Source organism: Cololabis saira, chromosome 4 (assembly GCF_033807715.1).
Source record: "Cololabis saira isolate AMF1-May2022 chromosome 4, fColSai1.1, whole genome shotgun sequence".
NCBI classification, from domain to species: domain Eukaryota; kingdom Metazoa; phylum Chordata; class Actinopteri; order Beloniformes; family Belonidae; genus Cololabis; species Cololabis saira.
Window position 1 is genome coordinate 38671083 of NC_084590.1, and position 130521 is coordinate 38801603.

Below are 130521 nucleotides of genomic sequence, written 5' to 3' on the forward strand. Positions count from 1 at the left end.
TTTTTTTTTCATTTTCTCTTGTAACTAGAAACTGTCAAGGCCCAGAGGCTTTTCCTTGGTTTGCTTGGCTGTATTTATAATTGGACCCTGTCAACAGTGTCCAGCGCAACTCAAGTGCAATGTTTGTTATGGCAGCTACTGGGTACTGATTTCAACACATCCCAGCTGTGAGATGGTTTGTCTGTCATTAATGCATAACTATAGAAAAAGGTGGAGACACAGTAGGTGTGCCCGCATGCTTGTGGAGGGAATAAAAATCATCTAAAGGGGATCAAAGGAAACTATGCACAGCTGAAGTTAAATTCTTCTAGACAATATAAGGATCCACTGTTTGCATCCCCAGACAAGTTAATTGAATATAATAACAGGGAAAATACCAAAAGGATTTTACATTTTTTGTATGTCTATAATTCTTAGCTTGGTTTGCAGTCGTGCTCCAAACAAATCAACTGATAACATATCTTAATTCAGCCATTCTGACTCGCGCTGCTTCATAACTGAGTGTCTCTGTTGGTGTTCTCCAGGTCAACGCCGGTTCCTGACACACACTGAACCTGTGCAGCGAGGGTTCGTGTCGTGACTGAACTTGTCGGGAGTCGGAGGAGAATGAATGCTTTGCTTGGAAAGGTGCCCGACACCTGGAGAACAGAGGGAAATAGAACAATGCCCCTGCATGACTCTAATAAACAAAACTTTGATATGTGAGATTGCAGACACTGTGAGATCTGTTGCTATGAAATGCATAAAGTTCACATTCATCCCAGCTCTGCCTCCTTTATGTCATCTCTAATGTATATACAATCCTCATATTTACCAAATACTAATACTGGTATTTCTTGTGGGTAACGTAAAAACATTTAAATAAAAATATAGGGCTTTTTTTCGAATGACAAAGTGAGGAAAATGTAAGAAAAATATGTAAGTATAAGTAGTGACAGCATCATTTGCCCTGAAGTACACGAACCAGGAGGGGGAGACAGAGATCTTCTCCAGTCGGAGTGAGAGACTATTTGTTTATGCAGCTTCACTCATTCAGCATGGATTTGCCTCTGGTGGGGTTTATTTAATGTAACGAGCATGCAAAAGCAGTCTGAAGAACTGAACAATTTTAAAAATAGATTTCAACATATTTTGATCTGCTTGAGGCGTGTACAAATGGAATAATTCACGCAGCCTCTCTCTGCAGTCTGAACTCTTAAATGATAGGCTGCCTCTCTCACCCAAATATATTTTGACTTAATGTATTTTTTTCCTCACCGTCAACCCAGTCCCATCCTTTCTCGGCATTATATTCTCTTCTGCACAGAATGACACGAGCCACGTCCATTGAAAACTTGACAAATGCATACCGGAGGAGATATGGACCAATTGGCTGAGAGGAGGGCGTGACTCGTCGTACTCCAGCAAGACGGGAGCATGAAGTTTCAGCCTAGTAGTGCACAGCTGCTTTGAGAGAATGGTACACCACCGCGGTCGGAGGTGCGCAGCGATCCCCGAGTCCCGTTTTATACTTCTCCAACTTTAACAGAGGCGCGTAGGTTAACAAGAGTGCATGCGTAAAGTTGAACGCGTCTCGCCGCGGTCGCTGCTTCCAGATGGCTTGGATTGCGTCCTCTCACCTGCGCGGCTCCGGCGCTGCTTTCATCCTCTTCGCGCTGATTCTGACAGGTGATGCGGTCGCGCAGGGCTTTGACAGTTACGGATTATCATACGCCTTGAGGTCCGAGCTTTCAGAGGACACGATATTGGTTGCCAATAATGGGATCCGCGTGCCTTTCGGGAGATCCGTCTTCATCGATCCCGTCAACGATTTGGTTATCCAAGTTCAGCCCGGGGATCGATGCAGCATCACAGTCCTGGATAATGATCCCTTGTCACAGAGGCCCGGACTCCTGTCTCCCAAAAAGTTTCCGTGTGAATTTGGCCCCAACGACGTGAAATATTCCCACTTCGGCTCCAGGAGTCCCCCGAGGGACAGAGTGAGGTTACAACTCAGGTATGACACGCAAACGGATACAATTATTATACCGTTCATGATGGAGGTGGAGGTGGTTTTCACACAGCTGGAGGTGCTGACCAAAAACATGCCACTTATTGTGGAGAAACTGCTCGGCACGAGTAATCCCATTGATAAAAGGATTTTAGAGTTTACCTACGACAGGGGCGCACAGCAGTGCAGAGTGGTCTCCCTCTCCAGGGGCAGCGCGCTGCCCAGGTACGGAAAACTTGTGGATGAGGACGGACTCGGCGCCATGCTGGACTGCGATCAATTCATTGAAATGAACACCCGTTATCAGCACACTTTTGCTCTGAAGTCTCCAAACAGAGATTACGTCCCTATGCTTGTGGAATTACACGACCAAGAGGGAAATTTGCTCAAGCAGGAATTTTTCCAGATTCTGGTAAGAATAAAAGATGGGGAGGACAACACGCAGCCTAAACCCAGCTTCGTTGCTATGATGATGATGGAAGTGGACCAGTTTGTGATGACGGCAATAACTGTGGATATGTTGGCCGCAGAGGATCTGGAGTCTAATCCCGACGAGTTGATTTTCAACATCACATCCCCTCTCTCCTTTGAGGAGGGTTACATAGTCAGCACAGATGACAGGAATTTACCAATAACCTCATTTTATCAAGGAGACCTCAAAGAATTGAAAATAGCATATAAACCCCCTGCAGTGGATTCAGACACTGAGCGGATTTTCCAGATTGAGTTTGAGGTTGTGGACACAGAGGGGGCTGTGTCAGACCCTTTTGCTTTTATGATTGTTGTTAAGCCCATGAATACACTGGCCCCCGTGGTCACGAGAAATACTGGACAGCTACTGTATGAAGGTCAGTCCAGGCCTTTGTCTAGCTCTGAGAACTTGGAAATCAGCGATGAAGACAACTTAGACAAAGTTCAAATTTCTGTTATTGATGGGCTGAGGCATGGAGACTTAACTGTTCTGGGCTCCACGAGGAAATTTTTCACCCCAACCGATCTCGATGCTGGAGTAGTCATTTATCAACACGACGGTAGTGACACCTACAGTGATAATATTATTTTCAGGATGACAGATGGGACAAATGAGGTGGAGTTTCTGTTTCCCATCACTGTTGTGCCAACAGATGATGAGCCTCCCATAATCAATGCCAACACTGGGTTGGTTTTATTTAAAAACCAAATGATGCCAATCTCGTCACTTATGCTCAGTGCAGCTGACATCGACTCTGAGGATTCCACAATAAAATTCACATTAAAGCCTCCCTTCTCAACAGTGGGGCAGGTGATGCTGCGTCAGTCTGAGGCACCGGAGGACCCATCGACTTGGAAGTTTAATACAGAGGATGAAATGTATGAAAAAGTTGTGACTGAATGGCAACAGCAGGATATTACTGATGGGAAGTTGTTCTACAAGCACATAGGGCCACACAGCACCAGCACGGTCATGGACCAGTTTGTATTTCGAGTTCAAGATGACAACGACCCGCCTAATGAGTCGGGAGAGAGCTCATTCATTATCAAAATTCTCCCTATTGATGATCTACCACCTGAACTGTACCCTGGCACGACCTTGCAAATTACCGTGCACGAATACCAGCTCACCCACTTCCGAAAGAAATTCCTCCGTTATACTGACCTCGACTCAGAGGATCGGGATCTGAAATACACGATCATCCAACCACCAACAGACACAGATGAGAACAGCCCTGTAGTATTGGGAGCTCTGGTATTGACCGAAAACCCAAACACTGAAGTCACGACTTTCACGCAAGCACAAATCAACCATCATAAAATAGCCTACAAGCCTCCCGACCTCGAGCTTGGAATTACTTCCCGCGTTTTACAGTTTAGGTTAACGGTTGAAGACGTCTCTAGGAATACAGCAGAGGGAGTTTTTACTATATTTTTAAAGCCTGTGAACAACCAGCCACCTCAGATAACAAACTCTGGGTTCACTGTGCATGAACGTGGCAGACACATCCTTACCCTTGGTGAGCTGGACACCACAGACACAGACACAGACAGCACAAAGATTTCCTTCACAATCACGCAGCCTCCGCTTCATGGCCACATCCAGTTTTCATTTACTGACATGACAAAAGGAGACACTTTTGGCTTAGAGGATATTGCAAATGGCAGGATTTCCTATGTCCATAACGGGGATGAATCAGCTGTGGATACCATACAAATAGACATCAGTGATGGGGTGCACATTGTCCCAATAACTATAAGGATTACAGTGAAGCCCATTGATGATGAAACCCCAACTATTAATCTACCAGCTGGCACAATAGGCTCCTACATAGATGTACTCGAAAATGGAGCTACAGAAATAACAAGTAATGTTATTCAGGGTAGAGATGAGGACACCGATGACCTGCGTTTGACATTCATTGTTGAAGACAAGCCATCATTAGGTGAGATCCTGGTGAAAGGGGTTCCATCTGGCACATTCACTCAAGCTGATATCATTAATGGCTTTGTGGTCTATTCTCATACCAGCGGGGAGATAGGCCCAAACACAAAGGAGGATTTTTTCAATCTCACTCTGACAGATATGTCTGATGAGTGGACAGTGGGAGGAAATCAAATCACAGGTGTCAGAGTGCACGTGACCATACTCCCCCTGGACAGCCAGGCTCCAGAGGTCTTCGTCGGTCCACAGTTCACCGTTACTGAAGGAGAGAAGAATGTCATTCAGATTCTTCATATCAGTGCTAATGATGTTGACACCCCAAGTGATGACCTCCTTTGTACAATTATTGTGCAGCCAACTTCGGGATATGTGGAAAATATCTCCCCTGCTCCAGGCTCGGAGAAATCCCGGTCTGGAACGGCGATCAGTGCTTTTACCATCAAGGACATCAGGCATAATCACATTTACTATGTTCAAAGCATTCACAGAGGAGTCGAGCCTGTGGAAGACAGGTTTACCTTCAGATGCTCTGATGGCATCAATTTCTCTGAAAGGCACTTTTTCCCCATCTCCATAATCCCCTCAAATGACGAAAAGCCTGAGATTTACATGAGAGAGTTTGTGGTTATGGAGGGCATGAACATAGTCATTGACACTCCCATTTTGAATGGCGCTGATGCAGATCTCCCCTCAGATCATCTCACATTCTTCATTACCAAACCCCCCAGGTACGGATTTATTTTAAATCAGCTCACTACCGGCACCCTCCCCGTGACCAACTTCACCTTGGATCAGATCAGAGAGGGCTCCAGTATTGTGTATGAGCACGATGACTCAGAGACCACAGAGGACAGCTTTGATATTGTTCTCACAGATGGAAAGTTCAGCGTAGAGAAAAAAGTAATAGTTATGATCATCCCTGTGGACGATGAAACCCCGCGGATGGCCATCAACGACGGCCTTGAAATTGAGATAGGTGAGGTTAAAGTAATCAGCAGTAATGTTTTAAAAGCCACTGATCTGGACTCTGAAGATAGCACACTGACGTATATTATTAGATACGGACCTGGGCAGGGATATCTGCAAAGAACAACGCCATCTGGGATGTTGGAAAATATCACAGTTGGCATGAATTTTACACAGAATGAAGTGGATCAGGAGTTGATCATATACATCCACAACGGCCAAGAAGGAATTCGAGACCTCATCAAATTTGATGTGACAGATGGCATTAATGCTTTAATTGACAGATACTTTTATGTCACAATCGGTGGCATTGACATGGTTTTCCCTGATGTGATCAATAAAGGAGTATCTCTTAAAGAAGGTGGCAGAGTTACCTTGACGACCGACCTTCTCAGCACCAGTGATCTTAACAGCCCAGATGAACACTTGGTTTTCACAATCACCCGCGCTCCAGTGAGAGGACATCTGGAGTGCACGGACACACCTGGGGTGCCCATCTCATCCTTTACACAGCTCCAGCTGGCCGGTAACAAAGTCTATTACATCCACACTGCCGACGATGAAATGAAGATGGATAGCTTTGAATTTGAAGTAACTGATGGCTACAACCCCGTGTTCCGAACCTTCCGCATCTCCATCATTGGTGTGGATAATAAAAAGCCCGTAGTGACAATCCACAGCCTGACGGTGACCGAGGGAGAAAATAAACTCATCACGCCTTTTGAGTTAACGGTTGAGGACAGAGACACTATTGACCGCCTCTTGAAATTCACAGTTACTCAGATTCCAGTTCATGGTCGCCTTCTCTTTAACAACACCCGGCCTGTCACCTCCTTCTCAAAGCAGGATCTTAACGAGAACCTGATCAGCTACAAACACGATGGCACCGAGAGCAAAGAGGACAGTTTCTCCTTCACCGTCACCGATGGCACACACACAGACTTCTACATCTTCCCCGACACAGTATTTGAAACTCGAAAGCCCCAGGCGATGAAGATTACCATTCTGCCCGTGGATAATGGGGTACCACAGATTGTGGTGAACAAGGGTGCCCCGACTTTGCGGGTTCTGGAGACTGGTCACATTGGGTTTGTCATCACCAGTAAGACCCTCAAAGCAGAGGACAGAGACAGCATTCAGGACACTGTGACTTTTAGGATTACCGTTGCCCCGGTACATGGTTACCTGATCAACCCAGGGAGAGGAAATGCCACCATTACCAGCTTCACACAAGGTAAGGAAGCTGCTCTACAAACTGCTTTGCAGACTTGTGAGATTCTACGACTCCTATAACTTCCTGCAGATACTCTATCACAAGACATGTTTTAATTCTCAGAGGTATATGCTGCTATTCTTAAACTGACTTTAACTTTTTTTTTTTGCTCTGACAAATACATTACTCATTTGATGCCTGAAAAACAGCTATTTCTATCATGAAGATTTTACTCGAGGAAGAGCTCTTTGCATAGAAGATGTATGCCTGCGTTCCAGACTTACCATATCTCCTGAGGAGAGAGTTTTGAAACACTGTAGTGTATCTCAGTGGGAAATAATTGATGTTGATCTGAAAAAGCATTTCTAAAAGTGAGCCAGGAGAATTAGAAACATGATGATATTTAATTTGAACATGTAAACATGTCAGTGGAAGGAAAACATTGTAACGTTGCTCAGAGCGAATCGCTGGCTATGTACACAACGCAGGGCAGTGTAGAAGTTAAATTTCAAACAAACCACAGGGGTGTCTGTGTAAATGATAAATATCAGCATCCATGTGTTGCCTGCTTTTATTTATTGAGCCTCTGTGAAACGTTTGCCCTCAGAGACTCTAAATATTTCAGGAGTTCTCAGAGTAAACAGACCACTCCGTATGAGGAGGGATGTTTTTATATCAGATATTGAAGACAATAAAAGTGTAAAGTTTACAATTACTGTAAAGAATCCTGTCCAGCATCACGCTATCACGATGGTGGAAAATAGAGACGAGGCCCCCTGAGTCACACTATTCTGAATGTTTATTTGAGGACTCTTACCAACTGGTTTTATCTCTCTAAATCCCCCGACGTTATCAGGATGTCCTCGTCATGAATCTGCATCATAAAAGATGGTTCAAGTGTGGTCTGACAGTTCAACGAAAGCAATTTCAACAATTTCCAGCTTGTCATAACCGTGACCAAACAATCAATGTGAATGCTTGTTTAAGAAGAAATTGCTGTTACTTATTCAAATCCTTTCTCTTTTCAGCTGAAATTGACGATATGAACATATGCTACGTTCTGAGGGATGGTGACGATGCCACAAATGACATCTTTCAGTTCTCCATTGAGGACAGTGGTAAGTCCTTTCGTTAAAACTATCTTGAAGCTGTACTTTGTGAAAACGTCAGAAAAATAAGTCAAAGGTCACGTGGGCTGATGAGGCATAGAAATATTGAAAATTTGTTCCAGCGTCTCTTCTTTGAAATTTGAGAATCTCAGATTTCTCAAAGATTTCTCAAAGGAGTCGTGCAGCATGCATTAACATGCAAAAGGTGTTTGCAAAGACGGGGAAGATTTCTAGAACCATAATTTCTCACTATTTCATTTTTTTCAGCTAAATGTGAGAAAACAGGGACGCAGGAAGCAAGGACATCTACGTTTATGCAGTTCAAATATTTGTATCCCGGCCATGGCGGTAGCTCAGACAAATGATTTGAATGTCAGCATTTCTTACTCATCAAAATTTTATCTAAACATTCATGTTACACTCATTGCAAATTACTCTCTAGGAAGGTCTGCCATGTCGTTTCTACCCATAATAGGTTACTATGTTTTTTTTAATAAGTAGTGATTGATTTAGCAAAAAAAATAATTAGTAGAGCAATTAGTGAAGACCTTGCCTCTAACATAGGTTTGTAATCAGGCACAAGTCTAATGAAAGGTTTGAAGCAATCATGTCGGTGTAGCCGATTAGCAGAAGCAGCGTGCCTTACAGTGTGTCCTTTCTACTACCCTTCAGCTGGGATGAATGAGCACAAAGAAGCACTTTAATGGGGCCCTCTTTTCCCACAAGTACCTCAGTACCCCCCCACCCACCCACCCGACACCCCCTATACCCATTTCCTCATTTCCCATGTTTCCGTATAAATCTGTTGCTCGGCTTTAAACAGGTAGATGCAGTATGAATGAGTGATGATTGAGGAGCATAGGCTCTGTGTTGCAGCTCCACACCTGAGCCGGTGTTACTGTTGAGTGCATGCAAAACTCCTTTGTTGCTGAGTGAGCTTCCATCAGTTGCTCTATTATTACCTCACTCGGGTTATTTGTCACGGATCTCTGTGGATTTCAACCCCCACCCACCACCCCACCCCGTCACTCTCTTGATGACATACTTGTATCCCACACTGGTAGTTTGTCTTCCAGAGCTCGCAATTAGATTCACTCTCCCAGCACTCACTCACAGAATCTTTTACGTTACTTGGAAAGAGGACTCAAAATAGGATGTGCAGATGCAGTTATGTTCTCACCTTCAGGCAGATTATTGATTTCTTAACAAGAAAACTCCTGCACACCTTCTTCTCACTGTTCACTTATGTATTAGGCCAACGTTTTGGTCATAGACCTTTTTCAAGGCATCAACCTTTGATGCCTTGAAAAAGGTCTATGACCGAAACGTTGGCCTAATAAATAAGTGAACAGTGAGAAGAAGGTGTGCAGGAGTCTTCTTGTTAAGTTTGGCTGCTGCTTTCCTTCTCTGATGCACCTTTCTGCAAATCCGGTGTACAAAAAGTTTTCCACTTTAGATTTTTGATTTCTAAAATATCATTATTTGACAAGGGTTTTATGCTTTACAGTCTTCAAAATCAAAATGGCTCGACAAACTGATGAATAGTTGGATGACCCATCCATGAGGATACGCTGTACAGTGCCCCCGCGGATTGTTAGTCAGTCAGTGATTGTTTTTTGTTTTGTTGTATTTTTAATGAGACTTAAGCCGTGTTGGTGGCAGCCCGGAATCCTAGACAGCGTCTGCAGCTCTTTGAACGGTCGTGTTATGGAGGAGCTGAATGCTTTACACTGGCACGCAGCTGCACCACTCATGTAAAGCAGTTGAAAACATTCTTCCTCTCACTCTAAACTCATTGGGGGGAAATTTACCAACTGCACTTTGTATTGCCATTGGGCAAAAAAAAAGGTGTGTTTCATGTCGCAGCTGCTCCATGGTATTCTGATACTTTGTATCAGCTGCTTTGCAATGTGAATGTGCTTACAGTTTTAACAGCATCCACAGGATGTGTTTAGGTTTCTGTTAAGATGGTAGTCACTGTTTGTACAATTAAACAAAAACAATATGCATGTATTTATACAAATAGTTTTAGCAATTTGTTGCATTTTCTGACTCTACTTCCACAACATTTCACTATAATAGGATCAGAACAACAACCTTTTCCTGGTACCAGTGTGTCCAAAGAAATATATAATAAAGCTCTGACTTCAGTGCAAGGCACAAATTGAAGCATTTTTTTTTCTTTATGGAAAAAAAGTGGATGAATGGAAAGCGTCAAGGATTTATCAAGCTCATTCCAAAAAAACGTATGTTTGACTGACTTCTGATCACGTGATGTGTTTTCTCTAGACTGATTGACTTGTTACAAGGCACATTTTAGCTTTTAAATTAAAACAGCCAGGGGCTGGAGTAGTTCACCAAAGCAATCCATCTACTTCATACTGAATTTAAAATGTGCATGGTGTGTCGGGAGCACAAATTTAAATCTGTATTAAACCTGATCTGCACTAATGTATAATTTGATCAGTGTGTATGTAATGTATCAATCTGACCATTTACCTAGTGTTACTATGAAGTAAACCTTTAAAAGATAAGCCAAACTGAATTGATTTGTTCGTTTAAATGTATTTTGCATACACATTTTAAAATGACTTTTCTTGGCTACATTACATCAACAGTGTTAGGGTTAAATTGAGTAAGATCCAGATGCAGGAGACGGAGGAGGCAGGAGTTCCAAAAAACATGACTTAATCAAAAAACCAAAGCACTGCTGAGCAGGATTTCAAAAAACAAGAGCCTAAATTTGACAAAAAAAAAACAAAACATGACATGAGCCATGGTGGCGATAACAGTACAGATGCACAGGGTGAAGGGAAAGACAAGACAACATACAGTATACACAGAGGGCTTGACGAGACAGGGGTGCAAACGACCAGGGCAGATGGGAACAAGAGAAGTCGAGACAAAACTTAAACACATTCAGTACGTTTACATGCAGCAAAGAAATCGGATTTCTGATCGTATCAGATAAAGACATCCAATAGACCGAATCACTTGTCTGAGTATACATGCTGTTCAGAGAATCTGATAAATGGCCAGAGCATGGCTGACTCCGTGACGCTATGTGGTGCTGTAACCATGGTAACCATTTCAACAAAGAGCCACTTCCGGTTGACCTGTTTTGTTTGTACAATGTACGCCTTCCATACATTTTTCCACTTTATTTTGATCTGCCCTGGTGTCCTGATGAAGCCCACTTCTACCATTTAACCCGCCGTTTCCTTTCACTTCCGGGTGAATGCCCCAGAGGAAATTCTCGAGCATGCGCAGACTGCAATATCCAACTCAAAAATTGTGACAAAAACTGAAAACCGTGACAAACAGTTAGGCTCTTCACTACAACGAGCTGCACAATAATAATAATAAAAAGAAATACTCCGAAATATGTAGAACTTTTAGTTTAGATATCAGATTGTGATAAAAGATTATTACCGCTATTGGGAAATAAAAATCTGGATAATATTCTTTCTCATAAATGTTCATAGGAAAGGACATTTGTGTCATTTTGTCCTCTCAGTTTCTGTTTCATTTCAGAATTTGTCACTGTGCCTCCACAGCTTTAAGATGTTAGTGCTGAAAAAGAAGATGACAGGGCTTATTTCAGTATGTCCAATACATTTCAAGCCTGGAATGAATCATTTCTGAAGACTAAAATCACAACAAAATGCACTAAAAAGTAAAAGAGTTTAAAAGCAGAAATTAAAGACAGACATAAGTTAAAAAAAAAAACTAATGAGATGGAATAAATAAAGGCTGTTGTGTATTATGGTGGATTACTGAAACGCAGCAGTAAATAAAAAGGTTTTCAACCTTGACTTAAAGCTAATGAGAGTTTCAGCAGCCCTGATGCATTCTGGGAGCTGCCTCACTGTGTTTGGTTCAAACTCTGGGTACAGAAATTAGGTGTGACACTGACGACCTGAGGGTTCTGGTTGGTTCATAATGGACCAGCGAATCAGAGATGTATTCTTGCTGTAGACGATACAGAGATTTATAAACCAGCAGCAGGATTTTAACATCTATTCTGTGACAGACAGGAAGGCAGAGTAAAGATTTAAGAAGTGGAGTTATATGGTCCACTCTCATGGTCTTAGTGAGGATTCTGGCTGCAGCGTTCTGAACTAACTGCAGCTGTTTGATGGATGTTTTAGGGAGACTCGTGAGAACAGCGTTACAGTAGCCCAGTCTACTGAAGATAAAAGCATGGACAAGTTTTTCTAAGTCCGGCTGAGACATCAGTCCTTTAATCCTCCATATGTTCTTTAGATGATAATAGTCTGACTTTACTACTGTCTTAATGTGCCTGTTGAAACTCAGGTCTGAGTCCAGAACCACTCCCAGATTTCTGGCTTGGCTATTGGGTTTTAGCTTCACTGCTTAAAGCTGAGTGCTGACATTTAATCTTTCTTCCAAACACTATTATATCAGTTTTTACCTTATTTAACTGAAGAAAATTCGGACACATCTATTCTTTAATTTGATCAATGCATTTGATCAATGTTTGAATTGGTTTATAGTCTCCTGGTGAGATGGTTATATAGACTTGTGTGTCATCTGCTTATGGTACCACATTTTGTGATTTTTCACTATTTGAGCGAGTGTATAATGTAGATCAGGGGTCGGCAACCCAAAATGTTGAAAGAGCCATATTGGACCAAAAACACAAAAAACAAATATGTCTGGAGCCGCAAAAAAATGAAAAGTCTTGAATCAGCCTTAGAATGAAAGCAACACATGCTGCAAGTTTCTATATTAGTTAGAACTGGGGGAAGATTTTTCATTATGCACTTCGAGAAAAAAGTCAAAATGACGAGAAAAAAGTCAAAATGTCGAGAAAAAAGTCGAAATGTCGAGAAAAAAGTTGAAATGTCGAAATTAAAAAAAGAAAAAAAGAGAAAAAAAAGAAAATAGAAAAAAAAAGAAAAAGGAAAAAATAGGTCAAACATTTTTGAAAAAGCTCCAGGAGCCACTAGGGCGGCGCTAAAGAGCCGCATGCAGCTCTAGAGCCGCGGGTTGCTGACCCCTGATGTAGATATTAAACAACAAAGGCCCTAGAGTTGAACCAAGATGAACTCCACATGTTATTTTTGTTAGTACCGAAGACACAAAAAGGCCCTGTCTTTTAGGTAAAACTCTAACCAGGAAAGGGCTGTGCCAGAATGTCCCACTCAGTTCTTCAACCGGTTTATCAAGTTGTCATTAAGGATCTTTACTAGAGCTGTCTCAGTGCTGTCATGTGGCCGTTGTGCCTGTGCATAAGTGACGGGTCTAGATCTTTTTTTTAAAGTGATTTAAAAGGAAGCGTGGACAAGAAACCTCCTTTCATTAATTAGAAAGTGTGTTGTCTAGAAAAAGAAAAATGTATATATTTTTTTCTTTTGCCTGTGTTTGTGCTCATGATAGAACTGCTCCTGTCAGTTAATGGCTGTGTTTTTGGTGGACTCCAGCACTCCCCTTGTCTCCTGGGGATTCAGGTGCATTCAGCTGAGCTTACCTGAGCACACACAAGCCCTGGCATTCCCAGGTAGTTGTTTATAGAGCTGAATCCCTGTCTGCCTCCAGCCAATCAATCAGCGTTACAAATGTTGTTAATGACAGACACAACTGCTGTGGTCTTCGTTTTTCATTCCAGGCACTCACTTCCACCTTTCTTTCTTCCACGTTTGAAGGTAAAAAGATCAATACTTTAACAAAGGGTTTTCTTGTGTTTTCTATTTGACTAAAAGCAAATATTAGCTGCTACAATGAATTAATTAATTTTAATTTCAAGTGAAGGTTTTTAATACAGAAACAGAGCAGAGTCTAATTTTAACATTTTTCTTTCATGAAAGCCCTTGAATTGGAGAGGATGTTTTTCTTCTTTTCAATGCATATCTTTAAAGCCCACCTCAATATGTTTATTTTGTTTGTTATTTCCGCTTCATGCAACAAGATAAGTTCAGGTCATAGTGAGTGCCTCGAGCTAGTAAATCCTCCAGACCATTTTCGACTGCAGGAACATCTAATATGCCACTTGTCAACATCTTCCATGCCTTTCATGTGTAATCACTTGTGACAGTGAGAGGGAAACAGCTTTTCCCCTGCCTGCCCGCCTGTTTAATTCCAGGTTTGGAGGGATTATCTTACTCCCATTGCGTGCTAAAGTACAACAAAAGTAAAGTAGAACATGCATTCACATGCACTTGAGAGGATAGTGTATAAGATGACATCCCCTTTGCAGCTCAAATGATGACGCTGCAGGTTTTTTTTTTTCATGTGCTTCTATCCGGTTGTTAATGAAACTGTTGACCCTATACTTTTCTTGGGAGGTGGAGCCTTCATCTTTCCTCTGGACCAGGTTGGTATGAATCCTGTAAAACTCACGAAATTACATAGCTGGTCCAGTCGCTGGGTGTTAAATGCGCTTTAGGGCGTCTGAGTTTCTTCAAGGTCCACCTGTGTTGCATCCAGTTAAATGCTGGGTATGGTAATGTTATTGTTATGGGACAAATAGTTTTTGATAAAACATCTGGGATTTGATTACAGAGCTTTTCTTGGGCAACAGCTGCTTCACTTTGGGGAGGAAAACTGAATTACAGAGAGGATTTGGGCTAATCTTTTTAATTGAAGAGTGATTTGTGTCTATTCCCAATCCCTTATGTAACTTACTGTCTGCATTGCAGCTATAAATTTGCACATTATATTACCATGCACCAGTCTTATGTGTTTATAGCAACATATGTGCAATTTTATTTTCGTGTAATGAGGATTCTTTCTAAGGATATGTTTGGATTTCTGAAGACGCTACCGAGCTTAGAAGCTTCTTTCTTTGGGTCTACCAAGGTTTAAAAATATACAATTCAGTGAGTCATTCAGATTTGAAGGGGACCAGTACCTCAGACGCCCAATGCAGAGCAAAATTATTCAGCCTCTCCATCTTTATTTCCACTACATTCACTGTGTCTTAAAAGTAGGGGGTCAAACATCTTTTGATGTTCATTTTTGCTTTGGTTTGAACAACAAATCCTTAATTAATCAGTTATGCGTTTCACTTAACGTCAGAACTAATAACAACTAATAATGTTTCACCAGTATTTTTGAGTAATATTTTATTTCCCGATGAGGAAAGTCCCTGAAAAGATGAAATGGTAATTCCTACTTAATTTTCCAAACTGTTCCTTAATTATTTTTTTTTGTACCAATCAGAAATTGTATATTTTTATTTCCCGATGGTCTTAAAAGTACGACGGAGTATTAGGGCCAAACTAAGACAAAAAAAATTGGAAATTACGAGAATAAAGTAATAATATAATGAGAATAAAGTCGTAAAATTACGAGAATAAAGTCATAATGTTGTGAGAATAAAGTCGTAATAGAATAAAGTCATAATATTATGAGAATAAAGTCGTAGTATTACGAGAATAAAGTCGTAAAATTACGAGAATAAAGTCGTAAAATTCCGAGAATAAAGTCGTAAAATTACGAGAATAAAGTCGTAACATTACGAGAATAAAGTCGTAAAATTCCGAGAATAAAGTCGTAAAATTCCGAGAATAAAGTCGTAAAATTCCGAGAATAAAGTCGTAATGAATAAAGTGTTAATTTATGAGAATAAAGTCATAATATTATGAAAATAAAGTGGTAATTTATGAGAACTCTAACAGGAAGAGCATCTTCTCCCTGTGTTAAAATGAAGAATATTGAGCATCTTGTGAAGTTATATTTATATATTTATAATATATTACGACTTTATTCTCGTAATATTATGACTTTATTCTCATAATTTTACGACTTTATTCTCATTACATTATGACTTTATTCTCATAATTTTACGACTTTATTCTCATTACATTATGACTTTATTCTCGTAATTTCCTTTTTTTGTTTTTTTGTTTGGCCCTAATACTCCGTCGTATAAAAGCAACAGGAGCAACTGGGATTCAATGTTACAGAGATAAACAGATAAACTTTGGAGACTTGCAGCCCTTTAATAGAAAAAAATCATAATATATGTTAATAAAACAGAAAGATGTGAATTGATGAGGAAGCTCAGGGTTTCTCCAGCTAATGTGTAACAAAAGAATTACAATCTGTTTTTTCAGAGGAGTGTTATGCATTGTAGATAGGGTGAATGTAAGTATCTGGGAATAATGTTTCCAGTCAAATATTTTTCAGCTAGTTTGGTTTGTGGTAGTGTGAGATCCAAATCTACGTACTGTACGCTTTCTGCTGGGACTGGGTTGGCAGAAGGGATCAAAGACTCCTTGTGATCAAACAGATTTGAGTCTTCGATAAAGACCGAACCAGTGATTGGCTCATTCCACAATGGTGATAGGAGATTTCATTGTTGCATTATGATTTCAGCATTGATGAAGCCAGTGAAAGCTTTTCTGTCTTTCTATTGAGTTCACTCTGTTCTCTTTTTTTTTTCCATGAGATAAAAGATGTGTAACCCAGCTTGAAGATACTTTCCTATCTGTCTTAATTTGCTGCTGAGGTTATTGTATGGAGCCAGTGTTCAAGCAAAGGCAAATTCCCAAAAGTGCAGCATTTCCAGGCCGAGGCTTGTCTTTGCATGATAATATGTGTCGTCATAACTGCCTGAGGATATCAGTCTAACAGAACCAAGATTTAGGACTCAAAAGCTTTTGGCATGTTAGGCATGGACAGTCCCAGTTATCATTTCTTAAAAACTTGACAAATACATTTAACAGCAAGAACAAAAAACAAGGAATATTCAGGGATATGAAACTATTTTGAAATTTTAAAAATATAAACCTTGTCTCTTATATTGTTCGTTTCATAAGGTGATAAATGATTTTGATGAGACTGTTTTGACTAAGAGAGAGTGTCAGAAATGGCACAGTTACAGCTGTGACATACCTGTTTTTACACGAGTCAAGCTATTGTTCAGTTTTGCAAAATCATGCTGGATATGTGTTTTTGGCCCCGGAGTCCCAGCAGTGGGACAAACCTTCTTTTCTCCAGCCCTGCTCCATGATAAGCCTCTGACAGATGGGCTAAGGCTGCAGAGCCCCAGCTCCACCCAGACGAGCCTGCGTTCAACAATTTCAGTGCAGATGCACATCTAATCACCTTTAACTTCTCCTTTCTTTCTTTTCATGCACATTCATTGCATCTCAACGCAATCCACCAATCTAGCCATTGAGAAACCAGCTGCCGGATTCGGTAATCAGAAATGAAAGTTTTCATATTGAAACTAGGCAGCATCTGCAGTTAATTGAAAACCGCTTTGTCTCTGATATCAAAGACAGAGATTTCAAGCTGTTGTCCCTTTGGATTACAGTACCTGAATTGAACCAGGGAAAAACACCAGCCTCTTTTTATTTTTCACATGAACAGCATTTTCTGTACACCAAGAAAGTGTAATGGTGTGGTGGACTGAGAATGTTGCACCAACTGATGTAATTTCCCATGAAAGAGTTTTCATTTTCCGAGATGGTCGGAGTACGCCTTGGGAGTGGCGGGGGCTCACATCTGATCAAACGCTGCGATGATGACGGCTTTTGGGAATTCTGTCGGTAGATCAAGCCCCTTGCTCTCCACACCACCTGCTCACCGTAAGTGTGGTGTGATAGACGGGATATAAGAAGCCGTGTTGATGAAGCGGGAAGGGGAAGAGCAGTCTGAGGAGATGAAAGATGGAAGTGCTCTGTTGGCCCCGGCATTGGTGGGGGGAACGGCATCAAGCTGCTTCCTGTTGCTGGTAGTGATCCTATGAATGCGCTGATGCGCTGCTCTCTTTCTAAACGCCACTTATGTTGATAAGTTCTGAGCGCTGAAACATAGAGAGTGAGCCCTGTTTGAATGCAACATCATTTCCATATGAATGGAAACAAATTTTGCCCCTAAGTGTGATTAGCTGTAAACAAAAAGTGCGGTGCATGCTCACGTGTGAAGTATGCATCTCTTATCTCTACATATCTATAAATATATGCCTCCAACTGCGGTTATTTAAATCAGAGAAGAAACCTTTTACTATTATTATGTATTCAAATTAGCTATATAGTAGCCTGTAAGCATCTCTGAAAAGTGAACTTTTAACAAGAAGCTAAAGAAGGATTGTACTCTGTTATTGTTATTCTTTTCCTTCAGCACAAATAAAACACTTGTTTCTGAGCACAAGGACAACAGGGAAGTGTCCAGCGCTCAGATGAACCCTTCCCCCCATGAATAATACTCAGGAATGTCTTGCTGACTGACATTAACTAGACCATGCATGGACTTATCTTAGTTTTCCAGCTTGGAGTGAACAGTGACATATTAACGTGCAAATGGGACGATGGAAAGACAGAAAGGCCAGAGAGGGTGCAGGTCCAGACAACCGGGTGATCTGATGCAGAGGTCACGTTTCACTCTTTAAACCCTTAAGTAGCTGGTTTAGCCATTACAGCTTCCACTAAATTGTTCTGGTTTAGTTTTAAAGGTTATAACTGGTCTACAAATGCGCAGGAAGTGTTGTTCATCGGTTGGGTTGTGAAACCTTTACGACATTTAGCGAACGCACTTGATTTAAATTTTAAAGAAGGTTGACTGTTTTTTTGTACCTGTTCAAATTAAGCTCTGCGTGAAGTTTTTTACATTGACTTTTGACAGTTTTTAGTCTCTAAAAAATAAACTGCACCGTGTTAAATGGCTCTTTACTTTGCATTTCAAATACTGTGCTCTACAGGTTGTGTATTTTTAGCATTAAACACACTTGTCCCTTTTTTAGCATAAATGAAAATCCTCTTAGGATGGATTGTGGTATTTGGTGAAATGAGGTACTTTAGAGGTAATGTGAAGCAGCAAGGGGTCTTTATTTTGTCGGAACTATAACCACAAAATGACTGTGTATCCCAGTTCCAAAAAGTAACCTACAAATATGCATTTTGGGATGTATTTGTGCTGTTTCCATTAAAGGTCATTTGTATAATGATTAAGATTAATTTTTCCAAGTTAATGTTTTCAAAAATGATTAGAAGTAGTACATATTTTAAAACCAGGAGTTTATTCTTCTTCACGGACTTATCTTCAGTCCACTATTACACGCAAGAGACAATGAAAAAGGTAAATCCTCCGACGGTTACTTCCCGTTTTTCATGAATGCAGAACAGCATTCTTATCTTTAACATGCAGGTTTGTTCGGTTCTACTTGATGTTTCTTTTTCGCAAGCCGTAAACAAAGGAGCAGGGCTCATTTAACACTTCTTTAGGAATTACCATTTCATCTTTTCATGGAGCATTTTTTCATTTCCTGGCGAAATCCTTTCTACATGTGCGGATTTGCAAGTAACAACTCTGAAATGCAGCCGAAACGCGTTGTTATAAATGACACGAGTGAAGGACAACCCTGGCTCGAGCCGGCTCAACAAATTCCCAGCTTTATTAGTATGGAGCTCATGAGCCTGTGGTACCGGGATGGGGTTTTATATTCTATGGCCTCACACTGCTGCTTTCAGGCAAACAGTCCACCATTATTCGGTCTGACAAGAGAGCAAACACTGCTCACAAGGGGTCAAGAAAAAGCACATCCCCCTCCCTTTGTTAACCCCTGTCTTCCTATATTCCTATGTTGCTTTGTTATCGCTCATATTTAAACACTTGTTATTTCATTACCTGTTTAATCACAATCACACAGTTTAAGTCATCGGTTCTTGAGGTGGAGGCAGATTTGTCTCTATTAGATCTTCTTTCCCATAGGATATGACTTCAAAGTGGGGGAAAAGTAATTTTTCTTCACAGCAGATGATATCAGAAGAAGTTTTAATGCCTTTTTTTTTTTTTATACATGCAGCTAAAACATTAATAGTCATGTTTTTTATTTTCACAGTAAGATTGCCAAAGGTCCTTCAGCAACCTATCCGTCAGGGTGTTTATGTAGTATATAATTGACTGGTAATGAGCGAGAAACTCAAGATTTTCAATCCACAGTGACCTTTATGTGAATCCTGAAAAAGCCCTGTGGCTGCTTATTCAACCTTTTGTTGCTACTCCCGTTGCTGCTGCGGGTTCGGGCTTTTGCTCTAAACCATGTGGCTGGCTGTTAATTAAGACACTTGAGGCTGCGTCCTTTTTTGACTGACAAGAATGTTATTCAAGGGCAATCAAGGAATACTTTGTCTGAACTCAGGAATACAGTCAAAGCAATCAAACTTCCCATCAACACCTTTATAAACCACATTTATACATTCAAGATAGAGGAGAAATTGGATTTTTCCTCTTTCCGTTTTTGCAGTGCGGCGGACAGCGTGCCCCATATTTTATAATGTCAAGATTAATATTCATCATGGATCTTTTCAAATGTAGGTTATTTAAATGGTGACCTTTTCGCAGAGTCTGTTAACTGGGATCTGGGAGAGACTGGAAAACGGCAAACCACAATGGTACTGTAGCAGATAGCAGCAGTTAAACTGGGATGTCCAGCCGAAATGAATATGGTTTTATATTTGAATGGTGTCTTTAGTAAATAAGCAAAAGTCACTGTCACTTTCTTTATATTTTAAACAAACAAACGATTCTTTCACCATCAATAACTCTGAGCCTCTCTCCAGTCAAAGTGCTTTCCTGCTGGGTTTTTTGTGAAGTGTTCTCTGTTGTGGACAACAAATGATGTCATTTGTGGCACAGTGTGAGGATATTGGAGCATGAAGCAGACTCCCAGAACAGGAGTGACCTTTCCCTACAATCACATTGTACAGTATTTCCTCTGTCACATTTCTTTCTTCTTCTTCTTTTTTATTGTTTAGGGGCTACAAATAAAGACGCCCCATTTGAATCAAGAACTCTTCATCCCCTGTGCACACATGTGACAGGTTTCTGCATGTAGTGCTGCAAATCAACCTTGTGGTGCAGTTTGGAATCAAAAATTGAAAGTATGCACTAAGGATGGGCGGTATGGACTAAAAGATGTATCACGATCATTTCTGGCATTTATCCCGATAACGATAAGAATGACGATAAAAAAAAAAAACAATTCAATTCCATCTTTTTAACTATAAATCTATCTCGCTCTCAGATCCGCCATGTTTGTTACACAAAAACGTCATCAATGGGAATTTTTCTTTCTTTCTTTCTTTCTTTCTTTCTTTCTTTCTTTCTTTCTTTCTTTCTTTCTTTCTTTCTTTCTTTCTTTCTTTCTTTCTTTCTTTCTTTCTTTCTTTCTTTCTTTCTTTCTTTCTTTCTTTCTTTCTTTCTTTCTTTCTTTCTTTACCTACGTTGTGCGTCGATTTAACGCAGAACCATAAATCAGCTTTACACAAAAACATCATCAACGGGAATTTATCGTTTTTACCGCGTCATGACAAATTCTTATCGTGGGGAATTTTTTTGACGGTATATCGCGAACGGTAAAATATCACCCATTCCTAGTATGCACAGCATCAAAGTTTTGCTTAACGTGTTTCTTTCTGGTGTTGATTCAGAAAATATCACTTCCTGCAATACTCCAACTGTCATTGTACATATATATATATATATATATATATATATATATATATATATATATATATATATATATATATATATATATATATATATATATATATATATATATATATATATATATATATATATATATATATATATATATATATATATATATGGACCATAAGGTGAAAACAGTTTGCCTGTTGTTTACTTATTAAATTAAATCTGCTAAAAACTTTGAGCATAAATATTTCAGATACGTTTATTTTGGGCAGAAGCAACGCCGGCCACTGCATTCCATATTCAGAGAGAGCCGTGAGAGTTCAGCCACCTCTACATGCAGTTCAGATGTTAATCTCAAAGCACCTTTCCCACTGAGAGCAGAGAGTTGCCTGCCTTAAGCCTTTGCTTGGCTTTTCTGACACGGCCATTATATTCAGAAACACCTCGGACCTTTTCTTTCAGGCTCCACAGATTTTGCTCTCAGAGTGACCACTGTTTCAGAGCAGACACGGAGGCAGCGGGCAGCCAGAATCGATTCAGAGCGGGGACCAGATTTACAGCAGAGCAGTTTCCCTGAGAAAGTAGGAATGGGTCCAGGGCCTGTAAAATCTTTCCAGCCACGGTCAACTCCCCACTCGTTACTGCAGATACAAGGCTTATGGTGATTAGACCATTCCGTGCCCTCTTTCTCTGCTCTGCCATGTGCTTTTTTTTTTTTTCTTCCTTCAAACAGGATTATCATATCCCTTTTCCCTTAATTGGAGAGGTGAAAAGTATGCTGGCAAGGTCTGGTACACCATGGAGCTCAAACACAGGTCATTTAAATTAGATGTCCATAAAAGTAGAACTGATAAAAAAGTTTATCTTCCTTCACGATGATCAATAGATTGTTCCTTAGAGCAGATTTCCTTTGATTTCTTATTGTAGCTCGATTCCAATAAATCTTGATATTCAAAAGGCAATATTGGTTCAGTAACAGAAATAAAACTGAACAAGATTAAAAGATTAAAAACCTGCCAACGCTGCAGACATGCTACAATGCTCATCAGACTCAGGAAGAAAGTGTTGCTGGCAAAAGAGCTGTGAGGGAGTACCAAGGTAATCTGATCAGTACATAAAAAATTAAATACCGTGATATGAGTCAAAATTAAGTCAATAAAAATATTTAATCTATCTGAAATCACCCAAAATAGTCAGAGAAGTGATTAAACCACAACAAATATTCGTAAAGCCTGTGGCAGCCAGTTCAGCTGCTTATTCGGGAAGCAAATGTTGACGAGAAAAACCAATAAACTGCCAAACCTCTGCTTCCATCGCTTCACTCTGCTACTCAGCTCCAAGGACAAATAATAAGGTAAATGGTTGTTTTTGCAAACAAGGACTTTCGGCTACTTAGTTTACTCCATTATTGACTCATAAAGATTAATGTTATGAGTGCACTGGCTTAAACAAATGGTTTCCTGAGATTTCGTGGCTTGTAGTGCAAATGCATAAAATTTCCAGCTGTCCGGCATTTTATTATCCACATAATTCTTTCTTCTTTTTTTTTGTCGTTCATTTTGTAAATAATAAAATGTGGGGACATGGGCAGGCTATGCTGCAGATTATCATTTGTAGCAGTTTGGGTGACACAGTAAGTCCAGAATAATTATTATAATGCAGTTTTTTATTCTAGTGTTTCTGTAATAAAAAAAGGTCTTCTCTGCTGAAGGAATCATTAAAGTTTAATTGAGGAATGCAGTAAAATTGGCCTTTAAACTGATTTACGTACAGATTTAAAGAATTGTATTCATAAAAGATACAGGTTATAGTCTAATTTGCCCATGTCCAAATTGAATGCCTTTTTAAATAATTTAAAACATTACAAAGTAAAACGTTGCTGTAACTTTCTCTACCTTTGTGGTTTTGTATTAATTTTATCTGATAGAAACCCTTGTTTTTATACTTTTGTTGTTCATCTGGCCATATGTTTTTTCTGTGTTTTAAGGAAACTAGATATAAATCTAGAGTTTGGACGTCAAGTTGGGGTAGATGGTCACCATGTATTTTTAGATGCACTGTGTCAGTTGAGCAGAATTCATAGGTCGGTCCCCGTCTACCCAGCCCGATCAGTGTGGTGCTGTCGCCGTGGGCAACGGAGCTCCTGACTGTCTGCCTGGCTGAATTAACAGATGAGGGGTCCATGGGGCACTACAGCTCTGCAATGCTTGACGGTAACCAAATAAGGCCTGACTGCAACATGTATGCAGGGAGGAGAGACGGGGGCACTAAGCTGGCACAGGCCGGCCTCAAACATTCTTCTGCTTCTCACAAAAGGCTTCTTTCCCTCGTCACACGTCCGCTGTGTGGGTGGACAGACCCCCGTGCAGCTCCGTGAACTCTACAAGGGATTTGGGGAAAAGATTCGCAAACAAGTGTCTAAAAGCTGCAAAAAGAGTGAAACTTTTCCGACTTAATGTTTTCGAAGGATTTGCAGTGTGAGCGTTTCAAAGCTGGGTGTTAAAACAGGAGCACGGAATCGATTTGAATAATGAAGGCTGGTCTGGAAATAATTGATATTTTGTGAAAATAAAGTCATATAATAGTCAAGCTCATCCAATGAACTCCACGGCAGTGCAAAGACTTGAGCATGAGGAAATACCAATATTGTTCACTGAAATCTCATTGCTATGAGGGCCTTGTTAAAGATTAACTCTGGTGTTTTCCTTGGGGCCTCTTTGAAGTGGACTTACTCCAACGCCCCCCCTGTTATCTTAATTAGAAAGAAATTTGAAGGAGTGAAGTGGTCCTTTGGAAATGAGCACCTCCACTTGCCAGCTCCCTAAAGGACGTATTACTGCAGCTTTACTGACTTTGAGATCTGGTATAAATAATGGAATTAATGGTAATAGTAGTATAAACTTGCTCAGTAAAACATTTTTCATTTCTTTGAAACTGTAGTAACGCGTTGGCTCCTCGTCAGAAACCGCTGGAGGTGAAAGATGAGTAATTAATGGAGCCAATTAATGTTTGCAAATGAAATGGAAAGTAAATAGGTGTTTTAATGTGACGCATTCAAATTGTGTTTTGTCTCTCTGGCATTGTCTCTTCAAATCAAGTGCACAAGCCATGCTGCAGCTATCCCAAAGCCATGGCCAACAAGTCGAGTCAGACTGATAGCCAGGACCTTTTCGTTTTCCATTCCTTCAGAGGAGAAAAAGGCTTCACAGCTCAGAGATCACACAAACAGCATTTACTGGTGCCAGGAGGACCACGCTGCTGGCTTTAATCACGATGGTGCAGCAAGGTCCTGTCATACAAAGGTCACCTGTCTTCAGAAGACTGATCTGGAACACACACGAAGCAAAAATCCCACTCCGTGGTGGACATGTTTCATTTTTAAGAATCATTTTTATTAGTTAAAAATAAAAAGAATAGCAACAATTGCTTCTTTGAACACATCTGAATTGGAAAACATTTCCTTTGCACACACTAGGTTTACATCCGAATGATTTATTTTCCTTATTGTTAGTTTATAAAAAGAAAACCATAACGGAGGTCCCTCTTGCACACGAGTATACCATTCAATGATTCAAACTATTTATTGATTTTACAGGACAGGAAAAAATATTACAGTTGTGAATCAGGCTTCACAGTTTCTGCAGCTTTATCTCCCAATTACAGCTCAGCATTGCCATCACTGAATCGGGCTCAATTTCACATTCTTCATTATGGATTTTCATGTTCAAGTATATATCATCTGCATTCTTTACTGTACAGCATTTCTTTTAAAGCCCGTTTGAATGGGACATCCAATCTGTAGCAATAAAATAGGCAAAGTATTATATCTTTCTCAATATTGCATAATACATAGTCTCTATATTATTAAGTTTGAAGATTGAATGATTTTTTACAAGGCGGGTGAAATAAGCACTTTCTGTTTCTTCTCTTTATCATTGACCCTTATATTTCCTTTGTGGTGTCAAAATGTGACACAAGGATCAATATTAACAGCTTTAAGGCATAATGTTAACGTATTGTGTAAACATTTACCATTTAGTGTCCTTGTGAAGTGAAGGCAAAAGCTCAGGGCTGATTTCACTTGCACACACACAAACACACACACAAACTAACAAATACATTCATCCTCACACATAATACAACACCCAGAGTAAATGTGTAAAGGTTTCTCTGCTTTAGGAGGAAGGAAATGGACGCAGTGGAGTTTGCCGTGTGGAGGTGACAGATTTACTGACCATTACAGGGAGGGTGGGGGGCGGAGCTGGGACTCTCAGTTGTGCCTCACATAGGCAGCACAAACCCTCTCAACAATGTCCCTGTAACCTTCCGGCAGTTTCACTTTTATTCCACTGCTTTCAGGGCTGTCGGGTGTTTATTGGCTCCCTTGTCTGCGTCTCCCTTATGCTCATCCATTTCAGCTGCAGCCCGCAGGTCTCATTGGTGAATGTCCTTTGACTTTTATTGAACAGTGCGCTTTTACTCAGACTTATAGATATCGCTCTGGAAATTACAATATAAAAGTGTGGTGTTTGTTTCTGTGGAAGTCACAGTATGTGTGTGTGTGCGTGTCTTCTTCGTTTTTCATGTCAGAGTTTGTGTATCTGTGTGCGTGCGTGTGTGTGCGCTGCCTGTTAATGCGCTCTGAGGCTTTATGGTCAAACAGTAGCAGCCGTAGCCTCCAGTGTTGCAGCTATATCCTTTGAATAAAACTTCAAAAGGCGAGGATAAAATGAGCCAGTTCAGACAGGAAACAGACACCCTTTATCTTAATTAGAAATGGAGCAATTAGATTCTACAAACCTTATTCCTTTTGCAAGAGGGCTTTGCAAAGGGAAAAAATGCTTCATACCTCCCACTGAGTACTGGCTGAAGTTCAAAACCAACTCCTCGAGGTATCCAGTAATAATAATAAGGCATATTAAATGACTGTGTCAGCTCAGAAACAAAATGCTGCATTAATTTTCAAAACATATTTGAATTACTCAGCCCTGGTCATGCTATTTAATTCTCTTTTGTCTTTCTTTTGCTGTTTGATGAATTTCGAGTGAGGCATTTCAAATCATTATTATTTATCCTCTTTGTTTGCAGGAGGGAACAAACTGAGGAACCAGCAGTTTCGTCTGAATTGGGCTTGGATTTCCCTGGAAAAGGAATACTATGTTGTGGATGAGGAGGTGAAGTTCCTGGAGGTGGTGCTGAAACGGCGCGGTTACCTGGGGGAGACTTCGTTTGTTGGTGAGCAAACTTCGCCTTAAGTCATGAAATACAATGATCTATTAATGGTGTTCAAATAAAGAAATACTACTGCCATGAAATCACACAGCATTTCAATTTAATCACATTTATTTCGGTTACACAGTTTAAGATTGCTAATATTCAACCTCACATAGACGGAAACAAAGAGAATATTGTTGTTGCGTGCACACTGATACTAGACAACCATATCATTAGATATATTTTGTGCGAATAGTTTGGCTGGCCCAGATATTTAATAGGGTCACATAGGTCGTGACCTTTAACCTCTGTTTTCTGGCCAGTGTTTGCGTTTCAATCACACAAAAGCACCGGTCATTTCCACAGAGACTGTGGATCCACATGCAAAAGGTCACTTGAAGTTATTGGCAATAGAGGAAAGGCACTTCAAATGTTACTCAAGGCAATTTACTTGACAGAAGGATTTCTTGGGCCAGTTTTAGTGCAGCCCTTTGTTTTATCCACATAGATGAAAATAACCTGATCCCAGAGTAAATAGGATTGTTTTCCTCCCTTGTCTAAATCTTTTCTCTGCCTTCTATGGGTGTTTTTCTTTTCTTTTCTGTAGCCTTTATGCCCCAGAGCCTCAGGCCTAACGGAGCATCTATGACATGAAATAGAACTTTCCCCGAACCCTTAAGGTCTCACACTGGACAGTTTGTCTGCTCTACGTGACAAACTAAGTTAAGAATAATATACACATGCAATATATATATATATATATATATATATATATATATATATATATATATATATATATATATATATATATATATATATATATATATATATATATATATATATATATATATATATATATATATATATATATACATATATATAATGAGATGCAATAACAAAAGAAACTGAAACTGAGCTGAATTGCCAGTGGGATGATTTTTCGTAAATGTGAAACAGCAATCTAATATAAATTGTATAAGCATAAAAGGGCAAATAATGACCTTGTGTTTTCTGTTTTTCTAGAGAGTTAACATGTTTTATTAATGGTTGCATAAAAAGTTAAAGTTCTTTGAACCGTAGATGCGTGAGTGTTACATGCCCAGAGAGAACGATGGTTTGTCTTTTAAAATGTCTGAAGTCTTGTTGTTGTGTGCGTTAAAAAGCCAAACACTATTTTGTTGAAGGAACAGGTTTTCTTACAGCAAGATTAGATGAAAATGAATAAACCCTAAGCAGAATTTATTTTGGTCTTTTTTCATGTATCATTTATGCTGGTGCTTAAAATGCATCTGCAATATTCCCCCTGCAGGTTCGTAACTAACAACAAATATTTTTTTTTCTCACTGTGGTTGAATGCATCCATGAAAATTCATAAAACATTCATGATTTTGTCACAGCGGGTTCTTTCTTCCTTGAATATGTTAAGACAGGCGGGGAGAGGAGAAGTCCAATTACATTAACCCGTATAAGCTGGCCACTGGAGCAAAATGATGAGAAAGCACCTGATGTCATAGAAAGCTGCTGTTCAGAAACACTGCAGGTCTCTCCCCTCGTCCAGCCCCACCTGAGTGAGCTCTGATCAAAGAACCCCTGATAACGGCGGGCCACTCATCAATGCCCACGGTGAAGGTGGCACCAGTTTGGAGACAAGAACCGGGCCCTCCTGCCACGAATCCTCAGAATGACTGCTGTGATCAGGGGCGTTCAGTCCAGAAGAAAATCATACTTTCTCCTCTCAAAGCTGCTCTTTGAAGAGCGAGGATCTTTCAAGCCCCATTAAGTGTGACTGTTTTATCTAAGTACACATGTGCTGAGGCATTTTCCCTCGATCTGCAGTTGCTTATCAAAGTACAGTTTGATTTTAATCAAAAAATAGAATGTCAAAGGAGGACGAAAAAGAAAAGAAAAAAAACTCCCAAACTCCCCGGCTTTTGACAATTTTCTCTGAAACCATTTCTGGGGTCTTCTACGACGGAGTATTAGGGCCAAACTAAAAAAAAAAAAAATGGAAATTACGAGAATAAAGTCATAATAATATGAGAATAAAGTCGTAACATTACGAGAATAAAGTCGTAATATTAAATATATTATAAATATATAAATGTAACTTCACAAGATGCTCAATGTTCCTCATTTTAACACAGGGAGAAGACTGCTCTTCCTGTTAGAGTTCTCATAAATTACCACTTTATTCTCATAAATTACGACTTTATTCTCATAAATTACGACTTTATTCTCGTAATATTACGACTTTATTCTCGTAATATTACGACTTTATTCTTGTAATGTTACGACTTTATTCTCGTAATGTTACGACTTTATTCTCGTAATATTATGACTTTATTCTCATAATATTACGACTTTATTCTCGTAATGTTACGACTTTATTCTCGTAATATTACGACTTTATTCTCGTAATGTTACGACTTTATTCTCATAATATTACGACATTATTCTCATAATATTACGACTTTATTCTATTACGACTTTATTCTCGCAACATTATGACTTTATTCTCGTAATTTCCTATATTTTTTTTTGTCTTAGTTTGGCCTTAATACTCCGTCGTAGTCTTCAGTCTTTCTACCACAGATATTTAAGTGTGACCACTGTTTTTATTTCTTAAGTAAGGTTAAATTAGTTCCTTAGTATTAAAAATAATAGTTTTGCCTTCTACATTCATGGCAGCTTGAGAGATATCATGGGGATGTGCTGCCTTTGTAGTTTGTTTGCTGCGTGAATCCTAATGCATGTGCTGTGGCCAGTTAGCAAAGACAAAGGAAGTTATGTGAAAATTCAGATAATGTAGCTCAGCAGGAATCCTGCCAGAGCCACATCTATGGTGACTCTGAGCCCCGTCAAACAAGCTCACATGCTGAAGGTCAAACAGGTCTGAGGATTGGTTTCTTTTCCACCTTCACTGCTTGAAACACTTTGGATGCAAATTACACCCAAAGAGCAGATGTCAGGTTGAATAATTAGCTGGGTTTTTAATAAATCTCTTTTTATCTGTTTTTGCTTTTTACCAGTTTGCAAGATGATGCTACATTATAATCATAACGTTTATTTTTCTTCTCCTTCTGAAGGTATTGGCACAAAGGATGGCACAGCACAGAAGGACAAAGATTTCCGTGGGAAGTCTCAGAAACAGGTGCAATTCAACCCAGGCCAGACCACGGCCACCTGGAGGGTCCGAATCCTGTCAGATAACGAGTACGAAGTGTCAGAGGCTTTCCAGATTGTTCTGTCCGAGCCAGTGATGGCAGCTCTCGAATTCCCAGAGGCTGCTACTGTGGAGATCCTGGACCCCGGTGACGGTGAGCTATAATTACACCGACATTGAAAATATGAATTTAGCAATATTTAATGAGATTGGAGGCATAATGTCTAAAAAGAAATTCATGAAAAAGGGCTGTGATAGGACAAGGCAATGCAGGGAAACAACAGTCTGACACTGTGAGAGGACGTCCTTGTTCTTTGCTCTTCAAGCAGCAGAGTTGAGTTTAAAGAATCAGCCAACCAGACCTTATCTTTACTGGTAACTTATAGTTTTTTACATAAAGCAAATGTAAATATAAACAGCAGTATTAAAAAATAACATTTGTGTCTTACAAATGCAATAGATTGAATTTAAAGGTATTGTGACATCATTTTTAAAATGCTTTTAACACTATTAAAAGTCTTGGCCAACATCCCTCAAATGTGTCTAAAAGAGTGTAACAAGAAAAACTTCACTCTAGTACTCTTTTCCTGGCTTTTTATTACAGTGTTTTTTTGCGCCGTGAAAAACGCTTCCTTTACCCCCTTTCCTGTCAATCATTGCTACGCTCCTCCTCCAAACCTCCTCCAACCAACCGCTACACACTTCTGCCGGCGTCTCCACACACACGCGCGCACACCGACCACAAACACCCACACACACAGCCCAGACAGGGCGACTACAGCCCGGGGATGAAGTCCGTGCGCACACCGAACCGGACTTCTAACAGCGGCGTCGGAGAGTTAAGCCGGGAGCGACAGGCGAAGCATGCACGGAAAAGCAGTCCACCGCAAACAATCATAAAAATAAAGGCATGCAAGCAGCAGTGTCCCCTTATCTTAAGTCCAGTCAGTGGCCGCGGGTCTTCTTAGCAGTTTTCCTCCGGTGATTAGAACAAAAGAGGCTCTAAACAGCTCCGTGTTAAGCCTCATTTATGGTTCCGCGTTAAATCGACGCAGAACCTACGCCGTAGGGTTCAGCGTACGGTGCGCGTCGCCGCGTAACCCTACGCCGTAGGCTCTGCGTCGGTGTAACGCGGAACCATAAATCAGCCTTTATGGTGCGCTGGAGAGGAGAGGAGGCAGGGAGCTGGGTGGAGGGGGCGGTGATTTAGCGGGTTTATACGTAACGACCCGCCAGCAAACCACATGCGCCGTTTTTGCATAGTTATGCGGAAAATCCCAGAAAGCACACAATACACTGAATGTTAAAAGTTCGTTGTTTTTTGGGTGTAATTGATGTCAAGACACCGAACAAAACACAAAAAATCAAGAAAAATGTGTTTTTCATGTCACAATCCCTTTAAAGAAACCAGAAGTTAATCCTAAAAAATTATAATTCAGAAAAGTTACTATAAACTGAATAACAGGAAGTAAACAACATTATGAATTCAAAAATATAGATTTATTCATGAGCTAAATTGCAGCTAAAGTAAACAAATCTGCTTGTTAGTGATATGAATGATATGGAAATATAAATCCCTCGAGCCTTATTCAAGCCACAGTCATATTTGGATTTGATCAGAGAAATTCACCTGCTACCAGCTAGAGGGTATCGGGGCATTACAAATACAGCATACATTATCCCAAGAAGGGTGACGGCTGAGACAAACAAATTATACCATGAGCCCAGCTTGATTATGCAGGTTTTCTACACAAGGAAATCAACATCTTGTAATTAGCCGTTTCTTATCACAAATGAAACAAAAGCAACGGGTTATGTTATCGAGCATTATTAATGACCTGTCGTGCATGAAAGCTCTTCCTTTTGTAGCCCCGCTGAAATCAGATGGGTTGCAGTAGCTGGAGAACAGCAAATACACACAACACACACACGGTCTCGATGGGTGAAAAGGGAGGATTTTCTATAAACAATGCCTGCTAATTAACATGCTTTGAAGGAGATATCAGTAATCCCTTGAGGGCAATCAAAAAGACTGTCAGCTATCTCTCTGCAAGATGCGAGATTCAGTTTTTGTTGCGATGCGTCTTAAACAGACATTGCTGTCCTGCAGCCAACTCTTCTAACATATCATTGCACTGCTTATCATTTCTTAAGTTTTGGTGGTTTTTGGCCTGTCGAAATCAAATAAATTCTGGAGGCTTATGAAAATGTATATAGTGGCTCTCTTTTCCGAGAGCATAAAATAGAATAGCCCAAGGGCTGCCACCATGAATCTGTGAAAATAAATGATTTTAGAGCAGACTGACTAAATTAGCTCAGACTGGGAACACGGAGTGCGTCAGAGAGAAGATCTGGAGCACAGCCATGCTTTCCTGTGCTTTATTTTGAATGGGACTGAACCAACATGTTGTTAACGTGGTCATCCATGATCAAAGGCGTAGGTTTGCATAGGGACGGTAGGGACATAACACTACCAACTTTTCAGGGGGCTCAAATTGTCCCCACCAACTTTTAAGCAACCTTATTTGCATTATATAATGAGTTCCAATATAAAGGTAATTTAGATTGTCTTCCCAAATGTTGTAAGGATAGAATTGACCCTACCATTATTAAGTGAATTATTTTCATTATGTTCAGACTTACATTTACCCCTTTTCACTTGCTGAATTTGCCGGCCCGTTTTTTTCCCCTCAAACGCACGTTTGATTGGCTGATGACTTGACCATTTTTTCCATAATTGCTCAACCCACTGATGCATTTTAAAGATGAAAATAAGGGAAAAGAAGGTGAAAGAAACAACCAATTAAAGCAATGTATTACTCTTGTGGTGAAGGACAATGTAGGCTAACATGTAGTTCCATATAGGTTAAGTAGTAGTTAAGAGATTATTAATAAGTTTGTATTAATTATATATGTTAATATAATTTAGGTTATGTTCAAATATTGCAATTTAAATTGCTAATAAAATCCTGGAATATTCTGGAAGTTTTCAAAATGTTTCTTTAGTAGTTTTTGAAAACAAAGGTTTGAATGGAACCGTGTATCAGGTGAACCAATACACATGAAAGTTAGTATAAGTCAATACAGATTTATTTTGCATTGATCATTTAGCCTATCCATTAATTAGATTCATATTTGTGACAAATGCAGCCCTGACCCCCGTTCACCCAATCTGTTTGGTGTTATTAATGTCCCGTCCCCAGCAAATAGTGTGTACATTCAGGTTATGCTGTTATATCGTCCCTACCAATGTTGAGACCAAACCTACGCCCTTGTCCATGATGTTCGCCCAGAGGAGTATGAAACTTCTCCTCTGAGCTCAGTGAAGTTCATGTTTCAATGCGGAATAGGGTAAAAATCTTAGACATAGAGACAAAAAGCTGGATGTGACATAAAATATTTGAGATAAAGACAAAGATTTGACATGTTTCTGCTTGAAAGCAGAATAAAAAATCATTTTTGCTCAAGGAAATATATGTAACTGTGTAAGATTCAGACCTTTTTTTCCCCCGCCATCCCTCAAAGTCTAATACTAAACAGCTTTATCTAGCAGGTATCGTTTTCAACATCCATCTGTATCACGTACAAGGTCAGAAAACAGCACTGTGTCTGTGTTATGCTGCATAAGCCAATTAGAGATGCTCAATCTGCCTCAGCCAGATAATGAGTTGATGGTAAGTTTTGATAAGCAAAATAATAGAAGCACCAACCACAGAGCTGTCCTGAGAGCTGGCACGGCTCCCAGTACATAAGTGTACCCATTAAAACTTTTTGATGTACAAAATGTCAAATATGATTTAATAGTCTGAAGCCGCTCCCTTTTATCTACAATCGAAGTTCGTTTAGCTTAATTTAGCTTTCAATTTATCATTTCCAATTTGCATCCTGCACAAAATAAATAAATAGATAGATAACCTCATTCCAGGAGTCAAGCAAGTTTTAACATAACTTCTTTTTCCACGTACAGAATCAACAGTGTTTATACCTTCAGCTGTGTACAACATAGAGGAGGATATCGGAGAGCTGCTCGTTCCCGTACGCAGGAGTGGAGACCTCAGCCAAGAGCTCTTGGTCGTATGCTGCACTCAGCAAGGTAACACAAAACCCACCTATCTGGGCTGAAATTTAAGTAGCTAACTATGTCTTGAGTCATTCAGTGTCGCTCTACGCTGCCAGTGGATATCAAGATCACCGTTTTGAACTGGTCTGCGTCAATATCAGCATTTCAACAGAGATCTCTGCAGAGGTGTCAAGTAACGAAGTACAAATACTTTGTTACCTTACTTAAGTAGAAATTTTGGTTATCTATACTTCACTGGAGTAATTATTTTTCACACGACTTTTTACTTTTACTCCTTACATTTTCACGCAATTATCTGTACTTTTTACTCCTTACATTTTAAAAACAGCCTCGTTACTCTATTTCATTTTGGCCTTTAAATAAAAACTATCCAGTTAAATTGCTCCATCCGGATAGAGTGAATTTGGTTGTGGTTGTTTCAGATGTTCTTGTCCAGTTTTGTTCTTACATCCGTTCCCTCAGATTCCTGCAACTAAACTTGGATGTACATTCCAATAAACATTAGGATAAATGATAACATGCCTCTGAAGTTTGACTTTTTGCACCATTACAATACTTATAGGCAGAGCCGCCTGGGAGACTTGCGAGGCCCTGTGCGAAATGGCGGGGGGGGGGGCCCTCGCGCGCTCGCTACGCTCACGCGCGCAAAATTTTGGGGTTTTTCGGGTCAGATTGAGTGTCTATATGTGCAATTTTAACTCTCCAATTAGCAAAATACTGGATACCTTCCCCTGCATCATCATCATCTCTTGCCTCGACGCGGGGCCCCACGGCTGCTTGAGACCCGGTCGGATCGGTGATTTTTGTAACAAATTTATCAAACAAGCCTTTCAGAGAGGCATTAAACTCTTCCATTTTCTTTAGTTTTTTTGTTTTTTCATCCCCTGATGGAAATTTCCTGAATCTGTCTCGTTCTCTCGACATTGTGTGACAGTTTGTTCCAACTCCACCCGTCTGGATCAGAGCACCTTGTGTCTGCGCTTGGTCTGATCAGTTGTATTGAACAACAGACACGCGCATCATTGCACATATATTTATTGATATGCACAGACTAGTACACATTTAGGTCTGTAATGGAACGTGTCTGTTGATATTTATAAGGGAAAAAAACGAAAAACAAAAACGAAAAAAAAAAAATAATAATTTGAAAAAAAAAAAATTTTGAAAAAAAAAAAAAAAAACGGCCCATAGCGCGAGGCCCCGTGCGGTCACACGGTTCGCACACCCCTTGCGGCGGCCCTGCTTATAGGCAACTAGTCATCATATCTCCTGCTCTCTGAAACACATGTTAATGCTCAATAGTACACATATATGGTTCTTTAATATATTTGCATTATACTAAGATGCATTCATTTTCAATGGCTTTTGTCCTTAATGGCTTTTTCCCCCTTACATTACTTTTACTTTTATACTTTAAGTAGTTTTGAAACCAGTACTTTTATACTTTTACTTGAGTAAAAAACTTGAGTTGACACTTCAACTTCTACAGGAGTATTTTTAAACTCTAGTATCTATACTTCTACCCGAGTAATGAATGTGAATACTTTTGACACCTCTGGATCTCTGTGTACACTGCACTGCGTATATCGCAGGCCCATCCATGCTCACTGGGTAAACGCATGTGCAACAGGTTGAAACCTCCTCTGGAAACAATCTTTGCTACAGATTGCTCTTCAAATGGCTTCCCTACTCTGTATGCAAGCAGTTTCAGTATTATTAAACACAGACTTCAGCTGCATAACAACCAACACCAAGGACAACAAAATCAGTATTTCATCTATCACTGTTTCATCACGCGCTGTTGTTTACACTGTCCTTAAGGCATTAGCTGCGTGTCATCTTCTGCTAGCTACTGGTCATTTGAAATTTTAATGATAAAGGAGAACATATTCTGTGTCGTGACAAAGTTTTCTTTCTTTCTTCTGTCTTTTGCCCTCTTAGTTTCAGCCACAGGCACCGTCCCCACCAGAGTGCTGTCCTACTCTGATTACATCTCCAGGCCCGAAGACCATCACAGCATCCTGCGCTTCGAGAAGGGAGAGATAGAGAAACCCTGCCGCGTGGTGATCATTGATGACTCCCTGTATGAAGATGAGGAGAGCTTCAATGTCACCCTGAGCATGCCCATGGGGGGCCGTCTGGGCTCAGAGTTCCCCACAGCCACAATCGTAATAATTCCAGATATGGATGATGGTAAGATGCTTTTACGCCGATTAGAAATATCCAATGGAATGCAATCAGACTGAGAAATTAGAAGTTTTTGATTTTTGCCATTTTGGGTTTTTTTCCACTTAAAGGAGCTTGAGGCAGGATTGAGGCAGGATTTATGAAAAAAATTTGTATACGTTTTAAGTTTTCTAGTAATAATATCAGATGAAGCGTTCCAAACCAAAAAGAATGAGCCCTCTAGTGTATCTCTCTGTTGCCTTGAACAGGCTGTGTGCTGCAAAATGTGTTGCAATTCGGGCCCAAATTTCCCGTGCTGGGCTGCCGATGTGACGTCACATGACGCTGCATGCACGTTCTCCCCGTTCTCCCGTGCCGGCTTCACTGTTGCCTGCAGTACCCCCAACGGCCGTCGTGGTGAAGGGTGGCGCTAGAGAGTCTCATTTCTTAAAAGGAGCCTCATGCTCCTTATACTTCTGATTTAAAATTTTAAAAAAAGGCTACATTTGATGTTTAAAGGCAGTTTATATTTTCTAAATCTGGGCAAACAATGTGGCACCAGCATTAAAAAAAAGTAAAAGGAATTGAAAAGGCTCTAACTAATGTATTATTCTATAAACCGATACGTGGATTAGGCATGTGGGCTTCACAGAGAGCACACGTTTCTGAAGATGGCAAAAGTTTGATTTTTCCTGCGCTTTCCTTCCTGGAGTGTTTATCTCATATCTGCAGGTGGAGACCGGGGGGCTGATAGTCTCCCGTGTCTTCCTGATGCCTCTTTGTTCCCCAACACCTGACTGTCTTTTTCTCACTTCCCTATCACTCCACTGATCTCCAGAAGCACCTCTGCAAAGTCGGGGCTCTGTGATTACAGGCAGACAAGAGCGGAACTGAGAAAGCCGGCGTGATTACAAAACAGATGTTTTTTTCTTTTTTCATCGCATCAAAACACAGTGAGATAATAATTCAAGTGATTATGTGGCGTTCAGCTCAACAGGACTTGATTGTAGGCTTTGAGTAGACATGAAATTATCATCATTTCAATGGTATATATCCCATATTAAGAAAACAAAAACTATTTATTTTCGGAGGATTGTATTCATTTATTTGTTTCTGTTCGGCACGTTTTTTTTCTTAAGCTCCTGTTTAAATTTACGATCCTAGTCAATGAACCTCATCTTTGTGGATTCAGAATCAATTTTCAATTATTTTCAAAGCATCACAACGTGTAACTACTTACCTTCCCCTTTTTTTCTCGTGCTTCTCGAGACAGTTTCAAGCATATTTACTGGGTCCACTCGTCTGCTTGAAGGTGGAGATAGCTTCTGTTTGGAAATTCTTCATATTGTTGCAGCTACAGGTCGTAACCTGAGAGCGTGCACAAGCCCTTTTTGACCCATCCTGCCCACGAGTCCAGACCATAAAACTGCCCAAACAGCTGCTAAAAGTCCCCAGTCAGCTCTCGGGGTATTGTGACGTCTTCAAAACATAAATACTTTCCCATCGTTGATCTTAAATTACATTTTCACTGTCTTTATTGATGTATCTGACTCTATCTGTGTAAATCACGGCCATCTTTTTCACCTGCCATGTTTACTGCAGACATTATTGATTAATGTCCCTGTGGCTGTGGCTCAGTTATATACTGCTGCACTTACAACTGGATGATGAGGCATCCTGAGCCTGGATATTAGCAAGTATTGCATAGGATAAGATAAGGAAATTATTATTTGCTTTGGAACCAGCATCAGGTGAAAATAGTAAAGAATTAACAGTTAATAAAACCAATCTTTTAATTTCCATGTGATAGATAAATAGCATGTTCATACATTGATTCCATGCATTCTGATGGTGGTGTCAGTGGGTGAGAGCGGAGGATGTGTGCCTGCTAGGGCTGTTCGATTTTGCCCAAAAATAAAATCTTGATTTTTTTCTCTCAAAATCCGATTTTCGATTACGATTATTTTGTGAATTGACAAAAGGCAAAGAAATGATTTCAAATATGCTGTTTTTTTATTGAACATTTGCCCCATTGGGCTTTAAGTTCAAACTTTGCTCTTATTAAACCGAAAATGAATGAATAAAGTGCAAAACTCTGTAAAATAAGTTGAAAAAAAGTTTTAAAAAATATAATAAAATATAAAGTTTTATCTCTGAAAAAAAAAATCAGCAAATCTTGCAAACATACAGTAAGTTATATTTCCAATTAAATAAAACAAGACATTTTCTAATTAAACTAAACTGGGTCTTTGCATGCTAAATAATAATGCAACCCATGAAGGAGGTAGAGGTGTGTAATGTCAGTCATTACATTTGCTGTTCACATTTGCAAGTTTTTTGCAAGGAACACGAGCCGGTCTACCGCATCTGGCTTGAGGGATGCCCGGTGGCACGTTACAACGCCCCCTCCTACAATAAAGAGCCTCTCCGATGGGGCACTTGTCGCAGGTATTGAGAGGGATTTCCATCAATCATTAATATGGTATCAATCATTAATATGTGTGCAGACAAGGTAAAAAAAAAAAAAAAAAAAAAATCGATTTTAAGATTTTCACGTTTTAACATCGTTCTAATTACATAATCGCGATTACAATTTAAAATCGATTAATCGAACAGCCCTAGTGCCTGCCATTCAGCTGCTATGAGCACTTACTTGCCTGCGTAATCCATGTTTATACCTCAAGAGGTCAAGTCAATAAAAGATAAACTGGGAAATATTTTTACGCTACAGATTTGAGACTTCCTGCCATTCCTTCGCTTTCATTAGACATTCTCTGTGCATTTTCAATGACAGAAGGATCAGTGGATCATTGGATGAACTTCACTGACTCCCAGCCAGAATTAATGTGCTCCTCTTTTCATTCTTACTTTACGTGTAATCCGGCATTCTTTACCACAAGCTCTCATGTGTGACAGTCAACGTCTTGCATACAGAACCATCTTCTTGACGGAGCATCCTTTTTGTGACCTTTATAGTTTTTGCCAAAGTCTGTCTATCAATCCCGAGCAATCCCTTGAACTTCGGTATGAGACGAGTAGGTTCCTGTACTCACATATATATATATATACACAAAAATGCACACATGCACTTATGTGTAAAGCAATACCTCCTAACGAGTAATGCGCTGTTGTCTGGGTTTGAATCTGCTGGCGAGCTGGGGCCATTCATTGTATTCGGTTGCCGTATTCTATCTGGGTCTACACAGGGTGCTTTAGTTTTCTCACAGTATACACATACAAACGTGTTCCCTTGGCCATGGAAATGAGGAGATACGAACTGTACCTGTGAAGGATGAACCTCGTCTCTCTGCCAGAGCGCTCCAGTCGCCCGAATCTCTGAGCAGGGTGAAGAAGATACATAAAATCTAACAATCTTTCTAGCTACTACTGAATGGATGGAGGGTGAGGTACAAGTAGTTCATTTTGTCAGCAGAATTGGAGCCTCACCTCGGTCTTTATCACCACTCCTCTGAAAAAGGCTGTACGGCTCTTCACTGCATGTACAGGAGGTGTTTGTTACTGGCCGAGCACCCGTTCCTGTCTGAGATCTCTCTCCTGAAACTCCCCAGGAGAGTTTTCAGCGGCTTCACAGGGCTCTCTGGTAATTACAAACACATACTCCTTATTTAGGACCAAAAACGGCAAACAAAGATGTTTTCTATCATGAAGTGGTGCACACCAAGCCTCTGACAATTCATAGACTCAGTTTTGATGCAAGTCTTAAGCCTTTTTCCAGAATAAATGGAAATTAATTGCTCTAATTATCAATTTTGAGGACCTATGACATGGTAGGGAGTGTGTGTTTTCTTTTTAATCTAAGCATTAATCTGACTCATTAACAGAAAAATTCACCACTACAGGGCACATTTGTGATCAGCTTTAATGACACTGAAATTGCCACCTTTGAATTTCAAGAAAATCCTGCATCTCATTTTTAGGGTAATATAACCAAATTTAATTCTGGTGGCTGGATTTGCCTCGATTTGCCTGAAGTAAAAATGTTACTAATGAACCAGAAAACAATGAGTTTACATGTAAAAAATAAAGAAAAATTAGTTTACATGTAAATGTAGGCTATTCTGATGTCATAATCTCCACATTTGTTTTGTTGTCTGGACTTTCAAAAAGAAGCAAATAAGCTCTAAAGAAAAATAAATTAAAAGTGTCCCTCAAAATCAGACATGCATGCATGGATTTTCTCTGCATAAATGTGTCTCTTGTTGCAACTTCTCTCTAAAAGACGATAAAGTTTACGAGCTGTCCAAGCCGCCTACTTTAACATGGACAGCTGCAATCTTTGAATACCTGCTATTTTCCCAGTGGCAGACCATCAAACAAGCTACATTATATCCCTGCAATTTCCACTCTGTTTTGTGCTTGCAATGGGTTTGGACAAACTTGCCCTTTCTTGCAGAGGTAATTGCTGTTTGATATTGACTCTGCATCCGGGAAAGATGTTTTGGTGGTTCGGGCGCTGTGAGACATGATGATGCTTGTATAGCAGGACATGACTGCTGCATTTACAGTCTTGTGTCACTTGCCTGTAAATTTCACTCTGGTTCTGAGGTTGTGATTATGAGCTGTTTTAAAAGATAGGTGTCGTGAATCCTGCAAACCCTGTGATTATGTCTCACCTGGAATCCTGTTCTTTCCAATATGAGCAGATGTCCAACACACTTAAGCGAAGCGCTGCTGACTTTAATCAACAGTCCTGAGACTCTCCGTCGGATGTCTGCTGCTGTCATCATATGTGCAGTTGCTGGATTTTTCGAATTAAACACGGAGCCAGTGAGACGGGTTTTTTTTTCTTTTAGAGAAATTTGTCTGGCTGACGGTGGGCAGAAGAGCATTTCCAATGCTCAATTAATTCTCAGAGAAGCCACTTACCGCTGCAGAAATGTCATGCAAAGTTCACGTGATATCAAGCCAGCAGTGGCCTCTCTTTCTGCCATTTATCTCCCATACACATATATAAAACATGAAAGATATTTATTATTCTACTGACCAACAGAAGGATTAGCAAAATGACTTCTGTAGATAGAAAGTGCTTTAGATACTAATTTCTCATTTCAAAGACTATTTTTATCAATATTTTTTTTATTGTTGTGCCAGTTAAGCTATGAGAATATTCATATTCTTATGTTGTAATCCTATAATGCACAGTTAAATTCAGAGTGTACATTTTCAAATATTGTAAGGTAAATAAACTGGGACAGACGCTGCTCCTCCATGAATGAAAGGAAACTAATTATGGGATGATAAATGAATCTGAATTACTGGGAGTCTGTAATAAATAATAGCTAATTCTGTTCTCATTCTTATAAAAGGATTAAAATGCACGTTACTTTTTCTTTTTTTTTTTTTTTTTTTTACATTTTAAGGTAATGTGGATCATCTCTGCTTACATTCATGTAATCATAGATGTGCTTTGAGGCGTCGAAAGCTGCTGCTGTGCTGATGGAGCCGGTGGTTTACCTTTCAGTTAATGGGTCTCAGGTCTTTGAAGCCCTCTGCTCGTCTGCTGCACAAACCTTATCTGATTACCGGACTAGTCCTACAGGGCCCTGAGTTCCTTGCTGCCAACCCCAGCCTCGTAGATCTGATTACTCCTCTAGGTAGGGTCCCGGTGCAGGCAGCCAAAACCATCTTTGTTTGATTTCTCTGCTGGGAGGGAGTCTGGCAGCTGCCGGCCTCCCGAAGCGCCACTTATTGTCCTACCCATACTCTTATGACAGATTAAAGCATAGAGGTTTTCTGCCCTTCGCTTCCACTAAAAAAGAAGCTGGATATTACAACCACATACAGAACTAAAGGCCTTTGTATTTGGAAACTATAATAAACTTTAATAGCTAAAGCAGGCAGCTTTTAAACGTGTAATGCCTTCTCAAGACTCTAATTGCTTGGAAGAAAAATCTTCAATAGTGTTTCATAATAAACCTTTGTCCTGATCGGTAGTTGTGCCCGGCACCACCTTTGGATGACAGTTAATCACTGTTTATGACTTTCATTTTTCTTTAGTAGCTTGCTTTCACCAATTAAAATAATCACTGTGCACACCGGTGGGGATTTGTTTCTTGTGCATAAGTTGCTTAGTTTCCCCTTTTTCCATTTCCATACTGTGTGAGGAGAAGCAGCTAAGTACTATCTTATGGGTGCCTGCATGCATTGTCATGGAAACATCACCTCTGTGCATGGCAGTCAACTTTCACCTAATTTATTCACTGTTTGGTCACAGCTGCTTTCAAGAGAGCAAGGTTTTTAAAAAGTCAGCTGTATACCCCGATATTTATAACAGTAGTTTATTTATTCATTTATGGTAAAATTCGTTTTTTTTTTTTTTTTTTTGTGGATTGGATGCAACTTTGGCTGCCTCGATTTCTAATTTGCTTGCAGGGGACCACATACATAGAAGTCCAAGATCTAAAGTAACTATTTTCCAAAAAGCATGACATGTTGGACATCAGTGAAGCAGGACTGGTGCTTTAGGGGTTAACGTGACAGTGGCTGAGTTTGGCTGCACTGGAATTTCAGCTCACAGAAGCACTTATTGCAGTCAGGCAGGCCCGGGCTGGCACTTGGAGCTTTACATCCCCCAGACCTCCTGTCAGTCCTCCTGTTTGCTTCTCAGACCCATCACTGTTGAAGTCAGCTCCACCACCAGGCTCATCCAGAAGACAACCAGGAAATCCACTTCTGCCTCGGGGGTTGCTTCTTGTCTTTTAATCCTTGTTGCAGTTTGAAAAGCCCCCCCCCCAAAACGCTGTGCCAGGAAGTTAGAAAGTGCTTTCAAGGTCTACAATTACAGCGTTAACTACTTGCTGCTGATTCAACGGAACTGATCCTCGTTTTTTTCTGTAATTACAGAATATCTGACAGAGTGTGCTGGCTATTGAAGATTCCACTCTGCAATTACATGAGACATTCAAATTTCCTGCGTTTGCTCTAATGTGTCGTTCCTCATCTCTTTATTCCACCCCTTCTGTCGCTGTTCCCAGATCCCGTCTTCTACTTCGATAACACAGAATACCAGGTGGATGAGAGCGAAGGCTTCGTGGAGGTGCAGGTGTGGAGGACGGGCACTGATCTCTCCAAGGGAGGAACTGTCACTGTGCGATCCAGAAAGACAGATCCTGTCTCAGCTGAGGGTACGTGTCCTTGGTTTAAAAAAAAAAAAACAAAAAAAAAACCTGCTCCTCCAATGGCGTCAGCCTGTTCATGCTTTGATGAATTTAAATCACACAAAACAATAGGCTTAAGCCATCATCCTGTCAGTCTTTGTATTCCTGAGCTCAACTGTGCAAGGAGATTTCCACTCTGGAAAAGCTGAGTGGATGACCTGGGGAATGTAAACATTGTTTTAGGTATGGGGGAAGAAAGGGCAGAGCTTCTTAGATGAGATTTTCTCTTATAGGTGCTGCTAGACGTACACCTTGCTGTGAAGATAATGGTAGTCTGATTGGGGACAACATTTCTTTCTCTACAGCTTCTTCTACCTATTGCCCCACACAGTCATGTTCTCTTTCACAGCCTATAAATATCTGTTCTCCTGCCTGTACTATAAATGTAAAAGTGACTATTATATACTCAGATGAAGCATGAGTGGAAACTGAGACCACCTACTGTATATCAGGCCTATAAATACATGAAGAAGGGGCCTACGGGCAAAGGTATACAACTGGTTTTAGTAGTCACGTTTCCATTAACCCTGTATTTGCACACAGAAGGAAAACCTGTAAGAGAAACGGCTTCAATTTGAAAAAACTCCCAAATATCGCAAAAACCTTTTTACGCTTTTACAAGAAAGTTAACAAGAATCACGCTTATTTGAGAATTTTCTTTTGCAGAAAGTGTACTTTATTCTTTCTTTATTCTTTATTCTTTATTCGGATCCCCATTAGCTTCCACTGTCGTGGTTGCTAATCTTCCTGGGGTCCACATAAAACATCACATAAACATACAATACAACATACAAAATAAACTGACACTTGTCAGTCTAAATCTAAGTACATTAAAAATGGCAATAATATAAAAATAGAGATATAAAAATAGAGAAACATTTGTCAAGCATCATGTACAAAAACATTGATTATTCTAACTGTGTGGTCTCACTCATACATTTTTGTTTAATAGATCTTTTGAATAAATATTTGCTTTTGATACTTTTCATATTTGCAGGTAATGTGTTCCATTGTTGGGTGGCTCTATAAATAACAGATCTTTTAAGTATATCAGAAGTTGGTTTTGGAAGTGTCAAATAACCTAAGCTTACCTGTCTAGTATTATGATTATGCTTTAGACCAGCATTTAGTAACTGATCTCTAAAGAAATCTGGCTTCCCCTCAATCATTGCATTTCTGGAAAACTTTATGATACTACATGTACTGAAACGCAACTAGCGCTGCTGTAATCCATTACAACCTGGCAACATGTGGGTACTTGTGCCTTTCAAGCATGTAAAGACAAACATGAAAGTTAAACAAGAAACTGTTTTTAAAACTATAAAACATGATCAACGTATTTATATTTTCCAGAAAGCTAAAAGATTTTGAAGGAATGATTTACAGTAGATGAGCTTTCCAACTAACTATGCAGTCACATGTTGTGTCAGCTTGCAAGTACAATAAGTTATTTGACATGAAACTCTCGATATCAAAGTGAGATCATACACTGTGGTCTTTGACAGGGATAAAGCTCTAAATCCTGTAAACGCTCTTTAAAATACATAATTTGAAACATGCATGACCTATATTGTGTTGTGTGCCCAGCTGGCGTGGATTATGTGGGGATCAGCCGGAATCTGGACTTTGCACCAGGGGTCACCATGCAAACATTTCGCGTGACTATCCTTGATGATCTGGGCCAGCCGGCCCTTGAGGGTCCAGAGAAGTTTGAGCTGGTCCTCCGCATGCCCATGAACGGCATCCTCGGGGAGCCCGGCAAGACCAGCATCCTCATCAACGACTCCGTTTCTGACTGTGAGTGACAATCCCCCTCCTTGTGAACAAAATGTATTTAAACGGTACCACAGGTGACGTTTTAACCCCTGGTTTTGATGAGAATGGATGAAATGATTTTGTTCCAGTGCCGAGGGTGCAGTTCCGCGATGCCGTGTATGTGGGTGATGAGAGCTCAGGACAGATCTCCGCCACCGTCTACCGTAGTGGTGACATCAGCTACAAGTCCACGGTGCGCTGCTACAGCCGGCAGGGCACAGCACAAGTCATGATGGACTTCACTGAGAGGCCCAACACAGATGCCTCCATCATCACCTTCCTGCCAGGTGTTGTAGCACAATTCAACATACCGCATGTTCCTTTGCATTGATTGTGCTTCCTTACTTAAGTGTATGAGGACATGTGCAAGGATTTCATTTCATTTGACTCTTTTAGGAGAGATTGAGAAACCTTGTTTGTTGGTGCTGGTTGATGACATGGAACACGAGGAGGAGGAAGAGCTGCGTCTGGTATTGGGAAGCCCCAAGAGTGAATCTCCGTTTGGAGCATCTATTGGGAAGCAGAACGAAACGCTGATCAAAATAAAAGATAATGCAGACAGTAAGAACCTTTGCTTTGTTTTATTGATTCTTACAATAGTCCTGCTTAATGGAGTTGTGTGGAAATGTTTAGTTAACATAGACACATTAAATTAGGTCAGATCTAAAAAAAAAAAAAAGGGTCCCAAAAAAAAGTTTGGATATTGTTTAAAATGTAAATAGAAAACAAAATGCAATGTTTTGCAACTCCTATAAAGTCATATTTTATTTGCAGCAGTAGCTACATATAAAACATATCAAATGTTGAATGTGAGACATTAGAACATTTAATGTAAAATATCATCCCATTTTTGATTTGAAAGCAGTAGAACATCACCAAAAGAAAAATAGAAAGAAAGAAATGAGAAAGCCTGGGACATGGGCAAGATAAGGCTGGAAAGGTGTGCTGGATGAAAAAGAAACACCTACACAGCAAAATCACTGGTGTTCAATTTCAACATTAGAAAACCTGTTGTGTATACGTGTCCACTCTTTTGAGTGTTATTTTAACACTTTAAAAAAAGTAAATTATCTTACACTGAAGCAAAGTTACTCCAACACTGTATGGCAGGGCTATTCAATTGGCGGCCCGCGGGCCACATGCGGCCCGCCAAGAGCTTTTATGTGGCCCCCGGTCATATTTCAAAAAAGGGGGTGTTTGTTGAAATTTTTTTTTTTTTTTTTTTTAATAATATTTTTATAACTGGCTACTATGGACTGAAATGCTTGTGCTCAATGCTTAATATAATATTCAAATAAGGAAATCTTAGTGGAAAGGGGTGCTTTGTCATTATGGCGTGTTTTATTAAAAATAGGTCAATATCAATTTCATTAAGTTTGCACAATGCATGGTTTCAAAATGAACTTGCATTCAAAATAATATTTCTTTATCTGAATATTATATTTAACATTCACAATTACTAAATCTGGAGACAATTAATACATAATTCATATGTAAACTAGATATATTCAAATGTATAATACAAATGTATTATATTTACATAAGTCATCGTCTTTGAGTGCAAAATACATTTTGAAAACCCCCACATTTTCAAATTGTGCGGCCCTCTCCATACAGTCCTTTTGCAGATGTGGCCCCCGGCCGAATCTAGTTGAATACCCCTGCTGTATGGTGTCTGTGCGACCAAAAAGCTCACAGTTTGGCTCAGGTAGCTAACCACCAGGCTAAAATACTATTGGTATTTGTATATGGAATATTTCAACACAAATCTAGGTAAATGATATATTTTCAGGCAAATCGTCGTAGCAGCAACGTAAAGTGAAAGCGTTTCTGCACCGGAAGTTCAGGTGTGGTCAGTTTAACACTGCAGGTGTTGGAGAACATGTCACACCCGAAATATACATTAACCCTGATGAAATTTACTCTGAAAGTGTTACTTTTAATCTAAGTAGTATGAAGGGTAATATCTACAAATTATGAAACAATTTCAGAATAATGTTCCCCAGTGCACAGAACACAAAACCATCAAAAGGCTCAGAGAGTCTGGAGAAATCAAGGCCAACAATTAATAATGGAAACCTGAAATCTCTTGGCCCCCTGGGACCACTGTTTTAAAAACAGCCCTGGAAATTACTGTGTGGGTTTTGGAGAACACTTCTGGAAAGCTGTGCCATCCAAAAATGCCGCTTTAGGCTTTTTTTTTTCATGCAAAGTGATCATCCACAAATGCTGCCGTCAAACAAAGGGAAATTTGAAATTCAAATCTAGATGTTTCACTGACTGAAAATGTTTGGCACATCATAAAATGAAGATGTGTCGAAGAAGATCCAGGAATATTAAGCACCTTAATATATAATAATAACGGGACAACAGTCCCCAAACAGAAATCCAGAAACTAGTCTTATCAGTTCCCGGACCTGGATGGACTGTTGTAAAAAGACGTAGGGATGCTACGCAGGAGTAGAAACTGCCCTGTTCCAACTTTTTTGAGATGATTCCCACCAAATCTTTAATGACCTTTAATTTCCTTAAAATGGTACATTTCCTCAATTAAAATATTCAATATTGTCTGCGTTATATTATGAATAAAATATGTGTTTATTAGTTCACAGACCATTTTATTTTGTTTGAATTCAGACTAGGGCTGTGCGATATGTGTGGCTGTGTAAATAACTCGTAACTCGCTTTTTCAGGGTCAATTATTAGTTTCGGGGAGACCAAATTTAGCGTGAATGAGCCTAAGGAAAATGGCCAGGTCTCCGTGGTGAAGATCCCTGTGTTCCGTGTTGGAGACACTTCCAAGGTGTCCGTTGTCAGAGTTCACACCAAAGATGGATCTGCTGCCTCTGGAGAGGACTACCATCCCATCTCTGAGGGTAAATAATATAACAATAACTGCCTTTTTTTAATCAGACCTCCAGACCTCTGTCATTTTCTGAAAAAAAATATGTCTGTGTCTCTCTTTTCTCCGCAGAAATTGTGTTCAGACAGGGTGAAACAGAGCACTACGTGGAGGTGGAGATTTTATATGACGGAGTCAGAGAAATGAGGGAGGCCTTCACTGTCCACCTGAAGCCCGATGAGAACATGGTGGCAGAAACAAAGGTGGGAGTCAACCACACTTGTATTCATAATACCACTTCCCTCCCCGTTTACATCTTTCAAACTGCTTTTGTTCCTCAACCCACAGATGAGCAAAGCTATCATCTATATTGAAGAGAGCGACAGCATGGCAGATGTGACCTTTCCCTCCGTACCAAGAGTGGTTTCTCTGTTTCATTATGACGACGTCGACAGGACCAGAGACTCTCAGCCGATGGCCGGATACCCCGTCGTTTGTATCACTGTATGTACATACTTACTGCTTATCACTCTCTGATCGGAAAAAGAAACTTTATAACATACATGTTTGAGATGACGACAGCAGGAACTAATATTAAAAAGAGATGTACATCAATTAAGGCTAGAGAAATTTGGAATAGTTGTAATAACAACCTAAAAATGTGTAGTTCTATCTTCAAGTTTAAGGAAATGTTAAGAAAATACTGTAAATAAATATAAAACACTATGGGCCTGATTTACTAAAGGTTGGCGTGCGTAATAACGTGTGCAAACTTGACATCACCCGCAAACCAATGTGCAAGCTGATCTACTAACAGCGTGCAAAGACGACTGCGTCTCTCAAATGCGCAAAATAGCACACGCAATTCATTTAGTACTTTTGCCCTGATGAATAATCAATATGGGGCGTACCCGCCAGAAAGCGCTAAATACTGGGAGGGGAAAATGCAAATAGGTTCATTTACCACACGCAATGAGATTTACCAAGCCTGAAAGTTATTGCGGGGATTGTGATTGCGTGTATTTAATACGTTCGAAAGGAAGGTGCTGATCTGCCCAGCATTACGCACCGATGGCTGCTGTTATTGTGGCAAGGAGGCGACATCGCCAAAATCAAAGAATACGCAGAGAGAGAGTCTTTATTCTGCTGCATGCTATTTTAAAAATGGTTGCACAAGTTTTATTAAAGGCCACTTTTTCTTTAGTTCTTCTCCTTATATCTTGCCACCTTCTTTTAACCTCATCTGCCGTTCTTTTTGTCTTACCAACTGCATTTATTCTATCGCAGATTTTCTCCCATATTGCGTTTCTTTCGGTAATGTTTAAATTTCTTTGATGTAGTTCATGAATGTGTTTATTTGCCTCTTCCACTAATATCTCTAACTCCAACTCGTCAAATTTCATTTTGCGCTTGCGACTATCCTGCTTTCCATCCAGACTCTCCATGGCGCAAACCGTAAGACACGCAACACCTCATTTAAATACTGCGATTTGCACCTGTTATCAATTTGCAATCTTAGTTGATCACCCGCAAAACACACAACAACAGCACGTGCAAACTTTTTCAGTGCACACGCAATTTAGTACTCTTTATTTAGGATCTTAGTAAATCAGGCCCTATAAATATAAAGTATACTATCATCAAAAACATTCCAGAATGTGAAACGTAAATTTTATATTTTGTCTTACTTATTTTTGTCTTTTTATGTATTGTTTGTTTCCACGGAGTAATGCTAATGTCTCATATTTAAGCTGATCACAAGAAAAAAAGGGTAGGCACTATAAGCTACAGCTTCAGCCTACACCTTTTCGGCAAAGGAAATCTTTTTTTTTTTACCTTTTCATCTTGTTTTGTAAAAAAGTGTGTACAAGCCAAAATAAAGATTCATAACATAACATAACTTACTAGTCCACATTAAACCAGCTTAATCATTTAAAAAAGTACAGTTGAGAACAATGCACACAGTTTACTTGAAAATCCCTTGATTTACAGAAATAACATCATTCATTTTCCCTTTTCCAGGCTTGTAACCCCAAGTATCCTGACTATGACAAAACCGGCTCCATCTGCGTGAGCGAGAGCATCAACAACACGCTGACTCGTTACCGCTGGCTGGTCAGCGCCCCCACCGGCCCGGACGGTGTCACCAGTCCCATGAGGGAAGCTGATTTCGACACTTTCTTCACCTCCTCCAAACTCATCTCTCTGGACTCAGTGTATTTCCAGGCTGGCTCCAGGGTCCAGTGCGCTGCGAGGGCTGTGAACTCTAACGGGGATGAAGGTCTGGAGCTCAGCAGCCCCATCGTGTCCATCAGCGCAGACGAGGGTAAGCTCAGCCCTTTTCTGAGTCTCTTTTATGAACGTGGCTCAACGTTGTAAGCAGCTGCTGACAGGTTTTTTTGTCTACCTCTACAGTAGCGTTTGACCTTAAACTGACAGAGAACTGGAAACTGTTTTGAAAAGAAATGAAGAAATGTTTCTTTTTTGTTGTTGTTTTTCTGTACATGGCATGGTTGCAGGAATGTGCCAGCCTCGTGTCGCCGGCACGGTGGGGGCCGAGCCCTTCTCTGCCAAGCTGCGGTACAGTGGAGCAGAGGATACGGACCACCCCAACCTCATCAAATTAACCGTCACCATGCCTCACATCGATGGTGAGAATAACAGAGACACAAAACCTCCTCTCTGATAAATTATGATAATTCTGAGAACAAAACAAACGCATTTTCTCAAAATAATTATTTTTTTTACGGATATCATATAAATGTTGCACTGTTTTTGGACAAGATATTGTTAACAAGATCGACGAAGTATTAATTAGTTGCAAAGTGCTGATTAGAAGACTTTTGTTCTATTTCTTTGATTATTTTGCAAACAGGAGCTTTTGCATTTTCTGCCATCAGTATTGATTTGATTGATTTGAGTTTTTTTTATTTCGGTCCATTTGGATACAACATAGTACAACATAAAAAAAAGGTCCAATATTTTAAGTGGCACCGAAAAGGTACAGGCTGAAGCCAAGGCTTATTATGCCTACCCTTTTATGAACCTCGACTCAGGAGGTTTAATACAAAACAAAACAAATAATTTGGGTTCAAACATTGAAAAAGAATGGATATATTGGACAAGTAACAAGTAAGCAAAGACAAAAAAAACAAAGACGAAAACAAAACTAAAAAACATACTATAAATTGCAAGAAGTGATAAATTAAGTGGTTCTTGGCAAGAGACTGTACAGCGCGGAGAGCAGAGGTTAAGAGTAGGGTGTGTACAGAAGAGAAAAAATAATAATTTTTTAACATACCAAGTATTCAAAGTTCTTTCAGAATTTCTTTTAATGACTGAACTTAGAGGTCCTTTGCTGATTTTCATTTCATTTTCATTTCATTTTAAAGAATGCTTCAAAATCATAACTTAAAGATATTTATTTATTTTTTTTTTTTTTTTCAAACTTTATTTAAAAGTTCCAATCACAGTCAGAACATTGACCGTGGACAATACAAAACAGTCAGGCATCAAGGAATTAAATAAACAAATACAGTATGAGACATAAAGTGGATGACGTGCATAAGTCATTACATAAGTAACATAAATATAATAAAATAAATGAAATTAAATAGAAAGAAAGAAAATGGCAGGGCATATATTATATTTCTTCAATTATGTTAACAGTGTGTATACATTTTTTATTATCAATTTTTTTTATTACATTCAAGGTAGTTATTGAAATCAATTTCAAAAACAGGAAAGAAAGGTCGACCTTTGGAAAATTTAGTTTTTTGTATGTGGAATTTTGCAATTAGAATAATCAGATTAATTAAGTGTTGCATTTTCCTATCTTTATTATTATAGTATAACAGTATATCTTTGGCATTGAAATTAATTGGTATGTTGGAATGTGATGTCATAACTTAAAGATAAGTTACCTAATCCTTTATTAATCTGACACACTTCCACCTTCTACCTACTTTGTGTATCCATCTGCAGGAATGCTGCCTGTGGTGTCCACCCGACCCCTGTCTAACTTTGAGCTGACCCTGAGCGCTGACGGGACCCGCGTCGGCCAGCATCGCTGCTCCAATTTGCTGGACTACACCGAGGTCAAGACCCGCTATGGTTTTCTGAGTGAAGCCACCAGAAACCCGGAGGTGATCGGCGAGACTGCGCCATACCAGTACAGCCCCGCCCTCAGGGGATCCAGCACGCTGCGCTTCTACAGAAACCTCAACCTGGAGGCCTGTTTGTGGGAATTCACCAGCTACTATGACATGTCTGAGCTGCTCAGTGACTGCGGCGGCACCATCGGGACTGATGGACAGGTAAAAGCTCAACTTTGACCCCCCCCCCACCCCCTTTTTTTTTTCTTCCTCTAGACATGAGCTGGAAAAAGTCAATTTAAAGATTTAAGATCCTCTCCTTAAGGATAAGAACATCATTGCAGCGGTAACTGCTCTGTCCAAAACAGATTTAGCAAGTTAGCCTTTTTTTCCCTCTTATCTTGCATTTGCAGCCATAAACTTTGGTTGCTCTCTTTTTCTTTTTCAAAAGCAATCCTAAAGCAAACACTCTCCTGAAAAGAAATCCTCAACCATTTTCACAACTCATGTTTTCCTCCATAGTCATGTCCAACCCAAAATATGCTGCCTAACTCCTGGTAAGACAAGCTATGTGTCCTATGGCAAATCAATAAAGTGAATGTGAAGCTAACGTCATGCCAGACTGGGTTTTGGTTCAATTCAGTTTATTTGGGAAGGGACAGTGTACATTCATATACATTTAGAATTAAAAATGCAAATGCACCCAATTTTAGCTACAGAGCTAGTTTCCATTGGCAGTCCCCCGGCTAAAAATATAAAAGAAAGACAAGTTAAACAACAAGTTAGAACAAATACAAATAAAGCGTGCAAAAAGTTTCTGTTCTTGTTATTTTGCTTCTATTTAAGATAGAAGGAACAGGAGAACAACCTGACACATCAATCTTCATACTAACACGATCTTAGACATTTACATATATTGCAATAGTGAATACATTACACACATTCCACATTTAGCAGTTAAAAGTTTAGGCGGTAAAGTGCCAGAGCAAGTTAAAGTGCTGGTTACGATTAAAGTGGTTAATTGGGTCTGTTTGTGCATATTGTAAATATCCCAGTTGCATAGATCAACCCTGAGTACTAACAATCCAAAGCCTTGAATTTATATAAATGTTGCAGAAAAATGTAACCTGTAACATCTAAGTTCATCTGAGGACACCATGTTACCATCACTGTGTGTTGAAATCAGAATGCAGGGAGGGCATCGGGGTAAACAACACAGTTCATTTTAGGATTCTGCGTTGTTTTATCGCTGTTTGTCTTTTGGCCCTGCTTTCCCTTTTATCTACCGATTTGACTAATATGACAAATGATTTAACCCATCCAAACCAGGCAACCACACAATTAGTGGTATCAGGGAATAACAGCAAAGTGCTGCTTGAGAGACAGCGCTCCTGTCCCTACACGCAGCCTGCCGTGATGTATCTTCACATTCTCCATAGCCGGCAGCCTTACAAAAAAAAATCCTTATTTCTTTTCCTTTTGCCTACGGCACAGTTGTGGTAGAGGTCTGCCGGCACACACGGCTTACAGCCGTCGACATTTGCATTCACCTTGGACACCTTCTCTTAGTTCACGTTGAGTTAATTAAAGCAGAAAGTTGACAAAGAAGGTCTTGCAAGAATGTGGGGGTGGGGGGGGGGGCACATAATGGTGAAAACTCTAACTTCCCTGCCGAGGAATATTAATTCAACCCTACGGCACATGCAAATATATTTGGATTTCTCATGTCTAGCGGACGCGTATGTGTAAATTGGTTTTTCATTATTGTAAGAAGTTCTCATGTTGAATAGCTGTAGGTTTTAATTTAATAACAAAGGCATCACCCGGGTGATAAGAGTCTTCCTCAACAAGTGGAGCCTTGTTACCTTTAACCACATAATGTAAATATGAATGAGGCGGTAATAAACTTGTCTTGACAAGTAAGCAGCCTGCTGCCGCTAATTTAAACTCTACTTTACCCTCTAGTTACACGTTGAGGTCAGAAATCAAACAAGACGCGAGCGTCTCGTGGACAGTACAGCATAAATGATGGATGTTTTTTGCTCCTTTTTAGTCATTCACAGTGACACAGTTGATAAACCTTTAACTGGAGATGATATTGAGTTGTTAAAAATGCATCCTTTGCTCAAAGGTGGAAAAAATATTCCGTGTTCAGTAGGGATGGGCGATATTTTACCGTTCACGATATACCGTCAAAAAAATTCCCCACGGTAAGAATTTGTCATCTTGTAGTAAAAACGATAAATTCCCGTTGATGATGTTTTTGTGTAAAGCTGATTTATGGTTCTGTGTTAAATCCACGCACAACGTACGTGAAGGAAAGAAAGAAAGAAAGAAAGAAAGAAAGAAAGAAAGAAAGAAAGAAAGAAAGAAAGAAAGAAAGAAAGAAAGAAAGAAAGAAAGAAAGAAAGAAAGAAAGAAAGAAAGAAAGAAAGAAAGAAAGAAAGAAAGAAAGAAAGAAAGAAAGAAAGAAAGATTCCCGTTGATGAGGTCTTTGTGTAAAAAAATGGCGGATCAAATGGCGGATCTGAGTTTTCATTCCAGTTTTGCAGTACAGGTGGACAATTGGTGTAGTTTAGTAGCATTTAGTATTATTTTAGAGCAGTGTTTTGGGGGCTCCAAAGACTGAATATGGTGATAGATTTATAGTTACAAAGGTGGAGTTGAATTGGTTTTTTTTTATCGTCTTCTTTATCGTTATAGGGATAAATGCCAGAAATTATCGTGATACATTTTTTAGTCCATACCGCCCATCCCTAGTGTTCAGCCTCTCTGTGTATTAGCTGAAAATACAGTTTTTATATCACCGAAGCATCTGAGGTTCAGACTACCTAAAAGAAACAGCCTTTGTGTGCGGGTGACCCTTGCGTTTCTCTAAGTGGGCAGGCAGGCTTACTGGGGACGGCTGGGTGAAGGCTGGGGGCCAGCGACATGTCGTAGCCCAAGGCTTAGAGGTCAGCTTAAAGGATCGCAGGGATCTTTGAAAACCCACCAGGTTGTGTCAGATAAGTCATTCAGCGAATCTTTTGCCTGAGCTCTCAGTGCCCGGAGGTGCATGCACGTCTCCACACGAACACAGAGCTAGTGCAGGCAGGTATCGTCTCATGGGTCAGAGGGAAGTGCAGATACCAGAGAGCACTCTGGAAGAGGACGATGACAGTTTTTTAGCACAGCTCTCTTTCTTTTGTTTTTAACAAAAAGATGAGAAATATTGGTTTTTACTTGTCATGGCATGAGTCCTTGAGTCATGTCCAGGACACAACCAAGATGTCACTTGTAGATCTGTAGACTTATAATTAGAAATACAAAAGTTTATTCGGTCATGACAACACAAAACACAACACCAAAAAAAAACATTGTGCACAGCATTAACATTTCATACAAAACCAAAAATGTGTTGAACAATGACTGAAAAGGCATAGGCTGAAGCAAACTGCTTATAAAAGCCTATCCTATATTAACAACTTTCTTTTTGTGGCTACCGACCTCCAGAAAACCAAAAAGAAAATAGAAAAGCAAAGAAACAACAGAAAAGCAAAGAAACAACAAAAGGCAAATTGTCATTGCATGTCAGACATAAAATGAAATTTGGAACGCTTCTCTATTTTGTGCTACAATAAATAAAATGCCATAAATAAAATAAAATAAGATAGAATAAAATAATTAAAAAATAGAAATAAAAGAAAGGCAGAGTAGAAAGTAGAGGGCTGCTTAAAAAAAAAAAACTATTACAATTCACCAGAAAAATGTGCTGCACTTTGCCCAAAAGTACATGTTACAAGGCAAAGCAGTAATCATAAAACGAGCACACATCACACATAATACTGGTTTGGGTTTTGTAATCTGTGTAAAAGGTGCAATATGTATCTTGTATCCATCATTTCTTAATATTAAGAGTACGTTTTCCTTGTAGGTGCTGAATCTGGTCCAGTCCTACGTGACCCTGCGAGTCCCCCTGCATGTGTCCTATGTGTTCCACTCCCCTGTGGGTGCAGGAGGGTGGCAGCACCTGGATCTGCAGTCAGAGCTCAGGCTCACCTTTGTGTACGACACTGCCATCTTGTGGAGGGATGGCATCGGCAGCCCACCAGAGGCCGAGCTGCAAGGCAAGATTTTTCATTTTCTTTTTTCTATTTATTCAGCACAGTATAAAAAACAGAACAAGTAACATACAAATGTAAAAAGAGATTGGTAATGTGCTAGGCTGAAGCAAAAAGCCCAAGGGGCTTATACGAGGCCTCTACCTATGTAAAATACAGCAAAAGATTGTACAAAGATTTAAAATATGCAGAATACATGATTGTAGTCTAAAAACAAAGACAAAGCAAATAAACAGCAGCATGAATAGAATAAATGGTATCTACATGATTAAAGAAAAAATAACAAATCTAGAAATATCATTAAGTAATCTGATCAATTAAATGTGTTTAGTTTAGTTTAGAGTTTATTTTACAAATAATTAAAGAAAAACACAAATACAGATAATAATCAATCAATTGAAGTTTGTAAAAGGGGACTCCCCAGAAGCTACTGTAGCTTATGAATAGGGGCCCAGTCACACAGCAGAACAACTATAAATTACACATATAATACATATACATATAATAACCTTATCACCTAAAAAAACACAATAAAACCCTGAGACTTCCTCAGATTTCCTAGATACAAAGATATTCTTATAAAAATAATACATCAGGTATTGGTACATAAAAAATTTAATAAGAGACATAATTTAATAACAATTTTTGTTTTAATCTCTTTTTAAAAATTGAGAAAGATCCAGACACTTTTATAGCACTATCAATCTCATTCCAAATTTTTGGACCTTTGCAGGTTACACTGAAACTAAAATGGTGCATATCACCGTTGAACTGAAAAAAATCTTTACATGACAAAGAAAATGAAACTGGCAGGAACATACTTTGAAAATAAAATTTCAGGTTTGATATGTATTTAACTTAAAGATAGGTAAAATATTGAATTGTTTGAAAAGAGGGGCAGAATTAGCAGACCAATTACTGTGTGTGGCAATCCTGCAGAATCTTTTTTGCAACATATGAACTTCATGAATATGTGTGTTATAGGTAGCTCCCCAAATAATATTACAGTAAATGAGATATGGATATATCAAGCTATAATAAAGAGTTGGGAGACAATTTTTATTCACCAAACTACGGAATTTGAGCAGTGGTTTGGCTGAAGAGCCGTTAAGCATGTGCTGTTTGCCAAATGTGTTGAGTGGCCAGACTATAGTGGTGTTTTTACTCTTTTCCAGGTGCCCTTTACCCAACCAGCATGCGCATAAATGACCGGGGACAACTAGTAGTCAACTTTCGCACAGAGGCTCGATTCAGAGGCTTGTTTGTGTTTGCACACCCAGGTACAGTCTGTCAGTGTGGGAGATACATGATGTTATCAGATATTTATAATTTTTATATATTTATATATATTTATATATTTTTATATATAATTTTATATATATATATAATTTTATTTATAATTTTATTATATATAATTTTTATATATGATACTTTTAATAAATGTTTTTCATGTGTGATGTACAGTTAGCTTTGTTTCTGCTTCTTAAGTTTGTTTACATGTTAACATGAGGCAGATATTGTAGCTGATAATTTTCTCCAACAGCTTCATCCCTCACATCGATGGTCATGTGCCCGGACCATCCTGGTTTAACCTTCAATCTGTCGCTGGTGAGGAGTGAACCCACCTACAGCCAGCCCAGCCAACAGTGGACGTTCGTCTCTGATTTTGCTGTAAGGGGCCGATTTCTTTGCCAAAGACCACTTTTATTCTTACTGTAATGTTTTGTTTCCTTAATATCACTGTCATAATGTCCCCCCTTGCAGGTCCGGGACTATTCTGGGATGTACACGGTGAAGCTGATCCCTTGCACTTCCCCTCCGAGCCTGCAGTACAACATCCCCCCCGTCTGCAATCCCAGAGAGCCTCTCACATTCGACCTGGATATCCGCTTTCAGCAGGTGATTTCACATCATCTAAACAGAGAAATTTGACTTAGGAAACTTACAGTCCATTCAGCTGTTGAGTCCAGCTGAAAAAACAACAATTTTCACTTGTTTCAAGTAGATTTTCACTTGGAACTGGAACAAGATTTTTTTGCTTGTAATGAGAAGATAAATCTTGTTTAATTTTTTTTTTTTTACATTTATCGTATTTTGAATATTCTCTCTTTTGGGGGGACCTGGAGGGAGGGGCGTTGGCCAGGAGTACGAGGGCCCGATCAACGCTGCTTGCAGCTTTAATTTCATTTTAATTTCATTTTCATTTCATTTCATTTCATTTAATTTCAATTTTATTTATTCCGTATCATGGAAATGGTAGTTCACATACATGTTCCATTCCATGATAGAAAAGGGGCAAGAAGAAGAAAGCCTTATATTACAAGCCCCTTTCTCAAAAAAATAAAACAATACATATGAAGATGGTCTGTCCGTCTGTTCAACAGTCACTGCTTATATAATACCAAAAAAAATAATGAAAAAAAAACAAAACAAAACAAAACAAAAAATAAGAAAACATACACAATAACTCACCAACAACACCAAAAACAACAAAACAACATTAAGTTTATTTACTGCAGTTTACTGGCTTCACCTAATCTTTAGATATGTACTTGTCCCTCAGACTAATAATAATAATAATAATAATAATAATAATAATAATAATAATAATAATATATTATGTTTATAAACATGAACCTAAGTACATTAGGGGGCAACTTTATTATTTATTTATTTATTTAGTAACTTTATTTCTAGCAGCATTATATGCATTTTATGCTGTAACATATTTTATTTTATTTTACTTTTAAGTTTTCAAGAATAAAAAAAAACAATCAAAAATACATTTGGCATTCTTTGTTTGTCAAAAACATATCTTTAAGGTGTATGGTTTTAAGGGATCAGATGTGAATCATCTGGAACATCCTTTCCAAGCAAAGTACTGCAAAGTACTTTGCTTGTATAATATATATAATATAAATAAAGTATAATATAATATAAACATAGATTAAAAGTGATGTTTAAGTGCATAAGAAGCTAACTTAAAAGAAACAGTTTAAAAGAAAAGATGAATAATTTTTCAGTTTTGGGCTCATTTTTCTCTGTAATTGTAGGTTAGTGATCCAGTGGCTGCTGAGTTCAGTCTGAACACACAGATGATGCTGCTGTCTAAACGCACGCTCTGGCTCTCAGACGGCTCGATGGGCTTCGGAGAGGAGAGCGACATGGCTTTCTCACAAGGTAAAGGGGAAAATGCTTAACCAACTTTATATGTGTGTGAAAAAAGTGGGAAAAAAAATCCCTGAAATGTGTTGAAGCTGAACGCACGGCTGTGTTTTATCTCTGCGAAACACGTAGGAATTCTTTCTTTTCTACAGATGAAAGTAAATCTCTTTGTGTGATTTTTTTTTTTGTGTTGGTTTAGCAAAATTGTTCCCTTTTATTTCCTGACTAAAACAAGAGTAAGATAAAACAAAAAAAAAAACCTCCACGAAATGCTCCTTTCACAACGTATTCACCTTTTCTATAACAAGCAAAAATCAAGGATTTTGTTTCTTGACAATTTATCAGTTTTGTCATAGAAGTTTTTGTTTCTTCTGTTTTGCTGATTGTTTAGTGTATTTTTTCTATATTTTATCAGAGCAAAATCAAATGAGTCATTAATAAAATGATCAGTGGACATAAAGAAACTATATGTGTTCTGCAGTGATGAAAAACTGAGACGTTCTTTTCTCAGGAGATACAGTTTATGGCCGGGTGATGGTGGACCCGGTCCAAAACTTGGGAGATTCATTTATTTGCAACATAGAGAAAGTGTTCCTTTGCACTGGAGCAGATGGATATGTCCCTAAATACAGCCCCAGCAACTTTGAGTTCGGCTGCCTGGCTGATGCTCCATCACTACTCTACCGGTTCAAGATCATTGTAAGTTTTAAAAAAAGAAGAACGATATTACTCGCCATGCCACGTGTTTTTTGTATCCATTCAGTACTCATGATTGTCTCCGGTGGGATTTTGTCCCTGCAGGATAAAGCCCAGCCAGAGACCCAGGCCCGTTCATTTGGTAACGTAGCCTTCAGCGCCCTCCTGGCTGTGGACGACCCCGGAGCTTTAGCTCTGGTGAGACAACCTGGAGCAGATGGCTTCAGAATGGATTCAACGGCTCTCTTCCAGGTGAGAATGAAGGTCCAATACAGAACAAAATGTTTCAATCTCAAAAACGCCATGAGATTTTTTTTTCTTGGCTACTTAGCTCAGCCTTGTTATTTCTATGGAAGTGATGCGCTCATGATTTGGCACTCATGATTATGGCGATCTCAAGTAGAAAGCAGAAGATTAAAATCACATAGGATCCACAGAAATGGACAATAAGAAAGGATTCTTCTTTTTTTTTTACACAGACATTTTTACTATTACTTTTAGTCAGCAGAGGGAAAAAAGACTCACCAGCTTGATATTCATGTGTGGTTGTAGAAAGCTGCCTACAGTTCAGCCACCATGTGTTTATTCCTAGACGATAACAGTCAAGGATGAGTCAGACTCAGACTAATAATTGTTATTATTTTTGTATTATTATTATTATTATTATTATTATTATTATTATTATTATTATTATTATTATTATTATTATTATTATTATTATTATTATTATTATTATTATTATTATTATGTTTATGTTTATAAACATTAACCTAAGTACATTAGGGGGCATTAAAGTAACTTTATTTCTAGCAGCATTATATGCATTTTATGCTAAAACATATTTTATTTTATTTTATTTTACTTCTAAGTTTTCAAGAATTTAAAAAAAATAATCAAAAATACATTTGGCATTCTTTGTTTGTCAAAAACATATCTTTAAGGTGTATGGTTTTAAGGGATCAGATGTGAATCATCTGGAACATCCTTTCCAAGCAAAGTACTGCAAAGTACTTTATAATATAAACATAGATTAAAAGTGATGTTTAAGTGCATAAGAAGCTAAATTAAAAGAAACAGTTTAAAAGAAAAGATTAATCATTTTTCAGTTTTGAGTTTGCGGTCCTACAGCGACACCAAGTGGTTTGTTTGAGAAATGCTTTTGGAACATAAAGTATGTCAGCCTCTTAATGACACACTTTATGCTGCACAACATGTTATTACATTTTTTCAAAATGAAGTCATGAATCTATAAATGATCTTTATATGGTTGTTTAAGCATCATGTGGTTGTTCTTGCCAGGTTGCTGCAGGGAGAGAGTGGTACATACACACCATCTACACTGTCCGTTCCCGGGACAACGCTAACCGCGGCATTGGGAAGAGAAGTCTGGAATACCACGCGATAAGCAGATACACAAATCCTCTTCCGGAGGGTCAACACCGCGCCAGAAGATCGGCCAACGACGTGCCAGACGTAGCAGAGGAGATCGGAGCGGGCAACAATCGTGGCACCAACATCCTGCACATCGCTCTGGACCGCAGCAGCCAGCAGAAGACCAGTCCAGAGAGAGGGGTCTTCACCCAAGGCAGCGTCCCCCAGGAGCTCAATCAGAGGGACGGCGATGACGGGCTGGTGCAGATCATCGGTATCTTTGTGGGATTGCTCCTCACGGTGCTCCTCATCGTCGTGGTGGTGTTGGTGGTGCACTCCAAGCAAGGGAAGAAGGAAGTACCTAGGAACTCCAGCAGCACAGAGCCCATGATGACCCAAGGCCTCGGCAACAGTGACAGCTCAGAGGTCTAAGACTCTCTTTAAGGGATTTTGCTCATATTTTTATTTTGCAAGTGCCTCACGTTTAGCTAAAGATTAAAGATTGTGTCTGAAGCAGCACAAACTCTAAGAGCTTTGATTACATTCAGAAAACTACTTGAAATATGACACGGATCGTTCTGGGACCGGTCTGGACGCAAGGAGATGGACAGTGTTAGGAGCTGTTTCAAGGCATTTGTCAAGTTGTTGTCAGCACTCGCTTATTGTTATTGGTTGGCTTTGACGCCAATTGATTAAAAAAAACAAAAAAAACAAAACAACAAAGGACAGTTCTATGTTTCCAAAGGTGCTACAGAAGATCCCATTTAACTTGAATGCCATTGAGCTGCTTAGCTGAGTTGGTCAAGAGAAGGTGGATATTGTGCTTTACGTCGTAGTTATCAATAACAGGCTTTGTACATTTAAGTGCGCCAAAACGCTGTCTCCAATTTGCTTTCACTGAGAAAATGTCTCTGCTCTTAAAGAGAATGAGTTGTCCTTAGATGTGCCTAAGAAGTCCCATAGATTCTGAGGTTTTATTATGTAAAACGTTTGTCCTGTGTGATCAGTAAATCAATCAATCCAATGAAACCAGTCATTTGAATGAGTGTTGTCAGTTGTGCTCATGTTTCTGCATGCATTTCATCTTTTGTATTTTGAAAACTTTAAATGTTTATTTCAAATGGATTTGTGACAAATGTGTCTGATCTGCTGTATTTCCACCCGTTTGTGTTTTACTGTATATCTCCCGTATTTATCAGTGCTTTACTGTTATTGTTATATATCCTCGATTATTTAGTTGTTGAAACCCTGTATGATTTCAGGACTTAAAGAGGACATGAAAAAAAAAACAAAAAAAACTTTTCCATGCTTGAGAGAATATATTTCAGTGTCAGAACGCAACAAAAAATTTCGAACATGCATAACTCCTTCACTTATTTTTGAAAACAAAAGAATATCATTGCAGGTCACTGTGACATTACAGATCCAGATCAGAGCTAAACCCAATTTTAACTTCACTCAGCACATCATGCATTACTTGCTGTACTTCATAAATGGGTACCACAAAGCAGAACGCAGCCCTCCACCCTCTGAAAGCGGCTGCTATGAAAACACTGAAAAAGGTGCTTTTGCCCGGCATCCCTGTGGTATTTGAAACAAAGCATGTCAGACGTGTCATTAATACCTCAGGAAGTTGTGTTGTGTCAACCTACAGTATGACCTACAGTATGAGAAAAAAAGGCGTAACATGTCTCCTTTAATGATTGACAAGTGGCTCCAAATCAAATAAGAAACTTTATTGTAAGAGGAGTGGTAGTGGAGCAACTTTAAAGCCAGTGTGTACAGCCTGGAAAAGTCACATTCAAGACCCACCAGTTCAGCAAAGGAATTATTTTCACTCTTGGTAGAACCACTTTAAATGTGGAGTTTACAATCACTAAAACACTTTCACAACAAAGCTTTATGACAGTTTTTTTTAATGCATTTCACAGAAAGGGAATTAAACATTTCTGTCGCCATGACTGATTAGTATTAAATGCATTGTTATATTTGTTCCAGTGCATTATTTTGGCATAAATCAAGTACTAGTTTTTGCTCGCATTTTAATTTGATTCCAACCTTTTTTGTCAAACCATTTGACATATTTGCCTTTGTGAAAAGAATATACAATGAAAAGTGAACATATAATTTTTTCTTTGAAGCATTTTGTAAATACGATGAAACAAACTGTTCATTCACAGCTTCTCTTTTTTCATGTCAGATACCAGTTTACCACAGATTCTGATTACCTCTCCATCCTTTGATAAACTTCATTTTGTACTTTTATAAATGTTTGGTTCATTTGCAATTTTATTTTGAAAACTATTCTATGCAATCTGTGATATAATACCTTCATTATATGTTGCTTTCCACTATGTTTTGTTTGTTTTTTTGAAGTTTGGTGTACAATCTGCTTGCTTATTTAAACTTGAGCCTGCATTGTTGAACTACGTTTGCTCTTACTTTCACCACATCCTCATACTTTGAGTGCATTTGATGTTTCTACGCACATTCACGTATGTATGTATGTATGTATATACATCTATATTACAATATAACTATCCTGTTCACATGTTTTGGGAATGGTTGATGTTGAAAATTAATTCTATATGTGCTGTAAGTATTTGTAACATAGGCCGGAAGCAAAACTGGTCTGCAAATAAATAATTTTTTCAAGAAAAACTGGTTTAAATGTGATGGTTTTAGAGAATGCAGAAAAGTAGGCTGAGGATAATACAGTTTAAATGTTTGATAAATGAAGTTTGCTGTTGTTATTTCGAGTATGTAGAAACATTTTATTCCGTTAACAGTAAATTAGGTTTAAAACAAGGGGGTCACATTGATTTGCAACAGCTCGGTAAACCATGTGCTTTTATTACCAGTGCATATTCATAAACAAAACAATGGGTAGGGTAAAATACTTCAGACACATCTCAAAAGGTGACCATTGGATTCTGAAAAGATGTATGTACTGCACTCCTGTTTGGTAACCAGTCAAACAACAGATTATATGCATGAAGAAAAAAAAAAAAAGAGTCCAGAATGATTTAATTGGTGATATGTGGCTTCTACTCGAGTCCTCAGATAAGCTCCACAGTGTGGAGGACTAATGTTTGGGTGTTAAACACAGTGCGGTGGAAAATGTAGTCAGAGCAGGAGCTTGTGTTGATTGCACGTTGGTTTTTCTGCTGTTGCTCCGTGCTTTCTACTGCAATTACAAAGAATAAACACAAGGGGGCGCAAGAGCGGCAAGTCCTTCATTTCGAGTCGTAGCTTCATGTAAATGCAGTTCGAAGCTCTGAAAGACGGATAGTTTACAAATGCATCATTGTGAGTGAGTTCTCAAACATGGGTGTGTTCACCGGCTGATGTCTAATAAATGCTCATTTACAGTTTTATATTTGTAATTATTTCTTGTGAAGCCACAAAACCAAAAGATTATTGTAAAACAGAATCCATACTCCATCCCCATACTTTGCCAGTCTTAATGTAGACATCATTAGAGCAAATTAACAGTTTTATTTTTACAAAGCGACCAATATGCACCCCCCACATGCATGTCTCTATGGAACTGAAAAATGTTTGATATTGTTCCTGAGATATGTGTATTATTTCCGTCATGTTGTTGGTATTAAAATGTTAAAGGCAAAACAATCGTTTCAATTCTTCATCAAGACTTTTTTTTTTTTTTGTTGTTGTTGTTGGCATCCAAATGAAACTTTGGAAACGAGCTGCCCATTTGCACAAATACTGATCTGCATTTTCAAAATGTTGATGGATACTGAATTCTGCTTGACTGGGAACTTTCCCTAAAAGTTCCAAAGAAAGAAATAAAGAACAAACGCAAAGAAAAAAAATCTAGAAAAATAATTTCGTGAATGCTGAGCTTGTACAAAAATGAAATAAATTAACGTCGCCCATTGCTTTCACTCCTTTAAAATAACAATTATAAACAAAACTGATTATTGTGCTGCTTACATATGCAATAATATGACACACTTTTTCTTTAATGCATGTGCTGTGTTTGTTTCAAAAGCCCACTCCTTTACAGCTGCCACACACACACACACACACACACACACACACACTCAATCACACACACACACACACACACACACACACACACTCAATCACACACACATCGTCAAAATCCGGGAATCCTTCATCTTTCGTTGCCCCCTGAAAAGGCAAAAACACTGTGTGTTCCAAGTCATAGCACATACATACAGCGTGATCTAATATACACAATATACATTCAAGTATATACAATACATACAGCAAACCAATGCACAGATGGTGGTGACATTTAATATGTGAGAAAGTTTACATTTCATCGCTGGAGAAGCATGGCACTGTTCATTTCACTGTAAGCATTAACTAACTCTTGGTTAAAGCAGCAGACGGGTACGCGGAGTCGTTGCCTAGCCATTCAAGGGGGGAAAAAAAATAAATTAAAACTTCATGCATCTGAACAAGTTATGGCTGATTAAATATTTCAGTTTATCTGCTAAAGTGTCAGGTCTCACAGAAGGTCTAGTATGACAACATCCCACAGGGAAAAAACAAAAAAACAAAAAAAAACAGCCTTTGAATCAGTCCAGTCTTTAGATTTAGGTTTCCACTCCTCCCTACGACGTCACATTACTCGACTTGGGAAAAACAAAAAAAAAAAAATCAACCTTCAATACACACGATAAAAGGTTAAACGAGGTGACGGTCGTATCTGGGGAAATCTGCTGATGTGCACATCAAAAAGGCTGTGCTGGAGATATCATTGCACCCTGTGGATTACATTAGTTGTGTCATCAGTGCTTGCAGTGGTGAGGATGGCTGTCGCAGGTCTCTACTGCAGGTAGCGGTAGACCTTAAAGCAGTGGTTCCCGGAGTCTGCCACCGCCACGTGGCCGTCGGACGTGAGGGCCAAGCCCTGCGGGCCGTAGAGCGGGTCGGCTGACGTGTTGATATACGAGAGGAAAGACCCTGAGCTGTCGAACACCTACAACAGAGACAGGTCGGCTGAGTGAGTCAGATTTTTTTTTTTTTTTGCGTACTCGCATCCGTATTAAAAAAAAAAAAGGTATTCTCGCAAAGCTGACCTGGATCCGGCTGTTGCCCCAATCTGCAACAATAATATTCCCATTGGCATCCACGGCCACACCCGTTGGGGCATTGAACTGGCCGTTCCCTTCCCCGTGGGAACCAAATTTAAACAGGAACTCCCCATCTGCATTGTACACCTGTCGAGTAAAACATGGAAAAGAATGAGGGAATGACTCCATCACACGTCGTGTAAAACATGCCTAGAGAGAAAAAATAAAGAGGATACAATTGTTTAAAATCACTGGAAACAAACACAGCCAGACGTCTCTTCAAAGTTTTTTGACACTAAAATACACGCATAAGTCATTTATCCATAATCCTTCCAGTCAGTACTGGAGTTGAGGGGGGGATGAGGGGGGATGGCATCCCCTCTGAAATAAAAACGGTCCAAATCATCCCCCCAGTAAAACTGCCATCCCCCCTTTCTATCCCTTATGTCATTTCATCAATGAATGTGGTTTTACTGCTATTTCAACATTTAGAGTCATCACCAGAAAAATAACTTATTTGACAATTTTCACCTGTTTCAAGTCAATTTTCACTTGAAATAAGTAGGAAAATCTGCCAGTGGGACAAGATTTATCTTTTTATTAAAAAATCTCCACTGGCAGATTTTTCTACTTATTTCAAGTGAAAATCTACTTGAAACAGGGGAAAATTGTTTTTTCCAATGATGTCTTGTTTTAAGGGTAATGAGATTTTTTTTACTAAAATGAGACATTTTAACTAGAAATATTCTTGTTAAGATTTTCAGTTTTTGCAGTGATCCATTTTACTTATCCTGTGAAGGACAGAGTCATATTGATAAGTTCAGAAAACTGTTTTTTATTGTTGTGTTTTGATGTATTTGATGTAAGCCCAGTGGATATTTAAAGCTTACAGAAGGCTGCATTTAACTGCTGCTATGTCATTCCTGCAGGTGTTTTGGTCAGTGCTATTATTTGTAATATATTATATTATTTGTAATCAGCACAAATTATCTGTCCCCATATGATAAAATCCACCATCCCCCCTGATTGTTTTTTAAACTCGAGTACTGCTTCCAGTGGAGGTTCACTACGATAACCAGTGAGTGTTGGTGTTTTCATACCTTGACTGAATGGTTGTGAAAGTCTGTAACAACAATCTCATTTTTGTTATTAACAGCCACAAAGTGAGGACCTAAACACAACAAAAGAGACAGAGAAGGGAAGAGCAGCTGTGAGTCATCCGTGGCTTTACAGAACACAAAAGGAAGTTCCACACTATTTTTGGACTTGGAAAACAAAAAAACAAAAAAGGAGACAAAATGGCCACAGAGAGAAACTTTGTGAGCTGATGTTGGACAACGTGTGAAAAAGGTGAAAGAACTGATGAATCAACATGTAAAGTTGAAAAAAAAAAAAAAAGAGGAAGAAAAGAAAAGACAAAGATTTCCCTTCCCAGGTCACACTCACGGTCATTTAATTACTTACTGAAAACAGGACCAGATTTACTAAGCTTTGTTTCCAGTGCAATGTTTGCACCACTTTTCTCTATAAGAAAAGAAAAAGGTCCAAGTGAGAAATGAAACTGAAAGGAAAGTGAATTTCAAATTAAACAAAGCTGCGTCGCCGAAGCCACACGATGGGGGAGTTTGCTGTGACGCAAGCAAATCACGGCTCCTCCTCAAATCTGAGTGAGAAGTAAAAAGGTAAACATCACATTGGTTCATGCACTGGTGCGAATCGTAACTCCGTGCTTGTTAATAGCTGCTGATGATGCGGAGCACGTGGAAGGTTTAAGGTGATCAGTGCAACAATAAAACCAGCAGCCGTGTGCCGACTGTTGTCAGTAATCCAGCAGCTGAGCATGCAGACATTAGCTGGGCTCTAAATTTAAGTTCACTTTATTAAATCATAGACACATGCTGCTAAGTTAATTACTGTTGGGGAGAAAACATTAATGAAATCAGTAAATCTGGCCCAAACCACATCTTCACACATGCTGCTTCATTTGATGTGCATTTCAGCTTATTCCTGCAACAAACATGTATTAGGTTAATCAAACTGGAGGTTATTTGTTAAAGCAAACGATACCTGCAAAGTGTCTGTCCGAAGTTCCTCTGGCACCAAACTTTGTGACCAGCTTCCCATTTGATTGGAAGATGAAGACGCAGCAGGCTTTATTATCGACTGTGATGATGTGTCCATTCTTATCCACGGCGACACCTTTGGGTCCCATCAGTCTCCCAGCGCCAATTTTATTCTGCGTCAGCCAGAGAGAGAGAGAGAGTGTGTAGCATTTCCCCTTTTTTTTCCTGTCAGATTTATATTTGTGTTTTTGTGCATCACAGCTCTCACCTTGAACTTGCCATCTGAGGAGAAGATGCTAATCCATCTGTTGTCATAGTCAGCAACAATTATGTCGCCGTTCATGTCCACGGTTACGCCTGTGGGGCGCTGCAGCTGTCCCGGTGAACGACCCCGGACCCCGAACCTCATCTTAAACTGACCGTCGTTGGAGAATACCTGGAAAATGATACAATTTAGTTCATTCAGAATCTAAATTATTATTATTATTTTTTTAATTCTCTTTCCTTTTTCCCCAGAGAGAATGAGTAACAGTTACCTGTATACACTGGTTGTTGCTGTCTGCCACCACAATTCGCCCATTATTGGCGGCGGAGATGCCTTGAAGGTTGGTGAACTCTCCTTTGTCTCGTCCTCTTGTTCCTGTCAAACCAGCAGGACACCAGGGTTTAGGCAGGGGTGAAAACGTTACACCTACCAGGAGTGCTGCACAACTGACGACTGATGAGTTTGTTTTTTATTTCAACAGTTTGATAACAGGAGAAATGGGCAATACTAAAGGAAACTCCTTATTCCACTAAAACACACTTTACATAAAAAAGATTTTACTTAATATCCATCTCACTTCTAAAAAAGTTGGTGTGTACAGTGTGTAAAATATAAATAAAATAATTAAAACATCCAACTAAGGAAATGTTTCATCATAAGGGGAAAAAAGAAGTTTGAATATGATGGCAGCAACAGATTTAAAAAAAGTTGGGAAAGGACCATTAACAACAACTGTTTATTTGCTTTGTCTTTGTTTTTAGACTGCAATCATGTATTCTGCATATTTTAAATCTTTGTACAATCTTTTGCTGTATTTTACATAGGTAGAGGCTTCGTATAAGCCCCTTGGGCTTTTTGCCTCATCCTAGCACATTACCAATCTCTTTTTACATTTGTATGTTACTTGTTCTGTTTTTTATACTGTGCGGAATAAATAAAATCAAAAAAATCAAATCAACAGTCCATACACATCTGAAAACTGAGGAAAATGGTTATAGAGTTTTAGATAAGGAATGTTTTTCCAACTTTTGTCTGATACAGGATTCAATGCTATAATCGCTCAGCAGTTCTAGCTCTTCCTTACTACATTTATGGTTTTTAATTGAGGTGGGGGGTCCGTACTGCAGGCAGGCTGGTCCCACACCCAGACTCTTCCACTATCATGCAGTGAGCTGTTAAGACCTGTTCTGCCCTAGTCCAATGCCTTCCCTGAGGAAATCTGGATGGGATCTCCTCTAACACCTGTATATATATCTTATAGCATCGTCCAGATGTGCAGGCTAAGCCTTCCATAGACACCAATGAACCCTGACAACCTCAGAAATGCCAGCCTTTGAACTGAGCACTGAAACTCCAGAACATTGCATCCATGGTTTCCAAAATGACTGTCACAGTCCCATTATCGGACCACAGGACAGTTTTCCACTTTGCCAAATTAATTTCCTGCCTTGTCCAATCAGACAGAGAGATTTCATGCTTCCAGTGATGTTATGTGTCAGAGTTTATGAGATATTCAAAGGATTTTCCATTTTACACTAATTATTTTGAAACCGTTTCAACAATTTGTAGAAATGTTTTTTTTTTTTTTTTTACAGATTGGTGAAACTCTGCAACTTTGCCTGTTTGAGATGCTCTTTTTATACGTTTATATCAATTTCAACGGCTCGTTGCCAATTAACCTTATTAGTTATGAGATGTTCCTCCTGGGTTTTTTTTCCTCTTTCCTTTAGTACCAATTACTTTTCCAGACTTTAGTTACCCTTGACACAGCTTTTGAGACATGCTGCTTCCATCAAATTCAAAATAAGATATCTTTTTGTGAACTATTAAAATATCTCATGTTCAGTTTGTGATATGCTTTTCATTTTCCCCTGATTAACAAATCATTAGGGCTGGAGTTACTAAAGAAAAAAGGGAAAAGCATTGTGCAGCCTGGGCACTAGGAATGGGCGATATTTTACCGTTCACGATATACCGTCAAAAAAATTCCCCACGGTAAGAATTTGTAAATTCACGGTAAAAACGATAAATTCCCATTGATGACGTTTTTGTGTAACAAACATGGCCGAAGGCGGATCTGAGAGCGAGGAGCTCGTTGTTAAACGAGGCTCCAGCTCTGGAACTGGTTTGGATTTAAAAAGAGTGACGAGGAGGAAACATCATCTATTATGTGCAGAGTCTGCAAAAACAGAAGGAAATGGTTGTTACATTTTGATATAACGTTTGACTATTACGAAAAAAAATTGCAATAGTATCTAATTTGTGGCATGTTCCAGCCACAGGTTAATTTACACATTTTATTTATATTAGAAGAGGTCATCACTGATTGGATTTTATTTTCAGTGAACTTTTATTTATTTGTCCCGTTTCTTTATTTATCAGGTTGTATTTTTTTCTACTTTGTGATTTTATAAGCTAAGAAAACTTGAAGGACAATGGTACTTTTGCTGTTTGCACTGTTATCCCACTGTTTAAGCCATACAGTTTGAATAAATGTTGAATCGTTTCTTACATTTCAAACTTGTTTCATTTGAGTCATTACAGTTTTGCAGTACCAGTGTACTAATTTAATGGTTTTTTATCAATTCAATTTAATTGGTGTAGTTTAGTAGCATTTAGTATTCTTTTAGAACAGTGTTTTGGGGGCTCCAAAGACTGCATGTGGTGATAGATTTATAGTTAAAAAGGTGGAGTTGAATTGGTATTTTTTTTAAATCGCCATTTTTATCGTTATCGGGATAAATGCCAGAAATTATCGTGATAAATTTTTTAGTCCATACCGCCCATCCCTTCTGGGCACTAAAATTAAGTGCAAAACTAGCAGGTATTCACCCACCAACTCTGTAGATCAGCTCATCCTCTATCGGGTTCTCCTTTTTCTTGGTGGTGCTGTACATGCTGGAGGGCCTGCGCACGGCCTTCTGCCGGACATGACCCCCTCCTCCACTCGGGGATTTCACTCTTCGCTTCACGTCGTCAGGTGACTGCAAGACGTCCGACGGCTTGACGGCGCGCAGACGGAAGGGACTCCCCCTCACGGGCTGCTCGTACAACAGCAGGGAGAAGGTGTATTCTCCCTCGGAGCGGATGGTATATCCAACCTCATAAGTGCCGTTCTTATTGTCCATCACCTCGGCCTCGGTGCACCCTCTATCCACGGAGATGATCTCGGCCCTCAGGGCCGCATTCCCAGTCTTCACTAGCTCTCCATCCTTGTCTTTAGTGGTGACGGTGATGGAGGTGTGCTGGCCGACCAGCGCGTGTCTGAGGCCCTCACCGGTGGCCACGCTGGCGTGGCCCACAGCCCCCGTGGTGATGAGGACGCCCAGGTTCTGGATGGAGCGCCTCAGTCCCTCCGTCTCCACCTGGCATCCCAGGTGTCCATTTTCATGGGGGTGCTCAGGGAAGGTGTGCCTGGCGAGAGCGCTGACCCGCTCACCCATCTGTTTCTGGACCAGAAGGACCTCGGTCGCGCTGCCATGGCTGAGGGCGTGTTCTGTAAAGTTGCAGCTGCTTTGAATGTTGTCTTTGCCTTGAAGCAAGGAGGTCAGCTGAGCCTGGAGCACCTAAACATGCCCAGAGAGACAGAAGGCAGTGAGCGCCAAAGTGTGAAACATTCACTGTGTTTACATGCATCAATAACCCTTTTAAAACCCGAATATTAGCAATAACCCGGTTTTGCACGGCCATGTAACACCAATAAGTCCTTTGAATAACCCAAATTTGCTCATATTCGGGTTTTTAAAAACCCCTGGGTTACTCCTATTCAGAGGTGTCAAGTAACGAAGTACAAATACTTCGTTACCTTACTTAAGTAGAAATTTTGGTTATCTATACTTCACTGGAGTAATTATTTTTCACACGACTTTTTACTTTTACTCCTTACATTTTCACGCAATTATCTGTACTTTTTACTCCTTACATTTTAAAAACAGCCTTGTTACTCTATTTCATTTCGGCCTTTAAATAAAAACTATCCAGTTAAATTGCTCCATCCGGATAGAGTGAATTTGGTTGTGGTTGTTTCAGATGTTCTTGTCCAGTTTTGTTCTTACATCCGTTCCCTCAGATTCCTGCAACTAAACTTGGATGTTCATTCCAATAAAGGTTAGGATAAATGATAACATGCCTCTGAAGTTTGACTTTTTGCACCATTACAATACTTATAGGCAACTAGTCATCATATCTCCTGCTCTCTGAAACACATGTTAATGCTCAATAGTACACATATATGCTTCTTTAATATATTTGCATTATACTAAGATGCATTCATTTTCAATGGCTTTTGTCCTTAATGGCTTTTTTCCCCCTTACATTACTTTTACTTTTATACTTTAAGTAGTTTTGAAACCAGTACTTTTATACTTTTACTTGAGTAAAAAACTTGAGTTGATACTTCAACTTCTACAGGAGTATTTTTAAACTCTAATATCTATACTTCTACCTGAGTAATGAATGTGAATACTTTTGACACCTCTGCTCCTTTTAAAACCCGAATACTCGGTCATGTAAACGCCAAACGGGATATCCCCATCAAACGGAACATGAATTTGTTTTCTGCGCATGCGCTTTTTGCAAGGAATCTTGTTCTTTTGAGTCCAGGACGTTCTTATAAACACGGAGAAACGCAAGACCACGCCACACTTTTGGAGTGAGGAGGAGACTAATCACTTCATAAATGTAATGAAGGATATGAACATTTTGGCATTTGTGGACGGTAGAAAGTACGGGGATAGCGAGATTTACAAGAAGGTGAGCGAAAAGTTGCGCGAAGCAGCATTTGGATACAGGACGAAGAAGCGGAAATGACAGGAATTGCGTCATGATGTTCTCCGTGCGTCACTGGTTTGATCCAGATATCCCGAATGATTAATTACCATGTAAACAGAATATTTTACGAATGTTTCAGTAATCGGAATATTAGCAATAACCCAAATTTTGACTGCATGTAAACGTAGTCATTCACACATTTAAAAACCAACAAAAAAAAAAAGAAAATATCAGTAAGTTGTCCTACCTTCTGTTTGGTGCTGCAGATGTTTTCCACCTCAGTGATGAGGGCGGTCTTGCGTTGGTGTAAGGCCTTCTCCAGCTCGTCAAAGGTGTTACTGATTTCAGTCACTGCCTCATTTTTCCTCCCCGTCAACTGCTTGGAGATCTCATTAACAAGGTCAATGGCAGCCGTCAGTTGAGGTAGCCTACCAGGAGGAAGAGGACACATTCTCTTTCAGTATATTTAAGATCTTCCACAAGATTTAAGCTCTGAAAGTCATACCTGTTGCGCACGGTGTCCAGCTGATTTTTAAGAGCGGACTTGTGCTGCTCCAGCACATCCCTCAGAGGAACGGTCACATGTTCCCGGTGCTCTCCCTCAGTACACTCCAAACACATGGCCGTCTCACATGACTCGCAGTAGAACTCCATCACCTGCAGGTGGTGCAGTAGAGCACAAGACGCCTTTTTGTTTTTTTTTTTTGTTGAAAATCTTTATGAATTCTCTGTGTACAACAGTTTTTCTCAATACACGAGTCAAAATATCATTTGGGTGATGTTTGTAAATTTGTTGTACAAAAAGCTAGAAAAGAGACTAAAAGGAGATGTATATCTGTTGTGGGAGTTAAACAATGGAATGACACTAACCTAGATTTACAAATGTGCAGCTCATGTTCGGTTTACAAAAAAAGATTTGTAGAGCAATCTTTGAAAGATACAAATGTTAATTTGTTTTTGTTTGTTGCTGTTCTTCTCTGATATTTATTTAAAAAAATGTCTTTACTACTATTTATGTAAACCTTATTGGTCCTCCTTTTCTGGTTTAGTTTTGCTATTATTTTTTTGTTTGTTTGTATGTAGGACAGGCATTAATATAAGCACTATGCTTCTGCCTGGGCCTTTTCAGTCACTATTTTTTTTGATAATGCTTGTAGTGTGATGTGACTGAATAAAGAATTTCAAACAATCAAACAACATTCAACGCAATGATCCTTAACTTGTCTCAGCCAGGAGTGTCTTTGGAACTACTTGACAGGTTTTCATTTTGCTCTGGCTTACCTTGCCCTCGTGGTTGGGACAAGAAAGGGGCTGGCAAGTGGTAGCCGTGTTGGCCGACTCCAGCACGCTGCAGGCTTCGGGCCGGCTGCACTCGGGGTCTCGCTGCAACACCTCCATTAGGTTTGTGATAAAGAAGTTGTTTTGTAGGGCTGCCACCCCCTTCTCGGGCAGGATGGAAGTTTGTCTGCATACTGGACACGACAGGGTCAAGGACTGGGGAGGGATGTAGTTCTGGAGACATCTAAGATGAGAGCAGGCTGGATTAGTTACAGAGCAGAGATGAACCATCCACATCAGGCTCTAAATACTGTCAAAATAAAATAATAAATACATTTTCCCTTAGTAATCCCACAATGGGGAAATTCTTCCTCTGCATTTAACCCATCTCTAGTCAAACTAGGAGCAGGGGTCTGCCATTTGCACAACGCCTGGTGAGCAGTAAGGGTTAAGGTAGGGCTGGGCGATATATCGAGATTTTAATATATATCAATATATTTTCAAACGCGATATGGTACGAGACAATATCGTTTATATCGATTAAAAAAAAAAAAAAAAAAAATGTTTTTTTTTTTTTTTGATATAGCTTATTTTGTGACAAATTGACTTGAATGTTTTATTTGAGATTTTCACAAATGTTTTGTTATTTGCACAACTGTCAACCTCAGTGGAAAAGTCTGCCTGTTACTGTCTACATTGTATTAATTGCACAGTGTATTTTAATTTAAATGTTATGCAGGAAAGGGATATTTGTTTTATTTTATTCAAGAAGCATTTTTATTCTATATATGCAGGCAGTTTATTTTTATTTCATTTGTTTTATACATTTTGATATTGTGCAGACCTCTGTTAACAAAGGAACCTGTGTGACATTTGGCACGAGGCTTTGTATTAAAACTGACTGTTTTTTTAAGGGTTTGCCTCAGAAAAAAATGAAGCTAACAGAGATGCTATGCTATAATGCTTTGGGGGAAACCCCAATTAAGGCACAGAAAAAATAGAGATATATATCGAGTATCGCCATTTAGCTAGAAAATATCGAGATATGACTTGCTCATGGGCCCAATCCAGGGGCTTGAACCCCAGACCCCCACTAGGCTACCACTCCCCTTATTATTACTGTTATGGTAAGAATTTAAAAAGTAGCACAACAGTTTTTGAACATTTTGTTCTTAAATAGTTCTGCATTTATGGTTCTTATTTGATTGTAATCTTTCAGTTTACGGCTTTCCTCTTAAATTGCACATGAATCCTTTCACTGCTGCAGTCATCTCAGGTTTGACAGCAGTCTGTGATGGCACGTCATGAAAAGTCCAATAAAAACAGAATGTGAGTGAATGATTCAGAGCTTACTTCTCACAGAACGTGTGCAGGCAGGGCAGAACCTTGGGGTTATGATAACGGTCCAAACAGATGCTGCAGACCAGGAACTGCTTGTCGATCTGCCTGACCACAGGGCTGGTGCGGCCGGTCTCGCACTTAGCCATGATGACTAACATTCAAAGGGGCCGTAGGCACAACGTCACCTGCAGCACAAGGTGGAAGAGACAAGAGGAACCGTTAAGAAATCTTTGAAGAAAACATTCAAACAGTGTGAGGAAGCTGCGTTTGCTCAAGCCAGCTAAGGAAGAAATGAGTCATAGCACTGTTAAGAGTTATAAAACCTCCTCTAAATCCTGTATCCGCTGACATTTTACGCTCCCCCTCAGCAAACAGTAGGGATGGGAATTGATAAGATTTTTTCGATTCCGATTCTCTTATCGATTCTGCTTATCGATTCGATTCTTTATCGATTCTCTTATCGATTCTCATTTGGAAAAAAGGAGAAGAAACAATTTTAGTATCAACTTTGTTTTAATAAAACAAAGTTGATACTAAAATTGTTTCTTTGTTTCAATTTCTTTGTTTCTCCGATCTTTTTTGTTCAAAGATATAAAACTTGTATATCTTTTAACAAAAAAGATATAATGAGGTGTTAAGATGCCCCCAGCCTTGGGCTCCTCGATGGTGCCAGGGGGTCCCCACAAAATGATTTGTAATATACAGTAAAATATGTATTTAATATAAAATAATAATAATAAAATAAATATTCTTCTGTACAAATTAATGAAAAACAACAAATTATTTTGTGGCAATTACACAAGAATGTCCAGTAACATGTTCAACACCACAAACTTAGTCCCTGCTTGGTGACATTCATCTATTCTGGCCTGATTCTCTTCCTGCCTTGATGAAAGGAGAATCTAACGGTAGAAGCTCTTTAACTTCTCCATAGATGAGCTGATCAGTTGCAGCTATGTCAGGAGCTCCGCTGTCCGCCGGAGCGCAGCTCTTCTAAAGCATGATTTATGGTCCGCGTTAAATCGACGCAGAGCCTACGGCGTAAGGTACGCGGCGACGCGCGCCGTACGGTGCGTGTTGCCGCGTACCCTACGCCGTGGGCTCTGCGTTGGTGTAACGCGGAACCATAAATCAGCCTTACCACATGCAGGCTGACTCCGCGCTCCCAGCGGATCAGCCGGCTGAGTCCTAACAGTTTCCCCCCTCTGTTGAAATGTCCACATTGCAAGAATTGTCGCCCTGTTGTCATCCTTTTTGGTAAAATGTAACCAAACTTCCCAGCGTTTATGCCGCTTTGTCCCCGTGTTTTCCTGCTGGGCGCAAACGCGCACGCTGCGCAGCGTGCTTGGTGACGTCATTCGCGCCCGCTGGAATCGATAAGGGAATCGTTTGGGAAAAAGGCAAACGATTCCAAGGAATTGAAACACTGGGAACCGGTTCTCAACAAGAACCGGTTCTCGATTCCCATCCCTAGCAAACAGTGTCCGTAGTGTGAGCTTCTGAACCAGAGATCATTTGGCATGATAAGTGAAAATTCCCATTAACTGCATGTACCAGGAGGAAGAAAAAAATGCATGCATGCATGTGATCAACACCTCAGGGCAGGGCTGGTGGTCTCCATAAGAGGGGTCTCTATAAATACACTGTTAGCAGAAAAGACCAAGATGCATCTTGTGCCGGGTCCTACATGTCACCAGACAGCGTCAGCGTCCCTGTTTACTTGAATTCCAGATCAGTGGATGTAATGCTGGCTCTGCCGGGACGCTGAAGGAGCTGCAGTCACATGGATCTGTATCACTGGGTCAAGTGCAGCTTAACTGGCTTTGCCTATGATATGTTGTACAGTACATCTGTCATATTGTACGTAAGCACATGAAGGATTAAATGACCTGCAAAAACACAGACATGTCGCTTTCTATGCGGCAAATAAAACATCAACAGCTTCAACCTCAATTTCAGTCGAAGCTAGAACAACTTAAGCTGTAAGTTGTAACATCAGGGACAAACATTGTGCCTTATTAGGTTATTGTTATGTCAGCCAAGCTAATCCCTCTAGAAATATTCTTAAATCTAGTCATGTTGATTTACATTAAGCCAAAAATAGCTGCCAATGGGGTAAAAACTAAATTCCTCGACTAAAATACTTAAAAATAGGAACACCCACTTGACAAAAAGTAAGACTAATTTTCTTGAAAAAGAGTCAAGGAAAATATAAAAATGTGTTTAATAAGAACAAATTGCATTTATATAGCACCTTTCATGGAGCCCAAGGTCACTTTACAATGGTTGTATATTATTCATTCACTCAAATTCATATTGATGGTAAACTATATGTGTAGCCACTAAAGAAGGGGGGGGTTCAAACCGCTAATCCTTGGATCATTGGACGACGCGCTCTACCACCTGAGCCACTGTCGCCCAAATACTACCGCTTGGAAGCATGTAGTATTTTGTCTGACAAGAGAAACAACTCAAAACTGTGTTCAAGATAAAAATGTGTCTTTAAGTGAGCCGTTCAAATTAGTAAGAAACTGTGACATCACAGACCCGAGTCAGAGCACAATCAGCCAGCCGTCACTTGTTTACCTGCACTAGGGATGGGCGGTATGGACTAAAAGATGTATCACGATCATTTCTGGCATTTATCCCGATAACGATAAAAAAAAAATACCAATTCAACTCCATCTTTTTAACTATAAATCTATCTCGCTCTCAGATCCGCCATGTTTGTTACACAAAAACGTCATCAATGGGAATTTTTCTTTCTTTCTTTCTTTCTTTCTTTCTTTCTTTCTTTCTTTCTTTCTTTCTTTCTTTCTTTCTTTCTTTCTTTCTTTCTTTCTTTCTTTCTTTCATTTCCGTACTTTGTGCGTCGATTTAACATAGAACTATAAATCCGCTTTACACAAAAACATCATCGACAGGAATTAGGAATGGGTGATATTTTACCGTTCACGATATACCGTCAAAAAAATTCCCCACGATAAGAATTTGTCATCTCGCGGTAAAAATGATAAATTCCCGTTGATGACGTTTTTGTGTAAAGACGGATTTATGGTACGTGAAGGAAGGAATCAGAAAGAAATAAAGAAAGAAAGAAAGAAAGAAGTCTTTTGGGGGCTCCAAAGACTGAATGTGGTGATAGATTTATAGTTACAAAGGTGGAGTTGAATTGGTATTTTTTTTTTTTTTTTTTTTTTTAAATCGTCATTTTTATCGTTATCGGGATAAATGCCAGAAATGATCGTGATAAATTTTTTAGTCCATACCGCCCATCCCTAACAGGAATTTATCGTTTTTACCGCGAGATGACAAATTCTTATCGTGGGGAATTTTTTTGACGGTATATCGTGAACGGTAAAATATCGCCCATTCCTAACCTGCACCTGCTTTCACATCATGACGTCTTTGCTTTTCCTCAGAACTGGCTGTATAGTTGCAACACTGATTTATTGAGTGAGATTTAACGGAGTTAATACCTTCCACAAATGTCAATACAATCATCATCAAATAAACATTCTCATAATAAACTCATTTTGAAATAATAATAATAATGATGCTAATTTAACCAAAGCCAACATGACAACACTAGAAAGTGACACTAAACTTGATTTGATGCAACTGCGTCTTCAATAGGGGTGGGCAAAAATATCGATATGGCAATATATCGCGATACTTTTCCAGCCGATTCAATATCGATATTCAAAATTTGAATATCGATTTTTTTTTTTTAAATATTTTTTATCCCCGATTTTTTTCCCATTATATCACCCAGTGCTCCTACCTAAGTGACAGTCCTGGGCATTGCCACTCTCTACCAACCCTGGGAGGGCCCTGCACTGAGCTCAGGTTTTATTTCATGTTTTATTTCATTTTATAATTTATTTTTTATATAACACAATTGCCTGTCCTTAAAAAATGAAAAATAATGGACAGAGGTTTATTTATTTATGGATTTATATCTATACTGACTGATCACTGTGCCTGTCCTTGGTTTTAGTACCCATCTTTCTTGTGTTTATTATTTGCCACATAATTAAAGCAACCTCATACTAAATTTAATGTTAATTTCATATGATGTAAATAATATGAAAAACATATACAAATATGTTGTAACTTTAGCTTGTATAGTTATAATAAAACATTGTTTTGACTCAGTTTGTCCCATGAATTGTCACTATAATCTGATGAACGTGCAACTCGGATTTTAAGATCCATCACTATCATCTGATGTACATATATACAACTTGGATTTTAAGATGTGTAATGCATTTTAAAATTTTTCGGTGAACTATGTAGAATATAATAATCGGGATATCGCATAATCGGGATATCGCAATGTGTATCGTATCGTGGCTCAAGTATCGTGATGCGTATCGTATCGTGAGGTCCTTCCCAATACCCACCCCTAGTGGAGATACTGTCATTGTCCTGAACCAGTTAACCACCGTCTCCAAACGTAAAACACTGCTTACTGATGAACAATAATAGTTACAGAAAAACCAAATTCTTCATCTCATAATGATATATAAATATTACAAAAGTACAAAACTGAATCTGGTCAACTGCTGTTCATTAATATCCCTGTTCCTTAATGCTTCCTCAGGATGAGACAAAGTATTGAGACTGGAATCTCAAAGGTTATAGCTTCCTGCTCTTCCAGCTTTGATAAATGGGTCTCGTGGCCTTTTCTTTGATAGTAAGAAGAGAAAAATATTTCAAAGGCCACTCCCCAAATTCCTTCTAGTTCCTTGCCTTGACTCCTCGAAGGCCGAGTTCAGACACCACCTGTCTGTCTGCCTGCCTGTCTGTCTGTCTGCCTGCCCGTCTGTCTGTCTGGGAGGATTGTCAGTGAGCCGGGCTGCCTGTCTCACGTGAACAAGCGGGCCTCAGATGCAGCTGTCCCTCTCTGCAACTCAGAAAAAGCCAGCTCTAACAATAGCATTCCAGCTCTGCACGCAGCTTAGCACCCCACGTTCATCTCTTTTCTATCTTTTAACTCTCCCACCATGTTTCTCTCCTCTCCTTTTAATTGTTTTTAAGCACTCGTGGCATTATCGAGCCTAATATCAACCGTAGACTTCTTTATAATGCTAATGTTATTCAGATACACAGATTCTATTTATTGTTGCAGCTCCCCAAGAGACTCTGAGGTCTCTGACGAGCCGTTTTACTGTCCAAACAACGGGCCCCTCCCCGACTCCCCCCACGCCACCTCCCACCCTTCCCTTTTTTCTGCCCTCACACGCCCTCCCCTCCCGGCGCAGCGGGCCCTTCGCATGGACAGGGCTGGAGCCGCTGAGCAGTGACATCAAGAGGAAGCTGGATGAGCCAAAGCCTCGCGGCTCCTCCCCCTCCGAGCTCGCAGGCCTCTGCCTCTGGGATTGCAACAGTCTCCCCCACCTTCCTTCCCTTTCTCCCTGCTTGTCTGCTTTTCGAGCAGCCCTCTTTGACCCAGTCACTCCCACTTGCTCCACCACAGAAAGATGTTTCTTTTTTTCCTTTTCTCTCTTTAAAAAAAAAAAAAAAAAAAAAAAAAAAAAAAAAAAACCACCTCTTCCTAACTGTAGTTCTTAGCAGATGTCCAAGTAATTCAAGTAACTCCAAATCTCATATTATCAAAAGCTCTGCTTCTCTAGAGATTTTTAAAAGAAATTTATCATCTCATTTAATTCACATTTACAAAATGTCAAGTTTTCTTTGTTTTTTTGTTTTTGTTTTTTACTTCCTAAATTGAGGGGAGGTCCGTTGCATAAGCCTGTTGGCTTTTTGACCTCTCCTGTCAGATTTGTTTTACTATTTTGATTGCAAGTGTTAATTTTATTGTGTGCAAACTAATAAAATAAAAATAATTAAAGAAAAGCTAGATATTAAAATAATGCCAAGACAGACACACAAAATAACAAACAAATATCAATAAAATGACTCCAGATGGTTGAAATACAACCTTTCAAAAGCATTTTAGTCGCCTCCTACGGGTTGTATTCATTGTAAACAAGGCAGAAGGCAAAAGAGCAATTAAACTAAAAGGTGACACATATCCAACATACTTCTGAAATATCAGACAGACACGGTAAGAGTGGCACAGACTTGAGTTTTAGTATCTGCAGCATGCCGTCATGTTAATGTGTAATTATCCACAGCACGGCTTAGTCATGGGAAGTGCATGATCAGCACTTCATACGCATTAGGCGGATTTTTCCTGTCATTCTGCTACAGAGATCGCTCACGTCGCCCCATATCTGTCCTGCTAGGACGCGCTTTGCCCGCAGAAATCCACAGGATGTGATCGTTTGCACATTCAGCTGTATAACTGTGAAGCATCACGAGCCACTCTCACCCTGCATTACAGTTAAGTGGCTTAATGCCCCCCCCACCCCCCCCTCACCCGCCCATGGGCTCAGGTCCTGTCTGCCATCTGGATTACCCAGTCTCCCAGATTCGGATGACACCATAATACCCAGTTGATTCAAATCTCTGCGAAAGCAAATGCTTTGTGCTTAAATAAAGTTATAAAAAAAAGGGCCAGGCAAGGGCTCTCTCTCTCCTCTGACCAGACGACACAGACGCATTACCTGCTTAGGATAAGTCGTTTGTGTGCTTAACACCTTTCTCCAGAGGAAAAGGATATTTTGCATGAGTGCTTTAATAGGATTCTATCAACAAGAGCTCACAACAACACAAAACACTGTCCTCGGGGTAATCTGCTTGGACTGTGTCTGCGGGACACGTAGCCAAGCTTCGCACTTTAATTCCCCTAGAAAGTGCTTTTTATTTTTGTCAGTGAGATTTACGTCTTAAATTACTAACTAATGTCCTTGGCAGCTCTGTTTTCCATTTTGCAAGGTGAAATAATTTTGCCATGCGAGCAGCAAATATGAAAAAGTTATCTTTTCTGAATGAGAAAACTGTCCCACTGGCCAGATTAGCTGTCTCCTTTACCCACATTTTTTATTGTTGTTGTTCCTTTTTCATAACGTAGCCAGGCCACTATATGAAATCTGACTGGTTTAATATCATTTGTTGGTGCCGAGTCTGTTTGCAGTTGTTTTAACACGTTGAATAGATATTTCAGAGATCTGATAGAATAAAACTGGCTAACTCGATGCCTGCTTTTTTGTATGAACTCTTGACTGTTCTCATGATAGTTCGAAGGTATTAAAAAATCCAATCTGCAATAACTAAACTGACTCATTTCACTGTTATGTAAAGAGCTATGACCGTAAATAATGACATGACCTCACTGAAAGCTGATAAAGGATAAAAGAGAGGTGCATTCACAGCACTTTAAGGCGGCTGCAACTTCCAGATTGTTAGTATCATTCCTAATGTGTGACTACTTGCAATTCCAGGATGTGTGTGCTTCTAGAGCCATAAAAAGTATTTTTCCTCTCCCCTTCCTCTTCCCTTGTTTGAGCCACAACCTTTCCCCCCTCAGCCCAGTAAGTCTGTATTACTGTTTAAACTATTTTGGGAAATGTGTTGTATTACATGCACCATTATCTGGAACAAGCCCTCTGTAGTTGCAGTCCTCTCAGTTTTGTGTGAGACACAGCGGCGAGCAGACTTTGGACAGGGCATTTCATTCGTCGGCGGCGTTCTTGAGTCCCAAACACTGGGACGTATTACTGACTTGAAGTCAGAGGTGTTGGGCCTTGATTTGCTGTCAAGACTGGGTTTAAATATAGACTGCAGTTTATATTTCCAACCTCTTGCTCATGTATCTTCATGCAGTAATTGTCTCTGCGTGCTTCCTGGGCAAATTTTAGTTTTAACTGTTATAGAGTTAAAAGACATATCTGCAAGTTAGTGAGACAGATTCACTACAACCACTCCAGAAATAGGTATAGTATTCCATAATTGTAGTCAAATTGTCTTCTTTTAAGCAAAAATATCTTTGTCCATTAGGTAAGAACATTATTCTTGACTAAAATTATTAGAACTAGCACAATAATCTGATAATAGCAGAACATTACCCCAATAATTAAAAGAAAAGCACCAAATATCTCTTTATTTTACCAAATGTCTAAAACAACCCTCACTGTATGTGAGGGATAATGTATTTTCAAGACCAATCAAGAGTGCTGAATTAGGGCTGGGAGATTTTGGACAAAAATAAAATCCCGATTCTTTTCTCTGAAAACCCGATTTTACGATTTCGATTTTTTTGGTAAAACTACAAAAGACAATGGAATAAATTGTTTCAAATATTTTATCTTTATTTTTAAAGAAAAATAGCAAAAAAATTCCCTATTGGGAATGAAGTGCAATTGAAAGATACTGTTAATCCTCCTTGAGTTTAGTAAAGTGACAACATTTACAATTTTCTTGACCAAACAAAGCCAGCTGCAAAAAAGGAAAATCGATTTTCCGATTTTCCCTTTTTTAACATCGTCTTGATTAATAAATCCGATTTAGATTTAAAATGGATTAATCGCACAGCCCTATGCTGAATCAATAAGTAATATATGATGAAATCGTATTCAGTCACAGGTCAAGCAGAGAGGACTGCTTCATCACAATTGTATTACCAATAACAATCCAGAGTCCAGGCACCGTTTGGGACAACAACAAGATAATGAGATGTATGTGAACACTGCCTTTAGTGTGTGTGTGTGTGTTGATGACTCGTCAATCATTATTCACATGCACAGAAATGTCTATACTAACAAGCTCCTCTTGCACTTCACTGCACCAGATGAAGGAGTCTGTCTCGGCCCATCAGTGTCCGTCAGGACAGTCACAGCAGCAGACTTTAGGTTTCCAGGATGAGAGATAAAAACAGTCTGCAGCATCTCCAATAAAGCTTTTGAAAAAAGTTACACATAAGGCCCTTATTTGATCCACAGCAGTTTGGATCGTTTTATTTTACTTTGGCGTACATCCGGGGAAAACTAGGGTCAATATCTATATATTTGCAGATTTTTTGCAACCCAAATTGGATTTTAAAAAGCAAAAAGTGGTAATCTCAGCACTAATTTTTCAATTATCTTTATTGTCTTGAGTCATTAGATAATCTCTGACACTAATGAGTTGAGACATGACCAAGTGAGCAGATTATACCAGGACATATCTGCGTTTCCCTGTGATTTCCCTGTGATAGAGGTTCACAAAAGACAATGCAGCATGAACACAGCGTGCCTGTGGGCACAATAGACACCGCTGTTCTCACAAAGGTCGATTGGTGCATGAGCCGTGCCTGCAATGCAACCTGCGGTAAGAGCAGCTGAACAATCGGCGTTAGATGGCCACATTAGTGTCTTGTCATGGCTATTCAGAGATGTCACTTTGGGAGTTGAAAAGAAGCAATTTTTCACTTTCACTGTTGATTTAAGCATCAATGGCAGGTGTGTGCACTGTGATGGATTCATCATCTTCTTCTTATTATTATTCAGAAACAAAATGACTTCCAACATCATACGTTAGTGCTCAGAATGTGTAATGAACTAAATCTAATTTTGGCTGAACAGTTTGTTGAAAAACAATCATTTTAATATCCTACATCTGTGATGAATGGCCTCTAAAAAGCACATTATTACAACACAAAGAATATACTGTATATATATATACCCACAAACCCAAGTTTATGATATTAAGAGACATTACTTAACCTGCAATTCTTTAAAAATGTATGAGATTCCAGTCCAGTTGTAGAAAGCTTAAAAGAAGAAATAAATCACTATTGCTGCACCTTTATTTGCTGTGTTAGTGATGATTCAGAAGAATATTTTTCTGCAGCCAATAAAGTCCTAAAGTGACAACATGATGTAGCTTGTGTCTTGTCTGCTGTGACGGCATCCTCTTTGATGATAATGATGATGATGGTGATGATTTGGCACATTCATCCTGCTTTAGTTACATTAATTATACAATGAAAGTGCTGCAAGTAAAATGGTTTAATCAATGTTAATTGTACAGCTGGAAAAGCACAATCAACTACTTGCCAGTGTACAGAAACACTTCCTAATCTGAAAAATGACAAATGAAGAGGATGGGATCTAAGAATTTCAGATATTTCGGATAAAAACTAACTACAAATACAATAGGGTCCTTGCATCCTTGTGCTCGGGCCCTAATATATTGCCCTGTTTATTTATCCATTATCCTTACTTTCTTTTCATTCAACATGTTTATTCTAGGATGGCCTCATAGGTTAATGTTACAAGCTCCAATTAAATCTTGTTCAGCTGAGCTTGTTATGATTAAAAACTAGAGTCACAAAGACCCAAACCTGTCTACTGCAAAATAGATTTGATTTAATTAAAATCAATCTAGAGCAATTTGATGGACTATTTTGATTGATATGAAATCCAGTTATGTTTAGTTTGATATGTTTAGTGCCTTTTAGGTATCTGTTCTTCTTTTTCCTTTTATCCATGTGCCTATCACTCCTTTTGTGTGGGAGATGAGGGAATTGATTTTTCCAACATGTAGAGTCCATGTTACATCTTCTTTACTGCCACATGTCTGCCTTGGATCAATTCAAAAAAGGTCTGACTGTATCTAGTCTCTTCTAAGACACAATTTAGGCTCATGGATTATACATGTGCACTGAAGCAAGGCCAACACTGCACTTTTGTTTGCTCCTCACATGTTTCGAACGTAGGTGGTCTGTTAAACCACGCCGTTGGCCATCAATACTTAAGGAACCCCTAAAAACGCTCATGAAAAAAAAGGTAACCTCCTCCAGGAATCTGCCCTCTGGCTACCAGGACACCCAGCATCCTCCAGAAACCTCTCACTGACCTGGTACAGGCACCCAGAAGAGCCAAACCTGCCCCAAACCTCCATTAGCTGCACTCAGCAATAAAACCAGCTGAGACCATTTTACACAGCAATTAACAGTTGTTGTTTTAAAAAAATTAAATAAGACTGTCTAGGTCCAGTGGTGTCAAAAATGATGCATCGATCACCTGATGCTTTTGCTGCAGTTCAATGCAACACAACAGCCACAGATTGACATAAGCAAACAATATGCTGATTTACATGTGCCTCCCAAAGCTGCCCATACATACACCACCATACAAATTCAAATCAGAAAAAAGGCAATGAAAGATCAGTAATCCTCTAAACAAAAGAGCATGTGTGGTTGATTGCAGAGCCCAGCCCTCAGAACTGCAGCAGAGATGCCCACCTGCCACAGAGCCGGCAGACAGACAGCCGGCAGCTCCCAACTAAAATGGAGAAGTGTGTGGGCTGGATGAGGAAGCATTCAAAGAATCACAGCAGCAGAACAACTTCACCACTGCTTTTCATAAAAATCAATTTACCAAATGTTTGAAATGTAAAAAAAATACTATAGTTTGCAACAAGGATCTGCATTCTGCAATATCATGACAAATAAGCACAGCCCCCTCTTATCTGTGATTTCCCAATGCACAGATGCTGCTTGGGATGTGATCATCAATTATTCATCCGCTTTTCACCCCGGTCATTATATTTATGGAGGATTCTCCCGCATGGAGGGAACAAACATGATGAGAAAAAGGGCGAAATTAAATGATTGTACTCACATGAAGTCCCGGCAGGAGGGAGCAGAGTGTCAGCATTGCAGGCCGTGGAGAAAGCTTGCCATTGTCAGCCTCCCAAATCCTGCACAACAGCCCACAGACAGGGCGACAGAAAGGAAAGGGCAGGGTCTGTCTGGCACAAGACGGGGACAGTAAGGAAGAGGACGAGGGAGAGGAGGAGGGACCATCCGCCCTTATTGGTGGGATGGAGGTGGGAGGAGATGGAGAACCCAATAGGAGCACGAAGCGGGCGGTGGATATGCAAAAGAGGTGACATCTTAAACCCTGAATTATGGTCCCGCGTTAAATCGACGCAGAGCCTACGCCGTAGGGTACGGCGTAGGCTCTGCGTCGATTTAACGCAGGACCATAAATCATTCTTCAGGATGTAGCTGAGGAAGAAGCCTGGATGGTGCAAAGGGGTTTGGCTTCTACGTTTACCACCCAATCCCCTTAAAAGGACAAAGGATGCAGTTTATTAGCTTTAGGCTTTGAGTTATTGATGCACAAAGTAATTTTGAAACCGGTAGATTAAAGTAAAATGGGTAAAAAAATAAAATGGCCACTATTGATGAAATACATTGTTTAGTTATTAAACCATCTCACATCATTTGGTTTTTCTTACCATCCAAAGACTTTTAAAATTGCTCATTTTCATGTATGTGGTGATGATGTTATGGGGAAAGCAAAATAACTATGGCCCTTTTCAGCTGTGTTACAGTTCATTAGGTGCAGGTATGAGGTTCGGAGTCAAGCTCCATGAAAAAGCTACATCACATGATTTAGGCTAATACACATGTCCAAGATGAAAAAAAAAAAAAAAAATGTTCCACCTAATCTTTATAAAAACATGAAAATATAGTTAAAGTAAAATGCAGAACCTCATCTTTCACTCTGAGTGCTGATAAGGCGTTGATCGGTGCTCTGTATGTGACCTACGTTGCAATCTTTTGAATGGAGGAACATAGCAGCGTGTGATGCTGTGCTGTGCGGTTTCTCTGGTTGCTGTAGTATTGCAGTGAATGAGGAGTTTGTTGGGGGTGGGGCTCAGGGTGAGGGGCAAACACAGTCATCTTTGGGTTTTATTCTGCAACAAGGAGTTACCATGGAGACTGCTTCCAGTTTAGTCAAGATGGCTGCTGCAGTCTGGCAGCAGCAGTGAGCAAAGTGTGCACACATAGCAAAAGGCCTCGCTGGCGGAGTAGGCATTGATTAAATACCCTCTTGCAACATATCAATACAGAACGAATATTCTAATAGTTAAATTAAAATACGGGAAATAATTCCAATTACTGGGCATTTTATATTGATTTGAGAATTTATGATTAATAAGAAATAGATATCTACAGATTGTAGAGCAATGAAATAATGGACAGCATAATTACAGTTTTTGAAAAAGATGAAGTAACAATAACATCACCACCCCAAAAAACAAGTATCACAATGTAAAATTTAAAGCAAGTTCACTCAAAATAAAACAAGGCCAAGAACTGGAAAAACCTGAAATTAAGCTATAAACATTAATCAGTCTAATATGACTTCATTTCAATAAATATGGATGATTGCAAATCTCAAGTTTGAGCAGAATAGAGAGATCATCAGGTTTCTTTTTCATTAAACCACAGTTTTGTAAATGTCACAGGATACCCAAACACAAGCTCACCCAGAACGGAGTAATTAGGGCCTTTTAAGTGATTTCAGTCCCAACGGCCTCCGGCTATAATGTATATTCTGTAGTCACAGAATGCAAACACTGTAAACCCTGATAGCAAAATATCAGTGAATCAAAGTTTTTAACCCATGTTGAAGCCATGTTAAAGCCTTGTCCGCTACAAACAGAATAAGTTGATTCAATATTGATTACACGTTGGCACTGGCATTAGATGATTGATTGATGGTTGACCCACCAGCAATTGTCGACCTTAACCAAAAATCAACCTTTCTGACCATAATTCAACATTGATTTTAACATCTTCAGCTATCTGGAAAGCTGCATAGATGTGTGCTTTTAGTATAGTATTGTTACGTAGACAAACCTAGACACATCGCTGATTCTTTGATGGTTTTTTCTACACCATATAAGCTGAAACTCATTTACTGATACCATCACAGGCAATCATTTAGTGACAATATTCTTCACAACAATTATAATTTGAATGGCTCTTTGACTCTTATGCTCTATCATTAAAAAAAATAAAAAAAATATGTGTGTGTGCGTGCGTGCGTGCGTGCGTGCGTGCGTGCGTGCGTGCGTGTGTAAAATGGTGTTCACATTGTAAACCATAAACATCTAATTTAATACATTTCATAGAATTATTAAGCTAAACATATTACATGTATCAATAGATAAAAGATGCCAGTATCTGAAAATGCATACTAGATACCTTGTGATACAGTATATATTGGCACAGATTCTGGCTTTATTGACCCTTGTCCATTCTTACCACAGGAGAATAACAATAGTTTGATATCTTTTGCCATGATCAGCAACTAGGATTTGGCCATTTAACCACAAATATGTCTTCTAAAGTCACCTGGAAATCATCCCCCTTCACTTTCCCACAAACTCTCTACAGTTCAGTCCAGTTCAGATACAACCTGCCACTGTAACATTGACCCATTTTAAATCTAAACAATGACTGAATTCAGCAACACTCTGACAGCAACCGCAACATGCTTTAATTCCCATGTGTGTCTAGACTGGGACAACAGAAGCAACTGGAACATTCATAACACATATTTACTCTCATACAGTAAATATACTTGCAAGAAACGAGCAATACTGTATACAAGCATGTAAATGCAAACAGAATGACGTACAATACCAAGAGCAAACCATTGTCTTAACACAGTTTCATTTCCACATGCCGAAACCTCCCTTAACCTTGACCTCAATGCCTTCAACACATTCTTGTACATTCAACAAAGTTTCTGTTTCAATCCTAACAAAGACACACAATGTAGACGTTTCGTCATTATCCAACTCTTGAGCTAATTAACATATTCTCAAGGGATTATTCCTCATGGAAAGACAAATTGTCTTAAGTGTGTGCCCATCTTTCTGTTCATAATCAGCAATTTAAGAAATTGTCTGAATTCACAACCTCTACCTTTCATTTACTGTCACATCCTGCCACCTAGTGGCGCCTTACTCAAACTACCTACTCAACAACAAAAACATGCTCAAACCTACCGCTTCCTTTCTTCACTTCACCTTTCTATTTATATCAAAAAATAAAGAGAAAAACTCTAGCATCACCATGATATAATATGTAGATGTCACTACTATTCTATCATTATATCTTCAACTAATTCACACTGAATAACATTTATGTTAAATTAGCTTTAACCCTTGTGCTGTCTTTGGGTCAGAATGACCCAATTCTTCTGTCCTTCTTTCCTCCTGCCATGCTCTCTCCTTCCTTCTTCTTTTCCTCTTTTCCTCTTTTACTCCTTTTTCTTCCTACCTCCCTTTCCTCATTCGTTCCTTTATTACCTTATTTGCTTTTCCTTCCTTCTTTCCTTATTTTCTCCATTCCTCCCTTCTTCCCCCTTCTTTCTTTCCTTTTCTCCATTCTTTCTTTCCTTCCTTTCTCCCTTACTTGCATTTTCTCTCCCTTCTTTCCTCCCTTCCATCTTTTCTCTCTTCCTTACTCCCTTTCCTACTTCCTTCTTTCCTCCTTTATCCCTTCCTTCCTTTCCTACTTCCTTCCTTCTTTCCCTATTTTCTCCTTTATCCCTCCCTCCCTTCTTTCCTCCCTTCCATCTTTTCTCCCTTCCTTACTCCCTTTCCTACTGCCTTCCTTCTTTCCTTCTTTCACCCTTCCTTCCATCTTTTCTCCCTTCCTTACTCCCTTTCCTACTCCCTTCCTTCTTTCCTTCTTTTCTCCTTTCTTCCTTCCTTCCTTCTTTCCTTCCTTCCATCTTTTCTCCCTTCCTCCATTCCTTCTCTTCTCCCTTCACCCTCCCTTGACCCAAAGACAGCACAAGGGTTAATTGAATGCATTGGTTTTAAAATGAATTAAAAAAACGATTTTCTTTTTTCAAAGCCTACACACCAGACTCTGTGCATGTATGTACCGGTACAGTTTGTTTGCTGTTATGCAGTTTGCTTAGAGATCCAAGGCGTTTGAAAAAATTGAAAAAAACTCCAGAGTCCTCTGTTTTAAAGCCCATGCTTCGGGGTGGGATGTTTTCATTGTTCATCTGTAGATGGCTACCGGTGCACTCCATTGATTTGTGCTCTTGGCTTTGTTTTCCTTCAGCTCCTCGCGCTGCAGAATCATTTGGTTTACTTTTCTTCTCAGCTGACGGAGGGCCTTGCTCTTGATCACTTGGTTTTTTTAAGTTTTGAGAAATGTCAGTGGAGTCAAACACTGGTTTTGGAGGAGTCTGTCCAGCTCCCTCTCCCGGCTGGGTTCCTTGCTCTTTCGTCACATGGTCTGGACTCCTACCTACACCTCGAGTCCGCAATTTATCTTCCTCTTCCTTAGTTTTAGGGATTTTGGGAGGTAGAGTGTGTCGGCGGTTAAGGTTACTTTTTGAGAAGGACTGAGAAGAGAGCAAGAACCGAACCAAATCCTCGTTGGTTGGATCTCCGGGATAGCGTTGTGTCTCCTCATCGAAGGTGAATTGACGTGTTAAAGTGGGATTTAAAGCAGGAGAGTTCTGATTTTCCAGAGCGTAATCCACAGACGATGTACTGCCACGACTGTTCTGATATCGCAAGACTTTCCTGGATGCCTCACGCAACTTCTGGGCCTCCTCCTTGGTGTTGTCCTGCAGGTCTTCCTCATCGTCATCCGTGGTGGCTGAGAAAGATCGAGCTGGAGACATGATGTTAGGGGTCCTCTTTGCCGGGGGCTTCAAGTCCCTTGAATCCTCGGTTCTGGAAGGTTTCATCTCTCCTTCATGAGCGATGCGGCTTTTGACCTTGCCGTCTGCTGAATGTGACTTGAGTTTCTGCTCGAGAGAGTTCCCTGTAAGTTCGGCTGCTGAATTCCACTCTTTTCTGCCCACCTCCTTTGCTCTGAAGGTGTGACCATGCTTCTTGTTTCCAGACGGGAGGTTTGTCTGAGAAATGATCTCTGACAGGCTCCCATTGGTAGGGCTGTGGCTTGGGGGGCTTCCGTGGCTCGATGAGGGCCTCCCCAGCCGCCTTCGAGAGACTCGCTTGGTCAGAAAGTTCTGCAGTACGCTCTCCAACGCAACTCCATCCATTTCCTTGTCTCTGCTGGAGCAGGTTGCCGTAGATCTGCGCTTGGCTGCGATTTGTAACCTTTCTGCATGTCTCCGTTTAAGCTCAGTCATCTCTCTGGCCTTGTTTTCCTGAAGAAAAAAAAACAAGGGAAGAAAGCTACTTTAGTTTATTAAGAAATAATATTCACAAATAAAATAATTAATTACAAAAAAAAAAACAAGCAGCAGCAGGTATGAAGGCATTTGATAAGCCTGGAAATAAAGGAATTATTTAGTTTCTGTCGTGTTTAGATTTTGATATAGTGAACTATTCATTATACATAATTTCTATGTCCTTAGTGTGATAAAGGAAAACTAAGTATACCATGTTAAAAGTTATATTATAAACACATTGATGTGATTTAAAGCTGCTAGGATCCAGGGGGTGGGTGGGTAATGTCTGGGGTTATGATTTTATTTTCATTTATTTATTTATTTATTTTTGCTCTTAATTTATGTGTTAATTTTGCATTGTTATACTTAATAATATGGGCATTACTTTTTTTTTTGTTTTTGTTTTTTTGTTTTGTATTTGTTTTTTTTTTGTTGTTATTACATTTATCTATTCATTTTTTGTTGTTATGTATTGGTGTTTTTTTGCACCATGTTTTTTCAGAAAAAGGAAAAAAAGAAATAAAAATTTGATCACAAAAAAAAGAAATAATATTCTTTATCCCAACTAAGGAAAAACTCCGGCACAAGTGTTTACCTGCATGGCCCGCATAAACCTTTCACAGAAGGAGTGGAAAATGGAGCAACACTCTTCCAGTCTGAACATCTTGGGGTCTTCACAGAAGTAATCAGCCACAGAATCACTGGCAGACTGCAGCTCTTCAAGATCAGTCTCTATTTCTTCCAAGCAAACGTCAGCATCCTAATTGGAGCCCAAAACACAACAGGAGGAAAAAATGCATTACTTATTTACTTTTTCCTCAAACTGGACCTAATTTCCCACTCCCAAAACACACTCCTCACCTTTAGAAAATCCTCCATCTGTGCCTTTAGATCCTCCTCTTTCAAGGTGTCATCTTTGGCCTCTTGGACTTGTTTTACCTGTCTTTTAATCTCTGCTTCAATGTCACCTTTATTTATTCTAAAATGATATAAAAAATATTGTTTGGGAAACACAGTAATTGAAAAAAGAAAAAACAGTAAGAATGTTTTTGTCTGTCAGTTTTTAACGGAGTTATTAAGTTATTAAGATTTCAGGCAACAACTGAGACTCTGGCTCAAGGAGCAGCCACTCAGATCAAAACAAACGCCTGCAAAAATAAGCTTTTCAAAAACAGCACCTGAATCTATCCCTGATAAAACAGGTCCATTTTGACTCGGATTGTTTTCCTCTCTTAGAATGAGTCTTTTTTAACCAAAGAGTGTGTTATGCAGGAGAGAAAAGGTGAACTCTTTGTTTCATTCAAAAGACGGGCACACATATGCATGTACGAATGTACATGCACGTCTATCTCAGTTACATTACCTTGCTGCAGCTTCGATGTGCTTTAGTTGTTCTGGAAATCGAAGCAGCGCCTCATCAGCCCTCAGAGCTTGCTGTGGTGAACATACAAGTCTGTATGAGTCACACATCTGCAACCGTCTCAGAAGATGCAGAAACAAAGACTGCACAACGCAATCAAAAGTATTAAAGCCTACTTACCATGACGACATAATGCATGAGATTCATTCCAGGTTTGTTTGCCCGGGTGTCCGCGAGCTTCAGCAGTGAGGTCATTCGGAAGCCTATTGCACTGCCTGCATATCCACCCTGTGATCAAATAAATATGTCGGGATCAAAGACAAGCAAACACAAAGGACGCTCATCCCACACTCCAGCATCACATATTATACACTTACAGCATTCATGTAATTTCCAGTCTTTAGTACCAAGCGAATCACAGAATGGAGATTGTCACATTCTAAAAGCTCTGAAAGAAGACATAAAGTGTTAAGAGGTTTGAAAACTCTCACTCTGTATTATGAGTGTTGTGCATTGTTAATCTAGGAAAAGCAACAATACCCCTTCCAGCAGCTGTCAGAGTACTGAGGAATTCCTTAATTTCAGCCATGAGTGGAAACAATTCTTCTTTCAGCACCAAGCAGTTCAGACGCTCTTCATAACTAATAAAAATTAGTACATTAGTAAACTACCACTCACAATAAACATGCAATTAATGGAATAACATTGGGGTATTTACCTGGGAATCTTGACCAGCAGTAGCATAAAAAGGTCGGCTTCAGGGAGGGCTGAAGGGTCACCTTTAAAGTTAACCAGCTGCTTTAGCTGCATTCAAGGAAAAAAACAAATCATACATCCAAGTGACGTTACTGATTTTTTCCCATTCTGTTATACATTATAAGCAACACTGCAGTGAGATGTGCATGATGCAATGAAAAAAAAAAATGAGTTGTTGGCTCAATTACCTCCCCTTCTTCTGGCAGCAACTTGCACAACTCCCGCAGTTTTCCAGAACCAAAACCGAGACCACGTCCCGATTTAATGTCAGCAATCATGTCTTTTACGGGCCTGTGGATGGAAGTGATGACACAGAAAGGATCCAGTTCAGATGTCATCACCCATCACAACGATTTTAGAGGTTTATGGCAGGGTTTAGACATCTTTTAAGCTGCATTTCTAAAGTCAGTCGACATGTAAGTTGGAGGCATGCTTCCGATGCCTCCAACGAGTATCTATTTTCTCAGTCTTCTTCACAAAATCATACCATCCCATATTTTAATCCAGTGAAACATGCTGTATGCGATATAAAAGTGATTAACACATAACAGATTCATATATTTTTTATTTGTCCATATTTTCTGTTGCACCGATGGTGAAGTTTCTTAAAGTTTAACCTGAGACAATGATATTTTTTATTTCCTGTCAGAGCTCTAGCTTGTCAAACAGCCGTGTACAGTACATTTGAAAACCCCACTCAGCTCCTGACCTGAACTGAATGCCAAAGGCGAAGTCAACTGTAAGCGCTACAGTACATCAGACCTGTCTGGGCATGCTGGCTGCTAAAGGTTTGTCTAATGCGGCCATGTTGCAGGCTAATCTACCAGGCTCATCTTGCACATGTTTTGCACTGTGACACATAGATTATTGTGAAAAAAAAGAAAAAACAATCACACCTTAAGAGCACTGCACTGACTCACCGCTTGAACTGCTTTAGGAAAATTCCAATATTCATGCTCCTCTTGGAGCTGAGGATGGAAACCTGCGGATGAGAACAGAGACCTGAATAAGATCATCTCGCCAGTTGCAGAGATACACTTCACTTTTGGCTTCGGACACATGTTTTGTCTCACAGAGGCCTCGGTTTCTTAAACGACACAGCAGATTCCAAAGGTTTGTTTGAGTTGATTGTATTGAACAGCCCAGGCAGAGATTTTCTATCAGCAATGCATTCACTTAGTGTGTCTTTTTCAAGGGGGTACATAGGTCAAAATAAAAGTATATGAACATATTTTAACCTACTTTGTTTACCAAAACTCTATGGATCTAAAATCATCTACATTAACGAGAGCAGCATAAACACAGAGCTTCTTTGCAAGCTTCTGTTCCCTGAAAACAAAGTCATGCCGTCCTTTGCCAAACAAATACGAAGAATAGTGAGACTCCACCCTTGTATTGAGTTTTCTAAATCAACTCACAATGTTTCTATGACATCATGACAGCAATGACTTAATAAACTTTCCCCCCCTATATTTTACTTTCATGGTTTGGAAAGAGTTTGACAAATTTTCCCAAAATCGCTTCATATTCCCTAAATGAATCTCCTGTAATGTCATTTACAATGAGGGATTAAACCTAAGAGAAGTTTTTTCCATACTCAAGTGAAAGTTTGCATTGATCACAATTGTATATTTTAGAGGAGGGAAGCTTGTAAAGGATGTTTTCTGTTGATCTAAAAGCCATGTAGAAAGAGAGAGAGAGAAAAATCCATCCAGGTCAAAGGTGCGTGTTTACATATTTCCAACATTATATTATAGAGAGCACCAGACATTTCAATCTATTGCAACAAGGCCTCGGGGTCAGAATTCCTGGAAGTGGTGCGTAATGGCCTGTTTGAAGTGGCTGGACTCACCAGTTCCCCTCCGGGGCCAGAAGTTGGCAGGCCCCTGGCGCCCTGGTGGTTGGACGCCCTGGGGTGTTTTCTGCCCTGACTGTGGCTGAACAACTCCTCCATGTGATCCGTGTCCAGCTCATATTCCCCATCAGTTATGTCCGCCGTCCAGATGTTGTGCTTTCCTATCACGCTGTGCTTGGGAAGGGTCTCCCAGTTGAAATTGCGCATCTTGGAGCGCCGGCGGTGACCCTTACCGATGAGGAGGGGTCCATGTGGGGACGGAGCGAGGGGAGGTGGAGGTGGAGGTGGAGGTGGAGGTGGAGCCGGGGGTGGTGGGGCAGGGGGACATGCTGGCTGCATCTTTGGGCAGGAATGTGTCAGTGGGTTTGGGAAGCATTCACGGCCTGTCCCGGGTAAATGCAGGATGGAGCTGTTCTGGCTGGCGCGCACACGCCGGTCCAGCAGGGACTAGTCAGTCAGGAAAAGATATTAAGACTGAAAGAAGCAGAATAGGGTGGGAACACAGTTATAAACATTTCAAGTTTAAAACAGGAGTAAACAATGTTTGATATTAATAGTTTTTTTTTAATATATTTTGTATACGGTATTATTATGTGTATATAGAAGTATATATGTATGTATATGTATGTATATGTATATATATATATATATATATATGAAAGCATATAAAAGGATATGTATGAAGGATATATATTTCAGTTTTTTCTGGATTAGTTTTGCTATTGTTTGTTGGTATGTAGGACAGGCATTAATATAAGCACTATGCTTCTGCCTGTGCCTTTTCAGTCACTATTTTATTTTGATAATGTTTGTGTTCAATGTTTGTTTGGTGAAGTGACTGAATAAAGAATTTCAATCAAAAAATATTAGAGCCTTCACATTGAAAAAAATAAATCTAAGCGCATGTAAATATAACATATTTAAATCTGTGATATTAACAATTGAAAATGAAGTTTGTTGCTTTACATGAATACGTCTAGTTTTGAACTTAATCTGCATTTGATCAAAAAACAAGCCATTGTGCATTTTTTCCTTAAAGCAGCACAACGTAACTTTCAGCTTTTGTTGAGTTTGGCATCTCCTTTGGACAAAAGCGGTAGTGCTTTACCAGTAGTGTGGAAGGGTTCCTACCATGCACCTCAAAGTTACATAGTGCCAGTGAAGGCGATACAGACCCCTCAGATCATGACAGAGGTTCATTAAACCTGTTGGAAGTTGATGTACCATCACAATGACTCTGGAAATATTATATTAAGGTGGAAAAGTTACATAGTGCTGCTTTAACAAGCAGTAATCCCAGGCAATCTTTTAATTTACACACAAACAACAAGCAACGATCTTGTTGTATTTACCTTTCCTTTAACAATTTTAATCTATTGGGCAGATTGACCAACCTTTAGATGAAACATGCTTTATTTGTTTTATGTAGAACACAAAAGTAAAAAACATGTTGCTTGATCTACTTTAAAAAAATGAAGGCAACATTTTTATGTAGATCAAGAAAGACTAGTCTTTGTATAAACTACTTCATTTTTAGTATGTACAAAATTAATTTGCAAGTAAAGTAAACTTTTTTCCTTTTTTCTTTTTTTTTCTCTTTTTTCCTTTTTTTCTTTTCTTGTTTTTCTTTTTTTTTCTTTTTTTTAAGTCAACTTCATTTTGATAAATAAAGTCAACTTTTTTTTCCTTTTTTCGTTTTTTTTCTCCTTTTTCCCTTTTTTTCTTTTCTTTTTTTCCTTTTTTTCTCTTTTTCTCTTCTTTTTTCTTTCTTTTTCCCCTTTTTTTTAAAGTCAACTTAATTTTGATAAATAAAGTAAACTTAACACAATTAAGTTGACTGTACTTGCAAAATGTATTATTTACATACATAAAATTAAGTAGTTTATACAAAGACTAGTCTTTCTTGATCTACATAAAAATCTCATGCGAAAATGTTGACTTATTTTTTTAAGTAGATCAAGCACAATATTTGCATCAGTGTACTGGCTGTATGTAAAATTGATCACACAGTAAAATTCTGGTACAGTCATTCTCTTATCTACTTAAACTCTCACAGCTTGTTATTTGAGGCAGATAAAAAAAGGACTGTCAACCCAACATGTGACTGAGGTTTCAACATTGTATGTGTTTTAAATACAAGAAATAGAATAAATTAAAAACGTACTTTTCAGCCAGACGCTGCTCCATGAACGCGACCTGCGTCTTTTTTCCGTCTTTCCGTGTAGTCAGTCCTCTTGTTGAAACTTGAAGAGTATGGAGTGGCATCAATCTGGATATCCCGAGCCTAGAGTGTTGAAATGACCTGTTGGGTTTGGACGACACGCCCAGGTAACTCACGTATTTTCATGGAAGTCCACACCTTCCCGGCAGGATCAGGAGTTTATGCCGGAGGTTCTCCCCGTCATGTTGGTTTGTTTGTGGCTGGTCCTGCTGCTGCTCTCCGGCCAGCTGTCACCGGTTATGTGAGGAGTCCACTGGAATAAAGGCCGCCAGATAAATGCGCTCACTGATAGGGAATGCCCATTGATTTATTGACTTCTTACGCCTTTACTACAAGTTCCTTTAAACTTCAATTAAAACTTAGCTAGAGCTGGCCGCACCTTTTCCTCTATTTAACTTTATGAGCAGCTGAGCTATAGCTGTCCTTACTGTTTAGTTTAGTTTATTTTCGGTCATGACACAAAAAATAAATAAATAAAAAAACCAAGAGTAAAACTGACAACAAGAAAACGTTCAACTGTTCAAAGAAAACATAACAAAAAAGTTTCCAGTATACAAATAAACAAATAACATCTAGACCGAAAAAGGGGTAGGCTGAAGCAAAGCTTATTATTTGCCTACCCTCAAAAAGATTAATTAAATTAATAAAATAAAAGCAAAAAGTAAGAGAAAGACTGCCCGTAAAACAAATTGCCTCTGTAGGGATAACAAACATTCCTCACAAAATGAAAGATTTTTAAAATAAAGGTGCAGTCTACATGTTACCTTCATCCTTAAAAAATCAAAGCAAATCACCAATTAAATAAATAAATACCCAAATCAACATCAAGCCACTCATTAATTTAATATAAGGAAATTATTGTGATTGCTTTACTGTAATAGACTAGCTGAGTTTATGGCAAGGGAATGGATTATTATTTTTCTTACATTTATTTTATTTTTGTACATGTAAAAAACAACACTTCAAGAGAAGTTTAAGAAAACAAAACAACAAAACAAAGAATTTCATCCTTTAACACTTGATATCTTAATTTACATGTGCAAAAAAGGAGTAGGAAGAAGTGTAAATGTATTTAATCCTACCCCCATTCACTAATCATTTAACCCGTATTTATAAATACTCACACACTGTACTCACACTGCTAAATAACAGTATTATTATTATTATTATTATTATTATTATTATTATATACTGTAATTATACTCACACACATACCTATACATACATACACATACCGGTAGTTGAATATTTCTATATATTTGTACACACATGCCCATATAAATATTTATATAAATATACTTATTTGCACTATACTGTCTCTATTAACTGCATCTGCTCTATATCTATGTATATATCTACTGACACACACACACACACACACACACACACACACACACACACACACACACACACACACACACACACACACACACACACATCAAAACAAATCTACCCCTTCACCCAATAGTGTTATCTGCAGGCCCCTAAAAAAACGTTTAAAAGAACCTCATAACTGAGGAATTAAGTGCCATCTGTATGCAGAATATATTTGATGTTAAAAATCTGTGTTTTTGTAAAAAAAAATGTCATTCAGGATAACCATATTTATAATGTGGGCAAATCTACATAAAAAACCAGTCCATTATGTATTCTGATTTTTATTTTATTCTGTTTTTGAAGAACACACTCAAAGCGAGTAAAACATGTAAGCTAAAGTGAAGAAAAATGTTTTTCATTACTGACGTACTAATGTAGTCATTGCCTTTTCCATTGAAATGATTCACGAAACAACAGTCATTTTTGAAAGGAAATTCAATAGTTTTGGGTTGCATAATCATATTCAGATTTGATCAGGTGCAGCAAAGAATGAATTAGCCTAATAAATACACAGCCACGTCAAATTGGTGACCACTGTGTGCAGTTTCCTTTTAAGATAAGATCATTTTGTTGGTATTTCTTCTTTTGACCAAGACTTCATGTCAAAGATGTCTTTGAATATTCTCACCTGGTTTGGCTTTGTGATCCACATCAGCCCTTAATGACAAGAGTGACCCAAACTGAGGGGCATTTTCAAGTTCTCAAATGTACTTAATGAAAAGTTTGTGCAGTTTAATTCTCAGGTTTTACTGAATAAACAGTGCTTTAATGCACAATGTGAAATGAAAAAAAGTGCAACATCTGAGTAGTTCCAAAAAAACTCTCCCAAAAAAGTTTAGATCTTCCTTTATATATACGGTATAGCTTTAGCTGAGTACCCACTAATATACGACAACCTGTTAGTAAAACTGTACTGATAAAAATGTTGAGTCACTTAACTGAAAACATGCAACCTCACCTATGTGCAATATACTCCATTCAGTATTTTGTTTTGTAAATTACTTTATATATATATATATATATATATATATATACACATATATATTTTAAGGTCTTAACAAACGCAATCATACTATATTTATGTTCATTTGCATTACTTCAGTCCAACATGACTTTGGGGCATTGTTAGAGTGTGCTTTGCTGAAAAGTGGAATAAAAAGAAATAAAGGGGAAAAAATAACTTGTTTAGGGTTTAAAGTGATTTAATGTAACCCCCGGTGGACATACATGATTATTGTGAGTTTTTCTGTACATAGTCTGAAGATTGCTCACATGAAACTGACACTCTTCAGTCAACCACACAGTTAAGTGGAACTAAACATCCAGCACTTTATTGGAAATATAGAACAAGAGAAACACAATAAACTAAATTAAACAGTAAAAGAACTCTAGGTAACATACATACAATGTTATGTTACAAACAAGTGAATAAATAACACAATATATGACAAGTGTACTCATACATACTGTCTTGTAAGGGACACTGACATTGTACTGCAACCTAAAGTGCGTCTGGTATCCCAGATGTCCTTTAATCTTTTTAAAATTTGAGATTTGTAGAATAAGTCTCAGAGACCTGTTTACAGTTCCACACAAGCGCCTTGTATTGTCGGTAAAAAATAAAAATAAAAAAAAGAACACACTTATGTGGCATATTGCTGGGGGACTTACAATTAAAACATTTGATATATTAATTGATGATTGCTGAAAAACATGAATGTTACATGTTATTTTAGGCCTGCTTCCATATTTAAACTGGAATAAAACAAAAAGAAATACTTGTGCTGGATTCATAACAAAACTGTATCTGAGGGTGCCAAATATTTAGAAGATCAAAATGCTTATGATTGTATATCATGTTCAGGAAAAATTATTATATTCCTATAGTTTAACTGTAAAATGAGCAAAGTGTCAGTAGAAACACAAAGTGTTAATTTGAGAAATCATGTTATATCCTGATATTTTTTTTACGTAACATTTTTTAGAAAGCTGAAGAGCATTGTTCAGAAAATAAATATCATTTGAGACTATTTTATAACATTATCAACAGTATCACGTTCATTTGCTAATTAAATTTGTGGAATTTTCTCCAATCAGATATACATTGAAATATTAAGGACCTCTTTAGACATTACATTAGAAATTCAGGAAAAAAAAAGTGCAAAACTGTCCAGGGGAATCACCACACTAGACCACAATCTTGTACATAAATAAGAGATACATATGTAAATGATTGTGATAACTATAAAGAATGATAAAATGACAAAAGGTCATTTTTGACCTAAAAAAAAACAGAAAAAAAAAACAACTCATTTGTTTAATAAATGATACTGAAAACCATTACAAAAGAGATAAATCTGGCCGCTACTGATCCTACATTATACTGTACCCCTTTAATCATTCAACCGTTGTCCATCTAACCACGACGCCACATTTTACACTGATCAGTGTGTAACTGTACACATGGCAAGCAGCTGAGCTCTGGACGCCCACTACTGCTCCTCCAGCCAGGATGGTTTATCTGATCCTGGAGGCTTTAACTTGACATTGAACTGTATTAGAGTTTGTTCCAACTGCTGCTGGTTGCCAGCAAAATAAGCTGAGATTGCATTATGGAAGAGGAGCAGCTGCTTGTGCATCACCTTCACCTAGAAGAGAAAAAAGGAAAGGGGCAATCGTTCTGTTACAAAAACAATGGTACATATTCACAGGAAAGGACAGCCTGCAGAACACGGATATAAATTCAGGAGCTTTTAGAAAATACTGATCTAATTATCAGCTCCCTCTAATATATAGTCCCAAGCACTGAGCAGGTTTTTAAATAAATGAATGCAGATTTTTTTAAATCTTCTTCTATCATCCTAGGAATGTTCCCCTTTTTGCATCTGCTTAAACTATAGTTATTCACAAAATGATTTATTTCTTTAGTTTGATCTGGTTAATCTAAAACACATGCATAACGGTAATAAGAAAGTTGCATTCTCAGGCAAAAAAAACAAAAAAAAACCTTATTCCGCAGACTATAAAACTTGTTCTACTACTATAGAAATTAACTCTCAAGTATTACCAGTAAACTTGCTTTCTTATAGCAAACGGCTCACTATTCAATAAATCATGGCGATGTGAGAAAGGGATGGATGAATAGATGGATATACGGTCTCATCGCTACGGTGTGGTTTACCAGCATTACACTGATACAGGTTTTTCATAGTACAATAATTGTATTTTATCACATGATAAAAAAGGTGCCAAACTGCTTTATCCAATTTCATTATTTTAAATCATCATTATCAGTTACAACAGCCTATGAAGGAATAACGTAAGCCCCCCCCCTCGAAATGAGAATAAAATTCTTTGACCATCCGCAATTTTTTCCAAACTCATAACTAATCTTAAACAGAAACTTATTCATTAATATTCATACAACAGAGCATACTGTATAGGGAAACAAATACAACTCCGGTGATTAAACCGTTTCAAATCTTCAAAGAACATCCAGGGATTTGCAAAACAAACCTTATTCTCCTCCAGGAATTTAAGCTTGATGCTAACGTCGCTACGAAGCCTTTCATATTTATCTCTGTGGACCTGGTAGTCATGCTGAGCCATGTCAATGCGGACCATGGCTGCCGCGTCCCTCGGACCCAAGCTCATCTCCTCCAGATCAGAACGATAGGCATCAAATTCAAGCCTGTGTACGACAACAGATTTAAAGATTTTAAACACTTTTTTAGGAGATTATTCTACAGGTATTGGAAAGTATTCCTCAGTTCTAAAACGAGATGTCAAGGTTACCTTGCATTTTCATACAGCTTTATGGTCAGCAGTGTATCCTCCATTGTTTTATTGACCAGGGTGTTCACACTAGACACGAAGAAATTGATGGCACCAAGCAGAGCCTCGCCGTTCTTGCACAGCAGCTTTTGCGTTTCTGCATTATAGCCAAACTCATCCTACAGAGAAAAACACACAAGTTTAACCCACCAACTTCATGTGACGTCACACGGGGGAGCTTGGACACTACCACACCTGCAGCTCCGGTGACTTCTGGCTCAGATCGGTGAACGTGTCCCCTAGAGCCTGTTGCGTCTGCACCATGCTTTGAAAATGACTGATGAGTGCGGTTGCCAGTCTGAGGATGTTTTCGTACTTGCTCTTGGTGTCTCTCAACACATCAATCTGGGCCTCCAGTTCCAGGTCTACGGTGCGTGAGCCTTTACCGAACTTCTCAGAGAACATTTGCTTTGTACACTGAAAAGTGCATAGAAATAGAGATGACATTTGGACCGCCGAGCAGTTGACGATGGTGTTAGGGTGAAACACGTTTGATTTGATTTACGCACAACTGATCACATGAGCATGCAACCGTTGCTGCCCACAAGACGACAGTGTGCACTAGGAATGGGTGATATTTTACCGTTCACGATAAACCGTCAAAAAAATTCCCCACGGTAAGAATTTGTCATCTCACGATAAAAACGATAAATTGAGGAAATGAGCCTGAAAGAAAGAAAGAAAGAAAGAAAGAAAGAAAGAAAGAAAGAAATTAGCCTGAAAGAAAGAAGGAAAGAAAGAAAGAAAGAAATGAGCCTTAAAGAAAGAAAAAGAAAGAAAGAAATGAGCCTGAAAGAAAGAAAGAAATGAGCCTGAAAGAAATAAATAAATAAATAAACCTGAAAGAAAGAAAGAAAGAAATGAGCCTGAAAGAAAGAAAGAAATGAGCCTGAAAGAAAGAAATAAATAAATGAGCCTGAAAGAAAGAAAGAAATAAATGAGCCTGAAAGAAAGAAAGAAAGAAATGAGCCTGAAAGAAAGAAAGAAATTAGCCTGAAAGAAAGAAAGAAATGAGCCTGAAAGAAAGAAAGAAGGAAAGAAAGAAAGGAGCCTGAAAGAAAGAAAGAAAGAAGGAAAGAAGGAAAGAAAGAAATGAGCCTGAAAGAAAGAAAGAAAGAAAGAAAGAAAGAAAGAAAGAAAGAAAGAGGTATTTTTTATCGTCATTTTTATCGTTATTGGGATAAATGCCAGAAATGATCGTGATACATTTTTTAGTCCATACCGCCCATCTCTAGTGTGCACCCTTCTTTCATTACTCCAAACCAGAAAATCTAAACTAATCTCATGCATGTTTTTATTCAAATGTTTGTAATCAACTAGTTGGGAGCACAGCAGCTAAAATAAATGTCAGTCAACAGTACCTTGTATGTGTTAATGCCCCATTTCTTTACACTATCCAGTTTCTCCACTGCTACACCACGAGAAACTTCCTCAGTTGAATTGGTATGATTCATAGACCCTGATAGACAGACATAAAATGCAAATTACACTCAAATGCAAGTTATCCTTTCAACATCTTCAAGTGGAGGGATCCCGACAATGAATGAGGACAGCATGGGAATGGTGATGAGCTCTGTGATACCTGGATCCTCAGCTGCATGGTGGGCGAGCCGGCTGCCTGAAGACTGACTGCGAGGCATGTTAACACCCCTGGATTTCATACGTATGTCTGAAATGAGCATGGTGGTGATGGAAGAGTGAGAATGAGAAGAGGGTACATGGAAATGAAAAAGGTGAACTATACAGTTGAAGAGCAGTGTTTTGTAGACTGAAAGAAAAGCGTTCTGTAATCGAGAATATGAAACAAGCCAAGGTTAATGGGGAGTTTTGAGTGTATAATGACCCATCATGCAGGTTCCGCATGCAAGATGAGAGGACTTAGAAAGAAAGATGAACGTGAATATCGTGGCATGGAAGTAACGACCAAATAATCATTCACGATGCATTTTCTAGCACAGAGGGCGACATTCGTGTTAAGACGTCAACACAACAGTTCAAGTTGCAGCCTTGAATGTCATGTTAGTGCATCCCTACTTTAGAAAGCTGCCAACGACTAAAAAAAAAAGTTCCTCAAGACCTGAGTTGAACAGGTACAAAAAAAAAGTTTGCATTCTATTCCATTAGTAAAGCAACGGCAAGGCCTCGTACTGTAAGGCCCAAAGCCAACATATAAAAGGAAAGTAAGAAACCGAATAAAAATGGTTTGCAGAAAACACGGCAACCTGGTCCTGCTGCAGGATCTCGTCTTCTGTCCAAATACTCTGGGTTGAAGTGTACTGCAGGTCCTATGGAATATGATGTTTGTTCATCACCAGATCCCAAGTGAAACATTTAGAAACAAAAAAAAAGGGGTTGTCCCTGCTAAACAATGGTTTCCTCAAGGAATATTAAGTATTGACTTGTGTGAGTTACTGAAGGAATGCAGCAGTATTGATGGCTCTCTGTCACAGCTCATGACAGCTTGGAGCTGATAATCGACAGCATGAAAAACAGACTTTGGGTGGATCAGTCTGCTTCTAGATGACGTATCAGTCAGCAAAATAATTGCAGGGAACAAATCCAATCGTTATTAATCCAAAATCAATCCATCAACAGTTTCTCAATACATATACACTTTGTTTCACGTTAACAGAGTAAACTCTGCCTGCACTTTAAAAACACAGTGGAACCGCTGGAGGAGAGCAGTCTGGTGTGCAAACCTTTGATGGTGCTGGTAGGAATGATGCCCCCTGCAGGTCCCCCGTATCCTCCCGACACAATGCTGGTTTCATTCAGGTTGGGTCCAGACACCATCACCTGCTGAAGGTCCTGATAGATTTACAACACATTACTGATGAGGTTGCTAAAGCAGGAATTATGACCAGATTCTTTTAACCCTCGAAGACTTCTGTGTACCTTAAGCAAACTCAGCTAAATTAATTTAAAAAAAAGGGGAAAAAAGCAGAACAAAATAGTTTACATTATCAATGCACAGATACTTTTAACCTGCTGTTTTGTGCTGTATTTTATTATTAGTTATACTATTTGAAAAAGGTGCAAAAATATTGTTTTTTCCAACAACTTTAAATGATCACAGTGATTATACATTTTGGCAAAAATGCACAGCCATCTACCATGTTTACAAACTGAAATTGTATGATATAAGCTGACTTGCACGGACACACACAAAGGACTTGTGGGTTTATTGTTTAAGGCGGCATATCACAGTATTTTCACATAATACTGGATATACATATGCTTAAATGAGCACTATTATAAAATAATTTAAATAAGATTTCTGAACCTTGTTGGCCTGTTCAGGAGTGAGACATAAATGATGCACTAAATTCAGAATCAGAATCATGTTTATTTGGCCAAGTCAGGTCAAACAAGACAGGCAATTTGACCCGGTTATTTTCGCTCACTGTACAGTAAATAGACAAATGACAGCTCTAATTAACATATATACAGTTTAAAAAAAGGTGAAAGGTGCAGCAGTATGAGGTAGATAGACATGGTTATTGAAAGGTGCATTGCATCTCTAAAAACACAAAACAGTGGTTACTTGATAATCAAACATGCTGTCATAATCTGGTATACTGTAGGGGTCAGGTTATTGTTTTTACTACCTGTTTGTGCTTATGTGCTTTTGTGTGAGCTAATTTGTTTGTGTGCTCTTGTTCTTCATTTATGTTTTTTGTCATTATTCTGAGTTATGTGATGGTTTTACTAATTGTTTGTACTCTAGTCTAGTGTTTTAGTGTGTTCTCCTTTAATGTTTTTTTATATACGCCATCAACCTGCCAGGGACTGCAGATGTAAATGAGCCTGTATGGCTAAAATCTGGCACATTTACATGATGGACTCAAGTGCTCATGTTAATTAATGTGCGTTGTCCCTTTTTAAATAAATACATGAAATGAAAATTGTTACAGTATATGATTGTGAAAAAAAAATGATGATTACTATTGACAGTTTGCTCGGTAGGTGACTGGATAACGACAAAGGCAAACCTTTCACAGTTTGTGAGAATTGGCCCCCGCTCATGATCTCATCCATTTGAAATAGTGATGGCGATATTGAAATATTTCTGGTATCCAATAGCCGCAGGCCTGTGCGTTGTTTGTTATAACTTGGCCTCAAAGGCTATAACCTCTTGCCAGGTCCACTTAAGCCAGGGAACGGCAAAATGAACAGAAAGTGTCATCATATTCTGCATGTTTAACTGCAGACATTGTGCATGAAGGTGAAGAGGACTGACCTGCTCCAGACTCTCATCCTCTGTGAGAGTCCCTGTATCTCCATTGCTGTTAATGGGGATCTCCATGGTGGCAGCCTTGCTCATGATACTGTCAGCCATAAGGGAAAAAATCTGTAAAAGAGGTTCACATACTTGATCTTACATTATTTTTTTGGGGGGGGGGGGGGCTGATAAAATGTTCAGCACATGAAGGCAGGACTAGAAACAGCTTGCTTACGTTGATGCCAAGACTGGAGGAGCTGGTGCTGATGTGGCCGCTCTGCTACAGGGAAGCTAGTCACAATCCTCCCGTCGTTTCACAGGCAAACCAGTCACGATTTGCACAACCAGGCGGACGAAATGCCAAATGAACTCAAAAGAAAAGCAACATTGTTTTCTTTTTTTATTTATCCTTCCACGCTGCGTAGATATTATTCATCCTAAATGCTTCACATGATTATCGCTCCGCTGCCACGGGCAGAAAATCCCAGCATCTAGCAGATTTAATGGCATCACTTCAAAATAAAACTTTACTCGATGTTTATTTCAATGCACGTCACACGAATAAGATTTATCGGCAAAATAATTCGAGTACAGCGTATGGCGTATGTCGTTACATGCGTTATTTGTTGAAAAAACGAAAGGTTGGAATCAATACGGTGAATGGCTGCTCTTATTTTGAAGAGTAATGTCTTTGATCATTGCGTCATGGTGACGCCGCCTCCCTCCCTGTATCTTCCACGTAGCTTACTGCTGACGTAGCTCTATTCGTTAAATGCAGTGCTTTTATCCTCCTGAAGATGTCGCTCTTGCCCCACTAAGTTTGAGATCGTTTCAGTACAGCAACTCTTCAGAAGTAATAGTAGTAATATGATCTATTAAAAATTGCCTTATGATGTTAACCCCTCTTGTCTGATGCATTAAAATGACTGACCTATTGACTCAGACCCTAACTTCAACATCCATCTAAAGTTTATCACTAAATCTGCCTATTACCACCTGAAAAACATTGCTAGAATTAAGGGGATTCTGTCTAAACAAGACATGTAAAAACGTATTCATGCATTCATTTTCAGTAGGTTGGATTATTGCAATGGCATCTTTACAGGCCTTAACAAGAAATCTATCAGGCAGCTGCAGCTGATCCAGAACGCTGCCAGAGTCCTTACAAACAAACTCGACCACATTACACCGGTCATGAAATCACTACACTGGCTTCCAGTGAGTCAAAGGATAGAGTTTTAAATCTTACTGCTGGTTTACAAAGCACTGAATGGTCTTGGACCAAAATACATGGTTGATCTGTTAGTTCCCTATGAAGCTCCCAGACCCCTGAGGTTCATCTGGATCTGGTTTGTTGTGGTTCCAGAACCAGAACCAAGCAAGGTGAGGCAGCGTTCAGTTATTCTGCTCCTCACCGGTGGAACAAACTTCCTGTAGACCTGAGGTCTGCTCACACTGTAGATCCTTTAAATCAGGCCTAAAAACATTACTGTTTACTCAAGCGTACTCCTAAATTAAATACTTACCTGCTGTACTCTACTGCCCTTATTTTTAACAACTTGTACTTTTTATTATTTTACCTCTTTTCTTATAATTTTATTTCGTTTATTTGGTATTTAAGCGTACTCTTAAATTAAATACTTTCTGAAAACCGCGAATGAGATGTGTACCTGCGGTACTCTACTGCCCTTAGTTTTCAGCAACTTGTGCTTTTTATTATTTTACCTTCTTTTCTCATAATTTTATTTCATTTTATTTGTTATTTAATGTCTAATTATGTCTTGCTGCTTTTAATGTTGATGTAAAGCACTTTGAATGACCTTGTGTTGAATTGTGCTATATAAATAAACTTGCCTTGCATCTTAGTTGTTGCTCTGTATGAAATATCTTGTGAAATCAAACTATTAGTCAAACTATAGTGTTCTGTTTTGAGATGTGAAAAACCCGATGACAGTCCTCATGCTCGTAAACTTGTCACATAAATTGTCCCATCAGTTATTTGTTTCAGTCAGGGAGGTAAGAAATATGCTCATGATATCCAAATGTAGATATTATTTAGTAAGAACTCAAACAGTGGACAGAGAATCAACTCTCTCTGACTCTGTCACACACACACACACACACACACACACACACACACACACACACACACACACTATTACAATCTGATATGGTAGATTGTCCTTGAAGCGCTGATTACCTGAATTCTATATTTTCCAAAAGTCTAAAATGTTGAAGTGAGCAATTGCACTCACAAGATCAAAGTCAGGGAAATGGTAAGTGATGAAGCAGAATTTTTATTGTTTTCATAGTATTCAACAAATCAGCTTGTCAATTTTTTAACGGCTAGCATGAAATGTGCTCTGCTTTTCATCTTCCAACCAGTTTACCTAGTTATTTAAAGCATAACGTAAGACTAGTACTTTATACTGAGCGATAGATTTAGTGGATGTACTCTGCACCGCTCAGCTGCCAAATTAAAACCACTGACAGCTTAAGTGCATGATATCAATCATGTCATTAGAGTACAATAATGTGCTGGGAAACCTTGGAATCTTTCATTCATGGGAAAGTCACTTTGACAAGTATACTGTATAACTCCACCTACACACCTCTTTGTAAGTTGGACAAAGAATCCTGTCATGCCACAAAAACTACGTATCATTTTAGTGATATTACGCTAGGATGCAGTGAATTTCCTTTACATAGAGATTGATGGAACCTCGGGATGGGATTAATAAAGGGCTTCATCTTTACACAATAATAATAGTGGTGTTTGTGTATGGAGGTCTATGTTGTAGTGCCTCACAAGTTTCCTAGAACGATGGTCCTTGACCCAGTGCTATCTGAGGGGTGAAAGATCACAGGTGTCCAGCTTAGGCTTGCATCTTTGCTTTATGTTCTGAATTCCACTAGATAGCTTGAATGACAATATACCCTGTACGGAGAGAGTCACCGTTAATTTTTCACTAAAATCCTCTCCTCATCTGTGTTTTTTAAAGACTCAGACTTTAGATACAGCTTCTGTTCATCATTACATCACTGGACCTGATGAAGCCACCTGTTTGATGTAACTTGTTTCCACTTTTACTACCTTAGTAGCACTTAATTTCCATTGAAAAAACTTTTTTTGGAAGATTTTGCATCTGATATGTAAAAATGGATGTATCTTAACAAATGAATGGTGGGCAACATGAGATGTTTTGCCTTTATATAATCAAAGTACATGTAAGGATAGACTTTTTTCCTTAAAAAAAAGCGTTTTCATTTTTTTCCTAGCCTTTTATGGTCTAAGGTCAAAATCAAGGTTCATTAAGTCAGAGTTTAATCACACATCCTTTTACAATTCAAAGTGTTAATGTGATAAAAATCATAGATGCAGCCTTGTAACAGTATTCTGCTTTAACAAGGTAGTGCTTGGGGGTGCATACCATTTGTCAGGCTCTCTTTGCTGTTTCCCTTGAATATAAATTCCCTTGCAGGAGAATGTAAATTTAGTGTCGCCCATAAATTTAGAACAAGGCCAAATTAAATTTTAAAAGTCTCAGGCGGGGTTTCCTATGAGACTGCGCTGCTTGTCACAAAAGAAGCTTATGCATGTGAAGGGAGCGTGAGATCTAAACCACAGTGCACCCCTCCCCTTGTCATTTTAGAGAAGAGTTCATCTTGATTTTTAATGATCATTATGCATGCTTCCAGATGTTGGGGGAGAACTTCCATCCTCACACCGTCTCCTGTGCTCTGCATGCTGCAAAAAACAATTCTGGGAATGAGATGCAATGATGCCTGCATCCACAGTCCATAGGAATTACAAATATGTCTCAATTTTACATGAGTGCATATGGAACACATTTTTCATTGTGTCTTTAATGTGCCATTTCAGCAGTCAATCAAATTCTTTCCCAATTTCTGTTTCAATCAATAGAAACAGCAATTCATCATGATGACAGTTTTCTGGGTGTTGGGAATGTCATATAGGGAATGTCTGGAAAGACACACCATCAAGAACAATAAATATTTGCGTGGATTTCCTTATTGAATACTGGTTTTTCAATACTAATAATAAATGGGGTACTGGAAAAGGTTTCAGTTACAACAACTTAATGAGTCCATGTCAAATAATGTATGGTTCAGAAGCATTCATCCACTTTCTCAAGATAGACATTATTTTGAATGACATGTTTTGAAATAATTCACAGAGGACATAAAGAGTCCTTTGTTCCATTTTTTCTGTCGATCCCCTTTTGAGGCGTTAATTATAAGAATAAACAGAAAGCTGTCAAGATTATTTCTTTGAATATTATTTACTCAAGCTAATCCCCAAACAACTGAGCAAAGTAATATCTTAAAATATGAGAAGAAAAAACAAACATATACGCCACTGAATTATTTAGCGTGACAGCTTCAACACTTTTATTTTTTCTCCTTTACGAGCCACCGCTGCAGCAGTGAGCCCAGTGATCATAAGCAGCTACATGGCGTGAGAGCAGTAGCCCTCATGAAATACAGGCTTTGCTGTTGCTCTGATGTTTCCAATTAAATTCACCTGCATAATCAGAGACGCAAGAGGCCGCAAATAAACCGAGAAGGCAATTTAAGTATCGTAAATTCCCAAAGGGATTGTTGGCATGTTCAGTGAGGTGTTAAAGTAGCTCTTATTTGTTTTCATGAATGCTACCTTTGGTTGTCCCACAGAAGCTGTGGTCAGCATCTGCACGAAAGGCCGTGTTTACTTCCTTTTTTGTTTGTTTGTTTACTTCTTTTTTTCTTTTTGGTGACTTGCTGTTTTGGAGCAACATGCATTTAAGTTTTTATTTTTTTCAATATTAAATGAGGAATTGTGAAAACAGATTTAGATGCATGTGTGTATCTTAGTGTAATTAAAAATTCTATATAAGCGTAACTCATTTATAGGAAAGAAGTTATGTTAACTGTGCAACTTTCTTAGAATCATCATTTTTGTGTATGAAATTCTGGTTGTTACATGAATGTTGCAACCACAAGATGAATATATTCCACAGTATGGCAACCATTCTGAAAAGATGTCATGTTTTTGTAATTTCAGTATCAAAGAGGGCGTTCGAAGCAAAATTTTATTCATAAACAAGCTTGAAATCATATTCCATGCAACATTTCTCTATTTTGCATATGCCATTTAATGTTTTATTAGATATGTCAGGGAGATGATTATTTAGAGACATGCTGCATGTACTTGACTTCTGTCCTTTATTTTTCTTTTTTTTTTATTTTTAATTATCACATGAGATTGAAATTCTCTGGCATGCAGTAAGTGGAAGAACATGTGTCATGGTCCTGCTCTCTGAATCACAGCGACAGGCGATATGTGATAAAGAAACTATGAAGCCAAAGGACATGTGTTGGCTCAGATCTGTTTTGCTCTGTCAACACAGACTCAAACCCCCAAGTCCCATGAAACTGGTGCCATTTTCAAAGCCATGCACATAAATCACTACTGTAATTCCTTCGCCCAGTGCAGTGCAAGCTGCTTCACAGATGTGCCCCTTTTCGTTAATAGTTAAACTGGTGACCACATCTGCACAATTCTCCAGGTTTCTGCACTTTTTATGAGGTACAGTACATTCTGATAAGTGTATTTTGCAGTGATCAAAGAGATAATGTGTGAAGCCTGACTGTATTCTAATTATAAATGGTTTCAAAGAACACGTCAGGTGATCATGGCAATCACTGCAAGTGCTCCACCTGTTGTCAGTTTTTACATATTTTATCCCATGCGTATTAGTAAATTACCATAACGTAACAGTGCTGTGACTGAACTGTTTGTTATCCAACACTGACGTAGGTACCCCATACTGAGAAAGACAAATCAAGAGAATTTCACAAAACTCTCACAGAAGAGCCTCCATGCTTCATTTCTGGGATCAAAGGCTCCTTTGGATATCTTAGACAGAAAAAAAAAAAAAATCTTCTGAGCAGGATAAAAGCGTGAAGGATGATTCTTCACAGAAAATGTCATTCATCTACTGGTCTACTGTCTAATTTCGTGTGCTCTTTGCTCTGTTTTATGCCTGTTTCTACACTGATAGCTCAAAAGGTTGATTAGTGGCAGGCCTCATGGTTTCCATCCACACTGAGGTCTTGACAAATTGTTCTTGTTGATGTTGGATCAAAAAGATGTTGGTGCTGCAATTAATTAACTTGAGTTTTTGTCACAGAAACACATCCAGGAATTTGTTTTCTGTCAAATTCTTGGATGTGTTTTAAAGAGACACTTCTTAAAGTGAGGGACAATTTTTATTGAACAGCTGTGGTGGTTTAAACAAACAATAACTCTAGGGTACATCTTGATACTGCCAGGGGATGTTATGGAGGATCCATATTCAGTTTCTCTAAAAGGTTTCTTAAAGGTCTGTCTGCTATAAGAATAGAACCATGATTCATCCATGACTCACATTCGGAATACTATACAGTGTATAGCAGGGGTATTCAACTAGATTCGGCCGGGGGCCACATCTGCAAAAGGACTGTATGGAGAGGGCCGCACAATTTGAAAATGTGGGGGTTTTCAAAATGTATTTTGCGCTCAAAGACGAAGACTTCTGTAAATATAATACATTTGTATTATACATTTGAATATATCTAGTTTACATATGAATGATGTATTAATTTTCTCCAGATTTAGTAATTGTGAATGTTAAATATAATATTCAGATAAAGAAATATTATTTTGAATGCAAGTTCATTTTGAAACCACGCATTGTGCAAACTTAATGAAATTGATATTGACCTACTTTTAATAAAACACGCCATAATGACAAAGCACCACTTTCCACCAAGATTTCCTTATTTGAATATTATATTAAGCATTGAGCACAACCATTTTAGTCCATAGTAGCCAGTTATAAAAATATTATTAAAAAAAAAAAAAAAAAATTTCAACAAACACCCCCTTTTTTGAAATATGACCAGGGGCCACATAAAAGCTCCATATATATATAGGTTTACATCTGGAGTCTTTGAATGCTGTATGTGCTGTCTGGTCAAATTGCACCCAAACCGATACAAAATGCAAAAATGTATACTTTTTTTCATTTGGACATTTTGTTTACAAGAGTAAAATTACTCACATTTTTATAAAGGCATCATAAGTTGAATTTCAGTGCTGCCTCTGCACTAGCTTTTGTACACTCAGTCCTTGTACATCAATTACAATTGATGACAGTTTTAAAAGTAATCACCCTCCATTCCACATAAGTGGAGTGAGGACGGCACTAAAGAACAGAGGAGGTCAGACAAAGGATGGTTACAGAGGGAAAAAACAGAGAATATCCCGATAGTGCACATGAGAAGCTTGTTTTTCCTCTGTCTTTGTCCACCCCTGCCCTTGCAAGAGACTGAGATAATGAACAGCTTTTAAGCATTACGGCAAATTTAAAACATTAATCACTTTTTTTCTATGGCAGCATGGTGAATTAGTGATTAGCAATGTTCACAGCAAGAAAGTTACAGGTTACAGTTTACGGGCCCGGCAGGAATCTTTCTGTGTGGAGTTTGCATGTTCTCCTCGTGCTTGTGTGGGTTCCCGCCGGGTAATTTGGCTTTCTCCTACAGTCCAAAAACATGCATGTTTGGTTGACTGACAGTTCTAAATTGCCCATAGGCGAGGGTGCATGGTTGTTTTTTGTAAATATATGTTGCCCTGCAATAGACTGGCGTCCTATTCACGGTCTATCCCTGCCTTTTGCCTGTAATGAGCTGGTTGGACTCCAGCAGAACCTTGTGACCCTGCACAGGATTAAGTGGGTATAGAAAATGGATGGATGGATGGAGAAAAAGGATGGATGGGCTACTTCTCTTTAAACTGACAGTTTCATAACACATTTTGACACTGATGATAAACAGAAGCTGGGTGACTGTATTTCGAAAGGTTCAGTCAGACACCAACACCCTGAGTGTGCAGTAATTAGCAGCTTGGCTGGTATCATCAAAGCTTTATTTACCTTTAATTTTTAATACTTAGAATGCATTATTTATAATTACATTATTTACCCACAAATGCTTTTGATCTGCATCCGTCTTGCATGTGGAACATATGGATCTTGACTTGAACACTACTAATATATCAAAAACAGGTACCGTGTTTTATCAATCCTGACCCAGATTGAAATATTAGCCGCCTTACATGCATTCTACTATATTAAAAGCTCAGGGTAACCTGTACAGTAGGTGCTTGTTGGCAGGTCATTAATTGATAATGAAACTGTATTTCAGTGTTGAAGTGAAGGGTAAAAAGTGACACAGCAATGTTATAACAGAATAGAAGACACTGATAGCGTGGTTATGCTTGCAGGTTGTGCAGTTGCAGTGGTATTTCATTCACGAAAAAAAAAAAAAAGAAGCAGAAACATGTTTATTCAGGCTGCATGCCAATGAGAATGTGTTATTCTAACACAGTCTCTTGGCTGTCAGAAAATATAATCCATTTATTGATTCAGTGATACAACTTTACCTCTTTATTCCTCCTGTGCTCACATGTTGAGATAACTAAATATCAGAACGCTACAGGTCGGTACAACCCTCTGATTATGTTCATGCCAGAAGTGTTAAATTAAAACCTTGAAACCACAGAGTATCCTCACTAAATAAATCCCAGTTTAAGCCATGCTGATAAAAAAGTGTCCTATTTAGCAAAGCTTATGATGGCAGTTCATTGTAAAACATTATTGGCTGCTAATTTTGTCTTTGGATTTTCAGTATGTTTTCACTTTAGGGGTTTGAGACAAATAAGATGACTGATTTGAGCTTCTCTCTGTTGTACCAAATTGTCCATTGTCCATCATATACTACATGTTTTTACAGCATTCTCGTGCTGAGTTAGTCCATAAACAGGTTCAGATCTGTATGATTCCGTGTATGACATAATTTACCATGAAATGATATAATCTGATTAGTTAACAGTGTTGTTCTGAGTTAGTCAGAACAACACTGTTCTTTTTAGGACTCATGTCCTTTTTCCTCAGAAGGACATGAGTTAAGCATAGAATTTCAGCATTGGATCGATTGATACCCACAAGCACATCTAAACTTTCAGAACAGATTATAGCTGGACTAGGCAGAGGTTCAAATTTCATATAATGTTGATTTAGTTGGATATATTTGCTGGATAAAAATGACAGGTATGAAACATGATTTCTCCCCCCCTACTAACGTCAGTGAAGCGAGCAGACGGGGCCAAATGTAGCATTGCGGTTTAAAATAAAATACGTACACATTCTTCTTTTAATGCACCTTAGCTGCTGAAGTGGTGGATGGTGTGAGCTCTAACAAATTAAGTGTGAGATTAAACTTCACTCCTCGTGTGTTATTTTTCTGGAAAAGTGAAGATGTTTTTATGCATGAAGGGGGCTCAAAGGAACAAGTGGTCCATTTTTTCAGGATATCAGTTACATTCTTGTCTGAGTTTAAAGTTTCAAGCTTAATAGTTTCTCGTGAGCAGTAAAAAGTTTTGCAATTATAAGTCATAACTTTTATGAGATGCTGAGCGTGCTATACTCCAACATCCAAGCAGACAGGAGCATGCTGAACAACTTATGATGATGATGAGAGGAAATCTCCTCAACATCAATAATTTTAAAGTGAATTGCAGTATGAAATACATAATCAGTTTTACACTGCAGACAGCATCCGTGTAGACAAGGAAACAAAGTGAAAGCAGTAGGGACTATAGGCCAAAATTCTTTCCACGCGAAGTGGGCCGCTCTTGTCCGGAGATCACTCAGAAGCTGGGCTCGCTCTGGACACGCAGCAGGAGAAGTGATGTTCAGACTGCATGGATTCCACCATTCTCAGACCGTTGTTTGGTAGAGTGTTGATTTATTAACGAAGTCTGTCTCCTGAGCAGGATAAACCCGAGGAAGAGATGAGTACCGACACCCCGAGGATCCACACTCGACTGAGTATTAAAAAACTGTTGCTGTATTTTACATGCTTCAAGTGAAAAGGATGGAAAAACATTTATCATATCAAGAAGGACATGGAGCACAGAAAAGGAGTGAATTAGGGAGTAAAAGCTGAGTTAACATGGAAATAATAAATCCACCAGTGAATGTTACGATTTTAATGTCTGAATTTGTTTTAAGTGTTCGTCTGTTCACACAAAAATCAAGAGCAGTATACTCTCGGTTCAGAGACTTCAAAGGGCTCACAGATTAACTGCACAAAGCACAACATTAAAATGGAAACTAGAGAGGCACTTTCATGCTTGTATGTGACAAAAACTTCAGAAAATATGAGCGCTTCCTCTCTGGTCTGCCCTCACATAGCACCCCATAACTTTGGGCCAATCCCAATACACCCCCTACTTTCTACCACTAGCCCTCCCTCACTACCACTACCCCTAAAAAAGAAGCCACAGATTTTAGGGCACTTGAAATCTTCCCAGGGGCCTGTCCCAATACACCCACTACCCCTACTTTTCAGCACCACCCCTAAATTTTGCGTGCTACGTCACTGCGTGGTTTACGTTCGGGTACGTAAGCGACTGCGTAGTTACGTTTGCACATACATCACACCATATGAGGAAGCTGAGAGCTAAAAGCTGTTTTAATTTCAGCTGTAGTGCTGTTAATATGCCACTTTATTAAGTTTTAATATTTTTTCAGGCGTAAAAGTAACCGTTAAGATCCCCAACCTGGGCTCAGTTTATTCAAATAACGCCTGTTAAGAAATTTGATCTGATGTTTTCAGCGATGATAAGAGCCGTCGGTCCGGGGCGCAACAGCAGCTCACGTACAGACGTGATCACCGGGTCAACCTGCGCCGTCGTCCCGGGGAGAAACCTGCAGCTCTGTGGAGAATTACCTCTGGCTGAAATAAATCATTTAGGAAGATAAATGTTGGTTTAATAGATGAAATCTAACAGTTGCACCACGCCTTGCCCCGAAAATTTCGGGATTTCTGCCTGCTGGCTTCGGGAGCTGATTTATGGTTCTGCGTTAAATCGACGTAGAGCCTACGGCGTAGGGTACGGCGTAGGGTACGGCGTAGGGTACGGCGTAGGTTACGGCGTAGGGTACGGCGTAGGGTACAGCGTACGACGCGCGTCGCCGTGTAATCTACGCCGTAGGCTCTGCGTTGGTGTAACGCGGAACCATAAATCAGCCTTTATTCTGGCGAGGTTGCAACAACGGGCAAGCGAGTGATTATGTACATTCACTGAGTGAATATTATGAAAGTAAAATATATATTTCTCGCTAGAAATGTAATCAAAACGCATTTCTATGCAGAAACTAACTCAAAATATTGATTTTATTCACTAAAAAATAAGAAATGTCCGCCATGTTTTATTTTTTTCAGTCCGCGACCAAAAGCATTTTGGGTAATTTTTCTGGCCCTAGGTCAACTAGTGTGCATCCGAAAACACTCGATCCGTAGGGACAGATTCAGAGCCACTACACTAGTTTTCTTCACTACCCCTAGGTGAAAAGAGGAATTGGGACACCACTACCCTCACGGGAACACACAAAATTTAGGGGTAGGGCTGAAAACTAGGGGTAGTGGGAGTATTGGGACAGGGCCTTTGTCTAAGTTCTGCAAAGCTGTTTACATTCACGTATTCATACAGACACTAAAACAGTCCTATGAACAGCACCATTTTCCTTTTAATAATGACTCAGCAGTGATCAGGATTGGTTCAGCGTGAATGTTCAGTGTCTTGCCCAAGGACACTTTGAAATGTGATGGGCTGTGAATCAAACCATCAATCTTCTGCTTGGAGGGCTACTCAACCGGCTGCAAGTGGATGTGGCCGGGGAGGGGGGGGCATAAAATTGATCTGAGCTTGGCTCACAATGTAGTAGATAAGCATGTCATTTCAGAAATAGTTTCATTTCTGGGCATCATATTCGATCGTATTTAACAGTATCCATAAAAATCATGCAAACTCTTTGGAATTTATACATTTTCTGCATTCATTCTCCTTAAAATTTGTTTAGATCATCAAACACTACATGTTTGACCTGACAAGACACAAACAGTAATTTATCATGTATTGGTCAACAGATCCATCAACTATTCTCAGTGCTGGAAGAATGCAAGCAAATCTTGGAAAAAACAACAACTGATGGAACTTCCTTTGGCAAGGGCGACTTCAATAAAATGCTTTTGGTGGATCTGATGAGAGCTGCACAGTTCTAGGACGTCCGACATTCTTTAAGTCATTTATATCCATTCCAGTTTTATGGGGTTCAAATCTTGGAACTGACGGGACCACTCCAAATGTTAAGACAAAACACATGTTTAAGAAAGGTAAGGAAATAAAAATATAGTTTATTATTTTGTATTATATAAACAAATATAACATATATATAAACATGAAATATAGATTATTTAGATATGCTAAATGCAGTGTTTTTAAAATATAGTAATTTATTTTTTTACATGACCTTTTCCAAAGTTCTTTGCTTTTCAGCCCTGCACCTTTCTCCAGGTATCCTGCTGGTTCTGATCTGGTTACTGGCCCAACAAATCTGTCCATCAACATCCCTCTCTCCTCTTTTCTCTTCCCCTTCATGGCGGGTTGAGGCTGTCTCCTCCTATTCTAATATAATATATGTAATATTATAGATCCATGGTCTCCTCCAGTCCAGCCTCTTGGGCTTCCTCATGAAATGTTTTTTCTCAACAGTGCCACCAAGTGGCACTGATGATTTTGGTTGTGAAGTGGTGCTTCACAAACAAAACTGTATCAAAATCAAAGTAACGATTTCTTGTTTTAGCTAAATGTATTCTTAATGCATTCTTGAGCAGCCCCTTGACAATATTAGTCTTTATTTGACACTATGTATGTTTATTTTCTTTGTCATTATACTGAATGAAGTCAAGCTTACTTCTTTACTCCTCTTCTTTTCATTTCAAAGTAAACTGCAAATGTACAGACAGAAAAACATGCTGCAAGCAAAAATACATGAAGAAAATATTCAACTGAAAATTCAAATAATAACCTACTCATGACCTTGTAAACGAATGCAGACCAGGATTTACTAATCATTGTGTTCTGATTTTATTCACGTTTTACACAGCATCCTGACCCTTTTTTTTAGAATTTGGGTGTTTTTTTTAAGATTTTTAAGATAAGATTTTTTTTTATGGCAAATTGAAGTCCCATTTGAATGCTCCTCAATGAAAAATGGTCCTTTTGTGTTTTAAAAAAAAAAGTCTTTGGATAAGCTTCTCACAAGGCAGTCACCAATGTAAGACTATAGACAGCAAAGATCGAATATTAGTTAGTGACAGTAACTGAGGGGGTTGATGGAATTTTCTTACCGATGTTTAAACATTTGATATACTTTATATTTCAATTTTTTACCTGTTAAACAGCCTGCAAAACATTAAGTTAACAACTTGGCACATGTTCATGAAATCCTGGCAGTGAAATATTCGATGTCACATCTAATTGCAGTCAGCTCTAAAGGTAAATAAACGTAACAGCTCTTTTCACATATACCCTTGTTATCAATCAATCTATTGATCAGGAAATAGACTGATTCTGTCAAACAGAAATGCGACCACGTCAGCTTATTCAGTGAATCTACACCCACTTCTACTACTTTCCTCTCCTGACAGAGAAGGATGAACGGATGCCAGAGCAAGTTCAAACATTCAATTAAATTCAGTTTCTGAAATATGAAAGCACAAAACAGTTTGAATCTTTGGAAACATCACATTCATTCTCTCCTTGGCATTGGAAGACAGAAAGAACTACTCGTTGCGTAATAACTAATAGATTTGGCCCTACCAGAGTTTTTGTGTATGGCCCTGATTTTTCTATCATTGTATTTGAATAAAGTTAAGATTCAATTTATCAGTTTAGAGATACTGTTCAGAACTCTGTACCACGACCAATAAATACTTGATTTACTCTACTTTTATACTGTACATATTGTATTGCTCATAAATCCAGGATTAGCAAGTAAGATTAAGTAAGATAAGGAGGATTTCAATTTAAATTTCTCTTTGCTGTTAGTACTCAAAAAAAGCTTTTGACATTCACACTTTAATATATAAAGGTTTAATAGAAGTATATATGAACGTAACTAAGCTTTCTTCTCTTATTTATGCTTGGCAGTGCGTGTATTTCAAAATTCCTCATTTATGCATTTTGGACAGAATGTGGTGGAAAGGAGAAAACTCAGTTTAAAACAGGTGTTGAGTGCTAAGTTTTTCGTTTACAACAGTTGGATTAAAGTTTAGGTTTTATCAGAACAAGTCTGTCTTCCTTGGCGACCATGGAGTCAGCGGGAGACTCAAGTTGATCATTATGTGGAAAATCATTCTTCTCTGACGTCGTGATTCATACACCAGAAACAATTTCTGCTATACACAAAATGGGAGAGGTTACATATTAAACTCAATGCTGTGTTTGGGTCAATATTAAAATACTGTATATTCATAGTTCTTAAAAAAAATTCTAATTAAAGCTGCAAGCAGCGATGAACGGGCCCTCGCACTCATGCCCACCGTCCCCCATAAGCATATCAGAAATGACACCACCCACGACTTCCTATGTCAAACCATTCAAACGTTATGGCAGAAAATAGGAACTATGAAATATCGACCAATCAGAAGAAGGGGCGGGGCTAATTTTAACCAATTATGGTCAAGTACTCAAAACCATGTCCAATGACACCACCCACGAGTCTTTATGTCAAACTATTCAAAAGTTATTACAGAAAATGGGAAGTATCACGTATCAACCAATCAGAAGAAGGGGCGGGGCTAATTCAGGCCAATGAAGGTCAAGTACTCAATACTGAGTCCGATGACACCACCCACATGTCTTTATCACAACCCGTTCAAAAGTTATGGCAGAGAAAAGTTTTCTAGGGGGCGCTGTTGAGCCGTTAGGCCACGCCCATTAATGCAAACCATGAAATATCAAAATCAAAATTTGGTGACTTTTGGGGAACTATCAAATATGGACCAATCAGATGAAGAGGGGGCGCGCTTTTTGGCGTCTAGTGTCGACACGGTAACGCTTTTGAAAGAGAAAAGTAATGCGCCTCGTCGCAGGATGGAGACGCACATTTTGATGTATAACACACCTGGGGGCACGTTACGGTTCGGGCCGTATTAACTGCCGAAGGAATGGCATAAATTGCGCCAAAATTACACGATTAATTCAAAATGGCCGACTTCCTGTTGGGTTTCGGCCACGGCGCCAAGAGACTTTTCTTTAAGTTGTGCCATGATACAGGTGTGTACCGATTTTCGGTACACACCGTATTTTTCGTATTGTGGGGCTTGAAGCACAAAGTTTTCTAGGGGGCGCTGTTGAGCCATTTTGCCACGCCCATTAATGCAAACCATTAAATATCACATTTTTTTCCAGGCCTGGCTTGCGTGCAAAATTTGTTGACTTTTGGGGCACGTTTAGGGGGGCAAAAAGGCCCTCCTTTCGTCAGAAGAAAAATTCCTACTGATACAATAGGGCCTTCGCACTGTAAGTGCTCGGGCCCTAATTACCCTTTTTCATAATGTAAACCAGCACTAATTTTGTATTTTCACAAACCTCTGTAAACTATATTATTGAGACTTTCTGCTGAGGTTTAGATTTTAGCAGGATCAGCTTCAACCAACAAAGTCAAGGGATGCAAATTAGGAATTAAACTTTCTGCAGCTATGATTAATTTAATTTAATAATCATTTATTGATAACTGAACACTGGATATCAATGACTACCGATGAATAATCATCGTACCAGCTGATCATTCTTCTTAAGAAGATGGTTGTTGAGATTTAGTTGTTTTGTGAAGGTGAGATGCAGCTGAGGAAATGTGTCCAGCTATAGATGCTGCTTAATTAATTCTTCTCAGCTAGTAAGTGTGAGATGGGAACATGATTATCTAAGGATTTATTTGTTTACTACCTCAGAAGTTTAAATAAAGATTTTGATGATGTAAAGTGGTGCACCTTTTGTACACGATTTACCCAATTTACCCGTGTTTGGTATTTGACTCAGTTACTTTTTCATTTCCTTTTCCATGTTTCTTACGTCTCTTGGTTGCCTCTGTCATGACATCCACTTTAGCTCTGGGAGCTTGATTTATCATTGTTAGCGGGGACATAGCGACATAGCGCCATAAAGTGATATGCGGTTATTTCAAGAGACAGCCAGGATGATGATCCTATGTCAGTTCCTGGTTAGTTGATAATTAGAGAAATAAGTAATTTAAATGTCATATTTTAATTTGAAAAATGGATTATTTTAAACTTAAAATTAGATACATACATACTCTTACAACCTTTTAAGAATTGGTGAATGTTAACCCCAATCCTGCTTGCTCAAGGTTCACAGCTGCAGGACTACTCGGCTGTTTTGCTTGCAGCAGAAATTCAGCAAAGCAAAAGAACACTTTTTGGTGAAACCTAGAGACATCTGAATGAAATATGCCATGCTTGAATACAGAAACCCCAAGAGTGGAAGAGATTAGAGGATCAGAATGTACAGTATTTTGAATTTTGGCTGCATTGAATCACTATTCACAAAGACATTTAGATTTTTTTCTAAGCAGATAATAGAGGTTGTTGTTGTTCAAAGTTTGAGTCACGTACTGTACACAAGGATGAATAATCATGTTTTCCAGTGCTGTCAGGTAACATGAAACAGTAAGAAATAGGAAGAGAGTCATGTTTTGGCGGAAATACTTTGAGGGTCGGTGATTTTCCAAACTTTCTTCTAACAAATTTTGGAATCTACAAGATTCATGATGGAAAACAGCTTGCCATTGACTTGGCAACCCACAGGGGCGAGTCATGACTCTAGAAGCAGATTGCTCACTATTTTCATTCATGCCATGATGTTTGACTCATTACACTGAAAGATTGCAGCCCCATTTACAAAAGAAAAGGCACAAGTTCAGCTCTTGTCTCTATTAACTCAAATAATCTGAGTTTGAAAAGTTATTTACTGGTCTCTGACATCTGACAATGTTTTGTAGTCACAAGTATTTGCTTCAAGTAAATGTTAAAGCTTTGTAAATGTCTGACTCCAATTTGTGTCATTGGGAGCTGTTGTAACAATATAATGTAAATAATTTCCCCTTCAAACAAGTCAAAATAGCACAGTATATTTTCAAACTTGTCAAAAAGTGGATGCATTGTGAGGACTTATGTGCAGTCCTCCTCATTCCTTTTCCACAAACCTCTATGCACAATAACAGCAATAAATCAGTGTTGCACTACAGTTTGCAAAGCAGTGCATGCCTTTGCAGAAGGTTTGCCAAACAATGCATGATAAAAATGAATTAACAGTGAGAGATTAATGTAAATGCACCAGTTTAAACATGGTGGACCGAGGAACAGTTAAAAGGCTTTGAAACAAATCAAAACAAAGTAGAGCCTGAAACACAAGCAGATGGCCTAGTAATGAGAAGCAGGTTGGGCTTGTTGCTAAGTGACAAGGGCTAAGATGAGGGTCTATAGTTTGGCCGCGGTTTTGCAGGAAAAACACTTCTCCTCCCTAGTCTGAGCCACCCTCCTTCTCCATAGTGCTGTGGTTCTAACGCTGGCGGGGCAGGACAGAAGGCAGGCCTGGCCAAATGAGAAACAGACCCTCTTCACCCCAGTATTGCCTATTTCGCTCTGTGGTTTTTTTTCTTTCTTTTTTTTTTTGTTTTCAAAGAAAAAAAGAAGGCTCTCCAAAAATAGATTTGGGGCTCGCGTGCCAATGAGTTTTGAAACCTTTTTTTTTTCCACACCCTCTAGTCACGCAAGTAGCCTGGCAAGACCTTGCTGAGGGAGCAGGGGGAAAAAACAGAACTCATCCGACACAAGAGGATTTTGTAGTGGAAAAAAAAAAAAAGAGTTTCTTTGTAGAGCTTGGAGGGAGGATCATTGTAAGCTGAGCATGTAGCATCGCTGGGCCCAGGTCCTCTGCCGATGGAACAAGGAGCAGAGACTTCCGTGCAAGCTGCAGGTATGAGGGGTTTAAGGGTAATCCAAGCATGAGCAGAAAGTTCATTCTGGTCTGGCTTCGTTTTAACTGGATGGGAGGCTGGGCTTCTCCAGAGGAGAGGCTGATCCTTACCCAAAGGCCCGGCAGACGAAGCAGCCTGTGCTCAAACGCAAACATTCCCATTCCCTCACTTCACATTGTACTGATCTCCGCAGCTGCTACTCATCCTTTCCTGTCACAACATATGATATGTCATCAAGATTAGATCACTGCCTTTTATTTGAAAGACTAAAATACATTGCCAAGCCCTTGTTACCTACCTTTGAAAGTTTGCCCATTTTGATAACTTCATCGTAGTAAATACTTTTGAACATAAAACAGTGAGAAAGACCCAGAGAAAAGGCTGTTCTGCAGAAGCAGTCTGAAACAGCTGCCTCTTCAGATCGATATTGCCATTATTCCTGTAATGCTACATAAGCCCTCCACTGCTAAAGAGTATGGAGGTTTCCCTGAGAAAAGGTCAAGGTTTATTTTACCTTTGAATAACAAGTTGTATATAAAGAATTCTGTGTTTCTGAAACGTGGTGCCTTTTCAAATAAGCAGCTCCACAGAAGAATATTTGACCATGACTTGTTTCACATCACAAATGTAAACAATTCTGCATACTGTAGGTTTTTGCACAAAATGATCATGTGCATGTACTTAATGGCAATATTGGTCTTGGACCAGGCTTTCTGTGATTTCTTTGAAATATTCTTCTGCGGAAGAATGATTAATAGAAATAAAGCAGGAATTTTGAGCAAAAGTATAAATTTATTTTATGTCGTCTTACATCAAACAACGATTGTGTTAGTACAGCTGCAAAGATGTAATTGCGCCTTCTAGAGTTATTAATTTAGAGATACCTGCAGTTCCAAAAAGTCTTTTAACTTGCAAAGGCCAAGTCATTTCAGTTCCCTCGGGTGATCGTGATTAACTGCAACTGGTAGCTGTGACAACATTTCAGGTATTTGTCTGACACTCAGACTAAATAAAACGGGGAAAAAACGTGAAAATCCAACAACGAGATCAACGCGGATCTCACAAAAACAAGCTTAGCCATGAATGTCTCCTGGAGACATCCCTAAACAACTGCATATTCCAAGATCGCTGGATGAAATATCTGTAGGAAAGTACAAATTATGGGAGATGCAGTCACCCCGCAAAGATTAGCCAATTCTCAGGCAAAGGAGCAATTGGTTTGGATGATTAGGAAAAAGCGGGTTACTTTGATTGGAAGTTGCTGGAACACCAGCGTAACTATTAACAGTCAACTGAGCTTTATGACTGAGAATCTAAGATCCAAAATAGAAACCTCAGCAGCAAAATCACTTTCCTCACGCTTCAGTTGAGTTTGCAGCCGACCACAAAGACAAAGTCTTTTGGGAGACGGTTTTGGGTTGTGTTGTTTGACACCACTGATCAATGGTATACATGTGCAGAGGAGTCAGGGTGAGACATTGTGCTGCTTTATTTCTTAAATCTGGTGGAGGCATTGTGGTCAGGGAGCCAGTTTGCTACAGGTGGAGGGAAAAGGTGGTAGAAATAGTGAAGGATTCCCTCAAAGAACTTCAAACAACTTCAAAGCATATCTGCTAGACAGATAAAAGTTTGGACAGTGACTGGTCTAACATACAAATATTGAAAAAAAAAAAAGAAAAAAGGTTGAGTGATGGGTAAGGTATTCCTAGCAATTACCCAAAAGGCAGATGGTGTTGCTTTCTTGCTTCTTGAAGGTGTTCTTCACCTCTAATCTGAAAAGCCTCTTTGCTTAAACAGTGACAGTAATGGTGCATGGTGCATGACAAGTACCCAACAAATATAATTTAACGCTATTCTGTCAATAAGAATTCAACTAAAAGTTGCTGATAGTTACCAAAAGTATCCAAATTAAAAGGCAAAGGTAATTCAACCAAATAATAGCTGTAATCCATTTTATACTTAAATATTTATCCTTTATTGATTTCACAAAACCCACAACGCAGCAATGTTATTTCTTTTCTTTTTCAAAATTGCATGCTATTCATCATTCCTCCCAACAACAGAAAAACTAAAGAAATGACAAAAATCCATATTTTCATATAATATTAATGACAAGGATAAGTGCGTGTATTCTCATCATAGAGCGTGGCATATTTTGTCAATTTAAAAATGTGACCTATTGCAGCTCTGATAACCAAACTATTGATGCTAAAGTATCGTTAGAATAAAGTTAGTGACTTACAAAAAGTAACTGCTGCCCAAAGAAAGTTTAAAGACTCAAATGATGTTTGAGTTTCACCACTTCATCTAATTTCAAGCGATCCATTGTCAGATGATCAGTTATGATGAGAGGATTTAGAAGTTCCTTATTTCACTATACAGTGTATTTAGCTTATTTCTATACAATTATGCCAATGCTTAAATAAAAAGGAGGTCTATCTGAACAGACATAAAACAAGAAGCACCAGAATTCTGCAGAAAAGTAAAACCTTTCACATATGACTAAATATCACTGTGACACCAGGACCCTTCTCTTATGTTTTTGCAACAAAGAGGCACCGGTACATCTGTTCAGGAAGGTACAATACAGGTAACAAATGGAAATCATTCATGAATGCATGGACTGACTTGATTAGCATACTCTTTGATCAAAGCGTGGAACAGATCAATATGAAGAACAACGCTATTGTTCTCCAGCAGGGTTAAGGATTTCAAAGGCTGCATGCTTCCTCCGTGGGAAAGAAAAAAGAAAAGAGAAACAGCTCTAAGCAAGAATACAGGTAGCTTATTAAACACGCAGCATGCTTGGAAATATTTCAGAAAAATTTCAGTATTGTCATCATTGGATGTCATTATCACAATCTTCTATTTTGACCATCACTGAAAATGTCCAACAACAATATTAATATGGCATGAATAAACTTAGCCAGAGTAAAAGCAAGACATTTCTTTCCAGCTTTTGTAGGAAGCTCCGAAGCAAAGCAGATCTTGTTTTTCCTACGGGTGAATGCACATGTTGCATTCGTGCTGGTTTATTTACATTACCATGAGCCTGTGGTTTGCTTTTAACTTCTCTGCAAAGGAATTAGCTAGTGAGAGAAAAATGGTTTGCTGAATGAGTGGAAAAACATCATTCAGTAGTTATTGTTTTTCAGCGTACAACAGGGACGGGACCCAGCTGCAGCTAATTTCTCCATGCAGTTTGCTGCACCTAACATCTATACTTCTGCATCAAATGAAGAAAAAACCATGTGGATACATCTGAAGAGCAAAAGGAAATTTAGGGTATAATATGTTCAATATTACAACCAAGAAAGCACTGACAACATGCACGTTGAAGAGCGCAGACTCCTGTGTATTCATTGTGTGTTGACGGGAAAATGATAGATTTCATTTGGTTTACGCAAACCCTTTAATTTAAGCTTGACTAATGACTTGGCTTTTGCCCTGTTACTCATGAGTTCTGTTGTGTATACACTGGCATCAGATCCAAGGTGCTGGGTTTAGGTCACAGCATTCATCTTATGACCTGAGTCTGTTATGACACTCATGCTTAAGTGTACCATCAATGCACTGTCCAATTCGGTCCAGTCCGCTTTTATTTTCAGTCCAGAAACAAAAACACACATGCATTCACCTCTGTCTCCGTGCATCATTTTTCCAGAACATCTCAAGGTTTAAGTTTCAGCTCAATAACAAGTCGGAGGCAGGGCTTGGCAAAGGCTAATAGCGCTGGTCAGTTTGCCCCGTTGCAGCTTCATTTCACATGGGCGGCGAGAGTTTTGCCCCAGCTGTGTTAAAAGTTACGAAATGAGTTTTTAAGTTTGGACTGTCATTAATCCATTCAGATGTGAAGTACACTCGGTGCCTGAGAACTGCAGTTGCCATATGTTGCATTAGTTTTTAATGAGTCGAATGTTTGTTAGCTGAATCACTGAAAGCCAGTATTAAGAATTCCTGATTGCAGTCATGAAGCACAATTTCATGGACTTGTTTTATTACATCTTGCTATCCCTAACATTAGGAAAAGAAATCAAGACCAATTACCTTGAAACAGTAATGTAGGCCAGCATTCGACTAGCGAGAGAAAAAAGCAAAAACATCAAAAGAAAAGCAAAGAAATAATATTTTAAAAACCTTGTTTGGTCTTAAGTCATATACAGCTAAAGAAAAAAAATCACATTAGACCAGAGACTTGGTAGTGTCCTGAACTTAAGATAATGAATGGTGTCTTAGTGTCAAAATATGTAAAAAGGAACTTCTGGCAAAATAAATGGGCTATTTGGCTGCTAGCAGTACAAATGG

At 39.0% G+C, this 130521-nt stretch overlaps 4 protein-coding genes across 8 annotated transcripts; 1 reads left to right on the forward strand and 3 right to left on the reverse strand.

Annotated features, from left to right (window-relative positions):
• The first annotated feature begins 1448 nt into the window (after positions 1 to 1448).
• frem2b (FRAS1 related extracellular matrix 2b) lies at positions 1449 to 63667 on the forward strand. The gene is made up of 24 exons (XM_061719712.1): positions 1449 to 6606; positions 7614 to 7703; positions 26193 to 26339; positions 29405 to 29635; positions 33449 to 33574; positions 35504 to 35755; positions 42724 to 42873; positions 44494 to 44703; positions 44811 to 45008; positions 45118 to 45282; positions 47415 to 47597; positions 47696 to 47826; positions 47912 to 48067; positions 49586 to 49889; positions 50083 to 50214; positions 51548 to 51879; positions 55571 to 55763; positions 56933 to 57037; positions 57301 to 57428; positions 57522 to 57656; positions 58811 to 58937; positions 59434 to 59621; positions 59724 to 59870; positions 60918 to 63667. Exons 1-24 carry the CDS (start codon positions 1596 to 1598, stop codon positions 61419 to 61421), a joined length of 9345 nt encoding a protein of 3114 aa, XP_061575696.1. The 5' UTR covers positions 1449 to 1595; the 3' UTR covers positions 61422 to 63667.
• Positions 63668 to 63822: 155 nt separating this feature from the next.
• Positions 63823 to 87420, reverse strand: LOC133441925 (tripartite motif-containing protein 3-like). Of its 2 annotated transcripts, XM_061719713.1 has the most exons (13): positions 87289 to 87420; positions 75788 to 75960; positions 74438 to 74678; positions 73662 to 73813; positions 73404 to 73584; positions 71223 to 71952; positions 68658 to 68761; positions 68390 to 68557; positions 68126 to 68294; positions 67523 to 67582; positions 67159 to 67229; positions 66065 to 66205; positions 63823 to 65964 (listed from the first exon to the last, which is right to left on the reverse strand). In XM_061719713.1, exons 2-13 carry the CDS (start codon positions 75931 to 75933, stop codon positions 65812 to 65814), a joined length of 2316 nt encoding a protein of 771 aa, XP_061575697.1. In that variant the 5' UTR covers positions 75934 to 75960; positions 87289 to 87420; the 3' UTR covers positions 63823 to 65811. The 2 variants fall into 2 exon arrangements, with proteins under 2 accessions (XP_061575697.1, XP_061575698.1); XM_061719714.1 differs by lacking the exon at positions 67523 to 67582.
• Positions 87421 to 91011: 3591 nt separating this feature from the next.
• Positions 91012 to 98882, reverse strand: fhdc4 (FH2 domain containing 4). The gene is made up of 12 exons (XM_061720421.1): positions 98773 to 98882; positions 96606 to 97082; positions 95674 to 95735; positions 94942 to 95044; positions 94716 to 94801; positions 94538 to 94638; positions 94375 to 94445; positions 94178 to 94285; positions 94001 to 94071; positions 93499 to 93616; positions 93233 to 93397; positions 91012 to 92613 (listed from the first exon to the last, which is right to left on the reverse strand). The coding sequence occupies exons 2-12, from the start codon at positions 96945 to 96947 to the stop codon at positions 91336 to 91338; spliced, it is 2505 nt and encodes an 834-aa protein (XP_061576405.1). The 5' UTR covers positions 96948 to 97082; positions 98773 to 98882; the 3' UTR covers positions 91012 to 91335.
• A 2520-nt stretch (positions 98883 to 101402) lies between these two features.
• LOC133441926 (arfaptin-2-like) lies at positions 101403 to 108736 on the reverse strand. Of its 4 annotated transcripts, none has more exons than XM_061719717.1 (10): positions 108498 to 108736; positions 108281 to 108391; positions 106740 to 106839; positions 106263 to 106325; positions 105623 to 105709; positions 105402 to 105499; positions 104236 to 104457; positions 104002 to 104159; positions 103723 to 103897; positions 101403 to 102854 (listed from the first exon to the last, which is right to left on the reverse strand). In XM_061719717.1, the coding sequence occupies exons 2-10, from the start codon at positions 108377 to 108379 to the stop codon at positions 102699 to 102701; spliced, it is 1158 nt and encodes a 385-aa protein (XP_061575701.1). In that variant the 5' UTR covers positions 108380 to 108391; positions 108498 to 108736; the 3' UTR covers positions 101403 to 102698. The 4 variants fall into 4 exon arrangements, with proteins under 4 accessions (XP_061575701.1, XP_061575700.1, XP_061575702.1 ...); XM_061719716.1 differs by having other exon boundaries at positions 106740 to 106848; XM_061719718.1 differs by lacking the exon at positions 106263 to 106325 and having other exon boundaries at positions 106740 to 106848.
• Positions 108737 to 130521: the final 21785 nt, after the last annotated feature.

Coding starts and splice junctions, on each gene's coding strand:
- LOC133441926 (XM_061719716.1), bottom strand. CDS start 108,379: ATGGCTGACAGTATCATGAGCAAGGCTGCCACCATGGAGATCCCCATT. Junction 105,710..106,262: donor AGATCCTGCAGCAGGACCAG/GTTGCCGTGTTT, acceptor TGCTCATTTCAG/ACATACGTATGAAATCCAGG. Junction 103,898..104,001: donor AAGCTGTATGAAAATGCAAG/GTAACCTTGACA, acceptor TGTCGTACACAG/GCTTGAATTTGATGCCTATC.
- LOC133441925 (XM_061719713.1), bottom strand. CDS start 75,933: ATGTTAGTCATCATGGCTAAGTGCGAGACCGGCCGCACCAGCCCTGTG. Junction 68,558..68,657: donor GCAACAACCAGTGTATACAG/GTAACTGTTACT, acceptor ATCATTTTCCAG/GTATTCTCCAACGACGGTCA. Junction 67,583..68,125: donor TTCGGACAGACACTTTGCAG/GTATCGTTTGCT, acceptor CTTTTCTTATAG/AGAAAAGTGGTGCAAACATT.
- fhdc4 (XM_061720421.1), bottom strand. CDS start 96,947: ATGCAGCCAGCATGTCCCCCTGCCCCACCACCCCCGGCTCCACCTCCA. Junction 94,639..94,715: donor CTGCTGGTCAAGATTCCCAG/GTAAATACCCCA, acceptor AATTTTTATTAG/TTATGAAGAGCGTCTGAACT. Junction 93,398..93,498: donor AGATGGAGGATTTTCTAAAG/GTGAGGAGTGTG, acceptor GGCTCCAATTAG/GATGCTGACGTTTGCTTGGA.
- frem2b (XM_061719712.1), top strand. CDS start 1,596: ATGGCTTGGATTGCGTCCTCTCACCTGCGCGGCTCCGGCGCTGCTTTC. Junction 26,340..29,404: donor GGGGGAGACTTCGTTTGTTG/GTGAGCAAACTT, acceptor CTCCTTCTGAAG/GTATTGGCACAAAGGATGGC. Junction 50,215..51,547: donor CACCATGCCTCACATCGATG/GTGAGAATAACA, acceptor ATCCATCTGCAG/GAATGCTGCCTGTGGTGTCC.